Source organism: Hibiscus syriacus, unplaced genomic scaffold, assembly GCF_006381635.1.
Source record: "Hibiscus syriacus cultivar Baekdansim isolate YM2019G1 unplaced genomic scaffold, ASM638163v2 tig00111311_pilon, whole genome shotgun sequence".
In the NCBI taxonomy this organism is placed as follows: Eukaryota; Viridiplantae; Streptophyta; class Magnoliopsida; order Malvales; family Malvaceae; genus Hibiscus; species Hibiscus syriacus.
In genome coordinates, this window is record NW_024063054.1 from 198398 (window position 1) to 342576 (window position 144179).

Sequence of the window (144179 nt, forward strand, 5' to 3'; positions counted from 1 at the left end):
TTTGATTGGTTGAAATTCTTCAAAAAAATAATCAAAAGTGTTAGAGAAAATAATAATAATAAATGAATATTAAATAAATTAAAAAAAGATTAATAATTCAAGGAAAAAAATAAATAAAAAAACAAAATAAGTAAAACAAATTAAAAATCTTAAATAAATTAAAAGAACAAAATGCTAAATTTTAAAAGTAGCAATACGAAGGAAAATAAATAAAAATAAAAACTTAAAGGATCAAATTGAAACAGATTGGAATGAATCGATCTAATTGAAATAAAAAATGTGCTGCAAGAACAAATAATAAAAGGTTAGGAGGACTAGATAATAATTAATTTCAAATATCAAATAGTAACTAAAACAAAAGCATAATATAATTAGAAATCCAAATCAGTATACATAGAAATCAAATTTAGTAACCAAATCGTAAAGATTACAAAAGATATAGCCTTTAGCATACGAATAACCCATATGAAGACATGTGGGTCCCTTCCCTTTAATATTTGTTGTTTCCACGTTTGGGTATTAAGAAACCCAAGCTTCATTCTACCTTTTTCAACAAAAACATAGAGATTTCATCTCTGAAAAAAAGAGTCTGTTCGTGCAAGAGTTAAAGGAAGAGTTAAAGGAAGAGTGAGATCGGTCGCCGCTCACCTTAATTGTCTTTAAAGGCTCGAAAATCCTTCTTCTGATGAAAGAAGCGCGGTGCTCTCTCCAAGACCAGGGAAGGCTTCGATATTATCTTTTACTCTTCTCCTCTTTTTGGTTTTTTGCTGTTTTTCTAACTGTATTTTTTACTATGCTTCTCCTCTGTATTTCGTATCTTTTCCCCGTGCCTTCACCTCTATTTTTGCACCAATTTATAGCCATGAATCTGGCTATTTTTAGATAGAATTTTAAGAGTCATATTCAAACTGAAATGCTCCTTTATTCGGTTTTAGAGTCCCACTTGGACTCAAATGCCTTGATTTAGTCTTCTGACTTGGTTGTTCTTCTTGTTACCGAGAAATCCGGGGATAGTGTTGTTGGGCAAAAAATTAGTGTCTACAATTAGCTTTACCAAACACAAAAGCTCCAAGCTTAGATAAAATGGTAACACCATGAACTTGTCAAAATCTTTTAGTCCAATGTCAACCAAAACACCAACTAAGATTTATCTAAATTGAAGCCTATTTACCGGTACGAGCTTTCTTCTTCTTAAGAGGCTCTGCACCTGCATCCATCAAAGGAAAGGCCTGAGTAGAAAAATTCACTGCAGTTTCAGTTGATCTTGTCAAGTTTGTGACCAAGATCGTCTCCTTCATTTTCTTCAATCCTTCAGAAATTGCACTGGCTCCATTCTCATACTGCCAAAAAACACGAGATGTTAACATAAAAAAGGGCTCCATTGTTGGGAAATGCTGCCAGAAATAGCAAGCCCCGGATTCGTTTTATAATATGCCAAGGAAGCAACATAAAAAACTAGATATGCGATTGCAATTAATGCATCTACAGTAAATACATCCATTTATGCTATCGTATGGCTCCTTATACATGGAAAGATGGCATTTTATAACCCAACTGTTAAATTAAAGGCTATAAAATTTTCAAATGAAAAAGAAACAAGAAAGGTCTAGCTTCATTGTCCAGAGGAGATCATGGTAATGACAAATCATCAAACAATCAAATAAGTATTTAGTGTACCATATAATATGGTAATAGAGATCTTCGGCAGCCTATTTGAGCTAAATATATATTTAGAGACATACTGCTTCGAGTTTGCCAAGGGCTCGTTCCAACTTGAGAGCTAGTTGATGGTTTTCATTCATCAAGGATTCAATCTGCATTCAGGCAGGAAAAAAACGCTTCATTACATGTACATTTCAAATGATGACCATCACTTCAATCTCTATTTAGGGAGAAAAAACCAAATAACAGTTGAAAAAGAAACCTTTTGCGACTCAAAATACAAGTTTCGATATCTGACAACTGCTCCCCGAGGGCTTCCAATTGGGGAAGAATCCTTTGTAGCCTGTTATAATCAGTGTCAACAAAATATTTTATCAAAATTCATAGGTTTCCACCTTTAGGAAGACCATATCATGATCTGCAAAAGGCAAATTACATTTACGGCAAACGAAGCTTGAGTACCTTGAAGTTCAATTCTTCTATAGTCTTTAGTTGTTCATCAATTTGTTTGTAAAAGATAGTCAACTTTTTCTTCGAAGCTCTTCTGCGTCTTGATTGGCTATGGTAGTTCCTCGTCCTCATCAAGTGGCACAACATCCTTTTCACCTTCACTCAAAGTTATCTCTTCGATTATACGGTCAATTTCCTTGTCTTGGGAGGGAGAAATTGCATTTTGAATACGTTAAGATCTCCCAACCACAGAAAGAGCGGTGTGTTTATTCGCCTTCGTAAGTGAAGACAAATCGGCAGAATTTGTGTGCTTTGACATTTTTAGATGAAAGATTTGAGCTTTCAGGTTGCTTTTCCACTCCTACGGTAGGGTCTTTAGCCTCAAGCTTAGATTAGAATTCCACAATTAAAATGAGACAGAATCCAAATATCTATGCCATTGCAAAAGAATTTCAGCTTCAAAAACTAAATTAGTTTCGATTTGCATAACGTAGGAGCAAGCAAAGCACAGGGAATAAAATTACAAATAACATGCAGAATTGAACATAAATCACATACAACAGTTGTCCAAATTCAACATGCAACTGACTCGACCAATGATTACACCATGAATTAGAAAATAAAAAGCAACTTACAAGAGTCCATAATTTATTTTCCAGGAAAATCCATAAAAGTTGCAAGTCAAAGTTTATACCAGAAAAGGCGTACGGTATCAAGTGTCATTGTCATATTGAATATAATTAAATGAGACAATGGAACCTTCTTTTACCAAAACAATATTTTTTTTCATTAAAAAAAACAACCCTAAACCTAAACAAGTTTTTCGTCTTTTAAAATCAAATCGATATGAACAGAGACCAAACAAAAACTAGTCGTAGCCCCAAGGACGACATGCAAATGAACATATTCGACATTCAGGAAGAAAGGAAAAAAACATAAATTTAACCCTAAGAAAAAGAAAAAGAAGTGAACTTTGCTATTGAAATTTTACAAAAAGCAAAGTAAAACAGGAGTTAGATTTTACCATGGGATGCTTTGTTTGGCGCTTCACAACAAGTGGTCTCCTGCCCATTTTTTTTCTTTCACACCCAAAAAAGCTTCAAGAACCTAAACTGCTGCTGCTTATAAAATATCACCCCAAATAAAAAAAAGGATGAAAACAAAACTCTAAAGTTAAATCTGCTGTGGTTAAAAGGATGAAGTAGTGAAATTACATGCAAATTAGAAAATAATATTAAAATATTATATAATTAAGGGTAATCGTGTCTTTTATGTCAACCTAACCACATAATTAAGGATGGTAAACGGATACAATTTCGTGGATTCCGCATCGTACCCGTTCTAATTAGGGAAGAGATAGGTATAATTTTAGTGGATAGTAGACGGGTGTGGATTTAAAAAGTGATACTCGTCGCAGGTAGTGGACGGGTAATGGATTTGAGACCTTACTCACCCTGCACCCGTCAACCCCACATCCACATGCCCACTAAATATCCATTAAATTTTGGATTATTATAAATTTATGTATTATTTTAGGGTTTGTCATTTATGTGTGTCAAAGAACAAAAATATTATGTGTTTGTCATTTATGTTTCTAGGCTTTAATTATATCTTTTATTATGGTGTTTTATGTACTTCAAGATCTATGTTAACACTTAACTCAGATAGTCATTGGTTTATTTTATTATGTTTCTTAATGGACGTGTTTATTTTATGTTTGTTGCTTATGTATAACTTAATGTTGTTGTCAGGCAGGTCTAGCCGGGTACATATCTAGTTGGGTAGTGGGTGTGGGGATGGATTTGAGAATGTACCTGCTTGGGCGGGTGTGGATTTTAAAAATTTTACCCATCATAGATGGTAGGCAGGTGGTGGATTTGAAAATATTAGGTAGGTACGGGATGGGGGAGGAATATTCGCACCCGACCTGCTCGTTTGCCATCCTTACACAAAATTAGGACGACAAAATCTAGTAAAATACCACACATTATAAATTTATTTCTTTAAAACATTAACGTATTCAATAATCTACTATAAATAATAAGGGTGTAAATAAATAGAATATTCGATAAATTATTTATGAATTATTTGTATAATGCTCGTTTACTAAGTAAATTAAATGAGTATGAACAAAAAATATATATATTCATTTAATAAACGAACGAAAACAAACATATGTGTGTTTAATTCATTTATGTTCACGAATAAATTCATTTATCGACTCGTTTATAAGTTTGTTTATCTTATTTCCTTTTATATATTTACATTTTAAATATTGGTAAATATATAGACTAAATTAAACTGTGAAACCTAAGAAGTTAAAGATAAGTGGCGTAATTTTTTCTATTTTATTTGGTTTACAAATAAAATGATAAAAAGAGAATGTTGGTTTTTGAACATTAAACTAATGTTAAACGAATGCATTCACCAACGTTAAATAAACATAATGCTAAACGAATGTGTATGTTAATGTTAAAAAGATCGAATATGAATACTTTTAAAAAATAAATAAACGAGTACCATATAAAAAAATTAAAGAGAGAACATTAATCTAAATATCAAATTTAATTAATCTACATCCCTGACCTTAAAGCACCTCTAAATTCAATTATTTATCCTCTCATAGAAATTAATTAAGTCTGGGCCAAACAATAAATCTATTACATGTCAGTTTTATACAAATTTATAATTTTAATTTATCTTTTCAAATTAATATATACATACATTTAGTTTTATTCATTTTACTGTGAATTTTTTTTATCTTTTTAAATTCATTTGTTAATAGTAATCTTAAACAATTAAATTTTAAATTATATTTTTGTACAACACTTTTAAAAATTCGTTTCTATAATACTTTTAAAATTTGTTTTTACAATAATTTTAAAACTCACTTTTTAAAAATTGTACTAAACTGGCTCTAATTCGAAAATTGGTTTATAATGAGTGTTAATCTAATAATTGATTTTTTAGATGATATTTAGATAAAATACCAATAAAACATGCAATTGATGTATTTAATAATTGACGGGTTTTGCACACGGATAACTTTGTGCATTAAATATAATTATTATATAATAATTTATATATCCAAGAATGAATTAGATAACTTTTTAAAAAAATTAATGAATGATCATCTAGCTCAGTTGGTAGAGCATAAAGTTCTCAACCTTGAGGTCGTGGGATCGAGTCTCATGGGAGGGCATTTTATAATTTGGAGGTCTCCTACGGAAGCTGCTCTCAACCTAGTGTTGGGGCAACCTACTATCTTACCACCCCCTTACCCCATTACATATGGGAACAAGGGCCAGCCAGCCATTAATCCTAATTTTCCTCGATGTTTTTTTAATCAATATAATATTCCTATGCATTATTTTTATTATGGGTCAAATAATAATTTAACTTTATAATTGGTATCGGTTAAATATAAAATTATTAATAAAATATTAAAAATAAGAGAGAATATATTTTTATTTAATTCCTCTAAAAAACAAATCAAACAATTTCAGTGATTAAAAGAATTTTTGTTATCCTTTAAGATTCTAGGTGCTCGCGCATATATTAGGATTATGCACGTTTATTATCAAATAGTTGAGAATCTTTAAACAAATATTATTTTATATACACTCAAATTTATAGAAAAAAATAACTATTCTAAAATATATCATAAGTAGTACAAGATAACGATTGCATGTATCTAATTGCTGAAAAATCTAGAAATTATATATTGGATAAAATCATAAAATTTTCATATCACTTGCATATCTCCCAAATGCAGAAAATTGAAGGTGTTTTTAGAATTCATTTTACAAAAACATTTAATGTGAGTTTTTTTTTACAGTTTTCATATTTTATAAAAAATTACAAGTAGAATCTTTGATGATTTAATTACATCATTATGATCACAATTATGCACAAACTAGGATTGAATATTAATTCTCAGTTCAATTAATTGATATAATTTTTTTTTTAAAACACATATCTAATATACTTGAATAGCAATATTTACTTGGCATATAAAAACACTTTTATTAGTGAAGTAAGCGGGAGTGATGGAATAGAGAGCAAAAGCTAAGACAAAGTGATCAATGTCTTTTCCATTAGAGTTTACTACAATATCTAAACTACATTTTTATTTCCTTTGAAATGTGTGGCAGACTCAAAAGATTGTAAAAGTTGTAGTGGGTTTAAGAGGCTATGACTTTCTGCCTTCCCCCTCCTCTCCTGCTATAAATCATCCCCCACCCCCTGTCACTCTTCTTTCATCTTCACCTACCTGTGATTTCACAAAACTCCAAATTTAGGAGGTGAGGAGGAGGGGGAAAAAACTTTTAACTCCCCTGTTTCTGCTCTGTTTGTTATTTGGCTTGATTTTGGATAAGAAAATGTCCTCAAGCGTCTCTCAAGGGTTGCAATCATGTCTGGAGGTGGTTGAATCACGTTTCTTGAGGCTGAAACTCGTTCCACCCTTAATAAACTACACTCGGCCATATAATGAAGGAGCAAACACCACCAACAATAAGAACATCGGCAATGATTGCAAGGCGATAGCCAATCGGAATGCCGACATGGGTGGTTGGAGTTCCCTCCGGTCCCTCTCCGACGCCAAAGCTCCCACCGAGGACGACAAAGTCTACGTTCACCCTCTCGTTAAGCGTTCTAGGCTAAGTGGGAAAAGCCTTGAAATGTGCACGGAGCAATTAGGTAGCGAAACCGGAAGTGAAGTTAGCGATTGCAGCGATGATATTTCGTTGGAAACTCGAATCGTGGCTTGCGGTATTATTCCGTCCAAGCCGAGGGAATGTTCGTCTAAGAGAAAAATGAGTCACGGCAGCAGCTTTCCGCCTCCTTTGACGTCCATTAGCGGTTCGAATGGCGTTCGGGTCAAGTCTCATCGAGAAAACGGTCGCCTAGTTCTTGAAGCCGTTAGTTTCCCTCCCTGTCATAGTTACTTCCGTGCAGAACGTACTGACGGGAGGCTTAGGCTTTCCCTCAAGGACCCGGTTCTCGACGACGAAGAACAAAACGATGGTGAAGAAGTCGAAATCCAAGTCGAAGAAGATGAATTTTACGGGGAAACTGAGAATAAAGAAGGAAACAAGGGGAATGTTGGAGGTGAAACTGAGACAGGGAAGTTACCTATGCCAAGCAACTGCAAAGAAAGTGGGCGTGGCCACAAAGGCGGCTTGCTTAATTGGAAATCATTCTTGGTGGCTACATAAAAAACATGGCTAAAATTGGAAGATTTTTCACCACCCCCAAGTGAATTATCAATACCATCGTTGGATTCCTTAATTTCCAATTTTTCTCCCTTTGTTTTCTAATTTTCGGTTATTACAAATATTAGATTACGTACCATGGATTTCGTAAAATATGCTATTGTTGGTAGTTATTATCGTTATAGGACCACCCCCCGTGCTACATTGCCCTCCTATTAATAAAACGTTATGTTTCTTTATCTGGGTTGTTTTATCTTTTACCTATACAAATTCTTACAATTACTTCCAGAGCATGACCGAGTCAAGATTTGCACAAACAAGGGACAACAATCTAAGGATTGCCTTAGGAACCACCGAGTGTTGTGAGTTGTCTGGTCCCAATCCAAGCACGATCGATTACTGGGGTTGCCTCTAATTTTTTTTGCTCGTCGCTTTCATAGGGCACATTTCGTAGGACTGTCTGTCGGAACCATCTTTCGGTTCAACCTCGGAATTGGGTTTCGACACCATCTTAAAACGAATTTAAGTGGGTCGGACACCATCTTACCTGATCTGTGTTGTACCAGAAACGTATCGGGTTCGGGAGTCGGTTACAGTCAAGGAAGGATTAGCACCCTTGAACCGCTCTTTCGGAACCAATTATATTGCCGGTTGACTTAGTTGCGAAAATTAAAAATTAAATTAAAATTTAAAACATTCGATTCGAATTACTTACCATTGATCGGAATTCTTCTAAAAAAAGGGTCGAAAATGTTAGAAAAATATTTAAATAAAGAAAAAAACATAAGAAAAAAACAAGATAAACAAAAGAAAAAAAATAATAATAATTAAATAAATCAAAAGGGAAAATAAGATAAAATAAAAAAATATATATTAAGTAAATCAAAAGAAAGGAAAATAAAATGTCAAAGTAAAAATAGAAATAGAAAGGAAAAAATAAAAAGGAAATGAAAAGATAAATCAAAAGGAAAACAAATGCAGAATAAATAAAAACGAAAAATAAATAAAAACGAAAAAACGAAATAAAACAAAAATATACATATATATATATATAAAAGATTAAAGAAATGATAATAAATAAATCGAGACAATGAACAGTTGAAAAATTAAAAGGACTAAATTGAATGAATTGAAAATACACAGGTGAAATTAAAATAGGTGACCAAATTAAACATGCATAAAATTGGAAATCAAAATTAAAAATATCAAAAATTGATTTCAGTGACTGAAATGTAAAATCTGAGAGTTATAGCCCCTAAAAGGGGTTTACTAGATTTTAAAATTACGCATCGACCCCTCCCTATATCTCCCAACCGGCGTTTAAGGCCAAAGCTCTCTCATTTTTACATTTTCGGTCTCTCTCTACAAAATGAGAGAAAGAAATTTCTCTCATCTCTCTCTAATCCGGTGGTAACCCGACCATCGTCAAGTGGCCACTCCTCCGCGCCGGCCGCCAGAGACAGCAGTCGAAAAAACCCCAACTCAAATTAAATAGATCCTCTCCACACCGTGACTCCGAAAATAACCCTCAAACTCCCAGAAAATCCCATACTCGACGTAGATCTAACATGCAAGCCTCGGGTTTTCATCTTTTTTAGGGAAACACTTCGCTTTCTGGCGCCTTTCCTCCGATGATGTTCTTTGTTGGTTTTGGTGAGAAAAGGCTTCGCCTTTGGTTTCTTTTTATGCTCTGTTGTTGTTTTTATTGTTGGCCGTAGGTTCTGTTTATTGTGTTGGTGATGTCCTCGGTCTTACTATTGGTCGATGTTGTTGTGTTGATGGTGTTTTGGGTACTGTGTGGTCTCTCTGTGATGGTGTTCTTGTTGGCTATTTGTGTTTCTCGGTGTTATTTGGTTGTGGTTTTGGCCTCGGTTTGAGGTTTGCTGGATTTGTTTTTGCTCGTTGTTGGTTAGAACTCTCGGTTTACTGTTGATGGTCCCCTCTGATCGTTGAGTCCCCGGGGTATTTTTACCCTGCTCGGTGAACCAGTACCCCGAGTTGTTCCGTTTTGCTCGGGGTGTTGCTGCTGAAATCCCAAGATGATTCAGTCCCGGGATCCTCGGCCGACGTCCGGCCGTTTCGCGTGACCCTTGACCTTGTTGCGCGGTGCCTTGACTTTAGGGTTTTCAAACCCTAAACATCATCTGGTTACTAGACCATTTCGTAGGACTTTTGGGCTGTTTTAGGCCCGATTATCTTGGACATTATTTTAGACCTTGAACAAAAAAATAAATGGATAAGAAATAATAATAAATAATAATAAATAACAATAATAAATAAATAAATATATAAATAATAATAAATAAATAATTATATTAAAAAAACTGTATAATATAATATTTTTAAAAACGTTTCTTTTTTAAAAACTACATATTATATATAAATTTTCAAAAATGTTTTTTAAAAAACTATATAATTTTCAAAAAATACTTTTTTAAAAAACTATATGATTTTCAAAAAATGTTTTCAAAAATAATATTTTATATAAGTTTTCAAAAATGTTTTTAAAAACTTAATTTTTTTTAAAAACGTTTTTTTTAAAAACTACATATTATATATAAATTTTCAAAAATGTTTTTTAAAAAACTATATAATTTTCAAAAAATACTTTTTTTAAAAACTATATGATTTTCAAAAAATGTTTTCAAAAATAATATTTTATATAAGTTTTCAAAAATGTTTTTAAAAACTATATATTATATAAATTTCAAAAAATGTTTTTAAAAACTATATATTATATAAATTTCAAAAAATATTTTTAAAAACTATATATTATATAAGTTTTCCAAAAATGATTTTAAAAACTATATATTATATATTTTCCTAAAATATTTTAAAAACTATATATTATACAGTTTTCAAGTGTTTTAAAAACCATATATTATATACATTTTTAAAATGTTTTTAGAAACTATATATTATATACGTATTTTCAAACCGTTTGCAAACTATATAATATATATATATATATATATATACAATAATAAAAATATGGACGGAAATAAGTGTCTACAGTTGTCCCTCTTTGTCATTTTTCGTAGAACGAAAAAATAAGACAAAGATAAAAAGACACAAATTTTCGTCCGATGGAGTTGAAGAATAACTTCCTGTCGAATTGGGTAGCGGATGGCTCCTCCGTTGCGAAGTCGAGTTCATCTTGAAAGATATTATATGAAACCATAATTCAGAGTTTGAATCGAAATGTGGCTTCTCGCCTCGGTCTTTTCTCGGTTTGAAGACCTTGGTTTGAAAATTCGACTGGAAAATATTTCTTTGACTCCACCATCTGGTTGACAAGCTCTCGAGCTAAATAAAATCGAACCCGAAAAGTCTTCGTTGACAGATATCTTTTCTCGACTTAAGCTACGCTGCCAGAAAATAGTTTATTGTCACTAAGGTACGGTTAATCTAGGTCTTCTTCTTGACTTGAAAACCTCGATTGCAGCCGGATAATAGTGTGATTAAGGTGTCACCGAGCTGAATAGAATCGAACTCGACAATTTATTGACAGATAGCCCTTCTTGCCTTGAGCTATGCTGCAAATGATGTGCCTTGGAGTTGAGCGTAGTCAAACTTAAATGTATTTGGTGGCAGATAACCCTTTTAGCCTTGAGTTATGCTGCAAATGATGTGCCCTCGAAGCTGAGTGTAAACGAACTCGAAGGTCTTTGGTTGGCAGATAGCCCTTCTCGACTTAAGTTATACTGCAAATGATGTGCCTTGGAGCTGAACGTAGTCGAACTCGAAGGTCTTTTGGTGACAGATAACCATTCTAGCCTTGAGTTATGCTGTAAATGATGTGCCCTCAAAGCTGAGTGTAATCGAACTCGGGGGTCTTTGGAAGATAGCCCTTCTCGACTTAAGCTATGCTGCAAATGATGTGCCTTGGAGCAGAACGTAGTCGAACTCGAAGGTCTTTTGGTGACAGATAACCCTTCTAGCCTTGAGTTATGCTGTAAATGATATGCCTTGGAGCTGAGCGTAGTCAAACTCGAAAGTCTTTGGTTGGAAGATAACCCTTCTCGACTTAAGTTTTGCTGCAAATGACGTGCCATCGAAGCTGAGTGTAATCGAACTCGGGGGTCTTTGGCAGATAGCCCTTCTCGACTTAAGCTATGCTGCAAATGATGTGCCGTTAAGATGAGCGTAGTCGAACTCAAAGGTCGTGTGTTGGCAGACAACCCTTCTAGACTTAAGTTGTGCTGCAAATGATATGCCTTGGAGCTGAGCGTAGTCGAACTCGAAGGTCTTTGGTGACAGATAACCCTTATAGCCTTGAGTTATGCTGTAAATGATATGCCTTCGAAGTTGAGTGTAATCGAACTCGAAGGTCTTTTGTTAGCAGATAACCCTTCTCGACTTAAGTTATACTGTAAATGTTGTCTTAAAAAAATGGCTCCCCTTCACATGTCTAAGCTGGTCGTAGTTCTTCAGGTGTTCTCCTGAGCGAGTCTGAACCAAATATGATTTTTGGATGATTCCCTTCACAGGAAAACCCACAGATAAATTCTGTCAGCCGGATATCTTCCGTCGTTGAATTGAAATCTGGCTTGAAAGTATTAACTGAAAACATGTTGCTCATGGTGAGTTTGAGCCAAACTGGATTTGATTTGAATTGGTTGTCGAACCTATCTCAAATTGGTTCTGAGATGTCAAGTCGGTTGAGGTGTAGTTTCTTACTGCCGAGTTAAGAAACCACCATCCTTCTTTGAAGGCACTTGAGAATCGAGTATCCTTCATCCTGAAGTCAAAACTTGACTCTAATAGCTGCAAAAAAAACATGTATGCTAAAATGATGAATGTGATGCACCTAAGTATGTCTAAGATGCATGAAATATGAATGAATTATGTGTTATCTCCTGGATGAAGTCTCGTGCTTTGTCTGGCAATCTGGTCCATGGAATTGATCGTGCCCCATCATTTTTCAAGCTTGGGCTTTACAGACCCTTCATATCTGAGATTGTTCTATTTGAAAATGTTTTTATCATTTTTCTTATTTTAGGAGGGAAAATGATAAAAATGCTATAAAATATTGTTCGCAGTTGAATCAAATTGTAAACGTGGGTTCAAAGAATATCAAAGGAATCAAGAGCTCTTTTAAAGCTTTTAGAGTTACAGTACAGCTCTTTGAAAAATGTTCAAATGGATGAGTTGGTTTTAGGTTGGTCTCCTTTCTAAGGTTTTGTTAACCCAAAATGTCATTTTTTTAAATATCGCAACATGCTTTGGTATTTCAATTGGGTGCGGACAAAATGACACAACTAGCATGATCAATTACTAGACCTTTTATTTCGGTCCTCTGAAATCTTCCATTTGTTCAAGTTTTGTAGGCTCCTCTAACAAAGGCAGTGCAAAAATATCGATCTAAAAATGAAATTCTTGAGTGCTCGTGTGAAATTGATTATAACAGGTGTTCCTTAACTTCCTTAGTCCATCATTACCGAAAATTTCTTGTTTAGATAAATTTGATTTAATTTGCCATTATCTGGTTAGCCAAATCCATAAAGCCAGGGTGTTTAACCAATTGCTTTAGAGGGACAACTTTCATTATAATCAGTTTTATCAAGTTCACTGAAGGGTTCATCTCATCACAAGATCTTCGACCGGACAATAGCAGTGGAGCAAACACCGAATTGTCAAGTGTTCGAGCAATGTCATGGTTTAAACGTAATTTATTCATAAGGCCAGAGCTTTCAAGTTTCCTCTATAACCAATTGCCTTAGTGGAATAACTCAGCTTTGCGGATTTAATTTCTTAAGATTGTCAAGAAGAACCTGTTATAGTCTAGGTGTTGTTGAAAGTCAAAAATTTCATCTTTAGAGTTCAATTTTCAAGCAACTGACCTAAACTAGATCCACCTACTCGACTATTTCATCTGTAAAGATCATGATCATCACTGAACGTCTTAAACGAAAAGTATAGTAATTGTCATATGCAAATGATGCCCCATGTTTCCACACCTTATGAAAGGAAAATGTTATATTGGTTAATTACAAGAGCAGGGTACGATGTTTGAGTGTATGTTTTGGGTAAGGTCAAAGTTTTTGTTTTAAATCATGTTACTTCATCAAATATCCGTAACTTTGAACCATTCACAGAGTTTCTTAATTCAAATGATATTCAAAGAATTGCAAGTTTGCAAATGTGATTCATTGCTTAACATCTTGAAAGTAGCATAAATTTCTTTAAAAAGTCCTTACAAAAACTTGAGAAAAATGAAGAAAAAACATATTCAAATAGAATGCCTCAAATGATGAAATGATCTTCCTCACTTGGATGCCTCCAAGTTGTTGAAGTCGATCCAGTTGTGGTTATACATCTTCTGTACGACTCTTTTGAATACGTAACAGTTCTCAATTGTGTGGCCTGGGACACCGCTGTGATATTCACAATGCGCATTCTCATCATACCACTTGGGGTATGGGGGCTTCATGGGTTCTACCGGGTATGGCGACACTATTTGGGTGTCAAGAAGTTGATGGTAAAGCTCTTTGTAGGTCATGGTAATAGGGTCGAAATGTTCCATTTCCCTCCTTAGTTCTTTGGAATCTTGTTTAAAAGTACCTGACGGTACAACTGCAGTTGATTTCGGTTTGGAGATCGTAACACCTTTACTAGCATGGTTGATGTTGTTAATCTCTCTATCCCGCTCTAACACAGGAGGTTTTCTACTGTCCTCCCCATCCTTAATTTTGCATTGCTTTATGGCCGACTCAATCATTTCTCCTGCCATAACCAAGTCTGAAAAGCTTCCTGATATGATCGCAACCAGGTGCCCGAAGTATGGAGCCTTCAGGGTCTGCACGAAGAGCTTTCAGGTTTCCTTTTCATCCAACGGTGGATGAACCTGCACAACCAAATCCCTCCATTTTTGTGCGTATTGACTGAAACTCTCGTTATACTTCTTTTCCATACTTTGTAGCATAACTCGATCTGGCCTTATGTCATTGATATACTTGTATTGTTCCATAAATGACTTGGTCAGGTCCTTCCATTTCTTGATATTTGATCGGCTTAACTAGTTGTACCACCGAATGGCTGAGCCCGACAGACTCTCCTGGAATCAGTGGATCAGGAGTTGGTCGTTTCCTCCATATCCTATCATCTTTCGGCAAAACATGGTGATGTGAGCATATGGACAACTGTTCCCGTCAAATTTCTCGAATTCTGGGGACTTAAATTTCGGAGGAAGAACCAAGTTCGGGACTAGGCTGAGTTCCGCAGCATCGATTTCATGGTAGTCATGGTCTCCTTTGACTACCTTCATATGGTCCTCCAATTGTTTGATTTTTTTCTCTATCTTTCTCGCTTTTTCCTTTTCGTCCAAATCCGGTACATGGTAATAACCCAGATTGTTCTTAGGGTTAAATACAGAGGATGAGGGCTTCGCTTTTGCGGTAGATGAGTCCCCTCGAAGTTCCGGTAAGATTTCAGGTGAGACCACTACTTGTGGGGTAGGTTGTATAGTTACCCCTTCCGGTGAACCTGCCCCAAGCGCACTGGTCTGTTGAAGGCCAACTAACTTGGCAACGATCTGATCAACCAAGGACTCTTGGTTTTTCATGATTGCATTCAGAGCACTCAGACTACTCTGGTTTATCTTGTCTTCAAGTTCTTTATGCAATTTTGCCATGTTATCTGCGATCTTCTCTATTCTTGCTTCCATCTTCTTCTTTTTCAGGCGAGTGTTATGTGGATGGAGTGTGTCCAACGCTTGAGGCGGTGTATCCATTATTTGCTCCTTTTGATGAGACATGTATATGTTAGTTAATGTGAATGCAAAGAAAATAACAAAATGCAAAATGTCTAAATGCATGATGCATGATGCATGAAATGTCTGAGGCATTGATCCAAAAATGTGTCTGTTATTAGAAATAATCCTTATTGGAGAAAAAAGTGTTTTATCTTTTAAGAGACAAAAAATATTCTGACAGCTTCTGACATGTTGACTAGTCTTCCGCCTTCATCCGTCACTGGTTGAATAACCTGTCGAACCGCTCTGGCTTCTCTGGATGAACCGTGTAAATGATGAGCTGTTTGCCCAAAAAAAAGAGTCTCAAATGACTGCACCTCCGGCATTTATCTTTTTTTGAGCTTGTTCCCAACGAATACGTCATTGGAGCCCTTAATTGATAGGAACTGTGTGAAGTCCATTTGTCTATTTCTTGAATTCGTCAGTAATGGTCTCCAATTTCAGTTATCATTTTGCCAATAAGTGACTCCTAAGATCAGGGGTCTTCATCTTACCCCTGCAACTTCTGCCAGTCAGTTCTTCAAAGATAGACTTTCATTGTGCTTGATGTAGACTCGGTTCATTGAGTCATTTATAATGCAGTATAGTGATATACTCTTCAATTGCGAACACCATGTCTTTTGGATTAAATGTGACACATAGTCTCCTTGTATACTGTCCTCTGCATTTTTATCTCTTGTATTACAACCCCTTTGTCCATTAATGCAGATTATTCATGTTTAGCAAACACGCTTTTGGTGGATCAACACCTCTATTAAATGATGCAAGTGATGAAAATAAAATGAAAGAAAAAAAAAGAGTTAGTGAGGTAAAAATAATAAAAAATAATCATGAAAAGTAAAAGTCCTACCCCGCATGATATCTACCCGAACATGCTTAATATTCCTACCCGAACATGATTTCTATCCCACATGCTAATTTCAAACAAATCCTAACAACATATTTGTCTAAATCGCATGCTTTGAACAGAAAATAAAGCAGGAAACAAAATAGCCTAGGGTTTGGAATGAGGTTTTGGGGTGGGCTCTAATTCCCTATACTCTCCCGGTTTAGGTTCTAAAAAATGTACTCAAGTTCTCCTTGTCGGTGTCCCCATGGGCTTGCCAGACCCTTAGTCCTAAACCCATCACAGGCTTGTGTGGACTAAGTTAAACTCGAAAGGATACAATCCCTTATGCCCATACGGAGAATAAATTCACACGAAGGCATAAGGTATATGAATCATGAAGGTTACTTGCTAGGCCCATACGGTGAATAAATTCACACGAATGTGTCGCTTTCACCCCCACTTAAAAGGGTTTGGAGCTCGGGTATAGAGCCTGAGATGAAATTTTTTGAAAAATATGAAATCATTAAAAAGCGTCAGTACAACTATTTATTTGAAAAATAATCAAAGGTAAATAATTTGAATCGAATAAATAAATTTAAATTCAAATTTACTATTTTCGCATAAAAAGACAACCGAAAATTAATTCTGGCCTGACTCACTTAAAGATCCCTAGTGGAGTCGCCAAGCTGTCGGAACCGTCTTTCGGTTGAACCTCGGAATTGGGCTTCGACTTGAAAGAATTGGGTTAGAGTCGCCACCGACCATTTTAAAACGAATTTAGGTGGGTCGGACACCATCTTACCTGATCTGTGTTGTACCAGAAACGTGTGGGGTTCGGGAGTCGGTTACAGTCAATGAAGGATTAGCACCCTTGAACCTCTCTTTCAGTACCAATTATATTACCGATTGTCTTAGTTGCGAAAATTAAAAATTAAATTAAAATTTAAAACATTCGATTCGAATTACTTACCATTGATCGGAATTCATCTAAAAAAGGGGCCGAAAATGTTAGAAAAAATATTTAAATAAAGAAAAAACATAAGAACAAAATAAGATAAAAACAAAAGAAAAAAATAATGATAATTAAATAAATCAAAAGGGAAAATAATATAAAACAAAAAAAATATATTAAGTAAATCAAAAGAAAGAAAAAGAAAATGTAAAAGTAAAAATAGAAATAGAAAGGAAAAAATAAAAAGGAAATGAAAAGATAAATCAAAAGGAAAACAAATGCAGAATAAATAAAAAGGAAAATAAATAAAAAAGAAAAAACGAAATAAAACAATATATATATATATATAAATTAAAAAGATTAAACAAATGATAATAAATAAATCGAGACAATGGACAGTTGAAAAATTAAAAGGACTAAATTGAATGAATTGAAAATACAGAGGTGAAATTAAAACAGATATCAAAAATTGATTTCAGTGACTGAAATGTAAAATCTGAGAGTTATAGGCCCTAAAAAGGGGTTTACCAGATTTTAAAATTATGCATCGACCCCTCCCCAAAACTACGTCATTTTGGGGAGGGTATTTATATCTCCCAACCGGCGTTTAAGGCCAAAGCTCTCTCATTTTTACATTTTCGGTCTCTCTCTACAAAATGAGAGAAAGAAATTTCTCTCATCTCTCTCTAATCCGGTGGTAACCCGACCACCGTCAAGTGGCCACTCCTCCGCGTCGACCGACCGCCGGAGACGGCGGCCGAAAAAACCCCAACTCAACCTAAATAGACCCTTTCCACACCGTGACTCCAAAAATAACCCTCAAACTCCCAAAAAACCCCATACTCGACGTAGATCTAACATGCAAGCCTCGGGTTTTCACCTTTTTTAAGGGAACGCTTCGCTTTCCGACGCCTTTCCTCCGATGATGTTCTTTGTTGGTTTTGGTGAGAAAAGGCTTCGCCTTTGGTTTCTTTTTATGCTCTGTTGTTGTTTTTCTTGTTGGTCGTGGGTTCTGTTTATTGTGTTGGTGATGTCCTCGGTCTTACTATTGGTCGATGTTGTTGTGTTGATGGTTTTTTGGGTACTGTGTGGTCTCTCTGTGATGGTGTTCTTGTTGGCTATTTGTGTTTATCGGTGTTATTTGGTTATGGTTTTGGCCTCGGTTTGAGGTTTACTGGATTTGTTTTTGCTCGTTGTTGGTTAGAACTCTCGGTTTACTGTTGATGGTCCCCTCTGATCGTTGAGTCCCCGGGGTATTTATACCCTGCTCGGTGAACCAGTACCCCGGGTTGTTCCGTTTTGTTCGGGGCATTGCTGCTGAAATCCCGGGATGGTTCAGTCCCGGGATCCTCGGCCGACGTCCGACCGTTTCACGTGACCCTTGACCTTGCTACGCGGTGCCTTGACTTTAGGGTTTTCAAACCCTAAACATCATCTGGTTACTAGACCATTTCGTAGGACTTTTGGGTTGTTTCAGGCCCCGTTATCTTGGACCTTATTTTAGACCCTGAACAAAAAAATAAATGGATAAGAAATAATAAATAATAATAATAATAATAAATAACAATAATAAATAAATAATAAATAATTATATTAAAAAAACTATATAATATAATTTTTTAAAACGTTTCTTTTTTAAAAACTTCATATTATATATAAATTTTAAAAAATGTTTTTTAAAAAACTATATAATTTTCAAAAAAAATACTTTTTTAAAAACTATATGATTTTCTTAAAATGTTTTCAAAAATTATATTTTATATAAGTTTTCAAAAATGTTTTTAAAAACTATATATTATATAAATTTCAAAAAATATTTTTAAAAACTATATATTATATAAGTTTTCCAAAAATGATTTTAAAAACTATATATTATATATTTTCCTAAAATATTTTAAAAACTATATATTATATAGTTTTCAAGTGTTTTAAAAACCATATATTATATACATTTTTAAAATGTTTTTAGAAACTATATATTATATACGTATTTTCAAACCGTTTACAAACTATAATATATATATATATATATATATATATATATATATACAATAATAAAAATATGGACGAAAATGAGTGTCTACAATGTCACTATAAAAAGAGAGGGAGGAAATGGGAGGCGTGGGAAAATAATATTACTAGACTCTTAACTTTTCAAAATTTTATTCTTAATTCGAATTAATCAATTAATAAATCAAATATATATATATATATGTTAATATAAAATAAATAAATTCTCTAGGTATTTGTAAAAAGTTGAGTTCTGGGGCCAACCAAAGACAACAGGCAACTGATTGGCTGATCACACATGATCATCCATGTGCGATGCAGCTTCCCCTGTATTCCAATCAGTTCAAACTTCGTTCCAACGCCATTGATGATGATGGATCAGAGATCCATGAGATGTGTCTTCTCCGTTATCATGTGAAAGACAATAAACGACCCCACAATTCTCTAGCTACATATCACAAAATCCGACTAGTCCGAACCCATCGGTTCGAAAGAGAATTGGACTTCACGTTTGAGTGTAATGAAAACGGAAGATCATGAAAAGAATCAACGATGGATGTTGAAAATGAAATGTGTACTGCAGCAATAAAAAAAAGGGGGATCGTTTCCTTGAAGGGCACTATATACAAAAGGTAACTTTTGGGATACGGGCAATTGGCAAAGGCTTAAAGGCTAGAAAATTGATTGGTATGCATTGGGTCCAGAGAAAGAAGGGGTGATGACACCCCTTAAAAGAGAAGGGCAGTGTCCCACAGTGCAATTTGGGTTAAGGTACGATTTTTTTTTGTAAGACTGTGAATGCTGAATTTGGTCAAATGTTAGTTGTGCAAAAATGCATCATTGTGGCTTGACATCGATCATGTGCTTTGAGAACCTTGGTTCCTTTAATCACACTCAATATATATTCTCTCACCATATCACACCCACAAGCAAGTGAAATCTTGAGGTAATCAGCATGTCTCCACATATTTCTTTTTACTGTCACATGGGACAACAAAGTAATATCATATATGTTGGCCTAAAAAAAGATGATTAATTGAATGACGATAAAGATTTACCTCTACTTAGCTAGGCAAGAGTTGGAAAAATTTGACCCTCATTTACCTTTCTTTTCAAGGGGTGCAGCTTGCGGAGATTACTCAACATGCAAAAAGCAACATAACCCAGTACCCTGAATATTTTCAAATTCTATATAACTTAGATTGTATTAGTGGTAGAAAAAGTCAGAAACTTTACCTACTTGAAAAGAATTCAAGGTGTACGGAGATGTCAGCTGGGTGGTCCTGTCCTGTGGGTTGGTTTATTCAACCTAACCCAGCAGAAGCAGTTTTTTTTTTTTTTGGTTGAATGTGATAATGTTGGTTCTTTAGTTTTACTTATGGTTTCAGATTTTCCTTCAAATTCCCAACTGCTCAGCAATTTCCATGCACTTGGTCTTTAAAATCAAACAAAACAGTATGGAAATAGGGGAGGAGTTAGCTTTGGGGGTTTAGGCTTTTTCTTCTTCAAACAAAGGCAAGGCGCACGAACGTGAACCCCACCACTCTGCCCAGGATCCACCCAACCATATTTGGACAGCGAAAAGAAAACCATACATCCCCTCTCAAAATTGACCAATCAACTCACGACGTTTTGTTTCTTTTTCTCTGCTATGGAAATATAGCTAAGATCGAGTTGTCTCCGGCCCTATACGGGTGACAACTGACAAGGCAAAATATATGATATTCCCGAAAATGCACCACACGAGTTAATATCCCATCCTCTTCTTTTATTCATTAATTTTTAATATAAAGAGAATCTATGTTTCCTTGGAAATAAATCTAAATTCAGTATCATATTCTAAGATGCCGCATATTTCTCAGGCCTCATTGAGCGATCGTGAAGAACTGGATACCCCCCCCCCATTAGTTTTTGTGGTTTTCCACTCTGCTTACGTGTTCTACTTCATTGCTCTCCACATACATTTGATTGCAACAATTTTTGTATATAGACAAAGCCGTTGCTGGCACCCAAGTCACCGGCCTGATCCAGTTTACGTCGCTTTTAACTGTTCAAACCCTTGAGGGATTTCGAATCTTATGTCTTAACCCTGGTCACATTCCAAAGTTTCTCTTAAATATTCCACAGAAAACAGAATACAGCAAAATTTTTACGTCTTCTTAAAACAACAAAGTTTTCATGCAAGCTGTAACAGATGCTTTTGAGTTTGAAAATAAGCATGCGATTCAAGCATTTTCACTGTGGAACTTGTAAGTTCGTAAAAACCTAGCAATGGCAAATCATGGTGCATGACATTACGAACTAAAGATTTACCGTTGTTGTCGTGGTTGATAAACTCAACAAATGCTACTCAATTATATTACCATTATTATTTTCACAGTTGACTTTTAAAAGCATAGATTACTCCCAATCTTGAAAAGCATACACTAGGAATTTTTCTACTTCACATTCGACTCGAATTTGAACCATGTGTGACCAATCAACTTAAAGCGATTACCCAATAAACCGATTAGAATTTGGTGGGTCACTCTTTTTATTTTCCTATAAAATCGATTTGATTTGATTTTTAAATGAGTAATGATGTAAATGCATCTTTGTATTTTGTCAAAATTTTCAATATCGTGTCTCTAATGTTTATGGCCTTTAATTTCTACTTCTATCGGTTCTTTTTTAATTTTGATGTTATTTGATTTTTTTCGAGTCCTCCGTTTCTGTGAGTACTTTGATATGTTGAGCATCGAATATCGCGGCCGTCCATTCCGATAATCTTTGCATTAACCACGATGCTGATTTGAATTGGCAATAAGAATAGAATGGACAGATTTCCACGGCCTACTTGGGAGTCAGAGGGCCAACTCTTGGTCCACTACTGTTCTTCATTTATTTATGGTTTAAATACATCTTTGCCCCCTGAACTATAACTTTTTACCGAGTTTCCCCCTAAAGTATTTTTTAGAACGTTTTGCCCCCAACTATAAATCGTTACCCGTTTGACCCAAATTGTTAACACCTTTTAAAAAAATCTTGGACCAATCAGAACACGCCTCGTCGTTATTGTTTCTTCTTCAGAATTTAATTTTTTTTAAAAAAAACATTAAAAAGAAAATAAAATATTTTTAAATAATAAAAAATAGATAAAATAATTGTCTTGAACCGGTTTTCTCCATTATTCCCTTTATTAGCCTTTCAAGCCAAATCCTAGATTATCTCATTATTCATGATAGTTTTCTCTAAAACAATAGGTTTCTTCAACACGAGAATTTCTTCTCTTAAATTCTTGCTTTTATCATTAAAAAAATTGTGACTCTTTTTCTTTAATTTTACATGGAAACATGTCTATTGGAAGTTCAAAATCAATATCGGGGAAATGTTGTTCAATGTTACTGTGGATTGGCGCTTCAGCTCTCATTGGAGCAAAGGGGAAGAAATTTTATGGTTGTGCCACATGGAAGGAAGTATTCTTTCTAGGGATGAGCGTTCGATTGAGTTGAGTCGAGTCGAGTTGAGCCAAAAAATTTGTGTTATTCGAAATCAGTATTTGTTATTCCTGTTGTAAGCGGTTTGTGTTAGTTATTCACCCTGCTGTACATGAACAGGTTTGTTTGTAGGTGGAAGGAATTACTGTAGCTCAACCTCGTAATATCATTCCCATTCCCACTTCCTAACTAAAGTAAGGAAATCTTTTTACACTGTTCTGTTATATCATTTATATTAAAATCAATAATTAGATTCGGACAAACATAATTGGACTCCAGAAAGGGTTCCTTTAGAATGAATGTATTATTTGATTTATGGCCCTCTTCACCTCCTTTATGCTTACTTTCTTGGCGTTTACATTATCCTTCACCTGCCATTTCAATTACCATTGCCATACAAACTGTCAGTCTAATTCCCACCTAAAGAAATAAGAAACCATTGGCAATGATCATTAATTAAATTGGTGAGGTATTTACCTTGGCTGTCAACTCAGCTACGAGCGCACCATTATTCAAAAAAGACTGAACAGCGGTTATCTCAATCCGAAGCTCTTCCCTTAACAGCTTCATTATATCAAGCAACAAACCTTCCCTATACCCGCATTGCAACTCCAACAATGCATCGCTTTCTATTATAGACACCTCCACCGTCGGCTCCTGCTGCGTTGAATCAACCGTCATCGGCTTAGCTTCACCTCCGCCCCCTTGAACTTTTCTCATCTTCCTTTTATCCCGCCCTGGCCTTGGTTCTGGATCCAATGACCGTGCCCTTTCCGACACTGTTACTCCACTTCTTAGCTCCTTCAAACTACTCGTTCTGTTCAGCGAATCTGCTGATCTCGGCCGTTGGTTGTCGGTTTCTATTCCCTTGCTTTGTTTTTCAAGTTCTTCGACCCTTTTACGTAACTGCTTAACGTACTCAATGGTGTCCCCCAATATGGAAGCTTTATCCATTTTGGTAACGAATAGAACCAAAGACTTTAAGATAATGAAGCGTTCGTTGAGCTTCTCGCGTCGCCTCCTCTCCGCCTGTACATGGTTGGCGCCGAGCTCCTCCTGTGGGAACCCCTTGCTGAACCTGGTGCCACCGTCAGTGTCACGTATCTTGGGAGAGTTCTCGTCTCGGTACTTGCCATGGAGGTACGGAACGCTGAACAGAATGTACTTGAGGAGACACTGTGACGTGCCTTCGACGGCCACTTGGAATTGGTGGTTGTTTGTCCACTTGTAAAACGCTGATTGGATTGAGCTGGTTGGACAACCGGTTGAGGATGAGTCCGTCCAACGGATTGGTTGGCCTTCAAGGACGTTGGACACGGTCCGAGTATAGTGAGTGTTTTCTTGTTGTAGTCTATCCAGTGACCGTGACCCTACAAAATACTCAAATATCAAATAATATATTTATAAAAATATTAAAATATATTTATAAAAATATTAAAATATATTTATAAAAATATTAAAATATATTTTTGATGGAATTCTTCTTTCTTTGTACTCTTTTTTAAAACAAATAAATGAGAGGCAGTCACTGGTTCGTACAGAAAAAAAAACCATGTGCTATATAAATAGTGATTCGGCAGCTTGCAGACAATAAAGGCAGATCCCACCCAAAGCACTGAGAAGAAGACTGATTACAGGCAAGCATCATTTGTTTCTGCTCAAGAAACTGTCTTTATTAGGACACACGTTTCCCCAACATGCCCACATTGTGAATGGCCCCTGCCATTGCATTGACTGGGAAACATAATTTTCAAGCTATTTATTATCCCTGTAGCTAATAATTCGTACTAAATTTTACACCCAGGGAAGATATTTTAAAAGGATTCATGGAGTCTCAAAAGTACATTTTTACCGGAAAAACGTGACTGAAGGCCACTGTTTGTTGACTGTTGAAGCATTTGCCACTCCCGACTCGACTCATCTCTAAACGAGTCCGCTCGCCGCTGCTGGTCGGCTTGCTGGTTACCATTTCGACTTACGGCCAGCATGTGAAAAGCTGTGTCCAAGTTATTTGATGCATCGTCTGGTGACCCTAGGCGGATTTCTTCTGACATTTCAAACTGCATCATCTCGCTTCTCTCAGCTGCTACGGTTTGTATGTTTCTATTTCGATCCGTTTCCGAGTCGTCCGATTCGGGTTTTCCATCGTCTTCATCATCATCATTTTCATCTTCTTCATCATCGTCCTCTAGGTTAGGGTTTAGACCTGCGTGCATAGGAGGAAGGACAGGAGAGTGGAAGCGAGTGTAGGCGACCGAGGTGGAGTGTTTGGAGAGAGCGGGCTTCAGGGGAGGAGGATTCGGGTTATGATCATGATCCGTGAAGAGGGTTTTGACATGTTGAACTAATTCTACATCCTCTTGAACCTGAAATGCAATTGGTTGCATGAGCAAAGTCCCTTCGTTATCATATACTTCCTTTTTGTTTTTTTACTAGTGAAGCAAATAAAAACAGGCAACTTTCATGACCTTTTTAGTGGAGCCGAGTTCAAGAACACCATCAAGGAGAGGAATGCAAAGCACAGTCTACAACAATAATCCAGAAGTAAATTAAATAACAAGAATTTTAATCAGCATAGATTCAAAAGTATAAGTATATATACATATACCTGTATACGAGCACTCTATTTCAACCGTACGGCACCGTTTTTATTTATGTTGACAAACAAGGAAGACTAATTAGTTGAATTAAGAATAGACATGTCTATATTAATTAAAATTATACAATGAAAAAGGCAATGTCAAGATAATACCTTAGCAAGAATTGCTCTTGAAAATGTTTTACTGTCAACCTCATTTGCACCTGCAAGCCATACATGATGCCTCCTTGCATATGCCTTTCCTGGTAACCTACACCATATTTATCAAATCCCATGTGAACAATTCAAACACAATATGATTTTAATATACAGCAATTAAACACAATAATCTAATCAAGACATTCAGTAGTCAAGAGTTTAGAACATGATCATCCTTTGTCATTAATTACTGAATGCTATGTACATGCCACAGTGCTACCTAAATACTTGTTGTTCTAAGTAGCAGCATCTCCGATTGTGGAAAAAAATGCTATGACAGTGAACCAGCAATATCCATTTAACACCCACTCATTAGACCCATTTCAAGCGTCTCGACAGCGGTTTTTGGGAGAAAAATGCATAGTGGGATATACTCCTCGTCAGCCTCTTTAGTTTTCCAATCAAAGTTGTCAAAAGACAAATTGAAACTGCAAAGGCGAGAAAAAAGAATCTCGCTAGCCCCAACAACATGAACCGGACAACGACATTAATGACTCTTACCTAACCTCTTGTCTAGTAAAAATTCATTGGTAAATTCACGGTTAACGGGTGAAGATCACTGTTGCAGTGAACTAGAGCCCCGCGGAGACAAACCCCATTTTCTTACACTGAATGATGAAGCAAGCTGCACCATTAAATTATTCAATAGGAAGGAGAAGAAGAAAAATATTGAATTGTGTGATGAATATGATAAATGTCCTAATATCTTGGAGTGGAAATAAGAAAGCATGACAGAGAGTTTACAACAAAAAAGATGATCCCACTCAACTTTCTTTTCTTCTTCTTTTTCTGCTTTTGCTGGCAGATTCCAGCACTGAGGTTAATGGAGGGCAGAAAAGGATAGTACTGACTGAGCACAAAAGTAAATAGTGGAAGAACGTGAACTCGCCCTACTCCAGGAGGAAAAGAGAATGAGACGCACATCAAATAGAACCACTCGGATTCTGTTAAGTCCTCCGGCGACAACGCTGCGCATGGTCGCCGGATCGGCTGGTTCATCTCTCCGGCCGATAATGAGTCGTATAATTCTCTAAGCTGTTGGCTCCTTTGCAAGGATGCCTCTTCCGAAGTAACCTCCATCGGTTGCACTGTCTTCCGTGTCTTGATTGCTCCATTGTAGTATCCGTCTGACCATACTAAGATCCTAATTAAAACAGACTCGATTCCGTCATTATAACCAAAGGTACTGAATTAGTTGGTATTTCAGAAATAGTAAAGAAGAAGAAGAAGAAGAAGAAGAAGAAGAAGTTCACCCTTGTTGGGGACAAATTTGCCAGAAAATACTGTACGTCCATTGAACTGATTGCACCGCCGTCTGCAATATATTCCGAAGCCTGTTACTAGGCTGCACAGCCATTCACTCTACTTTCAAATTTGAGCTGAACAATATTAACGTCACCAACGATGAAAAATAAGGGGAAAAAATCCCTTGAAGGGTATACGGATTAGTAAAGAAACAGAAAGAAGCAGAATCACCAAATCATCCTATCATCTTCTGTAGCTGAAAATCACAAAAACCCTTTAGCCCCAACTCAAAAATTAAAAAAGAAGCAAAAAGCAAACAACAAAGGAAGACAGGAACAAGGAAGTTGCAGATCAGAAAGGAAAACACAATATATATATATATATATATATATATATATTGAAGGGTCGTTTTAGCTTAGAGATTGATGTATGTGAACTTGTACTATAAATTTCACAAAGAAACGAAAAAAATATTAAAAAATGTAGTTAGTTAGGGTTCATCAGTGTTATATGATTAACAAGATTTGACTGGTCGGTCTACCAGCCAGTTGAATGAAAGCTGACAAGATAAGATATTACGGGGGAGGGAGGGTGTGTCCTAAATTTGTTAGGTGAGAGCCCTTGGCTTACGTGCGTGTATTCTTGGCTGTTTACATCATTGGCGGACCCAGACTAAGATCCGCTGTTTGATTTCGAGGCTTTGGAAATTGGAAAACTCCAGTCTCCACCCAATCCATAAACTATCATTAATTTTTATGGATCAGCGTAACGATATCGGTGACATTGATATTAGGTGGAAGTATAAAAATATCATTATTAATACTATATTAAAATGAGTGCATGAATATAATAACAAATAAATTATTTGCATTTCTATTATGTAATACAAATAAGTAGAGTCTAATTTCATCTTTCATCTCTTTGTAATTCTATCGTGTATTAGAAATATGTAGAGTCTAATTTCTGTATATAAATAAGAGTATATCATGTGTGATGCTGTGATTCTCTCATCTCATTTCTCTTTAATATTCTTCATTTTGTCTCTTTTAGTTTTATGATAAGCTTTATCAAATCTCCAATAAAAGAAAAGGAAAGATGTTGATGCTAATTTGAAATACCAAAATATTAAATCTGGAATTATGAAATCTAATTAAAGATTTAATTCAATTAATGGGAATTAGAAAGGAATCAAGGCTACTTTTGATTAAGGATTAAATTGAAATAATTATGCACTCCGCGGATCCAATGTATAGTTAAGGTGGGCACGTATCCATTCTGAAATTTAAATTTTCTTTAGTTAATTGTCTATTTAATTAATGATGTCCACCCTGAAACTTTATATGTACTTATCTCATATAAAATTTTTATGTTATTAACATATACGTGCACACCTCAAAAATATTTCTAGATCCGCCATTGTATATATGAACGCCAATTGCTAAAAAATGACATTGAGTGAATAAATAAATTCTATGTTAAATGGATGTTATGAAGTGATATCACGGGTTAATAAGTATGGTTTAGGTTGAATTTGAGATATGGTATGTTTGATTTAAGTTTAAGCATATTTAGTAGGCGCAAATGACTAAATGATATATTTGGTATCGGTATAGGGATGTCAATTCAACCCGAATTTGATATGTTCCGATCCGACTTGATTTGATATGGTCGGATTTCTTTTCTAAAAAAATCATGGTCGGATCGGGTCAATTTTTTAAGGGGTGAGGTCAGGTCGGTTGGAAGATGACAAAAAACTCTGACTCGACCTGAGGATAATAATGTAATTTTCTTTAAAAAAATTATTATCTTTTAGTTAAGTCCTTATTTTATAATGGGGTGGGTCGAGTCGGATCGGATGGATGATATAAAAATTTCAAGTCGGATTGGGTTCACATGGAGGGTACATATTTTCGGAACGACTCGAGTTGACCAAAATCCAACTATAACCCGACCCGTTGCCATCCCTGATTCTGTACAAGGCATAAATGATACTAGAGCAAAATTCTAATGTTATTTTAGTATCGATATGAAGTTTACTATTAATATTGTACATTGTCATATCGAATGGTATCGTACTAAAATAAGATTCGATATTTTTAATAATCAAGAAATATCAATACCAAATCGAATTATTGATACTACATAAATCATCATCGATATTTTATTTTCTAATATTCACTATTGATACTCATTTAATAATATTGGTACCTACTCCCTAATAGATGTGTAAGATATAATATGATCTTCAAATATGAATTGGTATGTCTAAAGGTCATAATTGAGTGAATTATTCACACATTTGACTTAATTGAATTCTACGGATTAATGTCTTTAAATTATTATTAATTAAATTTAGGCCCCTAAACTTCAATGCCACTATTCGTATAGTTAAATGTTTTATTTCCATTACCACTAATTAATTATTACACTATTCATATAGTTATATGTTTTATTTTAAATATTTATTTATCTATTCATTACTATTTACATTTATATAACTAAACATCAAAATCTCACACATCATATATCTTTTTTAAAAGCTACCAAAGTAAACAAATCTTTCAATGTGGGAAACGCTGAACTTCAATGCCATTATACGATAATTCACAAATAACGTGTACTCAACAAAAAACAAAAAAATTGGATAAAACTTTAAGTTGTGCATTTTTAAAAATGGTAGTTTTTTTTTAGAAAATAGGGGTAAAATATAAAAATAGTCTCCGACTGCGATATTGTGTTGAGTTTATGATTATTAAAAATTATAAAATGGTTTCTCGACTATTAAAAGTTATAAAATGGACATTTGATTATTCATATGTTCCACACTCATCTTTTCTGTTAAATTGACGATCGTATGAGTTGGACGTTAACATAATGACTGAGATAAGTTAAAATCATATTGTAATGATGTTTATTGGTACCCATTGCTTCCCAGTACTGGCTCAACGACATAATGTTTCAAGGATTAGCTCGACGATATAATGTAAATTGAGAGTTGATCCACAAATTACAGCTCAAACGATTTTATGATCATATTTTATCATATCACAGTCAACAAGTTAACATCCAACTCAGTTGACCGCCGATTTTGTAATGGAAAAGGACGAATTTAAAAAAATATGAATAGTCGGGTGACCATTTTGTAACTTTTAATAGTTGAGAGACTCACAAAACAATAACCTATAGTCGGAGGATTATTTTATAACTTTTAATAATAACGAGACTTGATAAAGAAACACTCTATTATCAGGAAACCACTCATACACTTTACCCAGAAATAATTAAATAAAAAACTAAAGACATGATCTAATTTTATTAATTTCATAACGATTAGAGCTTAAAGTACAATTAAGCCAAAACAGTTGGGAGCGATAACCCTCCCATCGTCAACATAGTTGGTCCTCGTTCACTAGTCATACATAAAAACAATTTTCCTTCTTATATTTTTTAAACAATAATTAAAAAAATAATAATTTAAATCCGATATAAATTCAGGATGCCTTAAATGTAAAAAAAAAAAAACATTAAATAAAAGCGAAATTCCTCACCAAAAACAGTCGGTGACGTGAAAACCGCGTGGCATCAAATCAATATCAAAAGTTAATTTTTTTATTTTTTATTTTCAACTTTGCATCCATGAGTGTATTTATGTTTTTATCTTTATTAAAACATGAGCTCCACTTATTTTCATTGGAAAACATTTTGAAATTCAATTTCTTTTATTAATTATATATTTATATTTTATTTCAATAATATAGTTAATTGTATCATCTGCCCCTAAATTATGACTTTCATTTAAATTATTCTTTAACTTTTAAACATTTCAATTTCATCGTCAAAAATATGGCTCTCATTATAAATTAGTCCTTAAACTTCTGAACATTCGAATTTCATCTCCAAACTATGAATCTCATTTTAAATTGATCCCTAAACTTTAGATCTTCTAATTTCATCCAAACGTGTAATCCAATATCACAAAAGGCCAATCTAGGCTCTTATAAAGAGGGTAGTTATCATCCCAGACCCATTGACCATCATAAATGTCACATAAATCTCCACCTTCATCTAGGAATCCCAGCCGTCCATTCACATTTACCGTTGCTGATGGTGCCTTATCTATTGCTTCTGAACTTTCTGACGGTGACGATGGAGTGCCACCAAGTCCAAACAAAGGAAAGCCCAGGTTGAGGACGGCCCGGTAATCCAAGTAAAAGAAGCCCCCAATGAAGAGACAAAGGACTAAAATGAAGCCAAGATCACCCAGAAAAGGGTCGAGGAGGAACTTCTTGGATTTCTTGGAGAAATCTACGTGTATCATTTTACTTTTAAGTCCTGTGAAGTTGTAATCTATACATCTTTTACCTCATAAAGTTAAAAAAAACATATGTAATATGTTATTTACAAGAACAAGCATCAAGTTTTGTGCTATAAGGACACCTTGCTTGCTGATCCCTTCATCTACAAGGAAATGAAAAGTAGATGTCAAAATCATTGATTAACAGGTTTTCTTTTATTGTTCACTGTTGTCGGTGAGATTGTTGGATTTTTTTTTGTTCGTTTTTAACTACAAGATGTTCATTGTTGTTACATTCTTTCTGTTATTATGCATAGGAAAGGTGGTTAAATTCAAGAAGAGCATCTACATTTACAATATGTAATACCAAAACGTGGCAAAAGCAACAATGCCGCTCAATATACAAAGTCTATCTAACCTGCTTTCGTTCCTCATCTTTTCCTCTTTTAACTCGCTCTGCACTTTCGAGTACAGATGACACGATTCCACAACTTCGCTGTAGTTTTTGCTCCGACGACAGCTTAGCGCTTCCTTGAGAATAAGCAAACTGTTCCGTCCGTTAACGTGTGCACCTTCCATGTTTGCCAGCTGCATGCTTAGCTCCGTCAATTTCAGAGTCATCTCCACGCCGTTGCCTTCGGTGTGTACGACTCTGAACTTCATTATAAGAATGCACTCTACTACTTGACATGGGAGGATGTCTTTGGCAGGAAGAACAGACCCGAACCTTATCACGAAATCCTCGCCTGTTGGCCAATGTCTCTGTCCGCCGAGAGGGCTCCAGCTCGCAAGATTGGCGGCTTGCTTAATTTTCCTGTTCACAACGATCCAACTAAGGCGGAGGCCGTCTCGGAGTTCCTTCCAAAGCTTTCCGTTTTTCCTTTCCTTTTCCAAGGAGGTAATCGGCGGCAGACCATCGGAAACCGAGAGGGTAACCTGGCCTTCACTATCATCGTCTCTGGCTGTATAATTAAGAAGATCGATCCGGAACGGGCAATTGTGAAACCAACTATTGGATCCATTTGCATCCGGAATGCCCACAGTACTTTTGAGCAGATTGCTTTATCTTTATGCCTGATATCCACAATCGAAACAAAATTGAAGGGGGAAATACTTTCAAGTCCAACGTAGAATACCCATATAGCTTCAATTTCTCTTTTCGACAATAAATTTTCACTTTTTTCAATTAGTCCCTATCATTCCTTGATTATTCAATTCCTATCTCGTTTTAAGTCTATTTCAATTAAATTTGAACCCCATGTTACGCTACCACTTTAAAATACTTATGTAACTTTAATTTCTCTTTTTTGATGATAAATTTTATATTTTTTTATAATTTAGTCTCTCAATTTATTTATTTTATTTAATTTGGTCCTCCAAGTGTTACTCTTTGTAAATTTTTTATTCTCATTAATTATGCGACTCCTTTATATTTTCATCAAATTATTTTATCATGATAAATTATTTAAAAATAAAATTATAAATATATTATATAATTCTAAATGATATTTGATTTATTAAGTTATATTACAAATCTTAATTACACATGTAAAAATGAATACAAAGAAATATAAGTACATATCATATATATAACTAGAGAGGGTCGTTTAAATTAAAAATGGTCAATATCATAACATTATAAATGATTTCATTTAAACTTGAAAATAAACTCAAACAAATATATCTATTTAAATTTTTTTAAAAAAATTAATATAAAATTATGAGTTAATTGAATCTTACATACCCAATCTATGACCCTCATTTCAAATTAGTACCTAAATTTTTAAATATTTCAATTTCATCCTTAAACTATGACTATCATTCTAAATTAGTTCTTAAACTTTTGAACATTTCATTTTCGTCCTCGAGCTGTGATCTTCATTCTAAATTAGTCCCATGCTTTTTGAATATTTCAATTTTATCTTAAATTATACGTATATACTAATCACATTGCTTGTTAATAAAATCATTAGGCCATGTTTATTATTATATGTTTGAAAAAAAATAAAATTTAGGTTAAACTATGGTTGAATTGGATTACATATTTGGATGAATTTAGGGATAAAATAGAAATATCTAAAAGTTTAGGGACTAATTTACAATGAGATTCATAGTTTGGGGATAAAATTGAAATGTTCAAAAGTTTAAAGACTAATTTAGAATGTGATTCATATTTTGAGGATGAAGTTAAAACGTTTAAAAGTTTAAGGACTAATTTGACATAAGAGTCTCAATTTGGGGACATATGATGCAATTAACTCTAAAATTATACTTGCAAGCTTCTGTAAGAATTTTTTAAACTGGATTCGATTGAATTCACCCTTAGTTATAGTTGAACTATATTGCTTTGTGGATCACCAAGATAATGATGATTTGGTGATGGATATTAACTTCTCTAACTCAATCTATTTCATAAATCCCAAGTCCCAACCCAAAACTTATACAATTAGCTTACCCGGTTTAGTCAAAAAGAAAGAAAGAAACCACTTACTAGAAGCTCAATTTTATAGTTTTCATTTCATAATTGCATTTTTTGGCATCTTTTAAGACTTAATATAAAAAAAAGTGTCTAAACTATACTCATAATTAATTGTTAGCGTTTAAAGAATTTTTTCGCTAAAAATAAATGCCTAAAATTTTCTCCGTTACATTTTAGATGTCTACTGTTAAAAAAACCGTTAAATAACATATGTCACATCCATTTTTAAAAAATATTTTTAAAATAACATTGTATTTAAAAAAAAAATTGAAAATAAAACTTGTTACTTAACGACTTTTTTTAGCATGCACTTAAAAGTGTAACATATAAAACTTTAGACACCTATTTTTAACCAAAAAAAAAATCTTTTAGGCACCACAATATTTTTAAAGCATTCTTTAAGCACTTATTTTTGTATTAAGCCTTCTTTTAATATTGATGGTTTGGATATGGATATTACCCTATCCTAAATGAATTAAAAACGATAATCTAAGAGTATAGTACTGTGTTAGCACTAGGGATGGCAACTCAACCCGAATCCGACGAGTTCCGACCCGACCCGACCCGATCGGGTCGGATTTTTTTTAAAAAAATTTGGGTTCGGGTCGGGTCGGGTCGGGTTTTTTTAAATGTACTGTTCGGGTCGGGTTTAGGGTGAAAAAAATCTGACCCGACCCGACCCGAAAAATATATATAATTTTATCCTATATATTTAGGGATAATTACAATAATGTCCCTCCATATATAATTTTTTTCAATTAAGTCACTGTTTTCATTGAATAAATTTTTTTTATTATTATTTCGGGTCGGGTCGGGTCGGGTGAAACCTTAATTTCGTCGGGTCGGGTCGGGTCACGGGTGAAAAACCCTTTCTTCTCGGGTCGGGTCGGGTGGCCCAAAAACCCGACCCGACCCGACCCATTGCCATCCCTAGTTAGCACGTGGATCATATAATAATCCAAGGCTGCTAAAGCCTCATCCGATGCTGAGAGTCACAGGATTCATGATTAAGCCATTCAACCGAGGCTAATAAAGCAATCACACACAACAGTAAAATTCCAATGCAATCCCTTTAAATCCGTAACATCGCCCACAAAATCTCACAACAACAAAGCTGTCTACAAATCCAGCTGTCACAAAAATTTGAAATTAGAGCAACATATTTAACGGCCACGGCCTCGACCACGGCCACTCCCCCGATCACGTCCCAAAGGCTTGCCTGAATTTGGAAATACAATATAAAGATAAATGGTATAAGAAAACATGTTTATACAGGGACATTGAAACAAAGTAAAATGAAGCCAGAAAGAAATGGCAATACCAGCTGTTGGCTTCTTAGGCTTCACCCTTGGTGTCTCTTCAACCAGCAATGTCTCAAGATTTAAGCTGTCTGGCAGGATATAATAGTATTGTTACCCCTCACGCTAAGGTGATCCAAACTCACTGGATTTCCCCCCTTAAGTGTAAGTTTCACTGTTTTCAAATGAGTGTTCATACAGACATCCACACCTAAAACAAACACAGCAAATCCAATGGGTCAAGAAAAATTGCATGCTAAAATGTGTATGTATAATCAGTAAACCACTACAATTATTGGTCTTTGATCCCTAATATTCACGTCAAAACTCAAAACCGATGTCCAATAAAAGAACCACAGAGAGAATATTTTTATAATACAAAACAAGAAAGAACGAGACATGGCAGCACATCTGTGAGCAAGATGACCAGTAATGTAGGAGACTAAATCTATTGTAGATAGACCAAAAGAAAGAAGGAAAAAAAACTATTACTAACTACAGTGAAATGTGCTGTATAAAAGGAAATCTTGACTTCAAGCAAAAGAGAGACACATGTCTACGTGATTTTGCATCATAGTTTAATCTTTGCCTGATTAAAAAAATATTGCCCGATTGTATCATAGTATAATGGTCTTAGAAATTACTTTTTTCATCCGGGAGATATCATCACATTATTTCTCCATCTATAGAAATCATCATATAGCTTAAAGTGTCCTAAACCATGATCAGTTATGTCAAAGAAAATCATTGCATCCAGAAGTAGAATGGGTTCAAAGTTTGTGTCATAACATTGAACAGTAACTAAAGTGATCTGTTGACGTAAAAGAAAAATATGTATTCCTAATATGATATGTACCAATAGACATGGTTTAGATAGACAAGAAGAATCTAGTCAAAATGCATTTGTTTGAGAAAAACAAGAATTAGATACTGCCATGTGGTACCAATAGACATGGTCTAGATAGACAAGAAGAATTCGCTGGTGTCACTTGACTCTTCAACTAATCAGGCAAGACAGAGAGTAGAAAATAAGAACTAAAAGAAAATATACAGATTCCAAAATGAAACTACACAAAGTCCTCTAATAACAAGAAGGTGGAAGAAAAATTGTGCATATAGTAATCAGCTAACTGCATAAAGAAAATCTGCGATTGACTGACCCAATTTCATCCATTATGAGTAACCCATTCATGGTAATACATCGCATAGGCAAACTGATCAATAAGCTGAGTAGTCGACAGCATACTGAAAGTAAAACCAGTTCATCTCAAAAGGTATACCTAATGAATATCTAATATAACACGTGAAGCAGGGATCTCAATAGTTAAAATGACGGTTGTCATCTTTGGCGATCATGGGTTCGAGCACCAACAACTGTAGAGAAATGATTGAGAGTCTTTAGGTACTACCAATTGTAAACCCTCTAGATCAAGGGGTGGGGGAATAACACGTGAACAACTAAATCTATTCAGTTTTTAAAGATAGTAATGCAACCAAAATGCTAGCGGCTGAATACACAATTCAGGTGGGAACTACGATTATAATTGGGTACAAAGCATTAAACCCTAACGAAGCAAAAAAGAGAGACAAGAACGAAAATAAAGGAACCTGTGATGGTGCCATGAACGACGGTGCCGTTCTTGATCTCAATCGACACCGTTTCATTGTTCAACTTCATCAAAAAACCTGCACATTGTTTTTCAAACCGAAGCCATTTTAAAGAGATCCAACAAGTTGTTTTTAATTTTTTACACGTAATTGTTACACACGAAGGGAAGACAAATTTCGCTAATCAAGAGTTGAGATTAAAGAGGGAAAGGGAAAATGACCTGACGAGCTTCATGTTGAGAAGAGAGAACAGAACTAGAGCATGAGGCAAAAGGCGAGAAACCTAAATCAAAGGAAGCGGGAAAGAGAGGGAGAGAAACGAACTCTGTTTGCTGCTTCTACCAGGCCTCGAAGTTGGAGGTGATTTAGGGCTTGGGGCACTGCTAAAATGTCGTTTGACTTTTTGACTTCATTACAAACGACGTCGTAGCTGGACTTGTTATAGTCTTGGGTCATTGTTTACTTGGGTGACGGCCCAACACTCTCATCAACGACAAATTCATACTAAAACATTATCTTAGAAATAATAGGAAAAGGCAAATGTATAATGTAAAAATTAGTCCCCAATAATTTTCAAAATAGTTATTATGGATTATATTACTTTTTTTCATTTTGGACTTTAATGTTTTATTTTAGGAGAAAAAGAATCCTAACATTTGATTGAATAGTCATTTTGACCCTTATTTTTTTCATGAGTATTTTGGTCTCAACATTTCATTTTAAGGTCAAAATGCCTATATTTTGAAGCGTTAATTGTTTGTTAACTAACTATTTTCATTTATTGAGGGGTCTTTTTGCCCAAATAAAACGTTGAGGCCAAATACTTCAAAAATATATATATGGGCAAAAATGATATTTTGATAAATGTTAGAGACTAATTTTAAAATTATGCCAAAGGCAAACGCCTCGACAAAATATGACCCAAAGATGAACACATATTTTTCCTTTTAATTATTAATTTCATGGTATGTTCCTAAACTAAGGCTTAAATTTTGAATTAGCCTCTAAACCATTAAACGGTTTATTGAGTCTCCAAAATATTAATATTTGTATTATATCAATTATATCGTTGTAGATATCAATTTTAATATTAAATTTTAGCTCAAATGTGATATAGAGTATATGTAAAACACATGAATCAAAATCTTAACAAGTTTACTTCAACTTGTTGAGAAGAATAGTTTATTTTTTAAACAAGAGATATTCAAGTTATTTGTAGTATAGATACACATTTTTAAAAACATCGAACATAATTAACCATTCTCACTAATTTTCATGTACAAATGATTGAAATAGAAAACGTAACACCTCATTGACTTAGTAAGGCAACAATGTTGTTGGGGAGTCCGATCATGGAGATTCTCCACGATAACCATAAGCTTTCCATATTTGAATCCCAGCCCTCCATCCTCAAAAAACTCTGATACCTTTCTGTTGGCTCAAAAACAAAGCAGCGTAGGTGTAATAATTACCAGATGATTACTTTGCGTAATTTGACGTCAGATGAATGGAGAGGAACGTCAATCTGATGACAAAGTATGGGATGAATGGAGAGGAACGTCAATCTGATGACAAAGTATGGGATTCGATTTTGACAGACGGCAAGGAACCGGAGGGGGTTTTCGCATCAGCCGTGCAGAAGGAAAAAAGTTACCTCACTTTGATATCAGGGAATCATGTGTTATCCAACGGAAAGCTCCATTTGCAATAGAGTACAGCTACAATCCACCAGCAGTAACATTCCCTTATCACTGTAAGAATCCATTAAACTTCTTTTCTTTTTAATCTTTTTGCAGCAAACCATAGTCAACTTTAAGGATGTAAGTACTCTTCCTCATTTTGACTTTATGGATGTAATGAGTGACCTTCATAGATTTTAATTTTTTGGTGTGGTTTATCTAGTCTTATCTTCTGTAATCTGCAGTAGCAGGCGTGCAAATGCAGGACACGAAAACCTACTTTAGATAATATTTTCCTGCAATTTGCTAGTACTATATATAGAAATACCATATCACCTAATTAAAAAGACCCATTTCGCCATTTTCTTATAAGTACTACTGTGCCTTTCCATGTTATTGGAGGGTCCAATTCATTTCTATTATAATATAAGCATAAAGGTAGGGTAAACAAATGCAATTGAATTTGTAGAAGGAATATCATAAAACTACTTTGTTTTCTTGGACTGCAAGTTGACCCCTTTAGCACTTGCCCTTTCGCTATATAAATTACTTTGCTCCCCCTTGAGTCATTCGTGTAGTTCTCTGAACTTTACTAATTCCTTGGAACTAGTGCACACAATTCTCTCGTCTTCTTTTGTTTCGTGGCAAGTTACGAACTTACGATCATGGTATTTTCGGTGTCTATGTGTAAGACATCAATGTCTCTACTAGACATACCTTCCGGAGTGATCAAATCCAACTTCTTTTGGCCAAGGCGAGAGAAAGAGAAGGTTGTGATCCTCCTAGGAGCGACCGGAACCGGTAAGTCCCGGCTGTCGGTTGACCTCGCGACCCGATTTCCAGCCAAAATTATTAATTCCGATAAGATACTAGTACATGCCGGACTTGACATAGCAACCAACAAAATCCCCGACGAAGAACGGTGTGGAATTCCGCACCATTTGTTAGGTGTAATACATCCAAACGCGGATTTTACAGCGACGGATTTCGTCAACATGGCTTCGGGGGGGATTAAATTCGTACTTAGAGGCCTTAGTCGACGACGAAGATTTCCTGTTCCGATCGAAATACGAATGTTGCTTCCTATGCGTAGACATTATGTATCCGACTGAGTGGATAAGATGGTTGAAATGGGAATGGTTGATGAGGTGAGGAATTTCTTCGATGCCAACGCGAACTACAGAGTGAGGATAAAGAAAGCCATCGGCGTCCCGGAATTCGACCGCTACTTCAGAGCCGAACCGTTTTTGAACAAGCAGGAACGCAACGAATTGCTGCAAGAAGCAATACAAGAGATAAAAAAGAACAACTGCAAATTAGCTCGTCGACAATCGGAAAAGATCCAGCGGCTGAAGAAAAAGAAGAATTGGAAGATACACACGGTGGACGCCACCGAAGTATTCCTCCGGCACGGCGAACATTAGAGTGCCTTCACTCCCTATGATGCTGCAAAATCACATCTGACCCAGGATTACCAGCAAATCGATACATTTTTCAACGTGGTTTTAAAAAATAATGGAGATATGCTACTTGATGGAACTCACTTTTTTTTTTTTGGGGGGGGGGGGGGACAAGAACAGAAAAGCTTAAATTTCATGGCCCCTTCCATTTCATCTTTCTGAGAAAGGTGATGCAACTGTCCAAGCTGGTTTTCTACAACTGTATCGTTAATGGAAAGTTGAGTGGCTTTAGAGAAGAAGTGTAATACCCTGACAAGCTGCTGGCTCTGGCGGCTGATCAAAAGATTCTCGGATCCACTTGGTAGCGGAGATTCATGAGAGGAGAGATTACATAAATTGTGTTTGTTTATTAGATGGGTGGATACTGATGTTGGCCACTAACAATGAATGCTTTTTCGAGTACTTTATTATGTAAATATACCTCGGGGAAATCCTTTTTAATCTATGATTATCACTTAAATGGCAATTGGTCCTTCTTCAAAAGTTTTTTCAATCATTCTTCAAAGAGCTGCTTGAAACTTTTTATCTTTAAAATAAAAGAACAATCCGAATGCAATTTGAGGCTTGACCTGAGAGTTTATTTTTAATTATACACCATGCCATTCAAATTGAAAAATCTTGTACTATCAATTCTAATTTAGATGGGACTAGTCTACCTTGCCGAAATCATTCTGCAGCAAATTGTTGTCTATTATCAAGTTTTTCTGTTTTAGTCCAATCCTCAATATTTAATTTAATACTTAACTTTTTTTTTGTTCGATTAGATATTTGAACTTGTATAGCATCATAAATCTTAAAATACACATTCATTCATTCTAAAACAATAATTTTTTGAAGCTATAAGTTAAAGATAATCAAATACAATAGTTGGAGGTTAAAAATATTATATGAACTTTACATTTATTAGTCTTGAGTAAATATATTCTTAATTTATATTTGTCTTCTTTGGGATTTTAGGGGGAGAACCAAGTATGTGTGTGCAAACAACCAACAAGTTGGTCCATTGTACACAAGTACTTAGATTCCACCAATATATATAGTTAGAAAGGGATAGTGGACCCACAAGAGAAGTAAAAAAAGAGGAAATAGACACTTCCTTTTTGCTTAAATTTTTTAAAGGATCTGAAGAGAAGGAAAGCACTTTTCTTTGGGTATCAACCTTCTTCAATATTCATACTCCTTAGATGAATTCCTCCAAGATTGTAAAATAATATTAAGAATGGCCTTACCTTTTGTTTTCAATCAAATTTTATCTTTAAGCTTATTTTTCAATCAAATAAAGGAAGAAGAAGAAGAGGAGGAGAAATTCCTACATGCAAAGTTGGCAAGTGGAACGACTATTTATAAGAAGACAAAACAAAAAAGGAATGAATTCCTGTGTTTCTATTGCCATAACTCGTCTAAACCAAATTGTATGTCGCTTACTCTGGTTTCTTGGAAGCTGGAATCAAAAGGCTAATCATAGGCCTCGAATAAAACTTTTGGCTTTGGGGGTTCAATCCATCAGCATTCTCCCTCAATCTCACCCGGACAACGGTTGTCTTAGTCGTCCTTCCGATAAGATTCCGGATATGATGGTAACCTTGGAGGTATCCAATCCCATAATCATAGCCTCTAGTGAAACCATGCATGTTGCCTCTTGGAATGATTGGGACCTTGGAGGTATCCAATCCCATAATCATAGCCTCTAGTGAAAGCATGCATGTTGCCTCTTGGAATGATTTCCCAATCACTAAATTTTATTAGACTTAAATATATGTTGGGAAATAAACCGAGTATGAGTAATTTCCCTATAACCAGATTAGTGAGAATGCGAAATAAAAGCGAAAAAATAATACCCGAAATTGATAACGGAGTTCAGTCAATTATGCCTACGTCTCCGGACTGCTGCAAATCATTTTCTAAGAGAGAAAATTTACAAGTGTTTACAAAACACTCACTACTCACAAGAAAACTCTATAGTATTGGGAGAAAGAAATGATTTGGGATTTTGGGATGATTTTGAAGCTAAATGAGATAGGGTATTTATAGTTGAAGCTTGAGGACTAATATTATAAATACCCTAAAGTTCAATGACTCAATTTGGTAATTATCCCTTTCTAAAAATCAACAATTGCTGCCTAATAGCCGCCCATGTTGCCAGCCGCCCATGTTGCTCAAAATCCCACCGAAAGTTTTGTTTTATTTTGACTTTTCAACTCAACAATCTCCCACTTGAAGACTGATTTTAATCTGTCTTCATACCTTGATCAATGCAGCAACATTTCTGCTCTTGTTACTGTAGCATGCCAACTGAAGCTGAACACAACTTTAGTTTATTCGTAGTCACGGCCCTGTAAACCCACTTGTTATTTGGCAGTTTCTCCGTAGTTTCCTTGTCCCTCAACGTCTTGGCTCCCTTTGACTCTTGTCCACTAGTCTTTGAAGGATCGTTCCTGACTTGAACATCCTTGGCAAGCCCTTTCTTCGACCATTCTCTTATGATGGTCTTTGAAGCCATTTTCTCTACACGAACATGCTCGGTAAAGTCCTTGGACATGGACAACTCTTCTTGCACTTGGATTCTACTCGCCTTGGCAGAAATGAACCTTATTGAGCCAACTCTCAATGCCTCTTCGATCCTGGGTTCATCCTCTTCTCTGGATAACTCGATCTTGGGTTCATCTATCACCTTGGATGACTCAGCTCCCATCGGGTAATTTTGCAACACTTCTGGCATCTTAAGTCTACGCACCCTTGTTTGCTCGACTCTTACCCTCGGCTTAGCATCTTTGACACTTGAACTTGTGTCAAGACTACACACATCTTCTCCAGACTCACCATCTGGTTCATCATTGAGTGGACTTTCTCTGTCACTCGAGGAACAAGATTCCCCATCCTCTGACTTGCCTCCATTGCAGAATCTCCTGTTGGTACCCTTGGCTTTCGACTAAGCTTTAGAAGTCTTGTTCTTCTTGACTACAAATTCTTTGATAGACTCGGTTGTTGTCAGGGCTTTAGACAACTCTTTGACTTCCCTTCGCTCCAACACTTTCTTCGCCCATGGCTTAAATCCGAACATGAATGTGAAGAATCCATTTTCTTCAGTCAAACTTGTGACTTTGAGCATGAGTTTTCTGAATCGACTCACATACTCCTTAAGTGTCCCTTTATGCCTGAGACGCCTCAAGTTGGACCACGCCTCCATCCTGACATACTGTGAGCAAACTTGTTAACTTTACACCCTCGGCTTGACGGCTTTATCTCTTGCTATCGCACCGGGTTCCTTCTTGTACTCGACTGCTTTGACACCTGTAGTCTTGTCACGTTTTCTTCCGGGTTCGACTACTTCAAATTCAATAGCCTTGCCTCGTCTCGATCCTTGCTTGCCCTCATTCATCCTCTCAATTGGACCAAGTCTTTTCCTTGGCTTGGTAGCTTTAACACTTTTGACCATGACAATTCCCGCTACTTCTTCTTCTTCCATCTTATTAATGATGACTGTAAGGCGACGCTTCTCGGGACATTATCTAATCAAATGAGGACCATAACAGAAGTAACACTTCAATATTTATTTGCTCCCTTTCTTCTTCGCATCAAACTTAGCCTTGTCATTCTTTCCCGATGGCTTTCCTTGGCTACGAACAGTCAATGGCTCACCTTGGCCATTAGAAGAGCTTTCTCTACCATTTCCCTTCTACATCTTTTCCCTGTCTCCACCACTGTTTCCACTATCTCTGGGCATGGACCTGGACTACACATCGGTACTTGGCTTATCACCTGCAAGCTCAGTCAGTTTTCCGGCTACAGCTATGGCCTCCGAAAGTATCTGGGCATTTCCTTGCTCTTCCCCGAGCATTGCCCCTGGTCTAAGTCCTTTCAAGAAGGTTTTGAGTGCATCCCATTCACTCATTGTTCCCTTGCATCTGAGCAGCTTCCTCTTGAGCTCATTAACTTCGTTTCTTAAAGTCATCGCTCCCACTCGAATCTGGTTTCTTTGGATCGTTTCTGACAATTCTTGTAAACCACCGTGTATTAGAACACCTTTATCGACAAATTCATATCGCTGAAAAAAATTTATTATTCATGAAATTCACTGTTCACGTGAATAGTAACCTCGTAAAAAATTGACAAAATTCACAACCAAAAGCTCTGTTTACCAGTTGTTGGGAACTAAACCGAGTATGAGTAATTTCCCTATAACCAAATCAGTGAGAATGCGAAATAAAAGTGGAAAAATAATACCCGAAATTGATAACGGAGTTCAACCAATTATGCCTACGTCTCCGGACTGCTGCAGATCTTTTTCTAAGAGAGAAAATTTACAAATGTTTACAAAACACTCACTACTCACAAGAAAACTCTATAGTATTGGGAGAAAGAAATGATTTGGGATTTTGGGATGATTTTGAAGCTAAATGGGATAGGGTATTTATAGTTGAAGCTTGAGGACTAATATTATAAATACCCTAAAGTTTAATGACTCAATTTGGCAATTATCCCTTTCTAAAAATCAACAATTGCTGCCTAATAGCCGCCCATGTTGCCAGCCGCCCATGTTACTCAAAATCCCACCGAAAGCTTTGTTTTATTTTGACTTTTCAACTCAACAATCTCCCACTTGAAGACTGATTTTAATCTATCTTTATACCTTGATCAATGCAGCAACATTTCTGCTCTTGTTACTGTAGCATGCCAACTGAAGCTGAACACAACTTTAGTTTATTCGTAGTCACGGCCCTGTAAACCCACTTGTTATTTGGCAGTTTCTCCGTGGTTGCCATATCCCTCAACGTCTTGGCTCCCTTTGACTCTTGTCCACTAGTCTTTGAAGGATCGTTCCTCACTTGAACATCCTTGGCAAGCCCTTTCTTCGACCCTTCTCTTATGATGGTCTTTGAAGCCATTTTCTCCACACGAACATGCTCGGCAAACTCCTTGGACATGGACAACTCTTCTTGCACTTGGCTTTTACTCGCCTTGGCAGAAATGAAACTTATTGAGCCAACTCTCAACGCCTCTTCGATCCTGGGTTCATCCTCTTCTCTGGATAACTCGATCTTGGGCTCATCTATCACCTTGGATGACTCAGCTCCCATCGGGTAATTTTGCAACACTTCTGGCATCTTAAGTCTACGCACCCTCGTTTGCTCGACTCTTACCCTCGGCTTAGCATCTTTGACACTTGAACTTGTGTCAAGACTGCACACATCTTCTCCATACTCACCATTTGGTTCATCATTGAGTGGACTTTCTCTGTCACTCGAGGAACAAGATTCCCCATCCTCTGACTTGCCTCCATTGCGGAATCTCCTGTTGGTACCCTCGGCTTTCGACTAAGCTTTAGAAGTCTTGTTCTTCTTGACTACAAATTCTTTGATAGACTCGGTGGTTGTCAAGGCTTTAGACAACTCTTTGACTTCCCTTCGCTCCAACATTTTCTTCGCCCATGGCTTCAATCCAAACATGAAGGTGAAGAATCCTTCTTCTTCAATTAAACTTGGGACTTTGAGCATGAGTTTTCTGAATCGACTCACATACTCCTTAAGTGACCCTTTATGCCTAAGACACCTCAACTTGGACCACGCCTCCATCCTGGCATACTGTGAGCAGAATTGCTCACTTTGCACCCTTGGCTTGACGGCTTTATCTCTTGCTATCGCACCGGGTTCCTTCTTGTACTCGACTTCTTTAACACCCGTAGTCTCGTCACATTTTCTTCCGGGTTTGGCTGCTTCAACATCAACAGCCTTGCCTCGTCTCGATCCTTTCTTGGCCTCATTGATCCTCTCAATCGGACCAAGTCTTTTCCTTGGCTTGGTAGCTTTAACACTTGCGACCGTGTCAATTCCCGCTACTTCTCCTTCTTCCATCCTATTCATGATGGCTGTAAAGCGATGCTTCTCGGGACATCCTCTAATCAAATGAGGACCATCATAGAAGTAGCACTTCAATATTTCTTTGCTCCCCTTCTTCTTCGCACCGGACTTAGCCTTGTCATTCTTTCCCGATGGCTTTCCTTGGCTACGAACAGTCGATGGCTCACCTTGGCCATTCGAAGAGCTTTCTCTACCATTTCCTTGCTGCACTTTTTACCTGTCTCCACCACTATTGCCACTATCTCTGGGCATGGGCCTGGACGACACATCGCTACTTGGCTTGTCACCTGCAAGCTCAGTCAGCTTTCCGGCTATAGCTATGGCCTCCGAAAGTCTCTGAGCATTTCCTTGCTCTTCCCCGAGCATCGCCCATGATCTAAGTCCTTCCAAGAAGGTTTTGAGCGCATCCCATTAACTCATTGTTCCCTTGCATCTGAGCAGCTTCCTCTTGAGCTCATCAACTTCGTTTCTCAAAGTCATCGCTCCCACTTGAATCTGGCTTCTTTGGATCGTTTCTGACAATTATTGCAAACCATCGTGTATTAGAACACCTCCGTCGACAAATTCGTATCGATGACAAAATTTTATTATTCACGAAATTCACTATTCACGTGAATTGTAACCTCACAAAAAAATGACAAAATTCACAACCAAAAGCTCTGATTACCAATTGTTGGGAAATAAACCGAGTATTAGTAATTTCCCTATAACTAGATTAGTGAGAATGCGAAATAAAAGCAGAAAAATAATACCCGAAATTGATAACGGGGTTCAGCCAATTATGCCTACGTCTCTGGACTGCTGCAGATCTTTTTCTAAGAGAGAAAATTTACAAGTGTTTACAAAACACTCACTACTCACAAGAAAACTCTATAGTATTGGGAGAAAGAAATGATTTGGGATTTTGGGATGATTTTGAAGCTAAATGGGATAGAGTATTTATAGTTGAAGCTTGAGGACTAATCTTATAAATACCCTAAAGTTCAATGACTCAATTTGATAATTACCCCTTTCTAAAAATCAACAATTGCTGTGTTGCTCAAAATCCCACCGAAAGTTTTGTTTTATTTTGACTTTTCAACTCAACAATATATACTTGGTACTTAAATTAGTTACATTCTCTTAAGTTGATACTTAAATAGTTTTTGTTCTTAAGTTGGTGTCTGAACTGGACACATTATTTTAGGTTAGCATCAAATTTCTTTTTACTCTTAAACTGGTACTTGAACTTTATTACTATCTATATTGTTTTGGTATTTTTAATATAGTTTCAAAGTATACATAATATTATCATAATTGATACATGATATCATGTCGATAGTGGATAAAACTAAAGTTTAAGTAGCAACATAGGAGCCAAATTAAATTCTTTAGATACCAATTTTGAGTGAAAGTGATTAGTTCATACACCTAATATATATTTAAACCTTTTTTTATTATTTTGAAGGTTTACCTTTTGGACATCATCGTAAGAATTCGAAATCAAAACTATAAAAAATTATTATCTGCTAAACAGATTTTCAATTCCATAGAGTTAAGCAAAAAGGCAGAAGGATGGTTGAATTATGGTACTAGTCGGCCTCCACATGGAAACCTGATGGTGCAGGTATCACCAACGGTGACAGTGTAGTGATGATTAGGCCTGGAAAGGAAAGGAGGCAAGTGAGCCAGCACGTCACACACACACTCGTTGTCCACCTGCCTCAGCCATTGACAACAATAGTCCTGCCTGTCCTCCCCTCGTTGCCGGTGCCTACGCCTGTGCCTGCTACTGCTGCTACGACGACTGTGGCTGCTCCGACTACTGTGGCTGCTGCTACTACTACTGTGAGTGTTCCTGCGAGATGGCGGAGGCGAGAACGGCGATAACGGAAGCCCTCCGCACGCGTAGTTCACTATGTTAAATTGAGAAGCACAAAGTGGACGAGGTGGTGCACTCACCCGTGGCAGGGTATTAGGCATGGCTAGCATAAACAATGAGAAGAGGAATAATATTGCCATGATCGCCACCTTAGCCATTTTCTATATCTCAGCCTTCCTTATTCTTATTTTGCCTTATTTAGGTAATGTGAAGTGGAAGTTTGATGGGATTTTAGTATGTCCGCATAGTTTGTATATAGTTCAATTTATACTGGGTTCATTCATAAACTTGTTGCTTTCTTTCTTATATTATTAAGATTTGTTCAGGGGCAAAAAGAATATGGAAATAAGCATGGCAAAGAGAATGAGGATACTGTTTCTTGAAGTTGCGGATAAAGTTTAGGTTTCTCAATGGGTTTATTTATTCACTTTCACTCATTTAGTGCGATTTACCCTGTTGTATGTCCATTAATGTTATTTTGTTAATATTATAATTTTTCAAGACTGTTTAAAAGTTTCTTTTATTTCAATTCTATTTATTATTAATATTTAAATAATTATTCGACATTAATAATAGAACGAAATATTCTTTTATCTAAAAATTTTAAATTTACTTCTAAATCAATAATATTTTATACTCACCTTAAACTAATGAAAAAAATTATCTCACATCATAATCTCAATATATATATATAAAATAAATTTTCTCCAAGAAAATTACGACAGCCTGAAATTTGGTTGGTGGTCTTCCACGACAATGGGACAAACCTTTTGTTTACGATCTTGTAAAATATTTCTCAACGATAATTTGTAGTTTATTATACTGATAGTGAGAATTAGAATTTATTAAATTATTATAAAATATTTTTCAATAATTTTGTTTCGTTTCTAAAAGAATGAAGTGGTGCTTTTTTTTTTTTTTGAGTGAAAGAAAGCAAAGAAGCTAGTAACGACGATCCTGCTCCATGCAGCCGCTGCTTTCCTTCTGCACCAGACCAACAACAGACTCCGGTGGAAGCTGGTAAATGTGAATTGCAGAACTACTTGGTTCAATCAAATGCGCTAAGCCATTCGCCCCCCGATTCCTCTCTCTAGGCACATATCTGAACTCCATCCTCCAATTCGGATCCGTGAACCTCCGAATATGATAAACCAAAGCCATAGTTACGGGCCTCCTGGAACGATCGTTGATCGCATCAATAACATATTTACTATCCGATTCCACACACTCTGAATCCAAACCCAGCCTCCGAGCAAGAGATAAACCTTCATAGGTTCCCCATAGCTCAGCTTCAAGAGGCGAACAATGCCCGACTCTTTTGGATAAACCCGAGATCCAGCGCCCCGCATGATCTCGAATAACTCCCCCACACGTGGCAATTCCATTATTACTCCGACACGCACCATCTGTATTAATTTTGAACACACCAACCGGTAGACGGCTCCAGGGAGACGCGCGATCAACTACCTGGCACCAGACCATCCCAGCTCCATTGTGAGCAACCACCGCTTGAGCCATTTCAGCTTTAACATGGTTGTTTTGCACTAAAATACTTACGTCAGCCACAAAGCTGGGATAAAAAAGAATACGGTTCCAACGACACCAAAGATTCCACACGATAGCGCCAAACAACAAATCCCAATCCCCCGAATCAAGAGGGAAATAACTCGGCTGATTTATATTCTTAGTGATCCATTCTTGTAAGGGTAAACCGTAGAACTCCAAGAGGCGACTCGGTTTAATCACAGCTTGCCACAATGCACGCAGCGAAGCAATCCCGGACAACATGCAAGCTAGATTCGACACCAGCGTCACATACTTCACAATGAGTATCCGTCGTCATATATCTTCGTCCACGTTCCTCATTCGTAATTAACTTATCTCGAAACAAAATCCATAGAAACAACTTGATTCGCGGTAACCCGCGATAACCCACAATCGGTCTCCACTCCATCGGCTGGGCGGTAGCCGGTAGTGGCCAGCCCTGCATTTCGCTTGCCATATGCGCTCCTTACCGTAAATCTTTTTTGACTACCCAATCTCCAAATCGGGACATCATCCGACCCATCGTCAACAGGGGCCTTGACCGCTGCAATATGGGAGAGAACCAAAGCAGGAAACAACATCTCCAATATGTGCCACTGCCAAGTTCCATTCTCTGCCAGCTCCTTAACAGAAAGATTGACACCCTCCCAAGAACTTGGGTCAAGATACCAATGCTTCAACGGACCCAGACCCTCAATCCAGGTATCGTTCCAGAAGTCAACACTCGAACTATTCCGAATGCTCTAAAGTCTAACCAATTCCTTCCCTAACATCATTCCAAACTAAATTCAAACCAGTCCAAAGCGGAGAGCAGCCCGACCAACGAAGTGGTGCTTTTAAGTAGGCCTGTAAACGAACCGAACGCACACGAACGAAGGTATGTTCATGTTCGTTCATTTAAAAAATAAACGAACAAATTTTTTTTTGTTCATGTTCGTTTATTAAGGAATATAACTTGTTCATGTTCGTTTATTTAACGAACATAAATGAACACGAACATAAACGAACACGAACATAAACGAACACGAACATAAATGAACACGAACATAAACGAACATAAACGTTGGAGACCCTACCTTCCATTGTTCTTTCATGAAAAATAGTCGACAATGCAAATCAACCAAATCTACAGTGATAAATAGCGTAAGAGCTTATTAGCAGTGATGAAATGTTTGAAGATATCAAATATTTCGATCGATCTTTTAAAGATATTAAATGATTCACACGACTTTAATTTAACGCTATAACATTTATCTTAGTGTTCCATGATTACATATGAACAATCATTTTCCGCTATTACACTCTTTTTCAGAAATTGCATAGAAACCTTTGTTTTGTTTTCTGGCAAATTCTATATATTTTTCTTTTTACTAATGCTCATATACTTCCGATTTTTACCTTTATCTTCCCATCTATTTCTAGAAAGAAGTATGATGTTTTCTTGAGTTTTAGATGTGAAGATACCCACAATAACTTTACATAGCAACTATTAAGTCAAATAAAACAGAGAAAGAGATGAAAACAGACCTGTAAAACTTCATATTGCACTATAATATAACTTGTTTTGAATCTTTCAGAGATCGTCTCCACTCTCCAGTGAACAATAAGGTTTGGGAAAAAAGGGGGAAAATGAATATAAGTGCGAGGTGCCTCACAGGTTAACATATTGGATTTAATCTCCAAATAAAATTGGGTTAATTATGGAGTTGGTCATCAGAATATCAGATTAATATTTAAGATACTTACAAATTGGTCACCAAAATTTATTTAAGAAGATTGTGTTAAACATAAATGAATGAACATAAACGAACATAATCGAACGAACATAAACGAACATAACCGAACGTTCACGAACGTAAATGAACGAACGAGACCTATATTCATGTTTGTTCATTTAATTAAACGAACAAAAAATCTTGTTCATGTTCGTTCATTTAATAAATAAACGCACATAAACGAACTTCCCGCCGCACGGTTCATGAACGGTTCGTTGAACGTTCAGTTCATTTACAGGCCTACTTTTAAGCCCTCAGTATTCAGTTTCCATAAGAAATTGGTGAAAAAAATAAGGTCATTGATTAAGGTAAGTTATTTTTCTTTTTTTTATTAACATTAGTTAAATACAAGACAATATTTCAAAGATATCTCTTAACCATTTGACATTAAACGTTTACATCCTTAGTATTTCTGGTACTCAAACCTAGAATCTAAAAAAATAACAACAATTTCTTAAACACCAAATTCGTTTGATTCATGTTATAAAAGGTACGTTAACTCGCACCCTAAAGGCCCAAACCCTGACAAATGAAAATTTAGACTTAATTCATAAACTAAGTTATTTGTTTAAATTAAAAAAATTATCTAAAATTTAAATTTAAAAGAACTTGAAAAATTATTAGACCCAAGAAATAAATTTAAAAAATTAGACCAGTTTAATTTATGAATTAGACTTAGAATCTAACAGTTATGACTCAACTCAACTCTTGTTATTTTGTGTGTTTTTAATATACTTATTATTTTATTTTAGTGCATTAAAAACTTTATATTATATAAAAATTAAACTTATAACAATATATATTATTATACTTTTAATATTAGAATATATTAAATTATTCAGGAAAGAGTTAAAAATAATTTTAATAGTGTAAAATATATTAAATATTAAATTTCAAATGAAATAAATATTTGAAGAGATGAAAAATAATATAAAAGGTTGAAAATGAATTTAGATTAATCGTATACACAAATATGAAAGGATTTAGATAAAATTTAATCATGTACTCAAATTCGATTTGATTCGATCCATAAACACCTCTAGGAAAAATACAAGTAAAATTTTTCAAGGGCGTTTTTGGGTAAAATATCAAAGCTTTCATTTCTGTTTTTTTAAGCAGGGACGTGATGAGCTCACACAGGTTCAAGTTTTGAACAAAATGTGGATTGAAATGAAACCCAGATAATTTTTCTGTAATTGGAGGAATGGTTTGTCGACAAGATTGAGTAAAGCAGAGGCTACATAAATGGATTTGTTCAATGATTTTGACATCTTAAATGACAGAGAATTAGTTGATGAATTCTCTATGCCATAACTTACTTTGAGATCAACAGCTACCAACCTTGCTTACTTCTCTGTTACGAGTGGTTCTATTTTAAATATTCTGAAAATATATAATGGGCGTCACCAGAGGAATGATGCAAAGCTTGATTTTAACAAATATGTGGCCTTTGTTTGTGTTTGTGAAATCAAATCACCTGTGGAATTCTGGTTTTTTCCCATGCTACAAACAAAGAGAAAAGCTTTGAGGAACAAAACTATACAACTCTAAAGCATCTAGTCATGCCAACAAAGGAGTAACACAGCACATCTCCATATAATATAAAGCCTTCCCCTCTGCTCTCTAATTTGCTTTGAGCACCTTCTCCATGATCGGTCCTTCATCTCACTATCCAATCACCTGAATCAAAAGCTTCTTCTTTTGGTAATATCTGCAAGTAATGTGAGTTCTCTGTTTTGAGTTTGAGTGGCTATGGAGGATCTTGAAGCCCTTTTTATAACAACATAATCAGCTTGAGATATGAACATGTGGTGGGTGACAGACGATTGGCCTTGGTCCCCAAGCTCGGGTCATAGGCCATCATGTCCCACACTAAGAAGATAAGGCAGAGTTATTTCAAAAGCTTGTCTGCTACCCCAAAACTATCTTGAAAGTGAATTGTCATTTATGCCTCACATGCATCATCCATCCTATTCATGCTTTACCTTACCCTTCACCTTTGTTCACCCACTATTACCCATCATAGCACAGTGTGCGGCCTACAAATCGATCAGTCAACCAACTGTAAGCCTTCTACTCTCGAGTGTCCCGTGTGCCATGTCGTCGGCAAGGCCTAGTCAATCCGACATGCGGGCCAACTATGATTGCCGGATGTAATGATAAACCAGTTTAAAGCCCCATGTTTCTTAAATGTGCTGTCCTACTTATCCTGGTGGCCATGGCCATACATAAAGTCATTGACTGCTCTTTGAGTAAACACTCTTTAGTCTCAGCAACAACTTCACATCGCCTTCGATGTGAGCCGTAGAGTGAACATGTCGGGTCAGAGTGGGCCACAGTTTTAGAAGGTTGTGGCGATGATCATGCCATGCATGTTTGTTCTTGGGAAGGGAGATAAGCATGTCGACTTCGGTGATAACCATATGCGGGTCCAGCTGGCCACGTGAAGGAACTGTCCCATTGTAGTTGTTGGTGGCAACAGATTTGCATGGAGGAAATTTGCGTTAAACTTATCTCAAGGCAAAAGGAGAAAAATCAGGAGAACATGACAAACGTGGTTAAGTTTTTACCGAATTTCATTGGGAAGCAAGCTGTACCCAAGGTGGTGGTGGTGATAAGGAAATGCACATATCAGAAAGCAAAAGTAGAGGAGGTAATTTTCTTTGTTGGAAGAATGAGAATATTGCTGCAAACTTGATACAACTCGTTGGAATAAATCCAAGTTGTCGGGTTGGTTTTGGTACATTGTTTATTGTTATGATGGAGATTCACAAGTGCCATATCTTGGCTGCCAAATGCACGAAGCTGAACACATCATGGTGGTGGCAGTGGTGGTGATGATGGAGGCACGACGTGAGCTAAAGGAGGGGCAATGCTAGTCACAATGCTCCTGCAAAGTGTAACACCCCAACCCGGATCCGAGTCCGAGGTGTCACATTGACTTTTCAAAATATTTTTCTTTATAAATTGGCTAAAATTTAAATTCACAATTCAAGAAAATGAATATTTTACATTAATTAAAAAAACAATTAGTTTTACAAAATATCAGAGCATATTCAATTCAATTCTTTTAATACATGTCAACTACATTTAATATAACAAAATAGGGGTGTTCAAATCCAATCCGATCCAAAAAATTAACCGAAAACCGATCAAAAAAACTGAAAACCGAAAAAAACCGAAACCGATTTAGTGTATTTGGATTTTAAAAAAACCGATCGGTTCGGTTCGGTTTCGGTTTAGAAATCCGGAACCGATCCGATCCGAACCGATATATCTTACAATTAAGTATGAACGACACCGTTTCAACTTTCAAGTTCAAACCCTAGCCCACTTTAGAGTTTAGACTCTGCCTCTTCTCAATGTTCTCATCCTCCTCGTTTATTTTTTCCATTAAGCTTTCAATCAAGTTAATCAGATTCTACTCTGAGGAAAGAAAATCCAAAAAATCTGCTCTCTTGATACTCAAAACCAGCTGGTATGTTACCGTGATTTGATTCTGTTCTGTTTTTCGAGTATGATTTGTTTTAGAATTGTTGAAGGTTTTTTTGTTTTTTCTGGTTGATTTCTGTATTGTTGGGCCTATTATTTTTCTCTGCAGGTTCTATCATGCATATGAAAACTACATGAAACATGTTGATTTTCTTTGCATACAGGAAACGATTGAGACATTAAGAAACCATGCGAAATATCAAAGGAGAATGTTTGATCAGGCTGTTCAGTTGGTTTGCCCTGGTGGAGTCCTTGTGTACTCAACGTTAGTTTGTTTCCTTAGGAGAATTTTATATTTTTGCTTTCATAATTTATCAATCTACTCTTCTCATAATAGGACTATAAATGTTTTATGTTGCTTGCATTATGCATTTCTGATTGGCTGAGTGTGCTTTCTAATAAAGTTTTGAGGTAATTAGTTGTTATTTACTGGATCCTTATTTTGTGAACCTAACTTCTAAGGTTAGATGATGTTTTTGAGATTCGTAGTTTGTGCTTCTAGTGTTATCATACTTCACTTGTTCATTTGTTTTTTTTATCAAGTGATGGAAGATTTAAACTGATTTTAGTCTTGAATAATTTTCACATCATGTTATGTTTAGGTGTACAATCAATCCTGGTGAGAATGAAGCATTGGTTCGGTATGCTCTGGATACATACAAGTTCCTGTCTTAAGCTCCACAGGTAAGATACCTTAAATTTAACTAAACCTTACAACACATTAAAACTCCAGGGAGAGTTAACCATTATGGACAGTCCATCATGGACTGGCTGTGGTTTCAAACATGTCTGTAAATAAAGGCCTGAGATTAATTTTCCTTGTTATTGCATCGGTAAAGAGAACAGAAATTTGTGGAATTATCCTTGCTGCCATCATTACAGGGTTGTCTGACGCTGTAAGACTTGTTTAGATATTTTTATCAGGTTGTTGTCGTTTGTAATGCAAAGAAGCAATATCCCAAACTGGTTGGTTATTGGGAGCTGATAGTGTTACTGTTACCTTTATGTTCATCAACGGTGTTTATTCGATCGACTTTAGCTTAGGATGTGAAATGGTGAAACTGTTTTTGAAAAATTAGAATCCAAAAACCGCACAAATCCAAACCGAATCAAACCGCACTTAATTGGATCGGATCGTATCGGATTTTTTTTAGAAACATCCAAACCGATCCAAACCGCAAAAATTTATACTTTCGGATCGGATGAATTTTTAGCCAAAAACCGATCCAAACCGACTGCGAACACCCCTATAACAAAATACATATGATTCAAAATTCTTTTCTGATCTGATCTTCGGAAAGGAGAGGCTAACATGTCTTGCTCTTCTTTGCTCTTTAATCTTCTCAAAACCTACGTGTGAAACATTCACACATTAAGTCTATGACTTAGTGAGGCATATAAAACATATAATGTAAACTATAACTCCTAACAATGCATGCATATTTCATACTATCATATCAACCTCATATACCCTTTCATGTACCAAATATACATACACATATATCATCATTTTCATTTTTAGCATCATTTCATATCATCATATCATATATGATCATATACTATTTCATGTTTCCATACTCATTGATATCTACCACATAACTTATATTACATTCTTCTGTTATCATTTAGATCATTTTATTTACATAATTCATGATCATACAATTTCTATCACAATGTCCCATATCTTATCTCTTGTTTACATATGTTCCTATTTATCATCTATCCCATAGATTCTCATTACATATTTTATATCATATTCTTGTATACTAATTTCTTATATTCTACTATTCATTTTCACATATAGCTTGTCAACTAGATATATATTTTCATAACTTATTATTACCTAATTCCTATATTATCATATGATTTCCTGAATCCTTGTACTATATTTCATATCACCTAAGAATTTAACAAGTTTTAGATCATAGTTTCATTTAAACCTATAGACCTTCTTATACAACTTATCTATTATATTCTTATACTTATTATGTACATGTTTCCTAGTTGATATATTATTCTCACATTATCCTGTAATTCAATACTACTTACTTTATCTCAATTCTCATTTAATCATATAAGTCCATTATACTAGTTCACATACAAAGTATATTAACACAGTACGATCATAATTATTATTATATTCATACAATCATATAGTCAACCACCTCATTACCTATACATATACTTATAGAGCTCATAACATTTCTCATGTAATCACTTATATATCATATAACTTATACTTTAATCTCTTATATTCAAATATATTATACAAACATATTTTCACATAGATAATATAACAGACGCAATACATGTAACCTACATATTCATATTCAAGTACTCAATCACATATAACAATCATATTATCTCTTTATTAGCCCATGTATACTTCTGAGAACTAAATATATGTGAGTACATAGAGGTTGTGCACATATGCTGTCACCACAGCTCGTATAATTTCCACTTAGTGGCATATGAAATTTGTCCCGAATGACCGCGTAGAAATGTCCTGATGGACCACATAGATGTCCCGAAGGACCACATATAACTCATATGTCCCGAAGAACCACTCCTTAAGGACTACATATATATTCTAAAGGACAAAATATGTGTTTCGAAGAACTACATATATGTTCCAAAGGATTACATATATATCCCGAAGGACCAAGTAGAACCCTCGACTCTTAGCATGCCAATTATACATCTAGCCCTCATTTCACATAACATGGGCATTATATTATTTTTATCACATATTCACATATACGTATCAGTATCACATAGACATATACTTTTACAACTTCTTGTCATATCATTCTCATCATATAGCTTATATCTTATGATCATGTAATCCCATCACTTATTTTCACATAGCTCATATAATCTTTTCATATAGTTTCATATCTCATTGTCCCATTTTCACATTCATTATATCACATGACTTATATCATATGTTCATATAGACACAGAAATCATCATCATGTATATATATATATCACATAACATATAATACATATCATGCACAGTCTTATTGTAACACCCCCAACCCGTATCCGACCCAGATCCGAGTCCGAAGTGTCACATTGACTTTTCAAAAACCTTTACTTGTATAAAATAGTGAGTAATTTAAAATTTATTATTACATATAACTTATTCAAAACCTTTATCGAACTATTCAGAGCTTATACAATATTATTTGAATACATGCCAACTAGAACTTTATGTATTAAAATACATATTATTCACCTTTCTTCTGATCTGACCTTTGGTAAGGAGAACTGACCTGTCTTGCTCCACATTGCTCTTTACTCTTCTCACTTCGGTAACCTACGTGTGAAACAATCACACGCTAAGTCGATGACTTAGTGAAACAATAAACATAAAATATAAACTATAGCTTGTAATCATGCATGAACAATTACTACTATCACTCATACCCTTATTCATGTAACAATCCCTATAACACATATGCAATATATCATTACATATGAAAACATATACACACATATATTCATCACTCATCATTTCCATCATTAGACTTATTTCATTATCAATATTATTATCGTTTATATCACTTAATACATATCCTCTAATACCTAGCATTTTAACCAACATTTGCCTCATTTAATCATACAATCCACATATCATCATATAAATCATATAATATCATTCATAGCACAAAAGCATACAAATCACATGTAATATATTTGTTGTTTTTTCTTATTAGCCTATGTACACATGTGAGAATTATAGATATGTGAGTCTATAGAGGTTGTGCACTAATGCTGTCACCACAACTCGTATAAATGCACTGAAGTGCCACGTAGAATTGCACCGTAGTGCCGCGTAGAAATGCACCGAAGTACCATATAAGGTTGTCCCTAAGGACCACGTAGAAAATTCCTTAAGAATCATATACATATGCTAATAATCAAGTATGTGTCTTAAAAGACCTTACACATGTTCCAAAGAATACATATATGTCCCGAAGGACCGCGTAGACCCTCAACTCTTGGCATGCCAACTATACCCTATCTCTCATGACACATAACATGGGCATCATCATTTATGTCATTTCACATTTTCACATAAACACGTAGTTCACTTTCACATAGCACGTAGATTATGTCACATAAGTTGAATCACATATACGTATAAACACGTAAATCACTTTCACATATCACGTAGCTCATATCCACTTTTCATACTATTTCACATTTCTTGTCACATTGCTTATATCTTATTTTTATGTCTTATCCTATATATATATATATTCACATGTTCATATAATCCATCATTTCATCCTCTAAATGTGTTTTCATATAATTCATCTTCCTATATATATATATATCATTTTCCCCATACTTGTATTCACATCATTTATTCTCCTTCTCATAATCTCATATGTCCTGATTAATAGCTTATATCATATGTATAAAATAACTTATCTCATATCATATAGCTTATACCTCATTCTATGATATTCACCTAGATCATATCCCATCTGCCATACTCATAAACATATGTCACTTCTATTATTTCATTTATACATAAACATATGTCACTTCTATTATTTCATTTATATACTAATTTAATCTATTTACCTAATTCAATTCATATGGTACTTATAACTTTCTAATATGACTACGTAGATTTCCATCATACAACCCATATATCATAATTTTATTTAAGCATATGTATCTTTCCCATCTAACTCATCTTATATGTTCCTATTATCACTTATGTTCAAGTCTCGTATCATCATATAGGTCAATATTATCTATCTTGTTTCCATTCTCATTCAATGATATAATTCTATTTTACTATTTCACATAAATGTTCATACCACTATTCACTTACCCAACTCACATTCTTATTGTTTATATAACCTTTACACTTGATTACTTCATTACCATCATTTCTTCTAAACTCACTTTTTACCATATTCCCATATTATTACCTAATTTATCCCATATCATGTATTTGCGCAATCTTATATTCCATTTCTATATATCTCAAAGATCTTATCACATAACTTCTCTTTTATATTCATATAATTTCTTATCATATCATCATAACATAGCATATATTCACATCAACCATGAAATACATATACAATAACATATCTACACATACCATAACATATAACTAGACACTCATAACAAACACATGTTCATGTTCATTCTTCATGCACAATACTATAGAAATTAGACTTGTCGCAAGTCTTATTTCCCATTAAACATCATATATAAATAATACGCACTCACCTTGGCCTCACTAAGTTCCAATCCATTTTTATAATTTCCTCTCTTGCGATCGAATCATAACTTGATAATCGCTCCGGGACTTGTTCGTGCTCGATATCTATATAATCATACATTGATACATATTAGTATCCAATTGATATACACTAATCTATCATTTCTTAGACCAAAATAAAGGTATAATTCTATTTCCCTTGAAGTGCATCGATGCATTCTACAGTGTATCGATGCATCCCTTAACATGTGCATTGATGCATTAATTGCATTCGATGTTTCCATTTTTAATGGGTGCATCGATGCACTTCCTGTGCATCGATACACTCTGAACAATTTCTGGAAATTTACCCTTGATGCATCGGTGCACCTTGAATGTGCACCGATGCACATAGCCCAGAATTCATTTTTAAGCCCGAAAATCTACTCAAATCAACTCAAATGCTTCATCTTTCAACCCCTTTCATGTTCTCAACTCATATACACATGCTTAAACCAATTTATATCCATATAAACCATCTTTAACTTCAAAATTCTATTCCTCATATGTAACCCAAGAATTAAACCAACTTTGCAATATGTTTTAATTCCAATTCTATGGCTTCTAACTTCTTAATTAGACCATTGACAAGTCAAATTTAACTTCCAACTCTAGTTATGAACTCTATTTCAAGATTTCACCCAAGAACCTCAAATCTTTAATCCCTACTAACTCCATCATACTTTGATTTTAAGATAACTTAAGCTTTCCTTAAGCTTAGTTATCATCTAATAATCATAAACCAACTTTTATTTCAACAAATAATCAACTAACCACAAAGCTCACCTTTGCCATGGTGACTCACGGCTGAAGAAGAAGAAGAGAACTCTGGAAGTTTATTTTGCCTTCTTTTCTCTTCCACGTGGCTTCCTTATCTAATAAAGGAAAATAAAAATCTTCCATGTCAAATAACTATTTTACCCTTTACTTCATTCAATAATTACTAAATAACCTTCATCATATTTCCAATAAATCATTGAACTATTCAATTATCCCACTTTAATCACCAATTCCTGAAATTTTACAATTTGGTCACTAACCCGGTATTAAGGATGTTACACTTATAATCACATAGTCATAACTATACTTTAACTCATGCATTCATATATTCAAAACTGTGAAAATAGTCTTATCACAAGTCTACTTTTCATATATCAATATACATAATAATAAGCACTCACCTGGCCTCACTAGTCAATTCCAACACTTATAACTTTTTTTATCGAACTTATCTCGTTAACTCATCTGGTACTTGCTTCTGATTGCTATCTACACAAATAAACTACTTATGAATATCGGAGTTCAAATCACTTATAACCAATCAATCTAACTTATGCTGGAAGAAACACTTGATTTAGCATTTTAGCTTAATAGTATCGATACTCTTACTATAGTATCGATACTCTTACTATAGTATCGATACTACCCACCTATGGTATCGATACTCCCCTAGGTACCGATACCATTTTTACATTCTGTACTTACAGCTTGATAATGGTATCGATACTAGACACTGGGTATCGATGCCCCTTCAACAAGTATCGATACCACCCTTTAGGTATCGATACTTTTTTTAAAGATTTCATCCAATATCATATGGTATCGATATTGTTCCTTCAGTATCGATACCCTATGCTTAATTTATACTCCTTTAGCTTTGAAGTATCGGTACTGGATGAACAAAACCGATACCCCATGCCTAAAACTCACTTGTTTCACCCGAAAATTTCCCATAATTTATCTAACTTCCACTCTCCTAACTTCTTTTGACTCATTAAACTCAAATATACCTACTCAAACCATTTTATATCACTTTAACTCATCAAATCATCCAATATCTCATTAGAACCCTTGAATTTAAAAATCTTGCCAATTATTCAACATGTTCTTAATTCACTTATATTACTTCTAACTTCTTAATTAGATCATTGACAAGTTAAATATGATTTAAAAATCCATTTATAACTTCTTCCTCATCAATTCACTTGAAAACTCTTTATATTTAATTCTTCATAACTTATTCACCTTGGAGTTTCAACACACTTTAATCTCTCATTAAGCTTTCTTAACACTCCAAGAATCAAAACTAAGCTTAAAACTCAAGAAATAATCAACTTACAAGACTCACCTTAGAAATGGAGCTCACAACAACGAGGGAGAAGAAGAGAATCAATTCTCCAGACTTTTCTTTCCTTTTCATCTCATTTCCACGTGTTTAATATCCTTATAAAGGGAAGATAAAAATCATTCCTTTGAAAAGACCAATTTATCCTTACTTCATTCAATATTTTCTAAACAATACTTTACAAAATATTCCCAATAAGTCCTTGAACTTTTGACTTATTTCGAAATTGAATACAAAATTTACATTTTAGTCACTAGCCCGATTTTTGGGATGTTACACAAAGTTTGTACAGTTTTAGTTCCACTAGTTGAACTAAAAAAATGTTTTTCTTAACAAGCACGGTTATCGGTTGATATAAAAAATGTTATTTATATTTCCTTGGGAATAAGTTTTAAACTCACTAGGAGTACTTCTCTTCCTTAGATATGATTAAGATTAGATTTATAATTTATCAAAAAAATATTTTTTTAATAGTTTAAGTGATTATAAGTTAGTATATATTCAAAATCTTTCTTAATCATTAATATCGCTCACACCTTACAAACACAACTACTCGAACCAAAGACATTAAATAAGAATAATACTTCTTTTAACATACGAGGTGACTAACTAAAACAAAGTTTTAATAATAGGACATTAAATAAAAAATAAACTATGGTTTTGTATACTTCATGGTAGAACATATAATTATACGTGTTGGGTGTACAGATTTTAAATATAAACCTAAAACAAATTGTAAAGTATTATTTATATATTTGAAAAAAAAATATTTGTAATTTGAAAACAAAATCGACAACAGTTTACCGATATAATCCAAATGTCGAAACGAGTGCGTGAAGGGGGAAAAAACGTGAAAGTGTCAAAAAGGGAAATCCTGTCAACGAGAGAAAAAAAATCAAATATTTGACTACACAAAAACCAAGTAAAGTCCCGTACTTTTTGCCGCCATTTCATTCGCGCTCCTACAAAGCGCTTTGATTTCAAGAAAAGAAGAACACTAATTTTCACCTGAGTTTCCTAAGACAATCGAATCTGATTTTGATTCGTAGTTGGTTTCCTCAATTCAGTTTTTTGTCGACAGTCCAATTCTCAAAAAAAACCTCGCCATTGTCAGGTTGGTTTTCGTTTCTTCCTCTGGTTTCTCATGATTACCCAAAATCTAAGGATGGTATAAACTAAGATTTCAGTGGCTTTTATTTCAAGGTAAATTGCACCAGCCGGGAAGGAAATATGGCTAACCTTCGAGATATATCCGTTTCAGCTGCATTGAATCTTCTTTCTGCATTTGCATTCTTAGTGGCTTTTGCAATATTGAGGCTTCAACCAATTAACGACCGGGTTTACTTTCCGAAATGGTATCGGAAGGGGGCAAGGAGCAGCCCTAGTCGATCTGGACCAACTGTCAACCAATTTGTCAACTTAGATTGGAAGACATATATTAGATTCTTGAATTGGATGCCTGCAGCTTTGGGAATGCCTGAACCCGAGCTAATTGATCATGCCGGGCTCGATTCTGTTGTATATATTCGAATTTACCTTCTTGGGTAAGTTTTCTTTAGATGCCCGTTTGGCTGCTATTTCTGTTATTTTTCCAAATTAAGGAACAAAAAGTGTGGTTAGACATAGTAACAAATAATATACTAATCTTTTATGAGAATTTGGAAGTGAAATATACTATTTAGAGTTTCATATTGTTCTTTGCTGTGGATGAAGCAGTCTAAAATGATTAAGATGCCTTTTATTTGCAGCTTGAAAATAATTGTCCCCTTGGCTGTTCTTGCTTTCTTAGTTTTGGTCCCTGTCAATTGGACGGGGGAAACATTAGAGAGTATCAAGAATCTGACATTCAGCGACATTGACAAGCTGTCAATATCAAATGTTCCAGATGGGTCAAAAAGGTCAGGAATAACTTCTTTTTTTTTGCTCTTTTTTCTTATCAAATGCGATATTCTGATTGTCATCCCGAATTCATCAGTTATAACATGGGAAAGTTCTCGTGCAGTAACGTAAAATATAGGGTTGAATGGTTCAAACCAGGGATTTAAATTACGGTTGTACCCGTGTTTTTTGTTGCAGCTGTGTTTATCACAATTGCGAACATAACAGATGTTATTGAGGTCATTACGGGTATCGTGGTCATGCAATAACGGTTTCGGATGGCACCATTGACCCTATAATGGCCGCTATTCTGATAGCAGTCCACTATTTAAATACCTGGTTCAAACATCTGGTGCCATCAGTCAGTCTATATTAGCACAAAGCAAATGTAAAGCTTGTTTTTAGTACTTTCATTTCTGAGCATTTTAGAGATAAAAAAACCTGTTTTAGGCCCGCATTCAATTAATATAGTACCTTGCATCTTTTCCTTTTCAACTTTTACATTCACTTGAGTAGTGTTATACCTTAAAATTTTCATTTTTTCTAAAATATATGTTTAATTTCTTTGTTATGAGAAGGTTCCGGCTTATCATTTTCAGGTTCTGGGCTCATATTGTTATGTCATATGTATTTGCTCTTTGGACCTTTTATGTGCTATATGTTGAATACAAAATAGTAGCTTCTATGAGGTTAAAATATCTGGCATCAGAAATACGTCGTCCTGATCAATTCACAGTAAGTTTTTTGCTTTGTTCGCTGGCTAATGCCCATGCTGTTGTTGTGTTGTTATTTAGAACTGCTGATTATCTTAGACAGGTTGATTTGTTATTGCACTAGAATTCCTAATTAAAAACATCAAAACCCATGCATATTCTGGTACTGGCACCATATCTAGTTTGAAGACTTGAAGTACTCAGATTGTATGTCTTGCAACAGCTTCAAACGGCTACCTTTAAAATTTTCAATTATCATCAATAGTATTTCATATTTTATTCTCATTAAAGTTGCAAGTTAAGATGTTTTATTTTTGATGAAGAATTTCAGATGTAGTATTGAAATCAGATACAGACCTAAAGTTATGCTCCTTAACGTATCAGACAATGAAATAGTGAAGTTTTGCTTAGTATTAATCAAGTATTTTAGCACATTATGAAGTTATACGTCTAGTATAAATATGAACTGTCGTATACCTTCCTAACGATCAGGCTTTATGAAGTATATTTGTCGAAGGCATTTTATTATCATTGAATTTGGCACTCATCTTCAAGGATGCCCCCCTCTTTTCTCGTCCCCCAGTTTGGTCTTTCAGGATCATTGTTCTGTTATAACTGCTTAGGCAGTATCATTGCTCCTTTATTCACCTGAATGTTTTTAGGTACAATGAGCCTTGGGCTCCATGACGGGAGGTAGCCCTCTCCCATTTCATAAACAGGGTCCTTCATCTTAGGACTAAAGATCCGACCTTGAATCAAAACGACTCACTGTTGGTGTAAGATAGATGGCAGTTGTGACAATTATTTGCAGCTGCCTATCATGTTTGAAACAATCAGTATAGATGTGCATGCATGCTAGAGCATTTCTATCACACCCCAGCTTTAGCACTTGTATTTAATTTTCCTTTCTTTTGTTTACTTTAATATGTTTCGCAGGTTCTAGTGAGAAATATTCCGCCTGATCCTGATGAATCAGTTAGTGAGCACGTTGAACATTTTTTTCGTGTAAATCACCCTGATTTTTATCTTACTCATCAGGTTTGTTTCTTTGATAAGTTGATTCACCTATGATAATTTGTCTGGTAAATAAGTTCTATGTAGCAGTAGTACAGGGGAGGAGGATAATAGGCCGTCTCACATGGAAAATAATAAAACCTTGCAATTTTTTGTACTGATGGTGCCTCTATATTTTTGTTTGCCACTGATAAGTTTCTATAACATACTGCTTTACTCTGTAACTTTGATAGGTTGTATATAACGCAAATAAGCTTGCAGAGTTGGTTGAAAAGAAGAAGAGTTTACAAAATTGGTATACTTACTACCTTAATAAGTATGAGAGGACTTCAAAGAGCTCGACCACTAGGGTAATATATTTGCTTGACAAACTTATTACTGACATTTATTTAGCTCCATTTCATTTCTCGGTGGAATAATAGTTAGTTCCATATTGATTTTCAGCTGCCCAGTTAATTATCAAATATTTTGTAATTATAGACAGGTTTCTGTGGTCTATTTGGCGATAAAGTTGATGCAATCGATTATTACTCCTCGGAGATTCAGAAGCTGAGCGAAGCAGTAAGTTTCAGTGTATTGTAGTGACTGTATTAGGGATTTTTTTTTTCAATTTCATGTATGCTTGTTTCTTGCAATACTATGTACCTTTTATTCTTACTTTTACAATTATCATTACATCTTTTGCTATAATCATTCTTGGCATAAAGGGAAGTAGTTCAAACAATTTGGTAGCATTGCTTATCTCAATGCTGAACCTCTGTTATATGGCTAAAGTTTCCAATAGGAGTCTATATCTTTTGGAAATTGTTATACTGTTTCTCTTGGTTAAGAATCACTCCTTCCTTATGTCCGCATTCCACACACACATACATTGACTTGTAAGAGTCAGAGAACTTGTTCTGTCAATTTCTTATTCAATTAAGGAAAGAATTCACAGGAGCAAAACAATAATACAAATAAGATGATATATAGTTAATTTTCAGGAAATGTCATATACTCTCCCTCCTTTTCTTCCCTTCTCTTTATAAGGAATACCAGAAAACATGAAGCTGTTTTGTTGAAGACAACAATAGAGTGTTGTTTTTTGGCTTCTTTTAATGTTTAATTTAGTAACAAGGAAACTGTAATGTTGTCATTTTTATATAGGAAGCTTCAGAAAGAGAAAAAGTCCTGAGTGATCCAAATGCTATAGTTCCAGCAGCTTTTGTTTCATTCAAATCCCGATGGTCAGCAGCTATATGTGCTCAAACTCAGCAATCGCATGACCCAACAATTTGGTTGACAGAATGGGCTCCTGAGCCACGTGATGTTTATTGGAGTAATCTTGCTATACCATATTTTGATCTTACTATTCGGAGGTTGCTCATGGCCGTTGCACTATTTTTTCTTATTTTCTTCTTCATGGTCCCTATAGCTTTTGTTCAATCTCTAGCCAATATTGATGGGATTGAGAAGGTTTTTCCTTTCTTGAGGCGATTAATAGAAAAGTAAGTTGCTTATCAGTGTTGTTTCGTTAAAGTAGCATTTCTTTGTCTGCCCTCAATATTTTCCTCTATATGATCAGTCATCATACGTTTGGCCTCTAAATGTATCCTGAATTATATCTCCATCTTGTTTAACATTTCAACTATTGTCAACGTTCTAAGACTTGAAGGAGAAATTTCAATTGTTGGAAAACACTTTTTCAGGGAGTCTGTCAAGTCCTTCATCCAAGGGTTTCTTCCTGGGATTGTACTGAAGATATTTCTTATTCTACTTCCAACAATTCTTATGACAATGTCCAAGATAGAAGGATTTCCATCACGCTCATCTTTGGATAGACGATCAGCTGGGAAATATCACCTATTCCTTCTCGTCAATGTATTTCTTGGGAGTATTATCACTGGTGCCGCATTTGAGCACCTTAAAATTTTCCTTCACCAGCCTCCAACAGAGTATGTACCTAACTATTTCCAGAAAAATTGATGGATTAACACACTTTATATTACGTGACAATATCTTCTGACAGACATGTAGCTATTTGCACTGAACTACAATGTGCCAATTCATTAGGTATTATTATAAACCCTTTCTGTGTTTTGGTGACCAGAACTGAGACACGGTACCTTCATAGTTTTTAATCCATGTTAGACCTCTGATTTTGTTTCATTCTTTTTACCATTTAGTTCCTTCCATTCTGTTTTCAGCTGCAGTGCATTCTTTTCTCTGTAATAATCCTATTCATGCGCAGCTCCTAAGATCTGAACTCTCCTCATGCTATTTATATTATGCTGTTTTATTTGACCATACCAGACAATATGCAGGTCTGATTGACTGGAGATATTGTGTTACTTATGCAGGATTCCGAAAACCGTTGGTGAATCTATCCCGATGAAAGCCACTTTTTTCATTACTTATATAATGGTTGATGGATGGGCGGGGGTTGCTGCAGAAATCCTCAGATTAGTACCTTTAATAATTTTCCACCTGAAAAATATGTTTTTAGTGAAACAGAACAAGATAGGGAGGAAGCAATGGATCCTGGTTGTCTAAACTTTGCAACATATGAACCAAGGATACAACTGTATTTCTTGCTCGGACTTGTTTACTCTGCTGTCACACCTGTACTTCTTCCTTTCATCATCATCTTCTTTGCTTTTGCCTATGTGGTATTTCGTCACCAGGTATTTGCTGCTCTTAGCTGTATGAAGCTTTGTAGCTTCCCTATATTGGTATAATCCTCACCCGTTCTTGGTTTGCACCTTTGTTTCATGCTGCAAGGTTATCAACGTGTATGATCAAAAATATGAGAGTGGAGGGTCATTCTGGCCAGATGTGCATCGACGTCTGATCATTGGTTTATTAATATCTCAACTTCTTCTAATGGGGTTGTTGAGCACAAAGAACATCGAGAAATCAACAATTGCACTCATTCCTCTTCCTATTATGACCATCTGGTTTCACGTATACTGCAAGGGCCGTTTCGAATCTGCATTTGTAAGGTTCCCGTTGCAGGTAAGGAACACTTTCAAAGGAAAAACATTAATATAAACGAGTATATTTACAAGATACTGTAAATATGTTATATGCCCTTAATACTTTTGCTAGTCTTTCCTAACTGATGATAGTCTATTTAGTAGGAAAAATTAACATGTTTCTTCCTTGATCTTTATCTGGATGACACTTTTTTTTTAACTATTAAAACACAGGATGCAATGATCAAAGATACACTCGAACGGGCAACGGAGCCGACCTTAAACTTGAAAGACTACCTTAAGGATGCTTACATACATCCAGTTTTCAAGGGCAGAGACTACTTCGAGAGCCCACAATTGGTTTCGGATGAAGAGAGCAACACGCTTGTGATGACAACAAGGATGGGTAAACATTATGCAGAATCCATTTTTACAAACAGTAGTTAGAGATAGAAGAAACCAGCCTCATTGTTCAGTATTAGCATTTGGTCATCATGTTGTTCTTGTAGATATACGAGATTTTTGTATTGAGTTGTTGAAATGTAGTCCCAAAGATGATTGAAACAAATTGCTTATACAATGTTCACAAATTTGTTCAAAATGAATTTATGATGCTGCCATAAACTCTCTTGCTTTAACATTAAAAAGAACTTAATCAGAGAAGTGGTACTCATGAGAAATTATTTAGGTAAGGCTTAATTTCCAAGAAGTGCCCAAACCATACATTTTGTGCTGAATAAGTGCCTACAATAATTTTTGACACTTCCAGATGCTTAATGTTACAATTGTTAGCCCTTTAAGAGCTCGAGACATAACGGTCGTTAAATAAAAACTGTTATCTATCATTTATTGACACGTGTCCTTGATTGTAATTTCTTTTTCATTTTTCTATAAAATTTGAATATATAAAAATTAAAATAAATAAAATATTAATATTTTAATCCTAATATTTTTACCTAAAAGTAAAAAACCTAAAATTTACCACAACCTCCTTCCTTTTCTCTTCCACACCCATTTTAGGGAGAGAAGGGGAAGGAGGATCGTGATAAATTTTAGGATTTTTTACTTTTAGGGTGCGTTTGGTTCACGGAATGTAAGATTACCAGTGGGAATAAAAGATTACCAAAGAATATGATTACTGGGAATGTTGTATTTTGTGTTTAGTTGGTTTAGTATGAATGTATGATTACCGTGTTTGGTTAAAAGAATAAAAGATTATTAGAATGTATATTTAATCAAATTGTCCTTATTATATATGTTGTTTTTTTAACAAGTTGAATTCTACTATAATATTACTATAAGATATTTATATATTTTCTTTAAAAATTTAAATTCATAAAATTTATATAATATTTTTTACAAAATTGAAAATATAAAAAGATTTAATGAAAGGGTAAAATTTTATTTTAACGCTTGAACTTCATATAAAATTTTAATTATAGACTTTTTTGTAAATCTAAAATAGTTTAAGGATAAATTTGTAATTTAACCTTCGTAGAATTTTTATTATTCAATGACAGAAAAATGATATTTTTGAAGAAAAAAATTTAAGGGCATTTTAGTCTAAAATGTTGGTAATCCAACAATACCTAAGGGAAGGGGTAATGACATTCCCGGTAATATATCCCAAAAATCCACTATTGGTAATAAAACATTACTGTGAATGAGATTACAGGCCAACCAAACGGAGAATGTGGATTTCATTCCCCTAGTAATCTTATATGACTTGAACCAAATAGCCCCTTAGGTTAAATTATTAGTATTAAAATATTAATATTAATGTTTTATTTATTTTATTGTTTACATATTCAAATTTTTTAAAAAATAGACGTGTAAAAAAATAAATTGATAACGATTTTTATTTAACAGCCGTAATATTTCGGACATCTAAAAAACTAACGTTTATGATGTTAAATATTTGGATGAGCAAAAAATAATATACACACGAAAACACACCGTTTAAGTCACAAATCACATAGATAATAAAAAAAAAAGGGGTAGATCAGAAATGAATGTGGTTGTGCGGTCGTTACGAAAGCTATAAATTGCAAGCAACGACAAATCTGCACTGATCTGACTTACTACACCCATTTCTCGTTTTCCCTTCTCATTCTGGGCTATCTCAGTCGGATTTTCAGCTTTTAGAATCCAAATGCTGTAAGTTTTACTCTCTGTTTCTTTTTCTTCTGCCACTTTTTTTTTTTTTTAATTTCTTGATTATCTGGGATCATAACTGGCTCTATATGCTTCTTTTAACAACTGGGTATTAGCTAGATTTTCATTACGAACGGTTCATGTTTTAAGTTTCCAAATTTCCTTAGGCTGCCGGTTTCTTTTAGTTTCGATTTTCATGTATGAAAATCTTTCATTTCTTTTCTGCATTCTCTACAGGAAATGCTTGACGTTCTACAATTGCATTCGTTAGCATGGATTCGATTGCTTTTGATACAAGGAAACTGGGGTAACTGTTTCTGTTTTGAATTTGTTATGGATTCTATGTTAGCAGTTGTTAATTGATTTGTTAATAACTGTAATAGCTTTGTATATAAACAATTATGCAAGAAATGAGAAATATCAGAATTCAGAAGTGGTTTCCCGATATTGCTTCATTCTCTCAATTCTCACTCCATTTAAGCTTAGTTTTATCGATCACCGTTTTGTCTCTTCGGTGACTGTTCATCATCTCTGCTGTATCAGCTTTCTGGGTCTGAATCTTTTTAAGGTCTTGATGTCTAAAACCAGCCAAAATAGTTATTTTGTTTTAGTTTACTGATTGAATGAACTAACCCTTTCTTTATTTCGAGCAGAAAGTCATCTGTAATCCAGTAAGAAAAATTTTCCTCCTTGTAAAGATTTTGTTCGCTATCTGGTTCAGAATCATTTTCTACTGCAAGCATATATGGCTAGTTTTTGTTCCTTCTTTAAAATAGGGCCCCATGGCCTGAACCTTGGAGCCACTGAATTGTCTAAATTCTCGGTTGTCACTGGTTATCTTTGTAAAAACAAAATGGGACAGAGCCTTCAGAGAATAGATGAAGGAAAAAAGTTTTTACCCGGAGAAATTGTACAAAATGCCACGCTTCCTCCTCGGAGCATTGGTTTGAGATGCTTTGCTGCGTCACAAGTTTCTGAACAATCATTCCCTAAAACTAGCCAAGTTGAAGAACTGAAAAATCTATCGACTTTTCTTTTTAGTACTGAAATTGGTGGTCAGGTCAAAGTTTTTGTTGGGAAGAAAAGTGTCAAATATGTAGTAAATTTTGAAGTTTCATCGCTGCAGTTGTCCAGTGATGACAATCAGCTGGTGCTAAGTGGGGGCTTATACAGATCCGATCGTGATATAAAAAACATGATCATTGAAACCCCATTTATAGCGAGGTCTTCCAGTGAGTTAGCACTTGAGTTGGAATTTGAAGCTAAAGAAGTCCCATGCTACTTCTCGTTCCTTCTAAAAGCCTCATCAAGTGCAAATTCGAGCGGCTCGGAAATCAGGAGCCAGATGAAGTCTAGTTTTTGTGTACCAATTGGTTTTGATCAAGGGCATCCATCTCCATTGGGTCTTTCCTTTTCAACTGATGGTTCAATGAACTTTGCAGTCTATTCAAGAAACGCTGAAAGTTTGGTCCTGTGCTTGTATGATGATAATGCATCAGAAAAACCTGCTTTAGAGCTTGATCTTGATCCTATTGTTAATAAAACTGGTGACATTTGGCATGCTTCTATAGAAGGTTCATGGACCTTTGTGAGCTACGGTTATCGATGCAAGGGAAACAGAGACACATTCCATGCAGAGCGTGTTCTTTTGGATCCTTATGCTATGATAATCGGGAGTTCCATTCCTAGTCATCATGAGTCCGGTTTGCTTCTGAAACATCTTGGGCGACTAATGAAGGAGCCTGCTTTCAACTGGACTGGTGATGTTTTTCCAAACATAACTTTGGAAAATTTAGCAGTATATCGTTTGAATGTTATGCGGTTTACTGAAGATAAGTCTAGTAAGCTACCTGCTGATGTTGGAGGGACTTTCTCAGGTGTAACTGAGAAGGTACAGCATTTCAAAGATCTTGGCATCAATGCTGTCTTATTAGAGCCAATTTGTACATTTGATGAGAAAAAGGGACCATATTTCCCATGTCATTTCTTTTCTCCAACAAACCTGTATGCGCCTTCTAATGGTTCTGTATCTTCTATCAATTCAATGAAGGGGATGATTAAGAACTTGCATGCCAATGGTATCGAGGTCTTCCTGGAAGTAGTTTTTACCCATACTGCCGAGGGTGGATCCCTGCAAGGACTTGACAATTCATCCTATTATCACAAGACTGGTATTGAAGATTCAGAAGCTAGAAATGCTTTGAACTGTAACCACCCCGTTGTTCAACAGTTGATTTTAGATAGTCTCCGGCATTGGGTGACTGAATTCCACATCGATGGTTTCTGTTTCATTAATGCTTCATGTTTGTTGAGAGGATTTCACGGTGAACACTTGTCTCGCCCTCCCTTGGTTGAAGCAATAGCTTTTGATCCAGTGCTGTCCATGGCTAAAATCATTGCAGATTGCTGGGATCCATATGACATGATGCCGAAGGAAATGCGTTTTCCTCATTGGAAGAAATGGGCAGAAATGAATACAAAGTTTTGTACCGACATACGAAACTTTTTGAGGGGTAAGGGTGCTCTGAGTAGTCTTGCTACACGGCTTTGTGGGAGTGGAGACTTATTCTCTGATGGCCGAGGCCCAGCATTTTCGTTTAATTTTATCGCCAAGAATTTCGGACTTCCTCTTGTGGACTTGGTCAGCTTTAGTAATGCCGAGTTAGCTTCAGAAATAAGTTGGAACTGTGGGGAAGAGGGACCTACAAGTAAAACTGCCGTGCTCGAAAGAAGACTCAAACAAATTCGTAATTTTATTTTCATTTTGTACATTTCGCAGGGCGTTCCTGTTCTTAACATGGGAGATGAATGTGGCCAATCTTCCGGCGGCTCCCCATCATATGGTAGCAGAAAATATTTGGATTGGAATGCTATGACAACAGGTTTTGGTATTCAAACAACAAAGTTCATCTCGTTTTTGAGCTCGCTAAGAATAAGGCGAAGCGACCTTCTTCAAAAACGGAACTTTCTCAAAGAAGAAAACATTGCATGGCATGGAAGCAATCAGTCACCACCAGGATGGGAAGACCCCACATGCAAATTCCTGACAATGACATTGAAGGTTGATAAAGCAGAGGACCAGCTGAATCCCGAGGCTTCTGAACTAAAGGGTGACCTGTTTATTGCCATTAATGGAGCTGATAAAACAGAGACCATAATCCTACCCCCGCCTTCCGAAGGGATGGCATGGCGTCAATTAATTGATACGGCATTACCATACCCAGGCTTTTTCTCTGTTGATGGTAAACCTGTTCGTGAGCAAATGGTGGGGTTAGTTGCTTATGAAATGAAGTCTCACAGCTGCACTTTGTTTGAAGCTTGTAATGACAACAGTTAATGTAATCCAATTCCCCTCCATTTTCTGCGCTGAAAACCTTTATAGACCAGTAAATGCCATACGCACAACCTTCTTTTCTGTATCATTACATTTGTAGAATAATTTTGTAATGGCAACAGATTGAAGTATGCAAAAACATGGATGGCTTTCGATGTAAGCAATTCTTTTCAATAAATTATAAACTGTTCCTATATAAACTTCAGGTGAACTGCTTTTGGATTTTCGATTGCTCGATACGCATGAAGAACAAACTTTAAAAACATATTTACAGAAATGTTAAGAGATTGGTTTCTTTCAATTCCCCCCACATGCTATGACCACTGGTCCCATTTCAATTTTGAAACATAAACGTAAAATTGTTCTTTTCTTTTTTAATTTCATGCTCCTAGACTTGGTAGCATAATAGTAAACATTCTTCTGTTTTCTCTTGGGAACACAAAACCAAACATATGACCCACTCTAAAGTTTTATGATCTGATCTTGCGCCCAACAACCCCCCCTAGAAGACTAAACATAAACAAACTGAAACAGCATTGCCAGAACCAAATTACAGCTGAAAAGAAAATAGGACAGTCAATTGTCACGGTTGCAATCTTTGCTCAAGTCCTGACACAAACACTTGTAATCAGATATAGAGATCTCATATAGTTCATCCGGGGTCTTCTTTTCTAGTTCCGTTGATTGAAAAAGAATCAAAGCCGCAGTTAGCTTTTCCATCACCAAGTCTGACCACATGCTGATGGTCTTGGCCACGCATTAGCTTACACAGTCTCATCACAGATATAGAATCTTCGTATGGGTCATGAATTCCTGACTGGATATCATACCTGTAAAACAATACACCACGATGCTGGTGAAGAAAAGGGGTAAAAGAAAAAGAGAATACGAGGAGAGAGGAGCAGGGAGAGCAAGTTTATTTTATCTAAAATTAAATGTAGATCCTGATATAGCAACTTGCCCTGGATATGTTTTGGTAAGGTGCTTCAGTGAGTGGCTAACAAGATTCGTTTTCATCAATGGACGGTATTTTGCAGTGTCCCTGTACAGTAGAAAAAAGCCAGTGTAACGGAAAACATTTCTGCATATCTCTATTTTACAAAGGTTAAAGATACGAAAAAAAAAAAAAGTTCCTTCACAAATATTCAATATTGATTAATAAACAAAGCATAGGATTTAATAAGATGCAAGAACAGATGAGTTAATTTGTAAAGGATATTGAATGGCACCTATTGTACCAAGTGTTGCCGCTTGCCATTAATCAGTTATATGTTAATATCAAGACATGTTTCACCTACAAGTGAACTAGGTTATGACAACTGAAGAAGAAGGAAACACAAGAAATGAAGCAGAAAGGGTTTCATTAAAAATTAAAGGCACCATTTTCAATAGATTCATTTGTCGAAGGAAAGCCTAGTCATTGTATAGCCTTTGAAATAGTTCAACCTACCGCTGCAGATGGCCAGGATACTTCATCCTCAAGCAGTCCAAATCATGCTGTTGCCATGACCCACGAGAAGCCTAGCCATCCCTCCATCCGGAGGTATCCTTCCAACAGACTCTCCATTGTACAATATTTTCGTGATTTTATCTTGCACTTCATTAAGTGGCATGGCATCTCTCAGATGGTCTTCTGTTAGCCCAGTTACTTCATCTCTGAACATATGAATAAAGGCATGATAGGTAGCCCGTTCCTCTTTAAAATGACTTTCTTTTTTAAATCAAAATGGACAAAATGGAGAGAATGAATACCTGTAATTAGTGACAGGAATTTGGGGTTGAACATATGTATGCAAAATTATATTCTCATCTTCATCAACAAGACACACCCTAGCACAAAGGTCAACTGATCCATCACTTCCACCACCTACCATTTCACAATCCATAGCAACGGCTCTTTGAACTTTTCCATTTTGAATTTCATTCATGATTGAACCGGCATTAGATTCTATACAAGATGTGATCTTTGTTCCCTGCAACAACAACATAATATTTAGGTTAGATCAAGTTATGACTAAAAACAAGTTATAATGTAATATGAATGTGTTTTGAAAGTCCCTAAACATAAGTCACCCAATCATCCAGTCTCAATCTCAGCCAAAATATACTTCTTTTTCCTTGTTTTCATTATTTATTTGACATAGAACTTAGAAATGAGGCATCCAAAATACAAAAATATTATAGACAATTTAAAAAGCGAAGTGGAGTAAAGCTCTATAAGTGATAAGGTTCTATATTAGCAATTTAATACTTTCACAAAGCTTACTTACAAGGGGAACAGGAGCTATTATGCGGCACATTTGCTTATGTTCATCAGGGGCAGAGGGGCTATCCAAAACTCTTAAACAATGAGTGCAACCCCGTTATGCAAAAATCTTGGAACATTTTGTTTTCGCTAGTGGATCTACACAGAAAGAAAAAGATCGGAAAATGGCACAATAAAAAATTGAAAATTGAGAAAAAAAAAACATGCAGATTATCTTACTATTAATATGTTCCCGCACCGATTCGAAAGATTTACAATGCTTTTGACACACCCAACATCTAGGTTGATGAACTGAATGGTACGAGATTTTCATGTGCTCTATAAGATGCAGCTTTCTATTAAATTGTTTATAGCATGCAGGGCATTTATGCCTGAAAGAGAAAAAAACGAACAATGAAAAGTTTACTTTAATGACACATTTGATACATAAGTAATAACACAAGGAAAAGTCTTAACCATTACATGAGTTTCAGAAGAGTTTGCCTAATATAGAAAAGAATTAGTATAACTCTAAACTTGAAGATAGAAAGATGAGTAAAACTCATGTAAAAACAAATACATATTCAAAATAAGGCATATATATTCCTTATCTTTATTAAGCCATGTGAGTGGCTAAAAATTAACTAGTTAAGGCAGTTCATCACTGCCTCATGTACTAAAACATGAGAAAAAATTATCACTCAACAGATCGTAGCATAAGTGCATTAGAAGCACGCACAATGCATCATCATCATCGAACAAAGGCAATACCATCTTAAAGATCCAAATAAAGAGAAAATCTTTCAGAGTGTTGCAAGAACAAAAGGCTACTGAAGCATCAAATTACAGTATTGTACTTCAATAAGTTTAACTCTACTTGTTGATTCACTAAGTATACTTAAACTCGGTGTCAATAAATAGAAGCAACAACAAAGTATGGGGTTAGGTGAAGAAAAATTTAAAAAATTTCACCATTGCAGCTGAGAAAGTAGCATTAAGCAATTAACTAAAAAAATCTAGAAGCGAAGAAAAACGAGTGACTCCCATAAAATTACGAGAACAAAAAGGAACGAAGTAAATGAGTTACTTTCTTTAGTACCCCTGAAGTAAAAATCAACTAAAAGCGAAGTGAACCAATGACACATTTTCTTCCACAATTCCCCAGGTTTTCTAAGCATCCAAACATATATCGTAAATATATGAGCGAAAATCAGGGAAGAAAAAAACAAAGGGCTGCTTTAAGATGTAAAAAGAGAAACGAAACCTTTGGGTTTGGGGTTTCGGAGGATCGGTGTCGGAGGCCATCGGAATAAGCACCGGAGATCAAAAAATAATAAAAGGACGAGAATTTTTCAGGTATTTAAAAACGTAGGGGTTGAAGGTTTTGGACCTTTTGCTAAAAGGAACTACGATGCCGTTTTGAAGGCGGCCTCCATAAAAAACAATAAAACGACGATGCCTTTTGGTACTGGTTGTAGCCTTGTACAGCGTAGCATATGTATTTGCTAAATTTTATATTTTTAGTATGATCTTATTTCATTTTTGTGTTAAATTAAATAAAAATGAAATACTGAAATGATAATAAAGTATAATTTTAGGACTAAAATATTATTTAGCCCAAAAAGTGAAAAATTATAAATATAATCTTCTAATAACATGGAAGAAGAAAAACTCTCATGAATCAATGACGTAATTTAAGTTTATAACGTTATCGTCACGAAATGAGTGAAAAACAGAGTTGCCAATCGGCATGGTTCCTTGGCCTCATAATAATCATAGGGATGTGGTTGTGGCGACTTCGTTATCCGATAAGGAGGCGTGTAAGGATCAACCGGTTGATGATAATGTATATAAGATGGCCGTTGATGAAATGTTGGTGGCAGCGGTGGTGGCCATGCATAATATCTCGGCATTGGTCGGCCCAAGGCCGCCAAATGGTTTAACAATACTCTTCTTGCCAAACCAACCAGAAAGCCCGAGTTTATTCTTCATGATGTCGGATGACTTTGTAGTAGTGTCTTCAAGTTCATTACGAACAGCCTGATCGTCTCTGCCTTGTTCATTGTCATTAGATTTATCAGCAAAAGAACATGTCTGGTTCTTGTTGAAAATCAAAGGTTGGCACCGAATGGTGCATGGTAAAAAGCAGCCAACTTTTGTTGACAATTTAGTAATGGGAAAAATTGTAAATTTAGTCTCTGTACTTTAGGTATTACAAATTAATCTTTTCAATATAAATACCCTAACCCATTAAGCTTCAAAATCATCCCTGTCGATAGTCATTTTTCGTCCAATAATATAGTATTATTTTATTATATTAATATTATTATTATTATATTACAATTATTATTATCATATTATTATTATTACCAATATTACAAAATCGGAGCCCAGTTACAAACGAAGACTCGAAGGCCCAAGACCCGTGCCAGGCCCATGAAGCCCAAAACCCGATTAGGGTTTTCACATCTCATCTTAGCCGCTAGCATCTACAACCATTGGATCTGGAGAGATCCAACAGTCCAAATCCAATCTAGCAAGAATCCTAGGGTTCACCAACCCTAGGGACTATTCCGGCGCTGCCTCCAGATGGTCCACTCCAACGTTGCCACGCCGCCGCAACCTCCAACGGAAGGATCTAGAAGAAACAAGGAGAACCGCACACCTCGCCCTATGGTGAGTCACCATCGTAGATCCGGTGATTCACCAAAATGAACGGTGGTCCAAGGCCTTCCGAGGCCTATAAAAAGCCTTGATTTCCCTTAAAAAAAAGGAACACAACGGCAAGAACGGGAAGAGAGCAAACAACACCAACGAGCAATAAACAAACCAAAAGGAGAAGAAAAGAAAGGAGATCTTACTTTCGTCGAAGCCCAAATTTCATCAGAAAAGTTGTTTTACCGAAGGTAAAATCTTAGATCTAGGTCGTTTTGAAGGTTTTTAGGAAAAAGGGAGGGTGGTTTCGGGTTTAGGGTGTTTCAATCTACGTTTTGAGCTATTTTAATTTTTTTCGACCGTGAATAGAGACCGAAATAGTGATCGTCGACGTGAATAGTGATCGGCTGGTGGTCAGCCGGTGATCGAAATAGTGACCAGCCAATGATCAGAGCTCCCTCCGATGAGAGAATTTAGAGAGAAGTTAAGCAAAATTGAAAAATGAGGAGATGAAGGTCATTTTTGGCCATTTAAGGGTATTTATATCCTCACCAAAACTACGTCGTTTTGGTGAAGGGTGTCTCTGTAATTTCCTACATGAGAAAACCATGTCTTCAATACCTATACTTCGTAAATTTTCCATTTTAGTCATTAAAATCAATTTAGATATATTTTTATTCTATTTTCGAATTTTATTTTATTTATAATTTAGTCACTTTCTCATGTTTATATATTTTATGGTAAATAACGTATTTAGTCCTTTTAAAATTAATATTTTATATATTACTAACTGAATAAAATTAAGGATAAATTAGACTACTAGTATAATATTTTTATTATTTCGAATTATGACCAATAATATATATTTTTTAATTAATCCTATTATTGTTTTGGTTATTATTTAATTGCAACTTTACTTATTTTATTATTACCTTTTACGTTTAAAATATTTTAAATATAATACATTTTTATTACATATATATATATCCTAATAATATATATAATGTTTAAAATATACTATGTTCACTAGTTTTTTTTATTATATTTAAATTCCACGTTTTTTATTAATTATAATAAAAACCCATAGTGCTATTATATTAATGTTTAAAAATATACTAATGTTCACCAAATAATGACTAATTAAAATAATAATAAAAACCAATAGTGCTATTATTAATAAAAGGTAGAAGCATTATAATTAAAATAATAATAAAAACCCATAGTGTTATCACATATGTATATTATAATATATACTAATGTTCACTAGTTTTTTTATTATATTTAAATTCCACTTTTTTTATTAATTATAATAATTTTATTTTATTTTTTTAAAATATTTATTTTATTTCTTAACCTTTTTTGAAAAATAATCATAATATCTTATACTAATTAATTTAATTAATTTTATAATTTAATTAAAGAATAACATTTATTTAGTTTTTTAATATATAAACATTAAAATTCTTCGCATTTACTTAAATATTTACTTCATATAGCATTAATTGCATTGTATATATATGTGTTTTATACTGTATATAAGTTTGTATTTATTGCTTAGAATTAATTTTAATTTGTTTATATGTAGGTTATTTGTTCCTTCATGTATATATTTGAAGCATTAATTCATAAATAGAATTTTGACATAAACATTAAACTCGAATCAAAATAATTTGATTAAAGGTAATATTCAATCATTTTAATATTGTCGTAAAGTAACTGTCTTAACGTATAAGAAAGTTATTTTCGATAATTTTAAAACGAAAGTATATCCTTTTAAGTGACACCTATTAAATACAATTCATTTTTAAAATTAAGGGATTGAGAAAAATATCATATTCTTTTAATTAAATTCATCGAGAAAAGACTGTTAGATCGAATATATAGTCTCGTCTTGCGATATTTAATTAGTTGAATATCCCTATTCTCATTAAATATTGGTAAAATAAATAATTAATTAATTGTTTGATATGTTTATTTATTTAATTTTGGCATGTGTTTTCAAAGGTTTTTTAAAATGTTCGATCTGAAATAATTAAATATTTGTTTTCAATCTTAACATTATTTAGGTATTATTATTTTTAAATTTAGAATGGAATTCCAATATTTCTTTATTTCGATTCGAGTAAGATCGATTGCTTCAAGGTATGATAGATCGATTCTCGATAGGAAATAATTAGATATTTTTATTTCAAAATTTCAAAGAACATATATTCTAGGGGATTTTAAATAAATTAAACTCGAATACATTTTATTGCAAAGACAATTAATTAATCGACTAGGTACCGATTTAGGGCGTTGTAGGGGTGCTAATCCTTCCCCACACGTAATCGACTCCTGAACTCAAAATTTGGTAACGCATACCACAAATTTGTCGTTTTAATTAAAATTAATATTTTATTTAAATGACAAATATATTTTTGGGTGTCCAATCACACCCTAATCAAAGATTGGTGGCGACTCGCGAACTACGTTTTTATCACAAATTTATCACACTAAAATCATTTTCGAAGCGGGACCACCCCTTTCCCCATCGGGTAAAAGACCATTTCGACAGCTTGGCGACTCCGCTGGGGACCTTTAGAGAGTCAGGCCATTAGTCGATTAATAAATTGTCTTTGCAAATAAAATTACAAGTTCATTCTAATTTGGTTTTTGATCCCTTGTTTGGTTTTAAATAAGTTTTGTTTGCATTTGGACTCTTAATTTGCTTAACCACTAAATAGTTGTACTAATCTGTTTGATAATGTTTTCAGATTAAATAATTGTTCAAGGTCTTGAGTTTTCTGTTCAGAGTTGTTTGCTTTGTTTTCACTTTTCCTCAAACACTGCACAACTGCATTTGCATAACATGAGCTAAAACCTCGTTTCGTCCTATTTAAGTAGGAGTAAGTAACTACTCCCTCGTGTGGTTTTCACCTCCATGCGGGATAGTGAAATGCTCCTTGGGCTCACACCTTATGATCCTCGTGAGGTTTTCACCTCCGTAATGACAAAAGGAAGTGTGTCCCCTCAAATTGAACTCGATCCGAAAGCCTATGATGGGCTAGGATTGAGGGCTTGGTAGTCCAAGGGGACACCAACAAAGGACAATTCATTGACCATTTATACCTTTAGATCCAAACCCAGCATATAATAAACCTAGAACTTAAGTCTAGTCAGAGCCTCACCCAAATAAGTTTCGTAAGGTTACACACAAGGAAAAGCATGTTGTGTCTTTTAATTTACTTAATATTACTTTATTTTCTGAACAAATGTATGTGAACTAGAAATCATGCGGTTAGGTTTATTTTTCCAAACAAAGCATGGAACTAGAAAGCATGAAGTTAGGATTTTTATATAGATACCATTATATATAATATATTTTCTTTTCATTAATTGGTACTAACCATTTTATTTTTATTATCTTTATCTATTTTAGATATATTTTGTTTTACTCTAACTTGTTTATATTGATTTCTTTTGTTTGCATGGCATGATCATGACATGATTAGAAGGTGTTGATTTAAGAGTGATCATCAAAATAAAAGATTCATTATGGATAAAGGGTTTCATGATCAAGTAAACTATAGCACAGCTAGGGAATGGAATCCTGAGGAAACTCCGAGGATAGAAGAGAGTTATGTGCCCAAAGATCGTATGTCTGTAGAAGAGAAAATGGAGATATAAGAGATAAGAGAGCAAATGTCCAAGATGATGGATAGAGTATCTGTTTTGGCCAAAGGAAAAGAGATTCATGCATAAAAAGAGAGAGAGCTCAATGAACATAATCCTGATATCTTAGATATACAAGGGACTTCTGATCTTAACCAATTTGAGATATCATACACAGTCATCATTCGTATCAACAAGTTTTCTGGATATACCAAGGAAATGGTGACAACTGTAGAAGTTCCCAGAGATGAAAAGAAGTCATGCAATCAGAATTCGTCGGTATTTAAGAGTCTTTTCGTAATATCGAAAACTCAAGATCAATCCAAGATGAAAGGTGGTTCTCATTTTAATGATATCCCTATATCATATAATGAATTATACGAGAAGCTACTAGAAGCGCGAGAGGTAGCTCCATACTATGTGAAACCGTGGAACCTCCATATCCGAATTGGTATGATATCAATGTTCATTGTGAATATCATGTCGGAGTTCAAGGAAATTCCATTGAGAATTGCACATCTTTCAAGCATCGAGTTCAAAATCTTTTGGATTATGGAATTTTAGAGTTCAAGGTAAAGAAGCAACCTAGTTTGGTTATTGATTATACTACCAGGTCGATACCAAAAGTATTCAGAGGTAAGAGTGTCAGTGGGGGCGTCAAGAAGGAAGAAGATCTACAGAAATATGAGGCTTAAGTTCATCATTTGAAAATTGAAAATGATAAATTGAGTACAGAAATGGAAACCATACGTAAGGATTTCCAAAAGATTAGTCAAACGTTTCAAAAGGCTAGTTTAGGAAATACCCTGGACGAGCGGATAACAGGTGTCATTAAACTGAAAAAGAATTACAAGACACACGAAGGTCTAGCCAAGAAGTTTTCTCATGATTTGTGGATTACAAAAAAAATGCTCAATACAACTGTCATCAATTTGGAAAGATGTCAAGCCGAAAATCAAATGTTGAATAAGGTTATAATCAATATGGAAGATTCATATCATATCCATCAGTGTGGAATTGAAGCAGAACTAGAAGACATTAAAGCCAAAAATAAGAAATTGAGGAAATTTGTGGATCTTGCACAAGAATTCCTTGATCACAAAAGTTCTCTTACAAGAGAAAATGAACAATGTTATCTACAAAATCCAATAATTAACATACAAGATGAAGGAAAAAGACAATGTCATAAAGGAAGTTGCTGCCCAGGCAAGCAATGTGGCTCATAAACTGGTTGATTTAGCTAGCTTTACGCAAGAGTTAAAACAGATTGACAACTCAACACCTGAGCATAAGTGGAAGTTAACTTGGCTTTTGAGAGAGATAGAGAAGTTAGGTGTTAAAGATATCCCTTATCTGTAAGTTTGTTTGATGTATCAAAACTTTTGTGTTCAATGAAAGTTGTTTTAAGATAATCACTCTTGAATGACACATTTTGCATACATGCATTTGCATTGCATAATTTGCATTCTCATTTATGCATTTTCACATATACATCATAACTATTTATTTAAGTATTATTTTATTCAATAATTATAAGAACATGTAAATAATTCATGAAAGGTTTTGTAACAGTAAAACCGAGATCATTCATTCATATTACTGTACCATCATGGAGCAATCTCATGATGGATCACAAGATCAGTTGCAAGAACAATTTGATGGGTTACATCAAGATACGAGGAAAGAATCATCGGGATCTTTACAAGATGGATTGAATCATATGGTCCAAGTAATGGAAACTAGGATTGCTGATGAAGAATATATGACCATTAAAGAGCAACTGTGCTATCAGATTAATGCATCGAGAATGATAACATACCCTGGGGTATCCCATTCAAACTTAAAGAATAGTCTCAGTAACTATGCACAACATGAGGAAATATTCAAGCATGTGAAGGAAGCAATCAGATCTATGAAAGGTGTTAATGCCTCCCACAAAGAACTAGAAGCAAGAGAACTCAGTTTGGTTCCAGATTTGGTTATTCCCAATAAATTCAGGATGCCTGATTTTGAGAAATATAAAGGCATCAGTTGTCCCCTAATCCACTTGAGAATGTTTTGCAGAAAAATGGAAGGGTACCTAAATATTGATGATTTGTTAATTCACTCCTTCCATGATAGTATCGTTAGGCCAGCAATAGTGTGGTACAATCATTTGAAATGAGAGCAGATTAAGAATTGGGTTGATTTAGCTGATGCATTTTTGGGGCAATATCGATATGTTAAAGGCTTAGCTCCCAAATGTAAGGATCTTCAAGAAATACAGATGAAAGCCAATGAAAGATTTAAAGAATATGCCTTAACATGGAGAGAAGTGGCATCACAAGTTCAACCTCCCATGATAGAAGAAGAGATATCATATATGTTTCATGATTCCCTTCCAGCTCCTTTCTATGAGTTAATGCTGGCAAGTTCGAGAGATGGATTTAAGTATATTGTGACAAGTGGAGAATTGATTGAAAATGCAATCAGAGAAGGAAACTTAAAAGTCACATCCAAAAGCCCGCCTGATCAAAAAGCGAAAGCTGATGATGTGAATGAATGTCACATCCAGAATCCCCATAATCGTAAAAGAAAAAGAGTAATTAGTGGTTCAGACCGACCAAAGAAAATCTCACGATCAAGAAATACTTTGCAGGTATTCCAAACTTCTATCTCAGATCTGTACCCTCATTTGATTGAGAGTCAATACATTACATCAAGGCCAATGAAAGTGACACCAAACTCTTCTGCTCATAGCTATGATCAAGATAGTGTTTGTGATTTCCAATTAGGGGTACTTGGACATTCTACGGGGAATTATAGGTTAATGTTAAATGATATAGAGATGCTTGTTGATTATGGGACATTGACACGATAATTAGTGGAACAATGGATGATAAACTCAAGTGGGGCATCAAAGCATGATTAAGTCAATTGTCATCACATTGGATGAGTAATAGGGGAGTTAGATAAATAAGTGGAAGTTTTTATCTACCACAGTTGCATTTCATTTTCAGCATCTTGTTTGAACTTGTTTTTTCTCAGTCTTCTTGTAAATTTATATATTGCTTTTATGGTTATGAGCAAGGAATCAAATTTTAATCTTGAAATATTTTAGTATCAAGTAAATTTTTCAAGAATTATAGATCTTTGGCAAGTGGTAAAATTAGAACTCTCATATTCTATACAATTACCTGATATATTCTTGGTCTTTATAAAAAACAAATCCTGACATTTCATTTATCTAAGACTCTGAAGTAATGTCTTATTTGTTTTTGAGACACCAAATCCATATGTTTACCTTCTCGGGTAAAGCTGATTGGTTTATGATACTACCTTTCACCATATATGGCTTCAAAAGTCACACATTTTTCCTTCCAAATATAAAATCTTCATACTGGTGAAACCAAAATACCTCAAAAGTACCAAAATTTCCAAATTATCCATGAATCTTCCTTTAAGAAGAGATGAGATGGGGCATCATGTATCAACTTTTCGAAGAGAATTTCGAGTGATTAGGGCATACTCAAAGCAAGAAGAAGAAAGAAGAAAAAGAGAGATTGATTTAGATAAATATATCATGCATTAATTATATTGTTTTCATATAAATAAAGTTAATCTTGAATATTCATAACCCTGGGATATCTCTTTTCACAAAGATTTATGTGTATGAAATGATGAACGACCTTCTTTCATTTATCCCTTTATAAAATGAGAAAAATATCTCTTGTTGTCCCCATTTGAGCCTGAATGATTTTTGTTCTGATTCAACCCTAACTAAGGATCACCCTCCACACTGGGGGCAAGGTGAAGGATATTTGCTCACAAGAATAAAGATCGTCAATCCAGTTTTATTACTAAGACAAATCTCCATGAAGTAAAGAGAATTTTGAACCACAAGGTATGTCAAATACATTGTGCTTGAAGATCAATCCAGTCAAGAATAACGAAAGAATTTCTGAAATGCAAGAGGAAAAGAAGGTAATAAAAGCAATTGGAGTTTTATACTCATACATCAGAGGAAAAAAAAAAAAAAGAAAAAAAAAAAAAAAAAAAAAAAAGAAAAAAAAGAAAAAAAAAAAAAAGAAAAAAAAAAAGAAAAAAGAAATTGAATCAAGATGGATGACTCATTGAGCCTCAAGTTACAAGGTTGATCAAGTGCAATCAGTTCAAAGATTTATATTCAACAAGAAGTGCAAAAAATGCTGGAGATATAAGAAAATGGAAACGAACCCAAAAATTGGCAGTCTAGAGGGATCCAGAAAAAAAATGCAAGTAGCAAAGCAGATCCAAGTCAAGCAAGGCAAGATTGAATGCATCAGAATGAATTGATCCTTAGTTCAATTACCCTTAAACACTTATTTGGGCCTTTTTATCCCTTTCTTTAATAACCATGAACCTTGGCCAACGTTACGTACTTGAAAAGTCCATTCTAATCATACATGGATCTCTAAGTAAGAGAGACTATCTTCAGATTTTATTCCGCCTCTCAGGATGGATTTTTATTTATAAAAATTATTTTTTAAAATCTTTAATGCATGATATGAAAAATGATAAAAGGGGGTTCAAGATGTAAATTTTGAATAACATTTTGAAGCCAAAGGAGGATTCGAGTTGAAAATCTAAAAAGGCGACTCGAGTATTGAATATTGCAACAATGATATAAGAGACAATCTTAAGCTCTTGATGTAGCACTGCACATCCCAAAGATGTTCCTGAGATTCTGGAATCAAGAAGTATCTCTATGAGATGAGCATAACAACCATTTCTTCAAGTTAGTGGACGCTCAAAAGAGACATATATACTAGACCAACCTGAAAGAACTTACCTTTCCAGAATTAACCTACACCTTAAGTCAGTCAATAATTTTGACACTTGCCATTGGATTATGATTTTTAAATGATTTAAAAGAGTAATTGATTTATTTGATATTCTTTGAACTCATGCTTATGATTTGATTCAATTGTAAGCCTGTAAGGGGCAATATTTTACAAAATTCTTTCATTCTTTAATAAAGAAATAAGGAAAAACATTTTCAAACATGACAGTCTCAAAGGAGAAAGGTCTTTGAAGCAAGTTGATGCCTATTATACCTCTATTGGAAGAAAAAGAATAAACGATGCCATAATGATGAAGCATTTCACATTTTTGAAAACAAGTGATTCGAGAGACCAGAAAGTCTAGAGAATTGAACTTGTAACACTCTCTTGTTACATTATCATCAATTCATTAACAAGGATCACCTCATTTGACAAATGGAGAACATATCTCAGGGCATAGCAAAAAGGCAAGAAAGCGATTCGTCAAGAAGAAGATAATTACGTTCTTCTGAAAATGCACATATCTCAGACATTTCTGTTAGAATGATTGATTATTTCTTAAGTTTGTGACAACATGAAGAGAATCCCTCAAGTTACTTAACAACATTTTTGTTTAGTAACGATGGAATGAGAGCATTCAAGAATAACAGATTTGGTCACGAAGAGAGCTACAAGTACTTACAATGAGGCATTACCAAAGTTGTACCTTGTAAGAATCATGAGATTCAAATTCAATGGACATTGACAGTGAACCTTTTGATTTGAAGGTTTGATGTATTTTTGAATGTCCATATTATCTATGTGGGTATCTTGAAAGCTCACATCAGCATGAAAAGATAGAAGTTTCATGCGGGGCATCTTAAAGGCTCACATCAACGTGAAAAAGACAGAAGTAATCCATGTGGGACATTTTGAAGGCTTGCCTTAGTATGAAAATTTGGTACATTTTGAAGTCTCATTTAAGACAGATATAATCCATGTGGGGCATTTTGAAGGCTCATATCAGCAAGAAATAATTTTGAATGTTTATATTAGCAAATGTTGGGGCATGCTAAAGGCCTATATCATCTTGTGGAAAGATCATTGAATTGAGAAAATATTTCCAATGAGACATAAATGTATGAAGAATGAAAATGGTGAAACAATGACAATGGAGTTGACCATCTATGATCATCATACGGTTGCATTATCCTGGTAATTTCAACTACATTGATGCTGACAAGTTAAGGCATCCCACCTGTATTATCAATGAACTTTGTTCTTTGGTATCATTGTAACGCCATAAAAAAGCTTTGAACATCATGCAAAGAGTTTTCCTTGTTGAAAAATCTAGGCAGAAGCTATAGGAAAAGATGAATGTGTTGTCAAATGTTATACGAACCAGTAACTATGGTGCTGAACCAATGTTGCAATCATATGGTATTCCCATTTGTTGACCCAAGATAAAGATTAATCTCTGCTGAGTTTAGCATATTTACATCTACATTCTCCAAGGATGATAGATTCTCATTTCAAAGATGAAAGTTTTATTGGATTTTCACACAAGTTCAAGAACAAAATGGGGACACTGAGGTCGTAATTCTGATTGCAGCAAGAGTTCCATAAATGAAACATTTCTTCTGAGACTTTAATGTAAATGGAGGCAAAGAAGACACAAAGATGCAATTTGATCAAATGACTTTTCAGAAATACAAAGCCTGATATCATAAGTTGCTACATTGATATCTGAAGTAAACCTTGAAAAGGAATGATCAAGTGGAATAAGATCAAATTCGCCACTTTTGAGTCAAATGAATATTGAATCAGCATTCATGTATTCATAAGAATATCATTTGCATAATAGAAAATGTATTACATTGATACATTTGATTGCATTCAAATCTTACTTTTACAGATTTTCAGATAAAAAAAGATTCATGATGACAAATACCTTACAAATGGAATGTAGAATTCAAATCCCAAATGCAGGAATCACGTTAGGAGAGGCAAACATCTGAAGAATATTATTGTTTTCGATCTGAAATAATTAAAAAATACTCTTCTTGCCAAACCAACCAGAAAGCCCGAGTTTATTCTTCATGATGTCGGATGATTTTGTAGTAGTGTCTTCAAGTTCATTACGAACAGCCTGATCGTCTCTGCCTTGTTCATTGTCATTAGATTTATCAGCAAAAGAACATGTCTGGTTCTTGTTGAAAATCAAAGGTTGGTACCGAATGGTGCATGGTAAAAAGCAGCCAACTTTTGTTGACAATTTAGTAATAGGAAAATTGTAAATTTAGTCTCTGTACTTTAGGGTATTTACAAGATTAATCTTTAAGCTTAAACTATAAATACCCTAACCCATTAAGCTTCAAAATCATCCCTGTCGACAGTCATTTTCGTCCAATAATATATTATTATTATTATTATTATTATTATTATTATTATTATTATTATACAATTATTATTATCATATTATTATTATTATTATTACAAATATTACAAAATCGGAGCCCAGTTACAAACGAAGACTCGAAGGCCCAAGACCCATTCCAGGCCTAGACCCGTGCCAGGCCCATGAAGCCCAAAACCCGATTAGGGTTTTCACATCTCATCTTAGCCGCCAGCATCTACAACCGTTGGATCTGGAGAGATCCAACAGTCCAAATCCAATCTAGCAAGAATCTTAGGGTTCACCAACCCTAGGGACTATTCCGGCGCTGCCTCTAGATGGTCCACTCCAACGTTGCCACGCCGCCGCAGCCTCCAACAGAAGGATCTAGAAGAAACAAGGAGAACCGCACACCTCGCCCTATAGTGAGTCACCATCGTAGATCCGGTGATTCACCAAAATGAACGGTGGTCCAAGGCCTTCCGAGGCCTATAAAAAGCCTTGATTTCCCTAAAAAAAGGAACACAACGGGAAAAAGGAGAACAACGGCAAGAACGGGAAGAGAGCAAACAACACCAACGAGTAATAAACAAACCAAAAGGAGAAGAAAAGAAAGGAGATCTTACTTTCGTCGAAGCCCAAACGTCATCGGAAAAGTTGTTTTACCGAAGGTAAAATCTTAGATCTAGGTTGTTTTGAAGTTTTTTAGGAAAAAAGGAGGGTGGTTTCGGGTTTAGGGTGTTTCAATCTACGTTTTGAGCTATTTTGATTTTTTTCGACCGTGAATAGAGACCGAAATAGTGATCGTCGACGTGAATAATGATCGGCTGGTGGTCAGTCGGTGATCGGAATAGTGACCGGCCAATGATCAGAGCTCCCTCCGATGAGAGAATTTAGAGAGAAATTAAGCAAAATTGAAAAATGAGGAGATGAAGGTCATTTTTTGCCATTTAAGGGTATTTATATCCTCACCAAAACTACGTCGTTTTGGTGAAGGGTGTCTCTGTAATTTTCTACATGAGAAAACCATGTCTTCAATACCTATACTTCGTAAATTTTCCATTTTAGTCATTAAAATCAATTTAGATATATTTTTATTCTATTTTCGAATTTTATTTTATTTATAATTTAGTCACTTTCTCATGTTTATATATTTTATGGTAAATAACGTATTTAGTCCTTTTAAAATTAATATTTTATATATTACTAACTGAATAATAATTAAGGATAAATTAGACAACTAATATTAATATTTTTATAATATTTCGAATTATGACCAATAATTTATATATATTTTTAATTTAATCCTATATTATTGTTTTGGTTGTTATTTAATTGCAACTTTACTTTATTTTTATTATTACCTTTTACGTTTAAATATTTTAAATATAATACTTATTTATTATTTTTATTACATATATATATCCTAATAATATATATAATGTTTAAAATATACTAATGTTCACTAGTTTTTTTATTATATTTAAATTCCACGTTTTTTTATTAATTATAATAAAAACCCATAGTGCTATTATTATTAATGTTTAAAATATACTAATGTTCACAAAAAATAATGACTAATTAAAATAATAAAAAACCAATAGTGCTATTATTATTAATAAAAAGGTAGAAGCATTATAATTAAAATAATAATAAAAACCCATAGTGCTATCACATATGTATATTATAATATATACTAATGTTCACTAGTTTTTTTATTATATTTAAATTCCACGTTTTTTTATTAATTATAATTATTTTATTTTATTTTATTTTTTTAAAATATTTATTTTATTTCTTAACCTTTTTTTTGAAAAATAATCATAATATCTTATACTAATTAATTTAATTAATTTTATAATTTAATTAAAGAATAACATTTATTTAGTTTTTTAATATATAAACATTAAAATTTCTTCGCATTTACTTAAATATTTACTTCAAATGCATTGTATATATATGTGTTTATACTGTATATAAGTTTGTATTTATTGCTTAGAATTAAAATTTTTAATTTGTTTTATATGTAGGTTATTTGTTCCTTCATGTATATATATTTGAAGCATTAATTCATAAATAGATTTTGACATAAACATTAAACTCGAATCAAAATAATTTGATTAAAGGTAATATTCAATCATTTTAATATTGTCGTAAAGTAACTGTCTTAACGTATAAGAAAGTTATTTTCGATAATTTTAAAACGAAAGTATATCCTTTTAAGTGACACCTATTAAATACAATTCATTTTTAAAATTAAGGGATTGAGAAAAATATCATATTCTTTTAATTAAATTCATCGAGAAAAGACTGTTAGATCGAATCTATAGTCTCGTCTTGCGATATTTAATTAGTTGAATATCACTATTCTCATTAAATATTGGTAAAATAAATAATTAATCAATTGTTTGATATGTTTATTTATTTAATTTTGGCATGTGTTTTCAAAGGTTTTTTTTAAATGTTCGATCTGAAATAATTAAATATTATTGTTTTCAATCTTAACATTATTTTAGGTATTATTATTTTTAAATTTAGAATGGAATTACAATATTTCTTTATTTCGATTGGAGTAAGAATCGATTGCTTCAAGGTATGATAGATCGATTCTTCTCGATAGGAAATAATTAGATATTTTTATCTTTCATCCAAAATTTCAAAGAACATTATTCTAGGGAATTTTAAATTAAATTAAACTTGAATTTGTACATTTTATAGCAAAGACAATTAATTAATCGACTATGTACCGATTTAGGGCGTTGTATGGGTGTTAATCTTTCCCCACACGTAATCGACTCCCGAACTCAAAATTTGGTAACGCAGAGCACAAGTTTGTCGTTTTAATTAAAATTAATATTTTATTTAAATGACAAATATATTTTTTGGTGTTCAATCACACCCTAATCAAAGATTGGTGGTGCCTCCGCGAACTACGTTTTTATCACACTAAAATCATTTTCGAAGCGGGACCACCCCTTTCCCCATTGAGTAAAAGATCGTTTCGACAATCCCAAATCATTCTAGCTTTCTCTCAATACTAGAAAATTTAGTGAGTTTCTTGAGAGTTGTTTTCTCCTTTTTATCAAGAGATAATTGTTATTGTTTTCTCCTTGTTAGATTGAGAGAAGTTGTAATTCCTATTTTCTCATATTAAAATTCTTCTACCGTTGCCCGTGATTTTTACCTTATATTATTTAGGGATTTTTCACGTAAATTTTGTGTATTTTTTATCTTTATTTTTATTTTCTCAAATTATCAGTTGTGATTTTTTTATCTGATAACCGTATTCCGCAACAATTGGTATCAGAGCCAAATTAGAGTGTGTAATATCTACTTATTATCTTTGTGGTTGCCCCCAAAAGGTGGATCCTCCAACATAAGAAAGTAAGAATGTATTATCCATTCTTTGAAGGTTCCGGAGAACTATTCACGATAGTGAAATAGTGACAGCTATCCGTAAAAGAAGCTATGGTAACAAAATTTGATATTGAACAGTTCAATGGGAGAAATTTCTCATTGTGGAAATTGAAGATGAATGTCATTATGAGGAAATACGGTTATCTAGCGGCTATAAGTGAAAGGCCGATAAATTTCACAGATGACAACAAATGGAACGATATAGATGAGAATGTTATGGCAAACTTTCATCTAGCATTAGCAGGTGAAGTATTGTCAAGCATTGAGGAGAATAAGACAACTAATGAGATATGAGATCAAAAAAAATCCAGGAAATGCAAATTCTTGGGGTATGTTGATGATGTAAAACGGTATCGCTTGTGGGATCCCACTGCCCGCAAAGTGATCATTAGCAGTGATGTTATCTTTGTAGAAGATAAACTACGAAGAAAAGAAGACGGTGATAGCACTGAAAAGTTAGAGACTACACAGATACATGTGGAAAAGGAGTTTGAACAAGGAGATTCTTCTAAAGCAGAACCAGCATATGATGAACAAGAACCAGAGAGTTCTGAAGCTCCAACAACTCGTCAATCAAATCATGTGAAAAGACGTCCCAATTGGCACTCATATTATGTTATAGAAGGAAATATTGCATACTGCCTTTTAACAGAGGACGGTGAGCCATCAACATACCAGGAGGCAATAAACAGCTCAGATGCTTCACTATGAATGATGGTGATGCAATAAGAAATTGAAGCCCTTCATAAAAATAATACATGAGACCTTGTGCCACTACCACAAGGAAGGAAGCTAATTGGTAACAAATAGGTCTTCAAAATCAAGCGAAATGGTGACGATCAAGTGGAGAGGTATCGTGCAAGACTGGTGGTCAAAGGATATGCTCAAAAAGAAGGTATTGATTTCAATGAAATCTTTTCTCCTGTGGTTTGACTAACAACAGTTCGAGTAGTCTTGACAATGTTTGCTACATTGAACTTACATCTAGAGCAGCTAGATGTTAAAATAACTTTTCTTCATGAAAATCTTGAAGAAGAGATTTATATGCTCCAGCCTGAAGGTTTTAAAAAAAAGAAAAGAAGAACTTGGTTTGCAGGTTGAACAAATCTCTGTTCGGTCTAAAGTAGGCACTGAGGTGTTGGTATAAGAGATTTGATTCCTTCATTATGTGCCTTGGATACAACAGACTTAATGCAGACCCTTGTTCTTATTTCAAGAGTTTTGGTGATAACGATTTTTTTATATTGTTGTTGTATGTGGATGCCATGTTGGTTGCAGGACCCAACAAAGATCATATTGAAGAATTGAAGGCGCAACTGGCTAGGGAATTTGAAATGAATGACTTAAGATCAGCAAACAAGATTCTAGGGATGCAAATTCACCGAGACAGAAGTAATATGAAGATTTGGCTTTTACAAAAGAATTACTTGAAGAATATTTTGTCAAGATTCAACATGCAAGATTGTAAGCCAATTTCTACCCCTCTTCATATTAACTTCAAATTATCCTCCAGAGTGAGTCCTAGCAGTGAAGAAGAAATGATGAAGATGTCTCGAGTACCGTATGCATCGGCAGTGGGAAGTTTAATGTTCGCTATGATATACACAAGACCAAACATTGCACAAGCAGTGAGAGTGGTTAGTCAATACATGGCGAATCCAGGAAAAGAGCATTGGAATACAACAAAGAGGATCATGAGATACATCAAAGGGACCTCAAATATTGCATTATATTACGGAGGATCAAACTTACTTATCAATGGGTATGTCGATTCTGACTATGTAGGGGATTTGGATAAAAGCAAATCTACAACAGGATATGTGTTCAAAGTTGTTGATGGAGCTGTAAGTTGGGTTTCAAAATTGCAGTCAGTTGTTGCTTCATTCATAATATAAACAAAATATGTAACAGCTACACAAGCCAATAAAGAAGTAATTTGGTTGAAGAAGCTATTGGAGGAGCTTGGGCACAATCAAGAGTATGTATCTCTGTTTTGTGACAGTCAAAGCGCCTTGCATCTAGCAAGGAATCTAACATTTTATTCAAGGACAAAGAACATATGAGTTCAGTACCATTTCATTCGTGAAAAGGTGGAAGAATAGACGGTAGATATGCAGAATATCCACACCAAAGACAACATAGCAGATTTCATGACGAAGGCGATCAATGCTGATAAATTTACTTGGTGTTGATCCTCTTGTGGTTTGTCAGAGACGTAAGCACCATAAAGGTACAAGGTAGAAAAAATGGTGTGAAGATGTGATTATTCCAATCAAATCTTCAAGTGGAAGATTGTTGAAAATCAAAGGTTGGCACTGAATGCTGCATGAAAATCAAAGTTTGGCACCAAATGGTGCATGGTCAAAAGCAACCAACTTTTGTTGACAATTTAGTAATGGGAAAATTGTAAATTTAATCCCTACACTGTAGGGTATTTAAGATTAGTCCTTAAGCTTCAACTATAAATACCCTAACCCATTAAGTTTCAAAACCATCCCAAATCATTCTAGTTTTCTCTCGATACTAGAGAATTTAGAGAGTTTCTTGAGAGTTGTTTCCTCCTTTTTATCAAGAGATAATTGTTATTGTTTTCTCCTTGTTAGATTGAGAGAAGTTGTAATTCCTATTTTCTCATAGTGAAATTCTTCTACCGTTGCCTGTGGTTTTTACCCTATATTATTTAGGGGTTTTCATGTAAATTTTGTGTCTTCTTTATTTTTATTTTTATTTTCTCAAATTATCAGTTACGATTTTGCTCTATTCGATAGTCGTATTCCGCAACAGTTATTGGGGTTCTCGTAGGCGTGAAGCTCTATCTTTTTCCGAATTTTTCTGATATCGTTTTAATGAGTGTAGAGGGTCGGACGATGCCTTTAACTCGTTACCAGCCCATGTTTAACATCTATGTCGACATCATCCACGCCTAGGTAACAAGATCAAATAAGTGGTTTCAGGACTCAATAAGTATAATGTTGAAGTCCTTTCATGGAGGAAACATACCTGTGATTTTCTGCAACTTTGTTTTTAATTTCTTGGGACAATTACACAGCACTTAACATTCACTTTCAAAACACATCTCTGCAAAGGGGTTAAAACATATGCAAAAAAATAAAAAAATTTGGGGGGGGGGGGGTAGGGTGTGGGGAAAGGATTCATACTGGGACATTCGGAACATCTGCCATTGGAGATTTAAAAATCCTTCGCATAAACAAATGAAAATGGTTGATGGGATTAAGGGGAACCAATAATCTTTCAACTTAGATGTCAGTAAAGAAAGGAGTTGTGTAGTTGCGTGTTCCGTGAAGCGTGTCGATGGATATTTAAAAAGAAAATTTCAATGATTTTCACCTTCATTTTTGGCTAGAAAAATAGATACTACAATACTTTGTTGTAAAACGGAATAATATTATTTTCCATAATTGATGTAATAGAGAGAGATAAGATAGCAGAAAATCCCATTCCAATAAATACAAAAAATTGCCTTTAAATCAGGTTTGATTGATTTGCCTTTTTTTTGGGGTTATATTTGATTAATCCTAGTCCCAAATTAGAATTGATCATCCAAGTTCATACTCTACAATGGACATTTCACAGCATGCATTTTACACACATCTCCGATAATGCAAATAAAATATGTCGACACACAAACCAACATCAATTTGTGTATATTACAGCAAGGCGAGATCAGTGTCACTATCTTTGTCCAATTCAGAAACTATCTGAAGCAAAAGTATAATCTTAAATCGGATATTAGAAGTACATTGGATTTTTCAGCAATGCATTTCAGCCTCCCCGAGCTTCTCTTCTCGTGGCATCATGAAGCAATTCAATGTCAACTCCATCTGGAGGTAGCTGGACATATCTCACAACCGAACCTCTGATAAAACAGTTCCTTACTGAAAGCTGTAAACCGATTCAGCCAGTCAATGCAGACACAGCACAAGCAGGCAAACGAAATAGAAAAAGTAAACGCATAATTTAAAAAGAAAATATGTGTTAACCAAAAACCTAGCGAAATCCAAATAAAAAATTATCAACAGATTCTACTCATGCTTGCCACACTACGAGATCACTGCACTTTTAAACAGTGACATTGAGTTTGACGGGTTTATCTGGTTCCAACATAAGCCAGTCTTTCCAAGCAGCAAACAAGTTCATTATGGTTTAATTGAATCAGTGAATGATTGGTTTCCTTCGGTAAACGGATTTTCTTATTTGGTTAAATTGTGAGAATTTAACTGGAATGTCATTTGAGAAAATATATAACCAACTGGTGACATCACATTACCAACTCGAAGGAAAGTTGTTGAGCCAAATTAGATAATATGATCAAGGAATCTTACATTTCTGCAGGTAATGTAAAAATAACCCAATCCCAATGCCCCTACTGGTTCTTAAGCTTCAGTCAAATCCCATTGAACTATTGGGATGAAAATCTTTCAAGTACATGACAATGGGACGAAATTTTGTCAGGTAACACATAATATCGATAAGTTATATTTTGTAGTACAAACTACAAAGTGCAATGTTCCTGAATCTACTTTTCTTACTATTGCTCCATAACCATGGGCCAAAAAAAAGGAATAAAACATTCCCATAAAAATAAACTGCTTATGGAGTTTCATCTACGCATAAACCCTAGAGGACAAAATTATCACTATCATAGCACAAGGCAGAGACATAACATTCATGAAAGGCAAAAAAGAAAAAAAAGAGTAAAGAATGGTAGACAAAAAAGAATTCGATTTTAACAGAGGTAAAAACAAGCATTTTAGAAGCAAAGAAGTAATGAAGAGTGATATTTTTAAATTAAGATGAGAGGTCTTGGACTATAGGTAGTTCAGAAAGGAAATTTTTTACCGGATTCACTCACCACCTATATGGAAGTAAAACATTGGTGAATACTAGCTATATTCGTAAAGCACACAATGATAGGTATTCAGTATAAAATGAGCTAGATAAAAGATAACCTAAATAAAGAAAGGCAAATGTTAAAGGAAAAAAATGGCAACCCACTAATTCAACTTCCATCAATCTCGTGTTTACTTGATTTCTGTTTTTCTAAGACTAGACTAAAAAGAACCCTAAATCTTAAAGTAATTCCTTGATAAAAATGAGGCGGAAGTCAATTATATGAGGGAAGAAGGGGACATTACCATGTGAGGATACTTGTCTTGATCGACAACCCTAGTGTTCTCGAGCTTGATATTGAGGTATTGATCAACGGAGTGAAGGGTTCCTCTAATTGCCAAATCATTCTTCAGCTCCACCGTCACTTCTCTTCCCACTAAGTCCTTGAAATACGAAAAGAACAACTGCAACCCCCCAACAATGCAATGAACTTAATTAGAGCGGATCCCATCGGAATTAGGGGGAATAGTTATGAAAACTGATTTTAGAACACCTAAAAATCAAAAGAAGAGATTACTTGCAGGGAAAAGAGGGAAAGAAAAAAAAAAAGAAGAGTTACCATGATTTTGATCCCTCGGATCTAAAGGAGAGTTTACCGGGTTTTGTGGCGACGAGAACTTGGCAGAGCGTAGCCCTTCTATAACCAAACTGAGTGCTGCAACAGATCTGCACAAAGAAATCCAAATCCAATGACCTACTACCCCGTTACTTAATTACGGATATAGCCTCACCTTTTCATTCGAGGGCAGGGGACCTTTTCCGCTATTTTCATTGGTAAAATTTTATTATTGGCAATGGCCTCTGCACTGTATATGGCTATGAATTCAATCTTTATGCATTGAAGTAAATTAGATTAAAAAGATCATCTGAATCTCTATAATAAGTAATCGAAATTAGTGCCGGGATTATACCAAAAGAAATTTCAAATTTTGTACTTTTTGCAATTTAGTCTCGACTTAGATACTACAAGAGCAATATGACTAAATTATATCAACTTAAAATTATCAAATTGGAAAACATAAATTAAATCTTCAACTTATGTGTAGTACATGGGCTAATAGTAGAATTTGACTTTACATTTTTTATGACTACCATTTACTTGAATATCAAAATTTCAAAACAAGATAGGGTAAATTATGCCAATGGTCCCCTTTATTTTTGGTTTGATCGACTTTGATCACCGATTTTTTTAATTCAGTGCTTTTGGTCCCTTACGTTATCGGCTGTTCAAGTCATCAGCCGTTAACTTCCGTTAATGGAAGAGTTGACAATTTAAAAATAATAATCAAATCCACATAAGTTACCTTTAAGTGACGTAGAAATAAAAAATTATTTAAAAAAATCCAAAATGTTCACATGTTTCTTTTTCTTCTTATCTGCACGAAAGAACCTCCACCTGCTTTTTTTTTTTCTCTGCACGAAAGAAGTCCCACCCATATCAGCTCACAAACAACCCAAGAACACAAACTTCGTATCCTGAATTTTTTTTACTTCCATATCAGTTTTTGAGGTTTTTTTAATCACAAAAAACGTGGTTCAATATCCACGTTCATGTTTATCAACCTCCCACAGACAAAACCACACAAAGCAAACTATATATTTGAAATCCTCCCCTCTCCACCGTTGACATGAACTATGCTAAATTCTAAGTTTAGTGTGTATATTTATACTATGCTAAATTCGAAGTTTATTGTGCATATATATATATATAGACATATAGATAGATAGATAGAGAGAGAGCTATAGGTGTGATATTTTTTGCAGCAAAATTGGGGGAATTGAAATGGTCATGTGTGGTTTAATGTGAAGAAATCCTCCTCCTCCCTCCACCATTGATATGAACTATGCTAAATTATAAGTTTAGCTGCAATTCCAGTACACACAAGATGACTGTCTTATATATATGTCTCAAGTTCTGTCAAAACCACCATAACTTAAGAGCAGCTATGCATACAACACATGCAATGAATTCAGAAGTACCCATATACTAGATGAGGACAGATAATCTTTGGTGTCCAAAATTTTGAAGGGGAAATGGGTCGGGATATGGCTGGAAAATAAGGGAATGAGTTTACATGTGTGTATGTGCAAGCATGGATGACTGAGTTAGGCAAAAATATATACAACCTTCTGGAGCTGTTTGAAGCCCTCCTCAACTGATGTAGCCACATTTTTGGATATTGTAGTCTATTCGGTCAACAATAGTCCCCTGACTGGAGGTATTACTATTAGATATAAAAATCAGTTTGTATGGATAACATAACATAACATAAAGATGTGTCATACCTGGTCTATCATAAGGGGTGAGAGGTCTTTCATGATTTGAGCAAGCTCATTTACTGACTGGACAACCTGCAGAAATACCATATTCATTAGAGGGGGACTACCATTGAAACGATAAACCACATATATTCAAGTACCTAAGTGATCTCTCTCTCCCTCTCTTCAGTTGAGAACACACACTGCTTCAGCTTGCTCATTTGGTGCTTATTAAATCCCTGCAGTGATCACCCATCATGTCATTCACGCTAGAGTACCAGACCATAAAGGAGGTTGAATTGAACTATAAATGGTGGTTTTGCAGAAAAATTGGGGTAATTGAAATGGGTTTTGTGGAACTGAAATGGTCATGTGTGGTTTAAGAAGAAGAAAAGGCACGTGGAGAGCGGTGGCGGATGGCTGTCGGAGACGCCTAACACCGACGGTGAGAAGCGGACGGCCACCAGGATTCTAGAGTTTCTCTATTTTCTAATTTTGAGTGGGGGGAGACAACAGAGCTAAAAACCAATTTTTATTTTATTTTTAAACCCATGTGCAGAGGAAGAAGAAGAAATAATGGATGAAGGAGAAGAAATGAGATGAGAGGAAGAAGTGCACAGCCCATAAATATGTTTTTTTTTTTATTTTAAAGGGGTAAATTATGCCGATAGTCTCTTATATTTTTTGTCTTATCGATTTTTTTCACTAAAAAAAATTTAAGGGGAAAGGTCATTAACGCCATCGGTCCATACAATTTAAGTCTCTAATGTTATTGGTCTATTCAATTATAGTCCATCAACTATGTTAGTGACTTCAACAAAATGTATTTGAAATAAAAGGGGGTTAAATAAAATTAATAGCATATCGACTTAAATTAGATGGATCGATAACGTAAATAATATTTTTCCTTATTTTTTTCGGTGACCAAAGTCGGTCAGACAAATAACAAAAGAGATTATCAGCATAGTTTACCCTATTTTAAAATTACCATGTCACACATTTGTTAATGGGTTAATAGAGGTTAACATCTGAGGGACTTAAATCAGACGGATTGATAATATAAGAAATTAAACGCACTTAATTTAAAAATCGGTGACCAAAGTCGACCGAAAACAAAAAAAACTACTGGCATAGTTTACCCATTAAAATAAAATTAACCAAATTATATTACATACACAAAATATGATTCCATAATACAAGTACTTGAAAAAGAATTTAACCTTTTTGATTTATTCATATATCAATGGGTAAACTATACATTTAGTACCTAAACTATCTTATGACTCCTATTTTGGTTATTAGAGTTTAATTTTTTAAATTTAACGACCTAGCTTTTAAATTACTTCTAATTTAATCAATCTAACTTTAAAATTATTTTTTTATTTTAATTATATATTAATAAAAATAAAAATTGTCATGTCACAAAAATTATTAATAAAATAAATTAGAGTTGTTAAAATATGAACAATTTGAAATTAGAGTATTTAAATTAAAAAATTTAAACTTTAGTAACCAGAATAGGAATGAAAATATAGTTAAGTGATGAATCATGTAATTTACCCATAAAAGTTTCACGTGCAACAATTCCATTAAATTTTAATGGCGGATATTAAAATGAATCAAAAAGTAAATGTTAAGTATGGTTTTAAAATGAATGCAAGTTGAAATATTAAAATAAAACAAAATTGATAATTTAAATATTAAACTTGTAGTTTGTCCAAATGTAAATACATATTAAATAAAACTCATTAAATTAGCTGACTTTATTCCCATATATAATGGGATAAGGAGAGATAGGATAGTAGGCTGCCCCCAACGCCAGGTCGAGAGCAGCTTCCGTGGGAGACCTCCAGCATTATGAATTGCCTATAGTGGGACTCGATCCACAACCACAAGGTTAAGAGCCTTGCGCTCTACCAACTGAGATGGACATTCACCTATTTTTACTTAATAGATTACGGGTATTGATAATTTATTGATTATCAATTTTCATTCATATAGAAACAACTAGGGATGGGCATAGGTCGGGTTTTTTGGTCCACCCGAAATTCGACCCGATCCGAGAATAAAAAATCCTCCATCTGAGACCCGACCCGACCAAAACAAGTTTTCACCCGACCCGATATATAACTTAAAAACCCGACCAAAATAAGTTTTCACCCGACCCGATATATAACTTAAAAACTCGGCCGACTCGAAATAAAAAAAAATATTTTTATTCAGTAAAAACAACGACTTAATTGAAAACATATATAGAGGGGTATTATTGTAATTATTCCTAAATATATAATGTAAAATTATATATATTTTCGGGTCGGATATTTTTCACCCTAAACCTCAACTTGACCCGAATCCAAATTTTTATTTAAAAATCCAACCCGATCGGGTCAGATCGAAACCCGTCGAGTTTGGATTCCATGCCCATCCCTAGAAAAACATTCAATGTGATCAAAAAAAAATTAAAGTAACTATTTTATGAAGCATTAAATGTATTTTTTTTGTCCTTATACCTCCTCTAGTTATGTATTAATTCGTTTTTTATTATAAATATTATAAAAATATAATAAAATAAGTCACTTTTCTCTCAAAAATATCAAAATTGTTTATATCATTTTTCACTCATGATTGATGGATGATGATATCAACTAGAGGTATGCAAAAAAATTCGATCAAACCGATCCGATTCGAAAATTCGGATATATGATCCGTTTTCTAATTTTTGAATAGTTCATATCAGATATCTGAAGAAAAAAAATCAGATAATTTGATTAGATACAGATCATCTAAAATCGACTTTTGGATTATCCGAAAACCCGATAAGAAATTGGGCCCTTAAGAAGGTAACCCAACAATCCTAGCCCACCTAAAGCCCATTTCTGGTATGTGCTACGCCCACCTAATGCCCATATCAAATTTTAATTCAATTTTAAAATATTAATTTTTAAAGTTTTTGCCCTAGTCAAGTAACTTTCTTCCATTTTCTAATTCCAGTACACCCCCAAAGTTAAAATATTAATTTAGCATTTTCAAAGTATTAAAATTTAAAATATATCTATGAAATCATTTTTTATCATGAAAGAAATTAATGATACTTCTCACTCAAAAAATTAAAATTTATCATTAATAACATGTATTAAAATATTAAATTTAAAAATTTCAAATTAAAAATTATATTCGTTCGGATATCGATTATCCGATTCAAAATTTTAGATCGGATACAAAACGCAATTTTAGTGATCCAAAATTTTTGAATATCTAAAATTTCGGATCGGATAATATCTATATCTGAAAATGTACACCCCTATTATCAACCTTTGTTTCGATTGTTGTTGTTGATAATTTTAGTTTTTCTTTCAAATTTTTTATGTCACGTTTTTTTTAGTTTTTAATAACTATGTTTTGTGGTATTTTTTTTTGTTTTTACAACCATTTATTTCTATCTTATAATACGTTTTTTTTAAATTTATGACACATTTTCGATCGATTGAACGATATTTTAGTTTATTTTTTTTCCTTATGGTTGGATTTACATCGCTACGGCTAGTCAATATAGTGTTTATTTGTTATCATATTGATTTTCTTTGCTTTGGACACTTGGATTGAATTTGGATACACGATTTTATGTTTGTGATTTTGTTTTCACTTAGTTCAATTCTGATTTGAGATTTGTCAGTTATATTTAATTAGTTTTATCTCATTTTGTGGTTCGTTTGTCGATGGGGTCAAATTTATTCGCATCTATCTTTTTTTCGATTTTTTATTAGATTTAATTGTTTTCTTGTATGATCATTGTTTGATCTTAGTGACTAGTTTTTGTGTTAGTAGTTACAAGAAAATATTCAAATTATATGGTTAATTTACATGTTTATGGTTTTAAACATTTATTATAATTTACATGTTTCATCTTTTTAATAAAATTAATTGCTTCTATAAAAAATATAATAAAATATAATTATAAATAAAAAAAGTTATAACATTTGTAGAATTGTATTTTTTTTATTTTGTTTTAACTAATAATAGTTTTTACGTATATATTAAAATATAAACATGACATAATATAACATCAATATATATATATATATATATTATATATATATATATATATATATATATATAATATATATATATATATATATATATATATATATATAACATAAAATTATTCTAAATATATACCCTTTCGTCCCATAAAAATGTCTCTTATTTACTTTTTAAAAGTTAAAATTTTTAAACTTTGATCATTATTATTTTAAATAATTAAATTTTATAAAATATATATTTAAAAATTACTTGATTGAAGGTTTTTAAATTTTTTTTACATATTTTTATCAATAATAAATTTTAAATAATAACTAGTCAAAGTTTAAAAAAAATTGAGCATGAATCAAGACACATCGATGATAAATGAATAGTTTTTATTCATTGATATCTTAGGTTCGAGCACATGAATACTATGGATGTGAACGTTCAATATCAAATACTTACCCTAGATAAATAAAAAAAGAATTAAATTTTTAATTTCCTTATTTTTTAAGGAATATTAATGATAGAATTATTATAATGATATAATTTTAAAGGAATTAGAATTATTCAAGGCTATATTTGGTGAGTTCGAGATATTATACAATGAAACTAATATTAAATTTGTGGTCAAGAGATAAAAAAGTAATGAAAGTAATTTTTTTTTGTATTGATTTGGCGACGATGATAACTAATGACGATAAGAAGTTACCAACAGTGATAATGACGATTGTATCTGACGATGGAAGATTTTGGTTAAATTTAGGGTTAAATTGTTATTTTATTATAAATTAAAATAATTCTTTATCTAAAATTAAAATCAAATTAGTATTTTATTTTAAATTCAATAATCAAATTGAAAATTAATTCTTTTTAACTAATACGCTAACATGAATTAACAACTTAATTATACAAAATATAATAATAAATATAAATATCTAAAATTTAATTAATTAATAATATAAATGATTAAAAATATAACTTTTTAAATTTAATAAATAAAAATATATATAAAAAGTGATTAATTAACCCTTCAAAGAAGGATACAAATTTAGGGGGAGTTCCATATTTAAGCATATATAACCTAAACCTCCCATTGAAATGACCTTCGGCTTTAATTAGTCAACCCATATGAACCGGGCATTGTGGTCCCCACCAGATTTTTATAAGAGCTCAGTTCTAGTGTATCGCATTCCATCACACCCCTGGAACTCAAGATCGCATCAGACCCACCAAGTTTCAATCTTACGGTCCAGAACAAAACCAAAAGGGCAGTCGGAGTCCGTGAAGAATCCAATAAAGGACAGCGACCATGACAAGGTGTGTTTTTCAGGGTCCCCAGCCTCGATTCTCAAGGCATCGCTTGGCACAGATACCAAACCCACAGAAACTTTTTTCGATCCTTACAAAATCGGACCCATAAATCCAGATTTTCTTTCAATCTTAAAAATACCTTCTCTTTTGTTTCATTACCACTAAAAACGAAAGCCGGGAGGGAAAATCCAGGATCTTGAGGTCTAAAGATGGGTAAGTGTTTGGTTCTGTGTTTAAAAAAACTTCAAAGAGGATCAGAAATGTAAGAGGGGGGAATTTTGGGAATATAAGGAGCTGGGATTCTCTCCATAAAAAATAAATAAAAGGACAAATGGTGAAGCTTAGCTTAATGGCTTCTCATGAGTTCCCTCCTTGTCCGGTACTACTTCTTCATCAAGAACAAGGCGTCAACAAGATGATCAAGGTGATTTTCTTTTGGCTTGTTTTCTACTATTTCGATGATATGGATCTGGGTTTCGTTTTTTGTTCATATTTTGTTAATTCTATTATGTTTGATTGCTTGGGTAATTTTCAATCATTTTAACACGAGTATTTTCGATTTATTGGATTCTTTCCCTGTTCCTTAATGAAGTCAAATAGATTTTTATTAGAATTCTTGTGGCTCTATATGTGTAAATTGTACAAGTTACAAATTGTTGATATTTGATCTCATTCATCAGAAATTTGCAGCTATTTCCCCCTCTTTGCCACTAATATTTTAACGTATTAGCTTTATTATTGTGAAAATTATAGTGCTAGTTATTTGTTATTGAATGTTAAATTGTTTCCACAAACGCAGGAATGCGCATTCTCCTTTCCAAGTAAGGTAATGAAGCCAGAGATGATACAAACAAGTCCCTTCTATCTGAAGTGCAACGGAATCCAAGGGCAGCCAAAAACGGTTCCCCTTCTTTGTGAGCCTAGACTGATCATCAATGTTGATCCGAGAGCTCAAATACCTGTGGTTATTGATAAACCAGGTCTGCAACATGTGGCTTGTTCGTTGTATGGACTACTTATATCTTTTGCTATGTACTTGGGAAAGAGACTTAAACCGGTTATTGTTCTTAGAGTCTACAAAAACATATAATTGTCGAAACACCATAAAGAATGTTTGTTTATGGTATTAAGTTTATTAGTTTAACTAACTAACGATGTAATTAGAAATTTTTTCACCTAGGTTAGAGATTGTCCATTGGAATTCAAATTAAACCCAAATCTTTGGCATGATCTCTTTGGACTTGTTTGGAAAGAGTAAAGAGAAATGTTGAAATAAGCTATAGCATGAATATAAAAGGTGATTCTTGAAAGGATGTAAAAGTTTTAGGAGCTAGATTAATTGACTTCAATCAATAAAGTATTACAACAATTTTTTAGGGTGATATAGGCTGGGTATATTTAGTTACGATATCAGTTCCTTTCATATTTCTGCTCAACACGTCTCTGGTAGTTCTTGCCTTATGATTACTCTAACCCTGCTTTGTTTGCAGTTGCTCATCTAAACACAGCACTCTTTAGCTCCGGGATAGTGGAGAAGTGCACATTACATGAAAAGTTGTTGAAGTTTCTTATGCTTGGATTAAAGGATGTGGAGCAAGGGAAACTTGATTTATCTTTGCTATCTGATTTGATTCTACCATTGATGTTTGGTGTGCATCAGCAGCCTTATGATTCTCTACTTTATCCAAGTAGCGAATTCAATGTCCAAAAGCCTCCTCCAGACTTTGTAGGTGATATGGTGTGTGATTCAAAACTTACAGTTAGCTCAGACAGTCGACTTGTACTTTCGAGTAGTGGAACCGAGATAAAAGACATCCTTTCTGTCTTTGCTGAATTTCACTTATCAAGCAACTCAACTAAATGGAGAACGCGGTCGGGACTGGTCCCATACTTCTACTGGTATGGATACTAATACTTTTACCCCCTTGATTTAAATGAAGGGTTAAATACTCACTTGGTCCCTGTACTATGGCTTTCTTTCGCGTTGATTCTTAAAAGAATTAAAATTTGTAATTAAGTATCTAAACTTAAGTTCTGTCAGCAGAGACTCAACTCCAAACATAACTCGGTTATAATGTGGCTTAGTTAACTAGTGATAAAATGCTAGCTGTCGGATAGTTTCCTCGTCATTGGTGAATCCACTGCCATGTCAACATGAAGGAAGGCATACAGATTTAAAAATAGAGTAATTTCATGTGTTGATTTGGTGTTTACATGCTAAATGAGCAGCATCCATTTTACGAGAAGTGGTAGCTTTTTATTGGGTGGTTTTGCCATTTTAGCCAATTGGCTTAAAGTGTTTGTCAAAAGGATTAAAGCATGTGAAGGTCAAAAAGTTGTGTCGAATATGATGAAAGTGGTATAATTCAAGGCCCAAATGTGTTTTCAACTCTTCAACTGAAGGAAAACTATGCGACAAACAATATGATTGTGTGCTATGAATGGACCATATTATGGTATTTTGACTGTTGTTGAAAACTAAACTTAGAATAAAAAATTATTCCTCTCATCATTTGTATAACGGTCAAGTACATTAGGCTTGTGCTTCTGGTTTGCGGTTAACTAAATTTATTGCCGCTAAACGATACAGTAGATTTCATTGATGTTTGAAAGGCACGTGACCATAAGGTCTTCTGATTAAACAGGAAACGGAGCAAGAAAGTGCATGCTAGTACTAGCTTCTCTCCACGGTTTGAAGTTGGGAACGTTGCACCTCCAAAGAGGTATGTGACTGATCATATGTTTCAAGAATGTTTCATTGTATCCTTTTTTTTTAATAAATTCCCATTCCATGACCATAATTCTACTAGTTAATATAATGGAAAGTGTCAACTTGAAATGATTGGAAATTATCTTATTTTTGGATATTGAAATCTTTGCCTAGAATTTTTATGACAAAGGAATAATACCTTGGTGAATTGCAACTCTTCATTTATGTTAATTGCATTTAAGATCATACAATGGAAGGGACATACATTAATATATTTATTAAATATTGTAAATATGGCAGTAGTTTGAAGTTTGAATTATATTTTAATAGGCTTCTTCCAACTCGGCTATTGTCCACTAGATATGGACCTAAAATGTGGTCTATTCTTATAGATACATGGTTAAAATCAGGGGCGGAGTCAGAAAATTTAAATTGCGGTAACAGAGTTTAGAAAATTCTATAAAGAGTTTTTTTAAGTGAGTAGGGCAAACCATGGGTGTCAATTTTCTTTTAAGGGGCGCCAATCATTTTTAAGGTTGTGACTGTTCATTTATTTTTTTTTAAAAATGTTGATTTCATTTTTAATAAATTTTATAAAATTTATAAAGATTTTTATGGAACTCATTTTTGACAGTCCTGAGAAACTCAAGCTCAAGTCATCGCGAAAAAAGAAGACATCTAAGAAGCTAACCAGGGAGAGAAATCTCGACACAGCAAATTATTTCCGTGCATGTGAGAGCCTTCTTTCTTTGATGGTAAATCAGCAACGGAATGGCAAAACGACAATTCTTTGCTTGAAGAAATCGGGCCCTGAACTTCCTCAGCTCTTGACCCAATTCTCTGCAGGCATTGCTGGGACTGGTCTTGCTGTTCTTCTTTCTGTTATTTGTAAGGTAGCTTACACGAGAGCTCCATTCTGCACATCTAAACTCTTTAGCACCAGTATCGGGTTCGGGTTAGTTTGGCTCTCGTGGGCGGTTAACAGACTGAGGGACACAATTGTACAAATTAGCAAGAACACTGGCAAGTTGGTTCTGAAGGAAAAGGAGATGATCAAGAGAGTCGACAAAAGTGTTAACGACATCTACTTCAGGGTTGGAACGTTGATGGCCATGGCAATGCTAAGATTTGCATGAATTCTGAAGGCAACACATCTCAACTGTCTGAATATTTCCACAACAGAGCATTCGACATCAAGAGCAGGACCACATTGCCGACCAGTTTCTATGTTTAAAATAACCATCAAGAGCTGTGAATCCAGAGGAGAATAAAAACTTTGCATATATTTAAACTGCTATTCGTCCTCGCCGGAACCCATGCTACTCGGACTTCGGACATCTCACGATAATTGAAGTGTTGGAACAAATATAGGTGGGAGCAAACACATGAAAGTGATTACAACTGGTATTGGTCTTAAATATATTCTTCATGCAAAGAAAGATAACTGGATTCCGAGGAACTGCAGGATGTTCAAGAGGACTGTTATTTTCAAATATCTTGAAAAAAAAAACTTTTCAGCTGTGATTTTTGGATGTAGTCACGTAGAAGACTGAGAAGACATGGTGACTGCATGTGCACATCTGGAAACGAATGGAAATAATTCAATCCTCATCTTGTCATTAATTATAAGTAATATTTACAATTTATCCTAATTTTCAATCTTTTTGATGATGTGATGGTTCTGAATTAATGTGGAGAATAAAGGTTAGGGATTAAATTGAAAAAAATTCTGAATTTAAGACAGAATTCTTGGGCTATAAACAACACTATACCAAATAAGAAACAAAAGAAACAACATTCTTACCTACAAATAAAAGATCTACCCAAATCCTTCGACCATGTCGGAGAATCTACTGTCTTCGTCCCCTGAACAAACAAGTTGAAGAAATATTTCCTCCTTTCCCGTTAAACAAGAAAAAGGAAAATTCGATCATAGATTGAGTTGTGATATAGAATTTTACAGTGAATTTTAACATTTATATTAAAAAAAATTAAGAATATAAAATTAGATTATCAATAAAAAATATAAAAATATTTTAACTAAACGACAATTTAAATTATCTCATATTTGAAAAGACAATGTATATTATTATAATTTAAATTATCGTATGGATTGTCCACATTAATAAACGGTTAGAAGTGTGAAATGCCAAATTAAATTAAAGGAATCAAATCGTAATTTTTCTTATAATAAGGGGACTAAAACTAGAATCTGACCTATTCTAGTGTAAGAGTGGCGGTGAGTGATGATGAATCTTGCACTCTTTGCGTGCTTTGTGTAAAACTGAATAACCTCCTCTTCTTCCTAAAATATAATCTCTCCTCACTCCACTGCTGTCATATCTAATTCGGCAATTCAGGAGTCAAAGCAGTCATCGTTTTCTCCTAAATTGTGATCCCTGTTATGAGGAATGAATGTTGTGACCGAAGATCTTCATAGATAAGGGCTCGTTTGTTTTTGAGTTTCACTTTAAAGATGGTTCCATGGGGCGGTCTTACTTGCTGCTCGAGTGCAGCCGCTCTCTATCTTCTCGGAAGGAGCAGTGGCAGGTCAGATTTCTAACAATCTATCTTACAAATAAGGATTTCGCTAATGACTTGATCATTCTGATTATAATAAAAACATTGTATCAAAATGCAGTAGCGGAGAACTTTACTTATCCTTTGCGTCGCATTGGCTGAAGAGATTATGATATATTGTAACCTGTAGTAAAATCCTATACATAATATCTTCATTATTTTTCAAATGTGTTGGAAATAATTGGTTCAAAAATTGTTAATCAAATTCTATGCTGAATAATATTGGAACAGGGATGCGGAGCTTCTAAAGACGGTAACTCGAGTCAATCATCTTAAGGAACTGGGTATTTAGCCCCGATTGCCTCCTTTTATGTGATACTGGATTCCTTTATAGCTTCTAGATGTTTATAAGTGCCCGGTATTGTTTAATGTGCTTTTTTTTACAAAGCTTAGAAGGTCATGTGAGAAATGTGCCCTATTAATATTGATTATTCTGCAAATTAGTAACAGAGAACATCCTAGGTAAATGTGAATGTGGATATAAGTTCAATCTCCTTGGTCTTTATTGTTGCAGCTAGGTTGTCCCTATTAATATTGAGGATAAGCTAGCATTTCATGTTAATAAGTTTGATGCCATTAGAAAAAAGAGTAACTGATTAAAAATGGGTGCTGGAGACATATTACTATGTTACTTTTGAAAAGTGTTGTAAAAAGAACTTGTAAAAATATTTTTGAAAAGTGTAGTTTAAAATTTATTTGTTTGGGATTGCTGTTAAAAAGTGATTTTAAAAGGATAAAATGTTCATTTTAGACATTATGTTGTAAATTAAAATTAAATAATTAAAGATAAAAATATAATTTTACCTCAAAAGTGATTTTCCACAGCAAAAGCTAGAAATTTGAGCTTTTGAGATTAGGTTGAAAATCAATTTTCCAACCATGATTTTAAATCAACTTTTGGGTGCTTGGCACATTGCTCATGTGGTGTGAAAAAACACTTTTTCATTGCCAAAAGCATTCCCAAACTGACCCGATCAATTCGATTAATCCCCATCATTAGCATTTGCTAAGACATGTATCTTGATGATACCATATTTCTTTCAGCTCAATTTCTTGACCTTGAAAGTAAAATGATACCTATGATTGTTACAATCTCTGGAAGAGTTGGTTCTGAGACACCAATAAATTGTCAGCACAGTGGATTAAGAGGTGTCATAGTAGAGGAGACGGTAATAGTTTTTTTTAATTAAATGAGCTTTCACTTCTATTTCCTTTTTGTTATCCTTTTTTCTAATTGTATATGTAAATTCTTGCTTTTATGTCCTTAGGCTGAACAACATTTTCTAAAGCATAATGATGCTGGTTCTTGGATACAAGATTCTGCTTTGATGCTTTCCATGTGTAAAGAAGTCCCATGGTACCTGGTTAGAACATATTTCTCTCTGCCTGTTTAGTTTGACTTTTGTGCTGAAATTATTTCTCTATGATTGCTGGCGTTCTTAAGGTGGTTTTATTTTGAAGTCGCTTCTAAGGGGTTGTGTTGTATTGCATAAGAATTATAATTGTTAATATAGCAGATTTCCTGAAAAAAATCTTTAATCATTAATTAGGATGATGGGACTGGTCGTGTATATGTAGTTGGCGCTCGTGATGCAGCTTGCTTTGCACTAACGGTTGGAAATGAAGTATTTGAAGATTCAGGTCGATCAATTGTACGTGGAACACTAGACTATCTCCAAGGTCTCAAGGTATCTTTTTCCTGTCCCTAAGGTGTTTATTTTAAGGTGGCATATTTTTGGTCAAGCTGATTTGATGGCCAGTTTTTCTTTTAGATGCTTGGAATCAAGCGAATTGAGCGGGTGCTTCCCACTGGTTCTTCTTTGACCGTTGTCGGGGAGGTATGTTTTTAATTCGCAATTGGCTTTTTTCTTTATAACAAATCATGCAGAAATATCAACGCCGATTCAAACATACAGAAATGTCATTATCAATATCTTACAAGATATGCTCGATGCAGCCTGCTTTTTCTGATCCATGCTTTTAAGTTGAAATTGCTGGATAAATGAGCACTAAAGTATCTTATTCATATTTTTATGGTGGCAAATATTTTCTTTTTATCAAGAAAAAAAAAATGCTAGATAGTTCCATAGTAAATCGGATTACTTAGGTCTCAAGCCTAGTGCATGAATCATATACAGTGCTACAGGAAGAGAAGGCTATATTTAATTGTGATTGGATATGTAAAGTTTTATCGTAAAACATGAATGCTCGGTGCCATAGCAGTAATTTGACTTGGTGCCAGTATTTGAAGGCCCAAAGCACAGTTTTGGCTTTAACTAGCAGTCTAAGTTGCAGCTCCTAAAAAATAACAATATCTTTTTCATCAACAATTTCCGAAAGTTAATGGCCAAAAGACTTTTGTTTTCTAATATTATTTCTTTCATTTTTAAGATTTGTTTCGAAGTACATATTTTTCATTGACTTGCTAGATTTCTTGTAATAATTTTTCCTCAGGCAACTTTAAGCAGGTTATTTCTTTAGCATATTTAAGATATCAGCTTTCCTTTGAAGGTTTACAATTCCAGCTTTCTTTCGTTATTTCATTAAGTATCCACCCAGATAGTAGGTTTTCTCAACTTTGTGTAATATTCTCCCTTGTGGCTTTGAGATGGAAATTGTGGACATGGAAAGACAACTTGCATTTGGGAAAATCCAAATAATGAATTCAAGTTATGCAAAGAGCATCCTGAGTTAATGGTTTCAGATGATGTATACATGGTTTTTTAATTCAATGCTGTGTCATGCAAGAGGTATTCTAACATCATAGCTTTACATTTGATGAATCCCTCATGCTTTATAAGAGTGCTCACTTCACCTTGTATCATCAAAAGAATCAATACATAACTTATAACATCAGTTGATATTCAAAGGTCACGCTGCTCTTTTAATCTCTTTATATCATCATAGCTTTACATATGCAGCCTTTGCACCTTTGCTTAATCGCCCTGGACCATCACGCCATGTTAAATCTATATCTTGGCCATGTACATCACTGCCTGTTGGTGTGTTATACTCGAAGCGTCATATAATTAACAGTGCTGCTCTTTTTTAATGTCTAAATATAATGGAACTTTTATTAGAACTTTTTGAGTTTTAGATGTTTCATGATCTAGAAAGCTTTAGTTTTTTATGTCATTGTCTATATTTTGGTTACATGGTTTATTAACATTTTAGGCTGTAAAGGATGACATTGGAACAATTCGGATTCAAAAGCCACAGAAAGGGCCTTTTTATGTGTCCCCAAAATCTATTGATCAACTCGTTTCCCACCTAGGGAAGTGGGCAAGGTTGTAAACATTTCAGTCTCAATGCTTCCTTTATATCACATGCATAAATTTTGGTGATTATTTCAAAAAATGAAGAAATTAACAGTGGGTTACTTGTTAGGTGGTACAAGTACGCGTCAGTTGGAATGACTATCTTTGGTGTCTTTCTAATCACCAAGCATGCAATCCATTATATTTTGGAGAGAAGACGCCGGTGGGAATTGCGGCGAAGGTATGCTTAATGATTTTTTTGTACTACTTGTTGAGAAACACTATATAAATTGACCAATCTTTTTTTAAGAGGCATGTATTGATGTGTCCACTTCTGTTATACTGTAACAACAAGCTGAATTGTTAAAAAAATTTCACCCAGGGTTCTTGCAGCTGCAGGTAAGAGAGCAGACTCAGATAATGAAGGTAATTCTCCAGCTGTCTAATCATCTCTGAAGAATGTTATTTTTCATGTTTTTTTCTGTATATGATGTGGATATCTCAATAATGTGTAGATTCAACTTCGAATGCTGAAAATGGAACAGAAATCAATCTAGACCGTGGAATGCCAGATCTCTGTGTTATATGCCTTGAGCAAGAGTACAATGCTGTTTTTATACAGTAAGTCCCCTGGTTATATTTTCTTGATTAAAGCCTATAAAGCTGTTAAATCTCTTTCCTAGCTGTGATCTCTATACTAGTTTGTGCCTTAGTACTAATATTTGATTGGATACTACTTGCCTGTGAGGATAAAGGCTGTATGACTTTATGCTAATGCTGAGGTTAGGAAAAGAAAAGGAATTATCTACCAAATCAATTCTATCAATACCCAATCTGCTAGATAAACTTATGTTGACTATGAGTTTCAAGTAAGATGTATGCCTTTTGTTGGGGGCTAGGTTGTCTTCTTGATTTTGTTAAAGGCTTATCAAGTAGGTGGCCATATATTAGTAAATAAAATCTTTATTTGCATAAATTCAAGTTATTCCTTCTTTAAGAAGGATTGGTGTTTATCTCAATATGAAATGGGCAGATACTATTGACCAATCTGTTTTACTCTAGTAGCTTGTGAATTCCCTCTTCCTCTTGCTCAAGCTCGAGTCTCAGTCATTATGCCAACGGCATTTGAAAGGTTTCTTGGAAATATTAATATTTAAGTAGACCTATAAGTAGAGTTTGTGTAGATTCTTGCTTTCATTTGTTTTAGCAGGTGAGATGATACCATTGATCATATACAAAGTTTGGCTTCTGAAGTAATGTTTCTTCATATCCAACTTTAAACCCAGATTCGTACTTGTTTCTGTTTGAAGATCCACTCCTTTGGAATAATTGACTACTTGACTTGTAATGAATGAATGACCTATATTTTGCTAATAACATGCAGGTGTGGTCATATGTGCTGTTGTATGACGTGCTCTTCAAACTTAACCAACTGTCCGCTTTGCCGGAGACGAAATGAGCAGGTTGTGAAAGTCTTCCGCCACTGAAACCTTTCCTTATGAGATTTAATAAGCCGCAACCTGGGAAAACAGGGGTATTTGTCTTTTGATAAAAGGTAAGATTTCAATAGTTTACCATCCTTTTAACTAGAGACCTCCTGTCTGTAAAATAATTAGGTTGATGCAATTCAAAATATTATTTCAAATGATAAATGGTTGCAATCTAAAGACAGATACAGACGGTTTATATTTTCCCAACCCCACGATTGAATTGCAAATATTGTTTATTTACGAAATATGTATGATCAGTTAAGCTCCCTCAAATGTTCTCTCTTGAGCTTTGTTGATCTACTAGTTATTAGGGACAGCCCTTGGTCGTGTTTTCCCACATTAGTGGTTTGGTTCAAAACATCAGGAAACCTCCATGAAGCATTGGAGGTTTATTCCAAAAACAGAAAAAGAAGGTTCAAAAAGCTATTAGAAGTTTATTGAAACTTTGAAGTTTGTAAACTGTTTCAGAGATGCTCGAGAGGATATCTTCGAATAAGGAAGCTCGGGCAGTCTTTCATGGAATGGGAGATGGAACAAGTCGAGGTAGAAGCCGATTCACTTATTTTCTTAGAGGCGATGAACAGTGGTCTTGAGTAGATTACAGTTTTTCTTCGAGTTTGTCGTTTATTTCTGTTTTAGAAAACCTTCGGAAAAAAATATTCCTCATTCTCATTTATTAATTAAACAAGTTACAGTACGAAATGTAACAACTAACCAACTGCCTCTAACAACTCTAACAAATATAACTCCCTATTTCCTACACTTCCCATCAAATTGGAAACTAAAAATATTTTTTGATTCCCAACTTGGAACCAAGTAAAACTATGCTGTTGAGAACAAAGGGCTTTAGTCATCAAGTCTGCCAGTTGATCAGTTGTCTTGCATGTTCTACTCGTATTAAACCCTTTGAATCTTCTCCCGGATAAAATGACAATCTATCTCAATGTATTTGGTTCGTTCATGGAACACAAGATTAGATGATATTTGCAATGTTGCCATGTTGTCACAAAAAAGTGTAACTGATTCTTCTCTTCGAATCCTAAGATCCTTCAACAAGCCCACCAGCCAGACTATCTCTGATGTAGCAGCTGTCGTGCTTTTGTACTCAGCCTTGGCTGATGATCTCATAACCGTGCATTGTTTCTTAGATTTCTAGCATATTAAGGATTCTCTTAGTTTCACACCCAGAAACTGACCTCCTTGTCATGAGGCAGGACGCTCAATCCAAGTCACAAAAAATTGTTATCTAGACTTTGTTCGAAACCTTAAACAAAACTCCCAGACCATGCTCCTTTTTTACATAACTCACAACCCTTAGAACTGCTTCCATGTGAGATTCCTTGGGTTCTTGCATGAATTGGCTCAAATGATTTACTGCAAAACTGATATCGAGTTTCGTGTGCGTTAAGGATATTAACATGCCCACAAGCCTCTGAAAAATAGACTTGTCTTCAACACGTTGCTGTGTAACTTGATCATGTCTTGCCGTGGTCAACTTCAAGCTGTGCTCAAGAGGTGTTGCAACAGTCTTTGCTTCTCCCAATCCAGTGTCTTTGATTAACTCTAGGGCATACTTCCTTTGATTTTGCAAAATTCATTCCCTAGATCTTTGAACTTCGATCCCAAGAAAATATCTTAGTTCACCTAGATCTTTCATCCTAAAATTATGATTCAAAATTCTCTTCAAGTCTTCGATCATCTCACAATCATCTCCAATAATCAGTAAATCATCGACGTAAACAAGTAGAACCACCATCTTGCCATTGTGCTTCTTGAAAAACAATGAATAGTCGTATTTGCTCTGCTCATACCTGAAATTACCCAAAGCTTCTGTTAGCTTAACATTCCATTGCCGAGAAGCTTGCTTGAGACCTTATAATGACTTGTGTAGCCTACATACCAACCGCTCCCCCTGGTTGCAAAATCCCTCAGGTAAATCCATGGAGACCTCTTTATGCAAATCACCCTAAAGGAAGGCATGGAAGATATCCATTTTGATACTGTTGCGACGTCCCGAAAAACCGGAGTTGATTTTAGGGGTTCGTTTCAATTAAAAATAAAAATGTGATTCGATGGAGTTGCCACAATCTTTGTTTAGGGTGTGATTGGATACTCAAAAATATTTTGTTATTTTAATAAAATTTAATTTTAAAAAGATTATTAAAACAACATTTTGGTCTTCTTTCCAAAAAAAAAATAGGTTCGGGAGTCAATTACGTGTAGGAAATGGTTAGCACCCACACAACGCTTAGAAATCGATAACTAGTCGATTAATTATTATCTTTGCAATGGAACTTATGGATTCAGACTTATTATCTTTGCAATCAAACTTATGGATTCATGCTTAATTTAATTAATAACCCCTATTTAGTTAAATAAATACCATGATATTTAAAATCCAAGAGGAAAAATTAATGATTCAAACATCTAACTGGGGAAAGTTAACCAACTTATATGAGGAAGAATGGTGTTTCATTCCCAATTAAATCGTTCAATCACTAATCCCTTCAAAAACTTTAATTGACATTTCAACGTTTTGAATTGAGTGGGAATCACCACCTAATATAGGGTAGAGTGAAAATTTCCTAGAAAGAAACAAAGAATATCTTATTCATGGTATTTATTTACCTAAAGTTGTGCGACAAACGAGAATTTTATTAATGAGAATTATCGGCCTTTAAGATATATAGGGAATGTTCGAATATTTATAAGTATCGAACCCAAACCTCCAAATAAGATAGAGAGGCTCATTTTCGATAAATCTAAATAAGGAAACATTTCCCTTTCTACCCTTCTGATTGATTTTAAAGATTATCAATTTTATTTGTTTCACATGAGAGTGCTCGTTCAATTTAAATTATTGAATTAAACTACCCAGGTGGGTTAGGGTAATCTGCTTCGATAATTTAAATTAATCGTACATTGCCTTTTAATTTATTTTTGAAAGGTCAAATGATGCAAATGATGATATCATACTTTGAGATTAAATGTAAATGCCATGTAATCAAACAACATACTTCATAGAATATAAAAAAATTAAAATCAAATCAAAGAATCAATTTAATTTACATGATTAGATTGTGATGTCACCTTGAAAATGAATTTAAACCTTAATTTGGTTAATGACCCCATCATGAAGCTCCACAAAATTCCTAAAGGGATTAAAAGAATGAATGGTTAGTAAAGAATAATAAATAAAATAACATAAATAAATGAATATGCGTTAATAACAAAAGCATTAGAAAAAAATAAAAGCATTAATAAATACAACAATGATAAAAAAAATTAAAAGTTAGTATTTTAATTAAGAAACCTGAAAATAAAAAAAATTATATTCGAAATAAATAAAATAAATTAAATGACTAATATGGGATGAACCTGAAAAAATGAAAACAAAGAATGTTAATAAAAAAGAAATAATAAAATATAAATGTAAATAAAAATTAAACAAAACAAAGAGGACTGAGTAGAATAAATAAAAAACCCTAAACTCTTAATCGAAAGAAGCCTGAATATAAAAACAATATGTACTAGTAAGAATGAAACACAAAAATATTAAAATAAATAATGAAATAGAAAGGACCAAATGAAAATGAAAACAAAACATCATAACAGAAAATAAAATAATTATAAGTAAAGGGACGCGGACCAAGGACATGATTTCCCCGAAACCCTATCAGGCGCTAAACTGCGGAAAAGAGACTATTTTAGTATCCATGCAACCCTACTAAAACTACGGCTTTTTCTTGGAGGATGCTGTGTTAGTCTTGTGAAACGAATTATGGAGGTTGTAAGAAGTCAATAAATTTTGATAAAATAAAGGGCTGTCTGTCCTTATTCCCAACCCCAACCCTCAGTAAACACAAGGTAATTTCCTCCAATGGCATCTTCATTTCCCGAATTTTCTAAAGTAATCTTATAATACATTTTTTTTAAATGAACGAAAGGTAGGCAACCAAAACAAATGAAAAACGAGACTAAATATATACTATAATATTCTATAGATTAGTGTCGAGGAATCTCTTATTTGTTGGTCCGAATTTTTGACAATTAAAAAGTAGTATAATTTCGAGATTTTTATGTGTCTTTTAAGTTCACTGTTAGTGGATCGTTCATTTTTAAATTACAAAAGTTGCACATTTTTATTGTTAGTGGAACTCAGTCTCTTACCCATTCTTAGAAAAGTTGGTAGTTTTCTAAAAATATGATAAATTAAATAATAGTTTATTAGAATTTTACCTTTTTTAATTGGACAGTAGTATAAATGTATAATAGTTGACAGGGTAAATTAAATTGTTCATCACTGAATTATACTCTCTCTCCTATTTTCCTCACGCAACTTTCAATTTTTATATTTTGCTCATTGAACTTTGCAAATTAAATCATTTTGTTCACTCTCCCATTTTCTCTCTAAAAACAGATGATGTGTCATTCTTCTATCATTATTTAATATGAAACAATAAAATAAAATAAAATAAAAATAGAATGTGGTGGGATGTCACTGTCGGCCACCGTCGACCGCTGTAGATGGTGGTCGTTTGGTCCCAAAATGGGATGAGTTACTTCGCCTCGACGTCGTGAGTTCGAATCTGACTTCCATTTTGTCAGAAGTTGCTCCGAAGTCCACGAATTTGATATTGAAAAATGGGGAAACTGAAACGTTTCAGTCCAAATTCACGGGTTTTGGGAGATTTTTCGGTGAAACAACCACCAGATTCAGACTCAGGGGGTCGAGACGATCCGACCCATGAAATTTGGGACCGAACGACCACCATCTATGGCAGTCGACAATGGCCGGAACGAAAATGACGTGGTGGACGACAGAGACAAAATGGAGAAGAGAAGGAAAAAGGGTAAATTACACCATGAGTCATTGAACTTTACTCTCTCTCATATTTTACTCACCAAAACGACGTCATTTAGAGTATATTTGAGTTTATCAAAACGACGTCGTTTTGATTCCTGTTCCATGTCATAACACCATTAAAAGGTTAACAGCGGAGTGAACAAAATGATTCAATTTGTAAAGTTCAGTGAGCAAAATAGAAAAATTAAAAGTTGGATGAGGAAAATAGGAGAGAAGTATAGTTCAGTGAAAAATATTGTAATTTACCCTAGTTGAAATGAGGAAATGAGTGAGAAACATACGTAGCGTGCAACATGTGGCAGGCGAAGTGTTAATTTGTGAAACGAATAAAGGAACTTTTAATAAAATCAACAAGGCTGTCAAGATTCCAACACCAACCCTAATAAAAGATTATGTCGAGTCCGAGGTAATTTCCCCTCCCCTCCCCTCCCCTCCCCCTTGTTGCATCTTCACTGTTTCGAATTTTCCAGCTTTTAATCCAATGGATGGAATTGCAGCAATTCCCGACGTAAGAAAGAAGAGTTTGAACAGCGTCACCCAGTCGCAACGTCACTCCCCCCTGAATATCGTCATCTTCATTTCAATGTCAAAAAGTAGTTTGTTTCCTTTCACATGTGGTTTCTGTTTCAAACCACCCCCGGGGGGTTCTGAATCCGATACCCTCTCCACTTCCCACCTCCAAATTCAACCGTATGTTCACCAGTAATTTCCCCATTCTTCCCTTGCCAAAAAAAAAATAATAATAAATAAAGATCTTTCCATTTCATGAGAAAAAAGAAAGGGAATTTGATCCTCACATCACTGTCAAAACCACTAAACCAGCTGAGTTTGCTACTTCTCGATCTACTTCCTTTTTACACTATGAAATGGGTAAATTGGTCCCTCTGAAAAAGGAATAGCAATTCAGTTTTCGAACCAATTAAAGATATCATGTTTAAGTTTATTTATGTAGTTTTAATTAATATAATATCAAATTTAAATTTCAACGTTCATAAATTATATGCATTTCCTCTTAATTTTAAAAGATTACAACCCTTAACGTTTGCGAATGTGTACATAGTTATCTATGCTAAAATTTTCAGAATTATGGGTGGGGTTGAATTTGTCTAGTTTTGGAATTGAACGAGACAGATTTAGAATTGAGAGGGACCTAACTGGTGTTTTTACCAAAATGAAACACTAGCCACTGTTGGATTCACTTTGCTGTGAGTATAAAAACAGCCTTCTGGGTTGGTGTACATACTCAAAAACACCTGTTCCATTATGTTGTCATCAATGGAAATGAATCAAAGAAGGCCAATCGCTTTGGCTCCTGCTTTCACCACCCTCCCTCGGAGTATCACCAACCGTCACCAAATACCTCTCAAACATGCTCCACACTTCCCTAAACCTTCAGGCCGCGGTGATCAAGAAGCGACGATTCCCATCAAGTTTGACTTCACCACCCCCTCTTTGCATGCTCCTCCGGATGAGAAACCAAACAAGGAAGGGGTTGAGAAACCCAAAAGTAAGTACGATTCATTCGATGAATTTATAAAGAAAACTAAGGAGAGGATGATGTCTGATGAGCTCAATAAGGAGGACTCGGACAACGTGGAGGTGGAGTTTGTGAAGATTCTACCGATTAGGGTTCTTCAACTACAATGAATAAACCGGAGATTCTCCGCTTTATACTATGCATACACGTGTACTGTTCCTCACTAAATGCTATATCTGTTATTGATTAGATAATTTTATAGGTCGAATTATGGTTTTGTCCCTCTATTATCACCAGATTTAGTATTTTTATATTTGATATAAATTGTTAACACTGTTAACTGAGTTCTCTTTAAGATTTTTTATATTAATTAAGTCGATTATTAGATAGTATATGTTTGAAACACTTTCAATCAACTGAGAATAAATTTTTAAAATTGATATAGAAGTCGTGTTCGAACACAAAACCTTTAAAAATAATCATCCTTTAACTATTGAAATCGCTTAATTCGTACCCCTCAACAATTTTAAATAACTTTTATTTGGCCTTTTAAAATTTTAAAAATAAAACATTAGATCACTTAAAACATTATATGTAAGATTTAAATTTAGTTCGTGTTCTCTAATTTAATCATTTTAAATCTAATAATTTGACTGCATTGTCCCTATATCAACTACTTCATGATTAAAATGTTAACATTAAAAATATACAACTAAAATTAACCGAAGTAAAATACATAACTAAACCCTAACTCATAAATAATATATGAATTAATTACAAAATTTGACAATTGAAAAACATATATAAACAAAATTTGACTTTTCTCTCTATTCTTTCAACTTATTTTTCTTTCAATATTTTTGTGATACTTTCTTCTTTCTCTTTGATTTTTATTTAACCGGTAACGACACTAATCTTAATGTTGGTTTCTGACCGCAGTAACTATTAGTTCTGTTGTTTTTTTAATATTATTTCTTTTATTTTCTCTTTTTCTTGAGTCTTTTTACTTTTGAATAAGAATCTCTGTCATTGTGACACATTTTTTTCTGCTCTTGTGACACATGTTTTCTCTGCTCTTGTGGCACGATCCATATGGTTTGTAGTGTGTTTTTGCATATCTTTGCGTCGTTTTGGTTTTCGCACAAAACCATCATGATATTTATTTTCTAATTGGTATGTTGGTGGTCACGTATAGTCAGATCCGCTCTTTTGGTAAAATGTTATTTGTTGATATAATCAGAATTGTGTAGCGAAGCAGCCTGCCAAATTATTTGTGTAGAGACAAAGAGTTTTTATGAAGGTTATTGAGTTTTGATGTTGGTCGTCATTCTCAATGGAATGTTTTATTTTTCTTCGTATATTTAGGTTTAATATTTTTCTTTTGTATGAGTATTTTGGTGAATATTATCTCCAAATTTATCTTTATATTTTGATGTATTGTAATTTTAATTCCTTTCATTATTAATGAAATCCAATTGCAATTGTTAAAAAAACATATATAAACTAATCGAGCCCACAGGACGAGTCACCCTAGGCTAAAGGGTGTCACAACCCAAAACTTTTGAACAAACAATAATCCGTCCAAAATTCTATAAAAAATAATAAAAATAAAATTAATGTCATTATTCATCTTTATCAACCTAAAAGTCTGTTTATAAAATTATTTAAAATTTAGAATAAAGTATATAAATGATCATCTGATTATATGGTATAGTTTTGTTAAGTCCCCGATTATTAAGAGTTACAAAATGATTCTCTAAATATAGCGTGTTCTTTTGTTGAATCACTCGACTATTAAAAGTTATAAAATGGTCATATACCTATTCATATGTTCCAAAACTCATCCTTTTACGTTAAAAAATTGGTGGTCTTCTAAATTGAACATTAACCTGTTGACTAAGGATATGATAATATCTAATCCTAGAATCATTTGAGTTGTCTTTTGTAGATCGATTCTTCGTTTACATTATGCGTCGACATAAATAGACGAAGGATTCTTGTTAGGGAGGCGAACTTCTAAAATTTTAAGAAGGGATGAACTTATAAAATTTAAGGGGACAAAAACATATTTTCAATAGAAAATGCATAGAGAAAATTTAAAATATATAATAATTTAAAATTTTCAAGGACGACTCCCCGACTCGTTCCCCTCTCAGTTAATCCATGGTTGTCGAGTCAGTGCTTGAAATATTATGTCAATAAAACAGTGCTCGAAAGCAACGACGATGCCAATAGATATCATTAAAATATAATTTTATCATATCCCAACCAATAGGCTAACAACCAACTCAGACGACCATCATTTTTTTAAGAATGACGAGTTTAAAACATGTGAATAGTTATCGGTCATTTTGTAACTTTTAATAGCAGATGGACTCAACAAAACAAGCAGCATAGTTGTAAGACCGTTTTGTAACTTTTAAAAGTTTAGAGACTCAACAAAGTATGTTTTATAATCGGAGGACCATTTAACGTATTTTTACCCTGAATTTTAATACTTTAATTTAAAAGGTGACGATCGCGTGAGTTTAGAGATTGAAATGAAGGTTTTTAAAGTTTTGATTTTTTTTTCAAAATTTGGTTTATTTCAAAATTTGTGTTTTCTTTATATATATATAATTTTAATTTTAAATTTTAAATGAAATTTTTTAAAATTACCATGTTGTGACACGTGTCACTTAATGTCGTTGATGGCCCAGGTGTCACAGACTTAGCCTAGTTGGTTCGGTTGCTAATCCGTGCGGCACTCGAAAGGGACGTTTCCCAACCAAGTCAGCCTTAATCTCATAGATTTGATCAAACATAAACAAACATCGCGTTAGATCTTTATAGCCACATGGTCATTTGACCAATAATCCGAGCCCGTGGGGCATAGCGGGTGCACACCTCAACCCCCGGACTTCTCCGAGAGAAAAATGTTTTATTAATAAAAGAAACATCGGGTTACAGAAGACTCACCTACACCATCGATTAGGCCGTAGGGGCGGCCCTCGATGGTGTTCACAAGACACGTACCTTTACCTGTGGATCAGCCCAAACTCTACCGGCTGTCTACCCCCTACATATATACGAAAACAAAATAATAGAAATGATACCTATAGACGTTGAAATGCTCGAACAGGGGACAGTAAGTCATACCCCCACTCCCTACCTAAAACATTGAAATGCTTGAAAAGAGGATAAGCTTATTCTACCCTGCCACTAGGCCTTATACATGGTAGACCTTAGCGTACCTACCCGGTTGTGGCCCCATAAAAGGGATGGTCACGACAATCTCCCCCACCTAATTTGTCGACGTCCTCGTCGACTGCATGGCCTGAAACTCTTCAATCTTTTGCTTGAATGCCCTGAGATCATACTCTCTTTCCCAAGTGTCCTCTTCCTGATCAAAGCCTCCCCACTTGACTAGATACTCCCGTCTTTGCTTTCCACCCACCTTAATAATTCTTCCTGCCAGAATCTCGTCAACATGACGCTGTGAGGGTGGTTGTGTGCCGATTGACTCCCTGGCAGACATATTATGATTATCGATATTGGGATCGGTGTGAAACGGCTTCAAATTGCTCACATGGAAGACAGGGTGAACTCTCATCCAAGTATGAGGGTCAACTTTGTATGAAGCATTCCCCACCTTTACTACTATTGAGACTGGACCCTCGTACTTACGCACCAAGCGACGATCCCTCTGGCGCAAAAACCTAAGTTGTTCTGGCATCAACTTGACTAGCACCAAATCTCCAACCTGAAAGTGTAGGTCTCGTCTGTTACGATCTGCGCATTTCTTCATACGCTTCGCTGCTTTCTCCAAGTAAGCCTTGGCAATCTCCATATTCTGCTTCCACTCCCTCACAAAATTTGAGGCACGAGGGCATCTACCTTGAGAGGTCTCATCCACAGTATGAGGAAGTCTTGGCTGCTGACCTGTCACCAGTTCAAAAGGGCTTTTATTAGTAGATGAACTCTTTTGTGAATTAAAACATAATTACGCCACATCCAATAATGGAGGCCAGTTCTTCTGATTGTCCTGAATAAAGTGCCTCAGGTACTCCTCCAAGAGTCCATTAAATCACTCAGTCTGTCCATCTGTTTGAGGGTGGTAACTCGACGAAAAGTTGAGTTGTGTCCCCACTAACTGGAACAATCCCTTCTAAAATTTCCCAATAAATCTTCCATCCCGATCACTGACTATGCTCTGAGGAATGCCCCAATATTTCACCACATGTTTGAACACTAACTTAGCAGTCTCTTCCGCCGAACAATACTTTGATGCTGGTATAAAAGTGGCGTACTTCGAGAACCTCTCCACTACCACCAAAATTGATCCAAGATCTCCTACTCGAGGCAAGCGTGATATAAAATCCAAGGAGATACTCTCCCAAGGTCAGGCGGGCACGGGTAGTGGCTCGAGCAACCCGATAGTCCTCTGTCGATCTACCTTATCTTATTGACAGATAAGACATGTCTTGGTGTAATCCATCACATCTTGGCGCATTTGAGGCCAATAATACCCTTGTCCCAACAAAGCAACAGTACGCCTCCAACCGGGATGCCTGGCCCATGGGGTATCATGACATTCCTTCAACAGCTTCTGTCGTAGATTTCCAGCTCGAGGAATAAACATTCGTGGCCCCTTTGTCATCAGTAAGTCATTTTCTATCCAAAATCATTTCGAAACACCCTTTTTAACCATCTCCATAAGGGCCACCACTTGCGGATCTTGCTTGGAAAAGTTCACAATGAGCTGACGAATTTCATTGGACACTCTACTAGCGGATATAGGGGCCACACATCGGAGTGATACCAAATCTGCCCTGCGACTCAAAGCATCAGCAACCTGATTCTTTTTCCCCGCCTTATGCTCAAATTTAAAGTCAAACTCGGCTAGAAACTCTTGCCATCTAGCTTACTTTGCTGTCAGTTTCGATTGTGTCAGGAAGTGGCTAACTATTGTGTTATCAGTCTTTACCACAAATTTGGAACCCAACAAATAATGCCTTCAAATCCTCAAACAATGAATTACTGCGAGAAGTTCTTTCTCTGGAGCCGTATATCTCGCTTCAGTTTCATTTAGCTTCCTACTCTCAAACGCCACGGGATATTTTTCCTGTAAGAGTACCCCTCCAATTACATAGTCGGATGCGTCTGTCTCTTGGCTTTTCTAGGTCTGGCAAGGTAAGCACTGGTTCACTGATTACCACATTCTTTAAATCATCAAAGGCCTCTTGACAATCCTTGGACCAAACCCACTCACAGCATTTCTTTAGCAAATCAGTGAGTAATTTTACTCTACGAGAATAACCTTCTACGAATCGTCTATAATAATTGGCCAAACCAAGGAAAGATCTAAGCTCACTAACATTTTGTGGGGTCGGCCTTCACATTCTCTTTATCCATACGAATGCACCCTCATTCAATGATGTGGCCCAAAAATTGGACTTGTGTTAGGGCGAAAGCACATTTCTCCTTCTTCACAAACAACTGATTTTCCCGTAATCTCGTCAACACCAACCGAAGATGCTCCAAGTGCTCTTCTATAGAAGTGCTAAATATAATTATATCATCCAAGTAGATGACTACGAATTTATCGAGATAGTCATGGAACACCTGGTTCATCAAAGTGCAGAAAGTAGCGGGAGCATTGGTTAGTCCAAAAGGCATAACAAGAAATTCAAATACTCCATACCGAGTTACACATACCGTTTTTGGCTCATCCCCTTCGGCCACTCTCACTTGATGGTATCTCGACCTGAGATCCAACTTCGTGAAATACTTAGCATTACTCAGCTGGTCGAACAAATCGGCAATCAACGGAATGGATACTTATTCCTGACAGTCACTTTGTTTAATGCTCTATAATCAACACATAATCTCAAACTCCCATCATGTTTTCTCTGGAATAACACAGGCGCCCCAAAAGGTGACTTCGAGGGTCGAATAAATCCTGCTTGGAGCAACTCATCCAATTATTTCCTCAACTCTGCCAACTCCAGATGACTCATCCGATATGGGCACTTCGCAAGAGGTTTTACTCCCGGGATTAATTCAATCTCATGGTCTACCAACCGTCCAGGGGGCAACTATTTCGGCAATTCACCTGGCATTACATCCTCAAAGTCTCTCAGCACTTCTTGAACATTCTTGGGCACCGTGCCAAGATTGTCATCCTCTTTGGAAATTGGAAAGACTAAGAAGAAAGGCTCCCCCTTTTTCACCCCTCTCTTAAATTGGATAGCGGACAATATCTTCTTCCCAGGACGAGGGAGAATCGTAGCTGGTACCACACACGGCTTCTCCCCCATGAACATTAAACAACTTGATGCCGGGACAGGAATCACCTGGGCTGCCATCAAAAAATCGAGCCCTAATACCACGTCAAAATCATCCATGTGGGAAACAGTGAAATCTACACTTCCTTTCCAAGACCCAAGCTTGATACTGACCCTCTTCACACCTCCACATATCGTTGAAGCGGCAGAGTTAATTGCTTTCATTTGTCCCACCTCCTTGGTGACAATCAACTTACATCTCTTAGCTTCCTTTGGAGAGATAAACGTATCTGTGGCCCCTGTGTCGACTAGAGCTTTAGAGGTTTTCCCATTTACTGAGATGTCCACATACATCAATCCCTTCTCTGGCTCTTTCCTCAAGTTACTCAACTGAGACTGTAATGTAGTTATGAATCGGATGGAGCCCATTCTAACCGGCTCAGGCTCGATATCTCCCATCGGAGCGTTCACTCGTTCTCTGTCCTTTGTTGTTGCGACCATGGAATTAAAAGCACTTCGTTGTGGACACTCTGCAACCCGATGAGGTCCATTGCAAAGAAACCACCTTAACGAGGGTCTATTCCCTCCATTGCTCGAGCCAGGACCAGTAGGGACTTTATTTTGAGCTGGGTCCCTTCCAGGGAATCTTCTATTTGCTCCCCAACTCGATGTCTTCTCCCCTCGAACCAACTTGTTCCCACTAACCTGTTGGGTGTTAGCTCCACTCCCAGAAGGCGTCTTGCACTTTCCAGGATGATCGTTATAATCATTAAGGCACTCGACAATAACTATCACTACTGTCAAATCTTGAACCTTCTGTCTCTGCAGCTCGAGTCTAGCCCATGGCTTGAGCCCTTCAAGGAAATGAAACATCTTATCTCTTTCTGACATATCCTTTATATCCAACATCAAGGTTGAAAACTCTCTCACATACTCTCGTATAGTCCTAGTGTGGGATAATTCCCTTAGCTTCTTACGAGCGTTGTAATCTATATTCTCGGGGAAGAAGGAGGTCTTCAACTCATTCTTTAACGCATCCCAAGTCGTAATAGAGAACACTCCATCTTTGAAGTTGGATCGCCACCATAACTTAGCGTCACCACCTAGATACATCGAAGCCATTGCCACCTTATCTTTCTCAGACTCCGTGTGCATAGCTCGAAAATATTGCTCTATGTCAAATAAGAAATTCTTAAGCTCTTTAGCATCCCTCGCTCCATCAAAGCGTTGAGGATCAGGGATCTTGGCTCGTACGCCCACTCTTTTAATAGGGTTTGCAGTCAAACTAGCTACCGCTGCCTGAAGCACACTGACTTGAGCCTTTAGCTCATCATACCCAAATTGTATGACGCCTATGGCATCTCTTGCCTCATTGCCCAAATCAGTCATTGTCTCGAGCAAATCCTCTTGGGTCTCCTCGACTCTCCCTATACGATCACCAGATATCATATGAGCTCTAAGGGCCGCTAGCGCGGCTTCAATCTATTCTAGCTTCCGTCGATCAACCGAACTAGTCTCTTGCACAACTGGCTCGGCAGCTTCCTGCTCTACACCTCTGTGAGAGCTTGTCGATCCGCCATTTCGTGTGCGAACCATTCTCGGTACAATCGGCTCAGTAACTTCCTGCTCTATACCTCTGTGAGAGCTTGTTGCTCTGCCATTTCGTGTGTGAACCATTCTCTGTAACTCGCTGGCACCTCTATGCCTGCAACACAAATAAGCACAATCGTGCCTAAATTAGGAAGGAAAAGAACACCGCTGTTCTGAATCCATAGCACCTCTTTTCTTCAATCGAGAACTGACACCTCTGTGTAGCCAAAAGTGATTGAGCACCTGTGTGCTTCAATCGAGAACTGACACCTCTGTGCAGTTAAAAAAATGACTGAGCACCTCTGTGCTTCAGCCGAGAGCTGACACCTCTGTGTATCTAAGACGATTGAGCACCTCTGTGCTTCAAACGATGACTGAAATCTCTGTGCAGCCAAAATGACTGAGCACCTCTATGCTTTTACAAATGACCGAGCACCTCCGTGCTGCGATCTGTGGCCAAGCACCTCTGTGCTAGGTTTAGCACTTGTGCACAGCTATGCAACAAGCAGGTAACAAGCACTATCATGCTTTACTTAACAAAATGAGCACCTCTGTGCTTTTAGTAAACGAACACGCACGGACTTAGCCTAGTTGGTTCGGTTGTTAATCCGTGTGGCACTCGAAAAGGACGCTTCCCAACCAAGTCAGCCTTAATCTCGTAGATCTGATCAAACATAAACAAACATCGCGTTAGATCTTTATAGCCACATGGTCATTCGACCAATAATCTGAGCCCGTGGGGCATAGCGGGTGCACACCTCAACCCCCGGACTTCTCCGAGAGAGAAAAATTTTTTATTAATAAAAGAAACATCGGGTTACAGAAGACTCACCCACACCATCGATTAGGCCGTAGGGGCGGCCCTCGATGGTGTTCACAAGACACATACCTTTACCTGTGGATCAGCCCAAACTCTGCCGGCTGTCCACCCCCTACATATATGCGAAAACAAAATAATAGAAATGCTACCTATAGACGTTGAAATGCTCGAACAGGGGACAGTAAGTCATACCCCCACTCCCTACCTAAAACATTGAAATGCTTGAAAAGAGGACAAGCTTATTCTACCCTGCCACTAGGCCCTATACATGGTTGGCCTTGGCATACCTACCCGGTTGTGGCCCCATAAAAGGGATGGTCACGACACCTAAATGAGTAACGAAATGAAACATTAGGCACTAAATTAGAACAAAATAAACATTACACACTAAACTGGAAAAAGGGGCATTGAAAGAGAAAACTGAAGATAGTAGTCACCAAAAACTCATACATAAAATAAAAATATTAAACCAATATATACAAAGAGAACGAAACCTTCCAGACATCAAAAGAATTCAATAATCTTCATAAAACTCCTTGTCTCTATTGAACGAGACGCTTTACGATGTGATAAAAGAGTGGTGAGCGAACAAATAATTTGGCTAACTGCTTCATTACACAATTCTGATTATATTGACAAATTTTTTTTACAAAAGAGATCTTTTTGGAAGCACCAACACAACCATAGAAGTATGCGAAAAATTTACCAAAAATCATAAGGAACGTGTCACAAGAGCAGAGAAAAAACGTGCCACAAGAGCAGAGAAAAATGTGTCACACGGACAGAGATTCTTAGTTAAAAGTGAAAAAAAAAACAAAAACAAAAACAAAGACAAAGTATGAAAAAGAACAGAAAAATAATAATCATTGGCAGTCGGCAATCAATACATAGATTGGTATTATTGCTGATTAAACAAAAAAAATAAAGGAGGAGAATAAGAAAACACAAAAATATTGAAAGAAAAAATTAGGTTAAAGAAAATAGATCACTTAACGACAAAGTTCTTAGACTAATACTTTTTTTGTTTTAATTGGACAGTAGTATAATAGTTTGAAATGAAGAAATAAGTGAGAAACACAGGTAGCGTGCAACATGAGGCAGGAGGTGTGTTAATTTGTCAGTTTTGTGAAACGAATAAAGGAAGTTTTAGTAAGATCAACAAGGCTGTCAAGATTCCAACACCAACCCTAAAAGATTATTTCGAGTCCGAGGTAATTTCCCCTTCCGTCCACTGCTGCAGTTTATTTTCCAGTTTTTAAATCCAACGGATGGGATTGCAGCGATTCCCGACGTAGGAAAGAAGATTTCGAACAGCGTCACCCGGTCGCAACGTCACTCCCCTCCCCTCCCTGAATATCGTCATCTTCATTTCAATGTCAAAAAGTAGTTTTTCTTTCACATGTGGTTTCAGTTTCAAATCACCCCCGGGGGTTCTGAATCCGATACCCTCCCTACTTCCCACAGCCAAATTCAACCGTATGTTCACCAGTTTGTCAAAAAAAGAAAAAGAAAAGATCTTTCCTTTTCATGAGAAAAACAAAGGGAATTTGATCCTCACATCACTGTCCAAACCACTAAACCAGCCGAGTTTGCTACGTCTAGGATCTACTTTTTTTCTTACACTTTGAAATGGGTAAAATGACCTTTTAGATTCCTTTCCATTCTAAAATTGGATAAATCGGCCCGTCTAAAATTGAATAACATGAATTAACATTACATGATGAAATAAGTTATTATTGGTTTAATACCTGATGAAGTATTTTATGGTTGATTAGATATATATAATGATTGATGTACATTATCAAAATGTGTAGTTACATGTTTTCATTATTTCAGTATTGCATTATATATTTCACTAAGTCTGTGACTTAGCGTGTGAGTGTTTCACACATAGGTTCAAAGAAACAAGAAGATCTGAACTAAGACCAAGCAGCAAGACAATATATCTTCACTCAAGACCAGATCGGAATTTATTAAGCTGTAGGTATTTTAAGTATAAGATATTTTGTTGGAATGTAAGTGAAAAGTTTATATCAAATATACTCTGATCGATTTTGTAAACTTTTTTTTATTATATTTATGTAAATTACTCAGTTTTATGTTAATGAAAATTAAATTTCAATTATCTTGTAAAAGAAAATGATTGGAAAAGTCAATGTGACACCTCGGATCTGTATCCGGGTAGGATACGGGTTAGGGTGTTACACTCTCGGTCCATCCATGGTTGTCGAGCCAACGTTTGAAATATTATGTCAATGAAGCAGTGCTTGAAAGCACGACGATGCCAATAGACATCATTAAAATATAATTTTATCATATCCCAACCAATAGGCTAACATCCAACTCAGACGACCATCATTTTTTTAAGAATGACGAGTTTGAAACATGTGAATGTTATTGATCATTTATTAAATTTTAATAGTAGATGGACTCAACAAAACAAGCACTATAGTTGTAAGACCGTTTGTAACTTTTAAAAGTTTACAGACTCAACAAAGTAATGTCCTATAATCGGATGGCCATTTAAGGTATTTTTACCCTAATTTAATACCTTAATTTAAAAGGCGACGACCATGTGGGTTTAGAGGTTAAAATAAAGGTTTTCAAAGTTTTGGGTTTATTTCAAAATTTGTGTTTTCTTTATATAGATATATAGGGATGGGCATGGGTCGGGTTGGATCGGGTTTTTGGTCCACTCGACCCGAGAACAAGGAGTCCTCCACCCGAGACCCAACCTGAAAAAAACAAGTTTTCACCCAACCGACCCAACCCAAAATAATAAAAAATATATTTTTATTCAATAAAAACAATGACTTAATTGAAAATATATATATATATATAAGAGTATTATTGTAATTATTCCTAAATATATAAGGTAAAATTATATTTTTTTGGGTCATGTCGGGTTAGGTATTTTTTACCCTAAACCCAAATCCGACCCGAACAAAATATCACATTAAAAAAAACCCGACCCGATCAGGTCAGGTCGGAACCCGTCAGGTTTGGGTCCCATGCCCATCCATATATATATAATTTTAATTTTTTAATTTTAAATAAAATTTTTAATATTCCCAGGTTGTGACATGTGTCACTTAACGGCCAAACTTAAAGCTGTTGACAACCCGGACACCTTAATGAGTAACGAAATTAAACATTAGACACTAAACTGTAACGAAATAAATGTTAGACACTAAACTGAAAAAAGGGGCATTGAAAGAGAAAATTGAAGATAGTAGTCACCAAAAACTCATACATAAAATAAAAATATTAAACCTAGAGATACAAAGAGAACGAAACCTTCCAGACATCAAAAGAATCTAATAACCTTCATAAAACTCATTGTCTCTGTCGAATGAGACACTTTACTATGTGATAAAAGAGTAGTGAGCAAAACAAATAACTTGGCTAACTGCTTTGCTACATAATTCTGATTATATTGACAAAAATATTTTATAAAAGATATGATCTGACAATATGTGATCACTGACAAGCTAATCATAAAATAAATGCCGTGAGATTTTTTTTTGGAAGCACCAACACAACCATAGAAGTATGCGAAAAACTTACCGAAAATCATAAGGAACGTGTCAGAAGAGAAGAAAAAAGCGTGCCACAAGAACAGAGAAAAACGTGTCACAAGGACATAAATTCTTATTTAAAAGTAAAAAAACTAAAAAAAACAAATACATAGTATAAAAAGAACAAAAAAAAAATAATCGATAACTAATATTTAGATCGGTGTCACTGCCAATTAAATAAAGGAAGAGAAGAAGGTATTACAAAAATATTGAAAGAAAAAATTAGGTTAAAGAAAATAGATCACTTAACGACAAAGTTCTTAGACTAATACCTTTTTTTTATTGGACGGTAGTATAATAGTTTGAAATGAAGAAATAAGTGAGAAACACAGGTAGCGTGCAACATGAGGCAGGAGGTGTGTTAATTTGTCAGTTTTGTGAAACGAATAAAGGAAGTTTTAGTAAGATCAACAAGGCTGTCAAGATTCCAACACCAACCCTAAAAGATTATTTCGAGTCCGAGGTAATTTCCCCTCCCCTCCACTGTTGCAGTTTCGAATTTTCCAGTTTTTAAATCCACGGATGGGATTGCAGCAATTCCCGACGTAACAAAAGAAGAGTTCGAACAGCGTCACCCGGTCGCAACGTCACTCCCCTCCCCTCCCTGAATATCGTCATCTTCATTTCAATGTCAAGAATTATGGGTGCGGTTGAATCTGCCCGGTTTTGGAAATGAAAGAGACCGATTTAGAATTAGAGGGACCTAACTGGTGTTTTTACCAAAATGAAACACTAGCCACTGTTGGATTCACTTTGCTGTGAGTATAAAAATTAAAAACAGGCTTCTGGGTTGGTGTACATCTCAAGAACGTATTTGGCCTTGCCCGGTTCACCACAAACATACTCAAAAACACCTGCTCCATTATGTTGTCATCAATGGAAATGAATCAAAGAAGGACAATCGCTTTGGCTCCTGCTTTCACCACCCTCCCTCGGAGTATCACCAGCCCTCACCAAATAGCTCTCAAACATGCTCCACACTTCCCTAAACCTCAGGTGGCTGTGATCAAGAAGCGGCGATTCCCATCAAGTTTGACTTCACCACCCCCTCTTTGCATGCTCCTCCGGCTGAGAAACCAAACGAGGAAGGGGCTGAGAAACCAAACTGAGTTCTCTTTAAGATTTTTTTTATTAATTTGGGATCATTATTAGATAGTATATATTTGGAAGAGTTTCAATCAATTGAGAATAAATATTTAAAAATTTACTTAAACGACGTGCTCGAATCCAAAACATTTAAAAATAACAATAGTTCTTTAATTATTCAAATCGCTTAATTCGTGTCTCTCAACAATTTTATTTGGTCTTTTCAAATTTTAAAAATAAAACATTAGATCACTTAAACTTTTAAAAAAATTATCATTCGATTTTTTGAAAATTTTAAAAAGATTACTATATCCTTCAAATATAAAATAAATACCAAGATAAAACGTTCCGTTAAATTTCGTCTTATATGATATATATATAAGCCCCTTTTAAAAAAAAATAATTGACCTTCCAAAATCAAATATCAAAATCCGCCATCGATAATGACATAAAATCTTTTAATTAACCTTCTAAATTATCATCATGTAACATTATTTTTATTATATTAGTGTAAAAATTAAACCCATCCTGAAAATGATAAATTCAAAGAAACAATAACATTAGCAAATTGACAAGAGTAATTAATGATATAAACAATTTAGATTAACTAATGACACTATAAGAATAGGAGTATTAGTTTATGTAAAATTAAAGTTAGTGGACTAAATCACAAAAATTAATTAATGAATGGGCAAAGAGGAGGGATAGAAATTCCAAGTTGTTCATGGGGATTGAATTGAGAGAAAGAAGAAAGTTGTTGGATTTGTCAACTTTCAAACCCTATCTTTGCCCAAATTGAATGAGTTGGGGCTCAAATCATTCAAGATATTTAAAAAGCAGCCCATCTTTTCTTTGTATCAGCCTAGGTAAAAGGGTGTCACGACCCAAAACTTTTGGAAAAAAAATAATCCTTCCAAAATTTTATAAAAAGGTATTAAAAAATAAAATTAATATCATTGTTCATCTTTATCAACCTAAATGCTGCTTATAAATGATCTTCCAATTATAAATGATCTTCCAATTATAGGGTATTGTTTTGTTTTGTTAACGACTATTAAAAGTTATAAAATGATTCTCCGAATATAGTACGTTGCTTTGTTGATTCATCCAACTATTAAAGGTTATAAAATAGTCACATGACTATTCATATTTCTAAACTCATCCTTTTACGTTAAGAAATTTGTGATCGTCTAAACTGGACATTAACTTGTTGACTAAGGATATGATAATATTTGATCCCATAATCATTTGAGTTGTCTTTTGTGGATCGACTATTCGTTTACATTATGCCATCGACATGAACAGACGCATGATTTTTGTTGGGAGGGAGGCGAACTTCTAAAATTTTAGATGGGGATGAACTTATAAAATTTAAGGGGGCATAAACAGATTTTCAATAATTTTAAATTTTGAAGGACGACACCCCCACTCGTTCCCCTCTCAGTCCATTTATGTTTGTCGAGCTAGTGCTTAAAACATTATGTCGACTAGTGCTTGAAAGCAACAACGATGTCAGTAGACATCATTAAAATATGATTTTATCATATCCCAACCAATAGGTTAACATCCAACTTAGATGACCGTTAATTTTTTTTTAAATGACGAGTTTAAAACATATTATTGGTTAGTTTCACGAAAGTAGGCAAAGAAGCGGTCTTTAAAGCATAAAAATAACAGAAAAGAGACCTTCGGGTGTTATGAGGGAGCAGACCACAACTGACATTAAATTAAGGTTTGACCTTAATAACCATGATGCAGTTGCCGATCCAACATGCACGAGTTTTGCTGTTTTCCATGTACAAAACCTGACCAAACTACACATCTAAATCTCACTAGCTTTCTTTAATCAACTACTGCATAAGGCTCAATCCAATCTCTTCTTTTCTTTTTTTATCGTAAGCAAAATCCAGGTGTTATATTTAAGAAAAAGAACACATTATATTCACTTTTTGATTTTTTTTAAATAATGATTAGCTGACTGTTGGTGCAGCATAAACCATGCCTCCATTTTATTTATTGATAATATTACTAGCGTTTTGTGAGTTAGTTGATGACATGTGAGCCAGACTCTGCAATAAATAAAAATGGTTAAAGCCTGCTTTGAAGTCAACTTTATGTTTTATGGTTGGTGCGTGTTTCTAAAAGCTTCTTCCTTGGGAAGTCCATCAATACTTACCGTTAGGGACTTCCTTTTAGGATAACCCCTACTTATTTATTTTTTTAAGATTGCTAAATTATGTGATTGATTTTATTTTTATTATTAAATATTTTTTTGCCGAGTAGGCTCTTAAATTTTAATTTAGTTTCATTCAACTCAAGTATTAGGTACATTTGTTTTTTAAAATATGTTAAATTATAATTGATATACGATTTTTAAAAAAAAATAGAAAACTATCCGATTGCAAGAGTTAAAACTTGAGACTTAGAAGGTACAGACACATTACTTAATTTGAATCATTAAATTATTTTGAATGAAAATTGTGATTAAATCTATATAATATATAGGTAATAAAGATCAAATATATATAAATTTATTTAACTGTCAAAAATTAATGGTCGATGGTTTGATTGAAATCAAATTAATAATTTAATGATCTAATTACTAAGTTTTTATTTTTGGTTGAACAAAGGAGGTTTACAACATAGCTTTAACGACCCTTTTGTCGATTCTATTAACGATCAGCGATGAATGTTGAAGATATTCATTTTTTTCATTTAAACGTTATTTATATTATTATTATTATTATAATAATTATTATTATTATAATAATAATTATTATTATTATTATTAATATATATTATTTATTAATATTACAAAACCCAAATGGAAGCCCAATTACAAACTTGGTGGCCCAGACCAATGAGCCCATAATAAACCCTAATAGATTAGGGTTTTCTTATTCCTCAGCCGCCATCTTCAATTTCAGCCGTTGGATCTGGTTTGATCCAACGGTCCACAGTTTGCCAGAGGAAACCCTAGGGTATCAATACCCTAGGGACACGTCCCTGCGCCGCCGTAGATTCCAGAAGACCACGCGGCGCTGCTTCAGCCTCGCCGCCACTCCAGCCGCACACATGTCATCCCAACGGTGAGTCACAACTGGGAGTCCGGTGACTCACCGAACTCCACCCTTCGGACCGGTCCGAGACGAGCGCCGGTGATGGCTATAAAGCCATCACCCAACCTGCAAAGAAGAGACCATGACAACAAACGGAAAAAGAAAAGAAAAGAAACAACAAGCAAAGAAAAGAGCGATCAAACCAGCAACTCCAAACGTCAAAATAAGCAAAGAGAAGACGGAGAAATACTTACCGAGGAAGCTGCAGCATCACCGGAACCTTCACGCGTCATCCGAAACCTTCGAAAAACGAAGGTATTTTTGTATATTTGCTCCAATAGGGAATATTTTAAGGGAAACGGTCATCGGAACCATCAATAGGATGGTCCGATCTACGTTTAGGTGTAAAAAAAAAATTTCCGGCCACCGGACGCGGTGGCCGGAGGTGTGGATTACGGCGGCAGACGGCTGCCGGCCGACGACCGGCTTCCCTCCGATGAGGGAAGCTAGAGAGAGGCGAGAGAATTCTTCTCTCTCAGTTAGAGAGAGAAGAGAAAGGAACGAAGTGAAGATGCTGGCCCTTCGGGCCAGCCGGTTGAAGGGATATATACCCCTTCCCAAACGACGCCGTTTAGGGGAGGGGTATATCCGTAATTTCTTTTTGGCTAAACCCTTTCCGCAGCCATCTTAATTTTGTAACATTCTATTTTAGTCACTAAATCGAGTTTATAATCCTTTTAATTCGGTTCTTTAATTTCAATTTTATTTATTTTAGTCCTTTATATTAAAATAATATATATAGGGTAAATAACAGATTTAGTCCTATAATTTTAATAATTAATATTTTAATCTGAATAGTATGTTTTAATTTATTTTATTCTAATATCCGAATTTTATATAGTTTTATTTTAGTCACTAAATTAATAAATAAGAAAATAGCATGTTTAATCCCTATAATTTTGATTAATATTGAATTAGGTTTTTAATTTTAATTTACTATAATTTAGTCAATAATTTTAAATATTTTTATTTATTGCTTTTAAATATATAGTTCTAATTGTATTTTTATTATTTTAATTTTACTTGTTTATATATTTAAATATTTTTATTATTATTATGTAGTCATAAATATATAATAAATAAATATTTATTTTTTTTAAATAATTATTTTAACATTTATTTTTCAATATCGAAGAAAAGGGCAGTCTTAATACAACTGGATGTCCTATTATGGTATTTTAAAATTAAATATTATAAAAAATATTATTTAATTTTATGTAAATTAATATTTATTAATATCAAAGAAAAGAGCTGTCTTAAGGCACCTAGAAGTCCTTTTCCGATATTTTTAAATAAATAAATATTTTTATATAATTTCGAAATAATAGGATTATAAATTAAATATATTTTGAATTTTTTTAATAGAGACAATTTATAATTAAAAAGTACCAATTTTGGGCGTTGTAGGGGTGCTAATCATTCCCTAAACGTAACCGACCACGAATCCCTTTTTATTATTAAAAAGAACGAATTTTTGGTTATAAACGCATATCAGTTCATTTTTATTTGATGTTTTCTTAAAACTCTTTTTAGAAAATAATTTTTAGGTATTCGACCTACCTGACCCAAAAGGCCGATGGCGACTCCCAAATTATTTTCAAAACCATTTATTCACATCAATTTTCCCGCCAAATAAATATTTCGTGCCCGGACAAAAACCAGTTACGACAGCTTGGCGACTCCGCTGGGGACTTGGTCAAACTTTTAAAAATCAATTATAAATTGTCTCTATTAATTATAAATTAAAATTTCATATATTTAATTTATAATTTTTTTAATATATATACATATTATTTTTATAGTATTTATATATATTATTAATATTTCATTTTATTTACAAGTATTTTATTTCATTATTTATTTTTCTGTCAAAGGTTTGAACATTTCTCCTCACACACAATACTTGCATTGCATAACATAAGCTCTATAATTGAGTTTGTCCCTTTTAAGTGGGAGTGAAAGCGACGTCTTCGTGAGAATTTATTCTCCGTGTTAGACCTAGCAAGTAACTTTCGGGGTTCATATGCTCAATGTCTTCGTGAGAATTTATTCTCCGTGTCAGGCATAGAGAAATGTATCCCCTCGAATTGAACTCGATCCATTTTAGTCTGTGATGGACTAGGATTGAGGGTTAGCAACCCAAGGGGGCACTAACAAGGACAATTCGGGTACCTTTATTCTTAGATCTGAAACCCTGCATATAATAAACCCTAGAAACTCTTCCGATCCGAAGTCATGCCGAAATTTTGTCCAAAATAGGTGTACAAACAGGAGAAATGAATTCTAACTTTCCTGTTAATTTATTTATTTTCTTTACTGATTAAATTACATGTATATTTAAATTATGAAAAAGCATGTTTAAATAAAAATATTTAGGTAAATGTTATTATTAAATTTCTTTTATTATGTAAACTAATTCATTTCTTTTTGTGAGTTCTTTATCTTTTCTGTTTGCATAGCATCATACAGGATAAAAGGCATTGATCCTTGTGTTAATTGTCTCATTGGAAAGCCTTCATCCATGGATAAAAAGTGTTCAAATCAAGTATTTTTAAACTCAGAAGTAAGACAGTGGGCTGAGGACTTACAAAGACAAGAAGGAGACAGTCTGCAGGATGATTATGTATCTGACTTGGCCAGTTATGCTCCAGTTTCGCTAAAAAGAAATGATATGCAAGATTTGCGAAGTATTTGGGAAAGTTGGGATTCAAACAAAAAATTGCAGTTTTATTAGACTTACGGAGACATCCCATATTTGCTCTATGTCGAAGTTGATGATGAATTACTCAGAGCCCTAATTCAATTCTGGAATCCAGGGTACAATTGCTTCACTCTCAATAAAGAGGACTTGGTCCCTACTATTGAAGAGTACACAACTTTGCTACATATCGAAGGGGCTTTGGAGAATCGAATCTATTCAAAGTCAATTAAAACTCAACCCTTTCGAGTTAAATTAGCAAAGATTGCCGGGTTACGAGAAGAATGGGTGGCATCTCGTACAAAACAAAAAGGCGAAAGCGAAGGCATTGCTTGGACCAACATTAAAGAACTTATTCAGAGCCATCCAGATACTAAAGTACGATTCGATCTATTTGCTCTGGGTATGTATGGTATGGTCATCTTCCCAAAAGTATTGGGATATGTTGAAGCTGCAGTGGTAGATTTGTTTGAACAGCTACCGAAAAAGATTAATCCTGCTTCTGCAATTCTAGCAGAGACTTTCAGATCGTTAAATGCTTGTAGAAAGCTAGGAGGTGGACGATTCTCAGGGTGTACCCAGTTGTTATATGTTTGGATCCGTAGTCATTTCTGGAGGACAGAAAAGGTTTCATACCGACGCTTTAATATGGATTATTCACCATGAAAAGAATTTCTGGAGCAGGAATGGCCGAAAGAAATTAAGAAAGATATGTGGATTAATGCCTTTCGAAATCTGCAAAGCAATGACATTGTTTGGCGAACCCCGTGGCAAATCCAAAGGGAATTCTTTTACAAATGTGGAGATTACAATTGGATAATGCTGCTCGGATTATGGGGAGGAATTGGATATGCACCACTTCTGGTCATAAGACAGTATGAAGGTCGTCAATTTGTACCTGTCACCGCTGGATTACATTCATCTGAGTTCGCATTTCACAGCAAAAATTATAAAAGAAATATCATGGAAGCCGTTACAGCTTGGAAAACAACTTTTTGTATCCGAGCTAAAGCAGCAAAAGAAATGCTAACTCCTGATTATGAGGAATGGAGATATGTCAGGAAAAATGAAAATATTCCTCTACCAGATCAAAATGAGGATATCTCTATGGAAGATCGCATTAAGGTGGTTCCATCAGAGATTGAAATCCTGAGAGCTGAGTTTGAAGCAGAAAAAGAAGGATGGTCAAGAGAATTAGAGCAAATGAGACGAGATAAAGCTATGTTGGGTGTTGATATTGACTTTCATTCATCACAATGTGCAATGTTGAGAGAAAACAAAGAAAAAATTGATGGTGAATTTAGAACATTAAAGAAAAATTACCAAGAGTTATATAAATCCCGGAAAGCATCACGACCAAGCCAATCAACGGTACAGATGACCAGAGAATTGAACATCGAGAAAAGTCGAGTTGAAGATCTGAAAGGAAAGAATAGCCGTCTACTCAAAAGCCTTGAGAAAGGAAAGCAAAAAATGGAAGATTTTGAGGTTGACAGAAGAGCGAATTATAAAACACAAGGCTGAACACCGCGAGATCATGAATGAAATGCAAAGAGAAAGTGATCGAGCCAAAGATTTAGAAGAAATGAAGAATGACATCTTTGATAAATTTGAAGGTGAGAAAAATATCATGTTCAGGGGCCAAAAGATTGAAGAGTTCAATATTGAAAAAGAAAAATGGGAGTTGGAAAGAAAGAATTTCAACACCAAAATTGAGGTAGAGCAAGAAGTGGCTAGCAATTGGATGCAAAGATGCAGAAACAAGAATGTTCAAATCCAGAAGATTAATCAAAGAACGCAAGAAGCACGAACAAAACTTGAAGAAGATCTGGATCAGTCTAGAAACAAAAACTCAGAGTTTAACGCTTACATTTTGCAACTTGAAGAATCATTATTTCAAGAAAAGGTTCGTCTAGGACCTAATGATCTCAAAGAAAGTAATGAGGAAAGTGCTTCACTGCGAAGACGCATTAGAGATCTTGAAAAATTCTGCACAATTGTCAAGTCAGAATCACTGAGTTAGAGCAAACTCTTGAAGGAACGAATGAACAATGGCAAAAGTCAACTGATTTCTATGTTGAAAGAAGTGAAGAAGAAGTAATATGGTGTTCGAGGCCATGGTACAAATGAGCGAAGTTGCTAGATATGTTGGGGAACTAGCTGTTGAAGCCAAAATAATTGAGCATCACGTTGATCCAGTTTCTAAGTGCGGAAAGAAGGTGTCATGGTTAATGAAAGAAATTATAGAGCTTAATAGGAAAGCTACACCTTATCTGTAGTTATGAACTATTATAAAGAAACTTTTGTATGCCGATGAAAGTTGTTCTATGACAGTTAACTTTTGGGATCAATACCTTTTGCATACATGCATTTTGCATACATTCATTATTCATTCATGATTTTCTTTATGTATAATTTTTATTATTAAGATAAAATTCATTAATTAAAATTTGGAAAAAATAATATCAAAAGATTTTTCAATCGCAGTTATTCTGGCCAAAAGAGAAATACAACATCACTACGGTACTAGACAAGCTACTAAGAGAATTATGGATGATAAAATACAACGTATTGAGGAACAACATAATAAAGAACAAGCAGAAATGAGAATGAAGCTGGAAAAAATTGAAGCCAGTATTGCAAATTCACAAGACAGCATGATGCAGAAAATAGAGGACATGTTTAAAAGGCAGGCTATCATTGGAAAAATGCATGAAAATCCTGTATCTTTCGACCAAGAACCTATGTATCCTCTAGGTTTTCCACCAGAACCAATTTATCATTCTGGTACTACACCTATACAAATCAATGCTCGTACATCTGCATTTCAAGAAGCCAAACCACATGAAAATCGACAAGTGGATCTTGCATCTTCAAGCAAAAATCCGCTTATATCAGATGTGAAAATAGGGGATCTTAATACTGAGCATTTAATCCAAGATTTGAATGAGCTGAATGAGAAAGAAAAAGTAAATGAAGAATTGACCAGACAAATCAAGAGCTTAGAAGAACGAATGAAATCCGTGGAAAAAACTGAATCATTTTATGGGTTTGACGCTAGTGAGTTGAGTTTGGTTCCAGACCTAATCCTCCCCATCAAGTTCAAAGCTCCCGAATTTGATAAATATGACGGTACTACATGCCCTTCATCCCACATTACTATGTTTTGTCGCAGAATGGCAGGATATGTGAAAGACGAGAAATTGTTAATTCACTGCTTTCAGGATAGTTTGACAGGACCAGCTTTAAAATGGTATACTCAATTGACCAAAGCCAACATTAGATCCTGGAAAGATCTGGCTAAAGTATTCTTAGAGCAGTACTGCCACGTAACAGACATGGTCCCTGATAGATGGACTCTCCAAAATTTGGAGAAAAAGAATAATGAAGCGTTCAGACAGTATGCCCAGAGATGGCGTGACATAGCAGCCCAAGTTTAACCACATTTGTCAGAAAAAAAGGCCACAGTAATATTTGTCCATACATTGAAAGCTCCTTATTTAAATCATCTAATGGGGAATGCAACCAGAAATTTTGCAGATTTGGTCATTTCTGGAGAACTCATTGAAAATGTCTTAAAAAGTGGCAAAATTGAATCAAATGAGGGGTCTAGTTCCAAAAGACCTATGTACCGGAAAAAAGAGAATGAAGTCAACAATGCAAATTCTTACAACAAGGATTCATCGAAAAGTGTTACAATAACCCAGCCAAGGGTTAAGAAAGAGGAAACAAACACTAATCGAGCAGAGTCCAGAGGATCTCGAAAGGAAAATGAAAGGTTGTCTTTTAC

General features: G+C 34.7%; 9 protein-coding genes and 4 pseudogenes across 13 annotated transcripts; 6 read left to right on the forward strand and 7 right to left on the reverse strand.

The window, feature by feature from the left end:
* Nucleotides 1-1148: 1148 nt before the first annotated feature.
* Nucleotides 1149-3217, reverse strand: LOC120158315. 2 transcript variants are annotated; one of them, XM_039169189.1, is made up of 5 exons: nucleotides 3137-3217; nucleotides 2125-2498; nucleotides 1925-2005; nucleotides 1743-1817; nucleotides 1149-1340 (listed from the first exon to the last, which is right to left on the reverse strand). In XM_039169189.1, exons 2-5 carry the CDS (start codon nucleotides 2257-2259, stop codon nucleotides 1164-1166), a joined length of 468 nt encoding a protein of 155 aa, XP_039025120.1. In that variant the 5' UTR covers nucleotides 2260-2498; nucleotides 3137-3217; the 3' UTR covers nucleotides 1149-1163. The 2 variants fall into 2 exon arrangements, with proteins under 2 accessions (XP_039025120.1, XP_039025121.1); XM_039169190.1 differs by lacking the exon at nucleotides 3137-3217 and having other exon boundaries at nucleotides 2125-2596.
* A 3154-nt stretch (nucleotides 3218-6371) lies between these two features.
* LOC120158337 (protein FANTASTIC FOUR 3-like) lies at nucleotides 6372-7510 on the forward strand. Its single transcript, XM_039169206.1, has one exon. The coding sequence runs from the start codon at nucleotides 6495-6497 to the stop codon at nucleotides 7329-7331; it is 837 nt and encodes a 278-aa protein (XP_039025137.1). The 5' UTR covers nucleotides 6372-6494; the 3' UTR covers nucleotides 7332-7510.
* Nucleotides 7511-22536: 15026 nt separating this feature from the next.
* On the reverse strand, nucleotides 22537-26683 carry LOC120158345 (transcription factor BHLH42-like). Of its 2 annotated transcripts, XM_039169214.1 has the most exons (10): nucleotides 26655-26683; nucleotides 26399-26519; nucleotides 26035-26289; nucleotides 25101-25197; nucleotides 24957-24971; nucleotides 24817-24873; nucleotides 24201-24714; nucleotides 23064-23718; nucleotides 22826-23033; nucleotides 22537-22719 (listed from the first exon to the last, which is right to left on the reverse strand). In XM_039169214.1, exons 2-10 carry the CDS (start codon nucleotides 26500-26502, stop codon nucleotides 22639-22641), a joined length of 1986 nt encoding a protein of 661 aa, XP_039025145.1. In that variant the 5' UTR covers nucleotides 26503-26519; nucleotides 26655-26683; the 3' UTR covers nucleotides 22537-22638. The 2 variants fall into 2 exon arrangements, with proteins under 2 accessions (XP_039025145.1, XP_039025144.1); XM_039169213.1 differs by having other exon boundaries at nucleotides 22826-23718.
* A 4315-nt stretch (nucleotides 26684-30998) lies between these two features.
* LOC120158403 lies at nucleotides 30999-31944 on the reverse strand (annotated as a pseudogene).
* Nucleotides 31945-34326: 2382 nt separating this feature from the next.
* On the reverse strand, nucleotides 34327-36384 carry LOC120158362 (annotated as a pseudogene).
* Nucleotides 36385-38414: 2030 nt separating this feature from the next.
* LOC120158404 lies at nucleotides 38415-39172 on the forward strand (annotated as a pseudogene).
* Nucleotides 39173-51451: 12279 nt separating this feature from the next.
* LOC120158385 lies at nucleotides 51452-51985 on the reverse strand. The gene has a single exon (XM_039169239.1). The coding sequence runs from the start codon at nucleotides 51909-51911 to the stop codon at nucleotides 51804-51806; it is 108 nt and encodes a 35-aa protein (XP_039025170.1). The 5' UTR covers nucleotides 51912-51985; the 3' UTR covers nucleotides 51452-51803.
* Nucleotides 51986-62368: 10383 nt separating this feature from the next.
* On the forward strand, nucleotides 62369-68290 carry LOC120158295 (CSC1-like protein At4g02900). Its single transcript, XM_039169170.1, is given in 12 exon segments — nucleotides 62369-62700; nucleotides 62905-63054; nucleotides 63634-63769; nucleotides 64684-64785; nucleotides 64995-65111; nucleotides 65242-65322; nucleotides 65908-66248; nucleotides 66450-66695; nucleotides 67101-67246; nucleotides 67249-67424; nucleotides 67522-67755; nucleotides 67950-68290. Coding segments are annotated over 12 exon segments (2256 nt in total). The 5' UTR covers nucleotides 62369-62386; the 3' UTR covers nucleotides 68163-68290.
* A 1421-nt stretch (nucleotides 68291-69711) lies between these two features.
* On the forward strand, nucleotides 69712-73334 carry LOC120158456 (isoamylase 2, chloroplastic-like). 3 transcript variants are annotated; one of them, XM_039169285.1, is made up of 3 exons: nucleotides 69712-69872; nucleotides 70107-70176; nucleotides 70523-73334. In XM_039169285.1, the coding sequence occupies exon 3, from the start codon at nucleotides 70615-70617 to the stop codon at nucleotides 73204-73206; it is 2592 nt and encodes an 863-aa protein (XP_039025216.1). In that variant the 5' UTR covers nucleotides 69712-69872; nucleotides 70107-70176; nucleotides 70523-70614; the 3' UTR covers nucleotides 73207-73334. The 3 variants fall into 3 exon arrangements, with proteins under 3 accessions (XP_039025216.1, XP_039025215.1, XP_039025214.1); XM_039169284.1 differs by lacking the exon at nucleotides 70107-70176 and having other exon boundaries at nucleotides 69856-69872; XM_039169283.1 differs by lacking the exon at nucleotides 69712-69872 and having other exon boundaries at nucleotides 69901-70176.
* A 330-nt stretch (nucleotides 73335-73664) lies between these two features.
* On the reverse strand, nucleotides 73665-76786 carry LOC120158331 (annotated as a pseudogene).
* A 19179-nt stretch (nucleotides 76787-95965) lies between these two features.
* Nucleotides 95966-97932, reverse strand: LOC120158314 (sm-like protein LSM2). Its single transcript, XM_039169188.1, has 3 exons — nucleotides 97818-97932; nucleotides 97504-97662; nucleotides 95966-96250 (listed from the first exon to the last, which is right to left on the reverse strand). The coding sequence occupies exons 1-3, from the start codon at nucleotides 97818-97820 to the stop codon at nucleotides 96131-96133; spliced, it is 282 nt and encodes a 93-aa protein (XP_039025119.1). The 5' UTR covers nucleotides 97821-97932; the 3' UTR covers nucleotides 95966-96130.
* A 6868-nt stretch (nucleotides 97933-104800) lies between these two features.
* LOC120158334 lies at nucleotides 104801-109016 on the forward strand. The gene is made up of 5 exons (XM_039169202.1): nucleotides 104801-105275; nucleotides 105651-105831; nucleotides 106342-106750; nucleotides 107497-107574; nucleotides 108196-109016. Exons 1-5 carry the CDS (start codon nucleotides 105183-105185, stop codon nucleotides 108695-108697), a joined length of 1263 nt encoding a protein of 420 aa, XP_039025133.1. The 5' UTR covers nucleotides 104801-105182; the 3' UTR covers nucleotides 108698-109016.
* An 883-nt stretch (nucleotides 109017-109899) lies between these two features.
* Nucleotides 109900-114936, forward strand: LOC120158293 (E3 ubiquitin-protein ligase SP1-like). Its single transcript, XM_039169167.1, has 11 exons — nucleotides 109900-110111; nucleotides 110373-110425; nucleotides 111186-111310; nucleotides 111410-111505; nucleotides 111692-111829; nucleotides 111914-111979; nucleotides 113316-113428; nucleotides 113529-113639; nucleotides 113781-113824; nucleotides 113914-114019; nucleotides 114783-114936. Exons 1-11 carry the CDS (start codon nucleotides 110038-110040, stop codon nucleotides 114883-114885), a joined length of 1029 nt encoding a protein of 342 aa, XP_039025098.1. The 5' UTR covers nucleotides 109900-110037; the 3' UTR covers nucleotides 114886-114936.
* Nucleotides 114937-144179: the final 29243 nt, after the last annotated feature.

Excerpts from the sequence above, each read along its gene's own strand:
- LOC120158315 (XM_039169189.1), bottom strand. The coding sequence starts at position 2,259 with ATGTTGTGCCACTTGATGAGGACGAGGAACTACCATAGCCAATCAAGA. Across the intron at positions 2,006-2,124 it reads TAGAAGAATTGAACTTCAAG|GCTACAAAGGATTCTTCCCC; the intron begins GTACTCAAGCTT and ends TGATTATAACAG. Across the intron at positions 1,341-1,742 it reads CCCTTGGCAAACTCGAAGCA|TATGAGAATGGAGCCAGTGC; the intron begins GTATGTCTCTAA and ends GTTTTTTGGCAG.
- LOC120158337 (XM_039169206.1), top strand. The coding sequence starts at position 6,495 with ATGTCCTCAAGCGTCTCTCAAGGGTTGCAATCATGTCTGGAGGTGGTT.
- LOC120158345 (XM_039169213.1), bottom strand. The coding sequence starts at position 26,502 with ATGGCTGTGCAGCCTAGTAACAGGCTTCGGAATATATTGCAGACGGCG. Across the intron at positions 26,290-26,398 it reads CAAATTTGTCCCCAACAAGG|GATCTTAGTATGGTCAGACG; the intron begins GTGAACTTCTTC and ends TGTTTTAATTAG. Across the intron at positions 22,720-22,825 it reads TAGCTGAGTTGACAGCCAAG|GTGAAGGATAATGTAAACGC; the intron begins GTAAATACCTCA and ends TTGAAATGGCAG.
- LOC120158385 (XM_039169239.1), bottom strand. The coding sequence starts at position 51,911 with ATGAAGGACCGATCATGGAGAAGGTGCTCAAAGCAAATTAGAGAGCAG.
- LOC120158456 (XM_039169285.1), top strand. The coding sequence starts at position 70,615 with ATGGCTAGTTTTTGTTCCTTCTTTAAAATAGGGCCCCATGGCCTGAAC.
- LOC120158314 (XM_039169188.1), bottom strand. Across the intron at positions 96,251-97,503 it reads AAGACAAGTATCCTCACATG|CTTTCAGTAAGGAACTGTTT; the intron begins GTAATGTCCCCT and ends ATCGGTTTACAG.
- LOC120158334 (XM_039169202.1), top strand. The coding sequence starts at position 105,183 with ATGGTGAAGCTTAGCTTAATGGCTTCTCATGAGTTCCCTCCTTGTCCG. Across the intron at positions 105,276-105,650 it reads GCGTCAACAAGATGATCAAG|GAATGCGCATTCTCCTTTCC; the intron begins GTGATTTTCTTT and ends CCACAAACGCAG. Across the intron at positions 106,751-107,496 it reads CTGGTCCCATACTTCTACTG|GAAACGGAGCAAGAAAGTGC; the intron begins GTATGGATACTA and ends CTGATTAAACAG.
- LOC120158293 (XM_039169167.1), top strand. The coding sequence starts at position 110,038 with ATGGTTCCATGGGGCGGTCTTACTTGCTGCTCGAGTGCAGCCGCTCTC. Across the intron at positions 111,311-111,409 it reads GTGTCATAGTAGAGGAGACG|GCTGAACAACATTTTCTAAA; the intron begins GTAATAGTTTTT and ends TTATGTCCTTAG. Across the intron at positions 113,825-113,913 it reads AGCAGACTCAGATAATGAAG|ATTCAACTTCGAATGCTGAA; the intron begins GTAATTCTCCAG and ends AATAATGTGTAG.